Source organism: Phyllobates terribilis, unplaced genomic scaffold (genome assembly GCF_046119375.1).
Source record: "Phyllobates terribilis strain yellow unplaced genomic scaffold, ASM4611937v1 Scaffold_5__5_contigs__length_657084704, whole genome shotgun sequence".
Taxonomy (NCBI): domain Eukaryota; kingdom Metazoa; phylum Chordata; class Amphibia; order Anura; family Dendrobatidae; genus Phyllobates; species Phyllobates terribilis.
Genome location: NW_027362765.1, coordinates 383,985,443 through 384,129,621, shown reverse-complemented (window position 1 = coordinate 384,129,621; position 144,179 = coordinate 383,985,443). Strand labels below are relative to the sequence as shown.

The window sequence follows — 144,179 nt, the reverse complement described above, 5'->3', positions numbered from 1 at the left end:
TGACGTCAGCGCAGGTCCTTCAGTCCACCGCGAGCTGCCGGCAAGCGAAGACAAGGAGACCGGGGGCCATCAGAAGGTAAGTATAATATTAATTTTTTATTTTATTCTTTTTTTTACAGGTTCTATGGTACCCGGGTCCAGAGGAGAGTCTCCTCTTCTCCAGACCCGGGTACCATCCGCACATTGAAACGCATGGATTCCGCATCTACAGATGCAGTGATGCAGATATTAAGTGATTCAATGAAAGTCAATGGCGTCGAAAACGCAGTGGTTCCACAAAATAATTGGTAGTGCTGCGTTTTTTTCCGCAATGATAATCCGCAGCAGAAATTTCCGCAGCATGTGCACAGCACATGCGGATTATCATTGGGGAACATGGCAGGCCTTCTACCATGCGTTTTTTAAGCGTTTCTGCAGCGATTTTGCTGCTGCGGAAACGCTTAAAAAACGCATCGTGGGCACACAGCCTTAATGTCTTGATTGGATTCTGGATCCTATTAGCTTCTTTACAGTAGTCTGTATAATTTTGAATTACTATTCCTCCTCCCTTATCTGCTGACATGACAACTTAAAGTAATTTCTCTAGTTAGATTCTTAGTAGGAGGATTTATTAAAATACAAAGAAGATTTGAATTCCTTCAAAACCAGATCACTAAAGGTATTTATACATTGGCCCTTACTTTCAATGGGATAAAATGATGTTTTAGAGTCAAGTTCTACATGTAAAAAAAAGGGCCAGGGGTATTCACTTGAAGAGGCACAGTGCTTTTATATTTATTTATTAAAAAATGCCTTTTGGTTGAGGTTGTGCTAGGGTTGGGTTGTGCTAGGGTAAGGGTTGTGCTAGGGTTGGGGTTTTGCTAGGGTTGGGGTTGTGCTAGGGTTAGGGTTGTGCTAGGGTTGGGGTTGTGCTAGGGTTGGGGTTGTGCTAGGGTTGGGGTTGTGCTAGGGTTGGGGTTACGGTTAGGGTTGTGTTGGGGTTGGGATTTTTTCGAAAGTAAAGAAAAAAAAATGATAACAATATGGCGACTAGTGTTGAGTAGTGTTGAGCCACCCCTGTAGTGTTTGGGTTCAGTTTGGTTTGTCAAACACCGGGATGTTCGCCGAATGTTTCGTCGAACGGTTCGTCGAACACCGTTAAAACCAATGGCAGGCAAGCAAAAACACATAGAAAACACCTTCAAAGGTGTCCAAAAGCTGACAAACTGCTCAGAAGATACAACTAACACATGGAAAAGTGACAAGTACATATAGTCATGCGAAAAGAAAAGAGGTGGAGGAGTAAAAGGAGGAGGAGACACAGATATAGGCATGTCATGCCCTTCTAAAATCAAGAAAGGCTGGAGTAAAAATCTAAAATCAGCCTACCAACACCCAGACATCGTGACAAGAAAATTAAAAAAATAAATATCTTTAGGTAGAATGGCGGTTCCATTCAGAACACTTTCCTTACAAGACGTAGTGGTATCCCCATTGGGAGTCGTGCCAAAAACGGAACCCAATACATTCGGACTAATCCACCATTTGTCATATCCAAGGGGAAGGTCAGTAAACGACATCATCGACGCGGAACCAAGTACAGTAGTATATACTGTACTTCCTTTGACAAGGCAATCAGGCGGGTCAAGAAGTTGGGAAGGGGCACCCTAATGGCCAAAACAGACATTGAGGGGGCTTTCCAGTTACTTACTACCTGTGCCTCCGAATAGTGTCCGCCTATTGGGCCGCTTCTGGGAAGGAGCATACTATATAGATCGCTGTTTGCCCATGGGGTGCTCCATATCCTGCTCACTATTTGAGGCGTTTAGTTGCTTCCTCGAATGGGTCGTCATGGACGCTTCTAAGGGGGCACATATTATCCATTACCTCGACGACTTCTTATGCCTGGGCCCAAAAGATTCGCCACAGTGTGAATACACGCGGTAGTCCACCTGTGAGAAGGAGAGAGCTGGAGGGAGAGTGGACACCAGAGAGCCGAGGGGTTAGATGGAGAACGGAAGAAGGAAAGAGGGCAAGGGAGGTAAGGAAGTATGGTGGAAGGCCGACCTGAGCTCCCCCACGTTCCTGCTGGGCGGGGAACAGCCCTGGGAAGAAAAGCCAATTGCGCATCCCTTTCAGGTTACGGGCGCGAGCGGGCAGAGGGACTACGCTGGAGTGCGAAGCCGAAACGGCCAGGCCGTTCCTGCCCGTGCGACCTCCGTGTCGCCGGGTTTGTGCCAGAGCCACGGTGGACCCTGACGGCCAGCTCCCCTCTCCCTATACTGGTGCCTGTCCGCTGGTGGGTCGAGACCCCCCGTGGTGGAGGCAGGTCTAAGCTCTGTAATTTAAATTGGCTCTGTAATTTGAATGAGTACACTTTAAATCCTTTTACAAGGATCTATTGGAGGGCAAGTCTGGTGCCAGCAGCCGCGGTAATTCCATCTCCAGTAGCGTCCACTAAAGCTGCTGCAGTTAAAAATCTTTTATAAGGATCGAGCTTGGCGGTCCCCCGCAAGGTGTGCTACCGCCAGTCCCAGCCCCTTTGCCTTGGGGCGCCTCCCCGATGCTCTTGACTGAGTGTCCAGGGGGCCCGAAGCGTTTCCTTTGAAAAAATTAAGTGCCCAAAGCACAGGTGGTGTAGCTTGCTTAAGAGCTGGGCTACTCCGCTGACTAGCAGACACTGCTACTAGGCCCAAAGGATTGCCTGGGCTAGATGCAGTTAAAAATTTGTAATTAGATTTACAGGCGGTGTAGCTTGCTTAACAGCTTGGCTACTCCGCTGACTAGCAGACACTGCTACTAGGCCCAAAGTATTGCCTGGGCTAGATGCAGTTAAAAATTTGTAATTAGATCTACAGGTGGTGTAGCTTGCAAAACAGCTGGGCTACTCCGCTGACTAGCAGACACTGCTACTAGGCACAAAGTATTGCCTGGGCTACATGCAGTTAAAAATTGTTATTAGATACAAAGGAGGTGTAGCTTGCTTCAGATGGGCTACTCCGCTGACTACGAGACACTGCTACTATCCCAAAATGATTGGCTGGGTTAGATGCAGTAAAAAATTGTTATCAGATACAAAGGCGGTGTAGCTTGCTTCAGATGGGCTACTCCGCTGACTACGACACACTGCTACTGGCGCAAAATGATTGGCTGGGTTAGATGCAGTAAAAAATTATTAGATACAAAGGCGGTGTAGCTTGCTTCAGATGGGCTACTCCGCTGACTACGAGACACTGCTACTAGCCCAAAATGATTGGCTGGGTTAGATGCAGTAAAAAATTGTTATTAGATACAAAGGCGGTATAGCTTGCTTCAGATGGGCTACTCCACTGACTACGAGACACTGCTACTAGCCCAAAATGATTGGCTGGGTTAGATGCAGTAACAAATTGTTATTACATACACAGGCGGTGTAGCTTGCTTCACAGCTGGGCTAGTACGCTGACTAGCAGACACTGAAGCTTTGGAGCAGACCTCTGATTCCCAGGCTATAGTATGAGTAAACACCTCTACAGACTCAACCATCTGTGTTACCCCAAGCCATAGTGTATGTGACTCGCCCCCTGGGCCGTGGGGTACTCGAGACCGGGCATTCTAATCGATGCTGGGGGTAGTAGTGGCAACCCGATCCCGTGGCTCAGGGTGGTCAGACCAAATGGTGGCAGTCTGTTTATCAGTGGTTTTGAATGTCCGACTAAGCCACCCGTGGATTGCGGTCAGGGATAACCGCCGCTGCAGTGCAGACCTCTGAGGCTGGTGTTGGTGTGCAGCACAGGGATAGGATAACTCCCCACGGGAGGAGTGTGGCCTCAGGGCAGTGTAGGTGGATGATGGAGGGGATGATTCCGACCACAATAGCCAGGAAACGGAGGCCTCTTGAACAGTTCAGGGTCTTTATTAGAACAAGTAAAATGACCCATAAACAGTCCCAGCTAGGAGGGGGACCTGGATGTCTGAGAACAAGTGGGAAGCCCTCCTGGTCAGGGTGAGGGTGTAGGCCTACCGTGCTCTCTGCGCTCTTTCTGGCTATTTCCCTCCTCGTGGTGTAATAGCCCACGTTCCTGAGCTCGCCGTGTCTTCTCGCCCGTATGGTTGGCGACTTGGGTCCCTTTCTACTCTTGGCCTGGTACGGCTTTACTGGTCCCTTCTGCTGTGGCGGAACCTCCGGGCTTCTTAGGCCAAAGGACATACAGTCCCCTGCGGACTGGTTATTTGCTGTAGGGTTTGGAATCCTAACAGCCTCAGACACCAAAGTCCGGAAGATTAGTTTCTTTCTCTGCCAGGACAGGCTCGCTTTGCCTTCCGTCCCTGGCTCGTGGCTCTCCTACTGCCACACGGCCTCTTAGGCTACAACACAACTTTCTGTCCCTGCTCTGGGACACCTCTGTCTTCTGAGACAGGTCGTCCAGTTCTCTCTAACCCTGCCCCCAGGTCCAGCATTTATAGGGGCAGCCTGCTCCCCCTACTGGCCTGGGACAGGAGGTGCTGCATGCTAATGGTCCCTAACCAGGGAACCTCCCCCTTGCTCTCAGACACAGCTTTATTATATATTTGTGGCATCCAGGCCAGGGTGACACATTCCCCCCTAGTAAAACTTAGTACTCCGGGACTAAACAAGAAACACAAATACAGGCTATAAATGCATGACCGAAACACAACAGGGAAAGAAATAACAAACAACACCACATATTGAGTTCTTTAGGTCACAGTGTGCTCTGTGACCGGGTGTCCATATCACCAGCAAAAGAAGAGGGTCACAGTATGATCCGTGACCAGGTGTCCATTTCACCAACGCAACGGGAGTCTTAACCAGGTGAGGGTCTGTCCAACCCCAAGTCCTTGACAGTCTTAGTTCATTCCTTGGTTAAGCTCAAAACATACAGTACAGACCAAAAGTTTGGACACACCTTGTCATTTAAAGATTTTTCTGTATTTTCATGACTTTGAAAATTGTACATTCACACTGAAGGCATCAAAACTATGAATTAACACATGTGGAATTATATACTTAACAAAAAAGTGTGAAACAACTGAAAATATGTCTTATATTCTAGGTTGTTCAAAGTAGCCACCTTTTGCTTTGATGACTGCTTTGCACACTCTTGGCATTCTCTTGATGAGCTTCAAGAGGTAGTCACCGGAAATGGTTTTCAATTCACAGGTGTGCCCTGTCAGCTTTAATAAGTGGGATTTCTTGCTTTATAAATGGGGATGTGACCATCTGTTGTGTTGTGCAGAAGTCTGGTGGATACACAGCTGATAGTCCTACTGAATAGACTGTTAGAATTTGTATTATGGCAAGAAAAAAGCAGCTAAGTAAATAAAAACGAGTTGTCCATCATTACTTTAAGAATGGAAGGTCAATCAGTCCGAAAAATTGGGCAAACTTTGAATGTGTCCCCAAGTGCAGTTGCAAAAACCATCAAGCGCTACAAAGAAACTGGCTCACATGAGGACTGCCCCAGGAAAGGAAGACCAAGAGTCACCTCTGCTTCTGAGGATAAGTTTATCTGAGTCACCAGCCTCAGAAATTGCAGGTTAACAGCAGCTCAGATTAGAGACCAGGTCAATGCCACACAGAGTTCTAGCAGCAGACACACCTCTACAACAACTGTTAAGAGGAGACTTTGTGCAGCAGGCCTTCATGGTAAAATAGCTGCTAGGAAACCACTGCTAAGGACAGACAACAAGCAGAAGAGACTTGTTTGGGCTAAAGAACACAAGGAATGGACATTAGACCAGTGGAAATCTGCGCTTTGGTCTATGAGTCCAAATTTGAGATCTTTGGTTCCAACCACCGTGTCTTTGTGCGACGCAGAAAAGGTGAACGGATGGACTCTACATGCCTGGTTCCCACCGTGAAGCATGGAGGAGGAGCTGTGATGGTGTGGGGGTGCTTTGCTTGTGACACTGTTCGGGATTTATTCAAAATTGAAGGCATACTGAACCAGCATGGCTGCCACATCATCTTGCAGCGGCATGCTATTCCATCCGGTTTGCGTTTAGTTGGACCATCATTTATTTTTCAACAGGACAATAACCCCAAACACACCTCCAGGCTGCGTAAGGGCTGTTTGACCAAGAGGGAGAGTGATGGGGTGCTACGCCAGATGACCTGGCTTCCACAGTAACCACACCTGAACCCAATCGAGATGGTTTGGGGTGAGCTGGACCGCATAGTGAAGTCAAAAGGTCCAACAAGTGCTAAGCATCTCTGGGAACTCCTTCAAGATTGTTGGAATACCATTTCCGGTGTCTACCTCTTGAAGCTCATCAAGAGAATGCCAAGAGTGTGCAAAGCAGTCATCAATGCAAAAGGTGGCTACTTTGAAGAACCTAGAATATAAGACATATTTTCAGTTGTTTCACACTTTTTTTGTTAAGTATATAATTCCACATGTGTTAATTCATAGTTTTGATGCCTTCAGTGTGAATGTACAATTTTCATAGTCATGAAAATACAGAAAAATCTTTAAATGAGGTGTGTCCAAACTTTTGGTCTGTACTGTATTTACAAGGAAGTCCCGGTTATTAAAAGTTCATAACCTTTTAGTCCGTACGGCAACTGTAAGAAACTGAAACACACAATTACTAATCATGCAGTTAACTTTGCAAACATTTCAACATTTGGCAACAGGGTTATTTACAGTTTTAGTGCACCCTATATTTTCCAGCGAGCGGGTATCTGCCCCTTTGTGCTCCTGGTTGACCTGCGTAACCCACTGTCTGGTGGTGGTCTAACCTGGCTTTCTTCACTACGATTTAGGGTACAGTCACTGGCTAGACTTACAGGCAGGGCAGGCAGCTGTCTGCGGGTCCTTTGGCTTACCGCAGGCATGGCAGGCACACTGTCAGCAGAGGGTTGACTCTCCTGGGCTGCTGGTACAGGCTCTTCTGCCTCTGGGACTGCTTGTTCTTCTTCACCTTCCTGCTCTGGTGTAGGTTGTTGCTGAGTTGGTTGCAGGAAATGCAGGACGGGTACCACTATGGCATCATTTATTCGAGTCCAGGACTGAGGAAACTCCCCAAGAACTGTGCTGATCATTTCTTCCTTGTCCTCTGCGGGTTCAAGGTCACTTTGATCTTCCTCTGCACTCTGTAGTTGCTCGGGGCACCTTTTCAGGTGGCCTCTGGAGACGGTACTAGTGGTTTCTCCTCCATCCTTGGTGATCACGCACACCTTCGGGTTGTCGTGATCAGACTGCAGTACCTTGTAGGGTTCCCTTTCCCACTGGTCGTCCAGCTTATGTAGCCTTCTCTTTCGCTTCAGGACTTGCTCACCAGGTTCTAGGGGACCAGCAGGGGCGTGTTGGTTGAAGAGTCTCTCTTGCCTTTCTCTCACCTGGGCCAGGCTCTTCTCCACACTCTCCTGCACCTTCTTGTACAGCAGTCGCCTCTCCGTATCCCAGTCCGCATATGGGGAGGTGTCCTCCGGTGTCAGGACCCCCATCTCCAGGTCCATGGGCAGCTTACCTGGTCTGGCTCGCATCAGGTAAGCCGGGGTGCAGTTTGTAGCATTCACCAGGATATGGTTGTATAAGTCTATCAGGTCCGGCAGTTTCTCCGGCCACAGGCTGCGTTCCTCCAGGGGCAACGTCTTCATGAGATAAATGACTATATTGTTCATTTTCTCACACATCCCGTTGGTTTGTGGGTGGTAAGGCGTTGTCTGAATCTTCTTACAGCCATAGAGGTTGCAGAACTCTTGGAAGATTTCGGCCTCAAACGCTGGACCCTGGTCTGTCAGGACCTGCTCCGGATACCCGTGTGGGCGGCAGAAGTATTGCTGGAAGGCTCTGGCCGCCGTTTGATCTGTCAAGTCTTTTACAGGGACCACCACTAGAAATCGGGAATAGTCGTCCATGATTATCAGGGCATAAACGTATCACGACCGGCTTGGAGCCAATTTGACGTGGTCCAGAGCTACCAGCTCAAGAGGCTGCGTGGTGACGATGGGCCTCAAGGGTGTCTTCTGGCTGGTGCGGTCGTTCCTTTTTAGGTTACAAGGGCCACAGTCTCGACACCACTTCTCTACAGCCCCTCTCATGCCGACCCAGAAGAACCGTCCTCTTAGCAGGAACTCCAATTTCCAGCCGAAGTGCCCCGCTCTGTCATGGTAAGCCCCCAGGACCATAGCTGCATCTCGCCTTGGGACCACGACTTGCCAGGTCAGCTCGTGCGTCCGGTGGTTGACGAGTCTCCTGCACAGCTTACCTTCATAGAGGAACAGCCTGCTCTTCTCTTTCCATAGCTGCTTGGCTTCCTCCAGAGCATCCGGATCTAAGTGGGCGTCTTCCTGGGTCAGCAGGTCTTTCACCATGAGGATTGAGGGGCGCTATCTTGGGTCTCGGCCCAGCTGTGGTGAGGTAGGGGATTGATCATGACAGTTGTTAAATCTTCCTCCTTCACGCGGTGAGAGTATTGAGTGGCTCCATACCGGTGAAACGCAGGGAGTTCTACCTCCTCCAGCTCTTCTGGGTCTTCGCCTCCATCATGTAAGTGAGGCATTCTTGATAGGGCGTCAGCGTTGGCATTGGTTCTGCCTGCCCGGTACTTGATCACGAAGTCATAATTCGAGAGTCGCGCCATCCACCGCTGTTCTAGGGCACCAAGTCTTGCATTATCCAGATGTGTTAACGGGTTGTTGTCCGTGTACACAGTGAACTTTGCAGAGGCCAGGTAATGTTTAAACCGTTATGTGACGGCCCACACCACCGCCAAGAACTCTAGCTTGAATGAGCTGTAATTCTCCGGGTTTCTTTCAGTGGGCCTCAGTTTCCGGCTGGCGTATGCTATCACCCGTTCCCTGCCCTGTTGATTTTGGGACAGTACGGCTCCCAGCCCCACATTACTGGCATCGGTGTGGAGGATAAAAGGCTGGCTATAATCAGGGTAGGCCAGAATTTCATCCCCCGTGAGTGCCATCTTCAGTTGGCGGAAGGATTCTTCTTCTACTTCCTCCCACTTAAAGGGTGGCCTGTGACTTCTGGACTTGGACTGACCTATCAGGAGGTCCTGCATTGGAACTGCCACCTTAGTGAACCTGGGGATGAACCTTCGGTAGTAGCCTACCAACCCGAGGAATTGCCTCACTTCTTTGATGTTAGAGGGGCTTGGCCAGTTCTTTATCGCCGTCATTTTGTCAGGGTCGGGGGCTACTCCTTCTGCACTCACCATGTGCCCCAGGTACTGTACCTTCGGTTTTAACAGATGGCACTTGGAGGGTTTCACTTTCAGGCCGTAGCCTGCCAGGGCTTCGAACACCTCGGCCAGGTGTTTTAGATGGTCCTCGTAGGTCTTCGAGTATACAATCACATCATCTAAGTAGAGTAGGACCGTCTCAAAGTTGCGGTGCCCAAGGCAGCATTCCATTAGCCTCTTGAAGGTTCCGGGGGCGTTGCAGAGCCCGAAGGGCATGCAGTTAAATTCACTTAATCCCATTGGGGTGGTGAAGGCGGTCTTCTCCTTGTCAGCCTCTGCCACAGGAACCTGCCAGTACCCGCTAGTAAGGTCCAAAGTAGAAAAGAAGTTAGCTGATTTTAGTGTGGCTAAAGACTCTTCTATTCTAGGCAGCAGATATGCGTCTTTGTAGGTGATACGGTTTACTTTCCTATAATCCACGCACATTCTCATGGTACCGTCTTTCTTTTTAACCAGAACCAAGGGGGCTGCCCAGGGGCTACAGCTGTCTCTAATGACCCCAGCTTCTTTCATTTCTCTCAGCATGCCCTTTGCGTTCTGATAATGTGCAGGGGGTACAGGTCTGTGTCTTTCTTTTATTGGTGGGTGTCTCCCCATGGGGATGTGGTGTTCTATCCCTTTTACTCTGCCGAAGTCTAGCGGGTGCTTACTAAAGACTCTCTCGTACTCCTGAACCACCCGGTAGACTCCTTGTTTTTGGTGCAGGGGAGTGGAGTCAGCACCCACATGGAGTTTCTGGCACCAGTCCTCCTTTTGTTTCCGGGAGCCATTTTCCTCCGCCTGAGATGGAGGCAAGGGTTCCACTGCCCTGATTGTTTGGTGTTCAACAGCAAACAGCTTGGCAAGTGTAGCGTACCTGGGTAAGTGTACCTCCCTTCCCCAATGTTGAGAATGCAGACGGGCACCCTCCCATGACGGACGTCAACCACCCCCCGGGCTGTCAAAATGCTGGGCCTGCTGTCTGAGTACACGGGTTCTACCATGGCCTGGTAGTCTCTACCTCTCAACCCGATTGCAGTCCGACACCAGATCATCATTTCACTTTTTGGAGGCATGGAAATGGGGAATGGATCACTCAGTCTTACACTACCGATCTCACCACCAGACAGTTCTACCTGCTGCCGTCTCATCAGGGCTTTTATCTCTTTGTTGAGGACTCTCTGTTGGCTGGAACTAGCATTCACCGCCACCTGCTGTAGGATTACAATTACCTCTGAAAGACAATTTTCAATCACGTTAGTACCCACAGTTATTTTAGGGTGACTTTCACGACGGTCAATGTCCACAATAATCACTCCCTGTGCCGGCAGTTCAACTTTACCAATCTTAATGGTCATCTCCTTGAACCCCATCTGCGGCACGGGCAAGCCATTACTGGCGATGATGCTCAAGTCAGTGTCTGGATACTGTGTTATATCAGCATCAGTCCAATACTGCTTAAAAAGTACATAAGGGATAGTAGTTACTTGCCACCCGGTATCCAGCAAGGCGCTCATGGGGATACCGTCCAGCACCACGGTTAAAACCATCCCCTCCATCATCCACCTACACTGCCCTGAGGTCACACTCCTCCCGTGGGGAGTTATCCTATCCCTGTGCTGCACACCAACACCAGCCTCAGAGGTCTGCACTGCAGCGGCGGTTATCACTGACCGCAATCCACGGGTGGCGTAGTCGGACATTCAAAACCACTGATAAACAGACTGCCACCATTTGGTCTGACCACCCTGAGCCACGGGATCGGGTTGCCACTACTACCCCCAGCATCGTATAGAAGGCCCGGTCTCGAGTACCCCACGGCCCAGGGGGCGAGTCAGCTTTGGCGTAGTCGGCAGGATTGTGACCAACCCGCCACAAACGGGTATTGCGCGCCTGAAAAAGACTTTTATACATATCTGAGTGAAGTTTCCCGCCATTCGGGGCCCTTTCCCGCCATCCGGAGTCGTTTCCCGCCATCGGGCGCCATCTTCGGGACGCCGCGCGGGAAGAAGAGGGGCGTGGATGTCAAAACCGCGCGAGACCTGCAGCCCCGCCCTACGCACCGACGCTACGCAAGGTCCTGGAAGGAGAGAGAGCGACGCTGACGTCACCAGGACGCGACGCAAGGTCCTCGCCCAGAGCAGCGCTAGCGGAACCGCGGCCTACGGAAGAGGATCAACGGAAGGTAGGCCACGGTTCACTAGGGGGGAAGAAGATATCGGACGTGGAGGCGCCCACAACCACCAGCGCAGCTGCAGCAGCGGTGATGCCGTTCTCCCTGCCTTACATCCCCGGAGTGGATGCAACCAGCCCAGACACATTTCCAGGTACTGTTATTTAAACGGGTCCAACCTGGGGCAGAGGGCCAAGACTGCCGGAGCAGTGAGCAAAGGGTCAGAGCGGAGCAAGACTGCCGGAGCAGTGAGCAAAGGGTCAGAGCGGAGCGAGACTGCCGGAGCAGTGAGCAAAGGGTCAGAGCGGAGCAAGACTGCCGGAGCAGTAAGCAAAGGGTCAGAGCGGAGCAAGACTGCCGGAGCAGTGAGCAAAGAGTCAGAGCAGGCCAGAACCGCTGGAGCGGTGAGCAAAGGCAGAGCAGGCTAGAACCGCGGGAGCGGTGAGCAAGGCAGAGCAGGCTAGAACCACCGGAGCGGTGAGCAAGGCAGAGCAGGGGGGACAGGGCTCTGTACACACGGAACAGGCAGGAAGGGAAAGACAGAACCAGATACCCACAGGGTACTTACAGTGAAGTAGCGAGTGGACCACTAACTCACAAACGGAAGTACAGTGACAACGAGCAGGAGTTAGGTACGAGTTCAGACTCTGCAGAAAAAGGAAAGGTACGGACACAGAGAAACACAGGAAACAGGCTAGAAGAGTATACAGACAAGAACAGACACAGAAGCAAGATACAGGAGCGGGTCTAGGTATGCAGCCCCTAGAAGGCGGGAGGAACAGGCCAGGAGCGTGTTCAGACAGGACAGACAAGATACAGGAGCGGGTCTAGGTATGCGGCCCCTAGAAGGCAGAACGAACAGGCAAGGAGCGTGTTCAGACAGGCCTGGAAATACAGCCTCCAGGAAGGGCAGGCAAGCAAACACAGAAGGGGACCTGGCACATTCAGAGTGAAAGAGCACACTGAATGAAACACAATGCTCCTGTATGAGTTAATGGGAGCAGCTGGTTTAAATACCAGGTGACAGACAGCAATAGGCTGAGGACGCACAAGGGGTGTGCCTACAGCAGGTACAAAAAGCAGGAAGTGATCGGGCGCCGCCCTTAAGCAGCAGAAACAGAAGCAAACAGACAGCATGGAGGGAAGCCAGAGAGACATTCTGGATTGGAGATCAAGTGCGCGCTCTTGCACAGTGGGAGATGGACCACTATGCAAGGACGCCACCAGGTATGTTACACAGTCCCCTGCGGACTGGTTATTTGCTGCTGTAGGGTTTGGAATCCTAACAGCCTCAGACGCCAAAGTCCGGAAGATTAGTTTCTTTCTCTGCCAGGACAGGCTCGCTTTGCCTTCCGTCCCTGGCTCGTGGCTCTCCTACTGCCACACGGCCTCTTAGGCTACAACACAACTTTCTGTCCCTGCTCTGGGACACCTCTGTCTTCTGAGACAGGTCGTCCAGTTCTCTCTAACCCTGCCCCCAGTTCCAGCTTTTATAGGGGCAGCCTGCTCCCCCTACTGGCCTGGGACAGGAGGTGCTGCATGCTAATGGTCCCTAACCAGGGAACCTCCCCCTTGCTCTCAGACACAGCTTTATTATATATTTGTGGCATCCAGGCTGTTAGAACCTTGCTCTTAGGTTTTTTCCTTTGCTGGTCACATGACCTTGTTGGCCTATTTAATCCTGCTCCGCCCTTCTGGCTTTGCTGGACTTCATTGTATAACTACTTTCTAGCTAGCCTGTGCTCTGTATCTAACTCTGTTAGTTTGCTTGGTCTACGGACCTCAGTGTTCTATATATTTTGTTTGTTTGTCTGTCTGCTACTATTTCTGTTAGGAGGTGTCCCATTTTCCTCCCAGTCCTTAGTACTTGTAGGGATTCCTTCCCCACATCTATAGGTCTCCGTACAGACTAGCTTAGGACTTTAGCAGGTCTGATCGCAGGATCAGGTCCCCTGTTACATCGTAGGGATAAAGCTGAGTTCTATCGTAGGGACAGATCTCCTCTCTTTCCTTAGCTCTGGTAGCAGAACATAACAGTAAGTCCAGCCAAGCCAGAAGGGCGGAGCAGGATTAAATAGACCAACAAGGTCATGTGACCAGCAAAGGAAAAAAACTAAGAGCAAGGTTCTAACAGTCCAATCTGCTGTTAGGTTGGAGGTTCCTACCTCCTGGAGAATTAATCCGGTATTTCATGTCTCTCTGTTAAAAAAAGCTGTTGTGTCGGATGGTGACGCCTCTGCCTCTGTTCCTCCGGTGGTGGAGGACGGGGAATATGAAATTTCTCGCATCCTTAACTCTAGACGGTATAGAGGTAGCTTGCAGTATCTTGTGGCCTGGAAAGGTTTCGGACCCGAGGATAACTCTTGGGTGAGGTCAGATGATGTTTCCGCGTCCAGACTTATCAGAGCGTTTCACAGGAGATTTCCTGATAAGCCTGGTCCTAGGGGATCCGGAGGATCCTCTTAGAAGGGGGGGTACTGTTAGAACCTTGCTCTTAGGTTTTTTCCTTTGCTGGTCACATGACCTTGTTGGCCTATTTAATCCTGCTCCGCCCTTCTGGCTTTGCTGGACTTCATTGTATAACTACTTTCTAGCTAGCCTGTGCTCTGTATCTAACTCTGTTAGTTTGCTTGGTCTACGGACCTCAGTGTTCTATATATTTTGTTTGTTTGTCTGTCTGCTACTATTTCTGTTAGGAGGTGTCCCATTTTCCTCCCAGTCCTTAGTACTTGTAGGGATTCCTTCCCCACATCTATAGGTCTCCGTACAGACTAGCTTAGGACTTTAGCAGGTCTGATCGCAGGATCAGGTCCCCTGTTACATCGTAGGGATAAAGCTGAGTTCTATCGTAGGGACAGATCTCCTCTCTTTCCTTAGCTCTGGTAGCAGAACATAACACAGGCCAGGGTGACACATATGTAGTTTCTTACGGTTAAAAGGGGGTGGGGCGACCTGACCCACCTGGAATTGACAATGGCAACGTCATGTAAAACACAGCAAGGGGACTCCAAAAAGAGTCTTCATTTTTTCCAAAAATTGTGGCACAGACACCACTTAAGTGGCATCAATTGACCCAGAGTTGCTTAAAATGGTTGGTGAGGTGATTTTCCAAAATCCTCAAGCTTTTAGTCTCCCCAGGATGACACAGGGGTAGAAAAGTCCTTGCGGATCCATGATTTGTTCATCTTTATGAACGTGAGTCTGTCTACATTGTCAGTGGACAGCCGCGTGCGCTTATCTGTCAGCACACCACCAGCAGCGCTGAACACACGTTCAGAGAGAACGCTGGCTGCGGGGCATGACAAGATCTCCAAGGCGTGAGTGGCGAGCTCAGGCCATTTTTCCAGATTGGAAGCCCAAAATGAGCAAGGGTCCAGTGACACAGTCATGGCTTCGATGTTCACTTGGAGATACTCCTGTACTATCCTCTCTAGGCGTTGACTATGTGTCAGACTTCTTGTCTCCTGTGGCCTTGCAAAGGATGGTCAAAAAATTGGTGAAACGATTCTACAAAATTGCTGTTACCAGCAGATACGGTGTTACTGTTATGGTTTGAGTGATGAAGACTCGACAGTCCCACGGTTGGCAAGTTAGAACTGTGAGATTCACTACGTGCACCACTGGTGTTTTGTGGAAGAGCAGATGTAAGATTCAGTAACAGCCTCTGCTCATACTCCTGCATGCGTGAATCGAATCCCTTTCTATGGCAGGAATTATTTCAGAAAATTTACTTTTGTACCGGGGATCTAAGAGTGTGGCAACCCAGTAGTTGGGATTACTTCGAATTCTGACAATCCGAGGGTCATGTTGCAGGTAGTTCAGCAAGAAGGCACTCATGTGTCTTGCACATCCAGGAGGACCAAGTCCTTGTTGTGTTGGTGGCGAGGTAAGAATCATGCTTCCTTCCTCTGCCCTCTTCCCCCAACCTCGCAGAAATGTGATCAAGGTCTCCCTCATCTGATGAGTCTTCCATGCCCATGGCCAGTTCATCCTCCACTTTTTCCTCGGCTTCTGCACCTTCCTCAACAGTTTGGCTGCTACCATGCGCCCTTGTTAATCCCTCTCCCCCACCCTCCCATGCCTGCTGACTTGGTGCTGCCGACCGTCTGGACCTTGGAGATGTTATCCCTTCCGCATACGACTCCTCCTCTACTTCCTCCCCCTCCTCTTGTCCCACCACCTGACTCCGAATACTGTTTAAAGTGTGCTCCAGCATGTAAATGACCGGAATAGTCATGCTGATAATGGCATCGTCAGCACTAAACATCTTCGTCGCCATTTCAAATCTGTGCAGAAGGGTGCATAGGTCCCTGATCTGAGACCACTCTTGCAGCGTGATTTGCCCCACCTCTGGATCTTGTTGGCCCAGGCTATACGTCATAACGTATTGCACCAGGGCTTGTCGGTGCTCCCACAGTCGCTGCAACATGTGCAGAGTTGAATTCCATCGTCTCGGCACATCGCATTTCAGCCGGTGAACTGGCAGGCCCAACGAATTCTGTAGAGATGTAAGTCGTTGAGTTGCGGGATGCGAACGGCAGAAGTGAGCACACAGCGACCCTGCCCTCTGCAGAAGGCCATCTAGTCCAGGATAGTGGGCTAAAAATTGCTAGACAACCAGGTTCAACACGTGAGCCATACAAGGCACGTGTGTGACATTGCCCCGGCAAAGGGCCGCACCCAGGTTTGCAGCATTGTCGCACATGGCCTTCCCTGGCTGCAGGTTCAGTGGAGACAACCATTTATGAAACTCAGTCTCCAGAGCTGACCACAACTCCTCAGCTGTGTGACTCACATTTCCCAGACATTTCAAAGTAAACACCGCCTAATGCCATTGAGCCCTGCTGCCAGCATAGTAAGGAGGTGTGCAGGATTCCTTCTGCGCAGTTAGAACACGGGTGGCATTACCAGACAGGCTTTGGGTACAGGTGGAGGACTGAGAGGAGGTTGAGGAGGCAGAAGCAGTGGAGGAGCTTCTAGATAAAGAGGAATGACGCACAACTCGTGGGGACGGCAAGACTTGGACAGCAGCCCCTTGTCCTGCTGTCACCATAGTTACCCAGTGCCCAGTCAGCGACATGTAATGCCCCTGTCCATGCCTACTCGTCCAAGTGTCTGTGGTGAAATGCTCCCTGTCGCACACAGTTTCTCAAGGAAGCGGTGATGTTGTTGGCGACATGCTGGTGTAGCGGAGGCACAGCTTTCTTTGAGAAGTAGTGGTGACTGGGCATCTGGTACGGACATAAGGTCTCGAAAATCCTCTGTGTCCACCAGGTGGAAAGGCAGCATTTCTGTAGCCAACAGCTTGCAGATGGTGAAATTCAACCTCTTAGGTTTGTCATGGCTAGGAGGAAATGGTCTTTTACTTGTCCATATCTGAGGGACCGAGGGCTGGCTGTTGTGCTTAGACAGGGTTGAGTAGGGTGTCTCCGGCAAACTGCCGGTCTGTGAGGAAGATGCAGGCGGGCATGTTATGTTGCCTTGATCCAAAGGTGGTGCTCTCGATGTCGGAGAGCGCTCAACACCAGCAGGTGTTTCCACTTCCAAATGAACGGACGACCAGCCAATCACACTGGCTGTTGCGGGTAAAGAGGTGGCAGGTCTGCGTTCAAAAACATGTGTGACTGCTGTCCCCCCAGTCACAGAGGATGAAGAGGCTGCGGATGCACAAGATGGGGCAGATGGTGGTTAGCCCAACCCGCTAGGCCGCATTGTAGCACAGTGAGCTTCCCACTGCAACTTATGCTTCATATCCATGTGACGGTTCATGCATGAAGTACTCAAACTATGGATTTTTTGGCCTCTACTTTTGGTCACAAATGTTACAGATAACATGAGTTGGGTCATCCTTAGCAATCTCAAAAAATGCCCAGGCTATGCAAGGCTTAGAGCCCATGCGACCTAAAGAGCCACCACAACTTGTGGTCAGAGGCAGAGTTGTGGTTGAGGATGTAGTTGTTGACGTGCTTCCAGTACTCCGTCTCTGCCCAGGAAGGCGCACCCTAACCTCGTCGTCACTAGCATCCTCCTCCACCTCCTCTGCTGACCTCATCGACTGGCTGACTGTGGGTTGAGAGTAAGTGGGATCTCCAACCTCGTCATCATCACCCTGTGTGTTATCACACCCGTCGTCCTCAGAGCCAACCTCTTCCTGCCCTGACCGAAAAGTCAAGTTGTCGCTCCAATCAGGTATCTGAGTCTCATCATCGTCTTCCTCATTGTCTCCACCAACAGGAGTTACAGTTTGGGAACGAGGGTCTACATTATGCTCAGAACCTTCTTCATCTGGGCCTGGATCCGACTCATAAACATTCTGGGCATCAGTGCAGATCATTTCCTCGTCTGGATTCACAGAAGCTCTGGAGCAGACCTCTGATTCCCAGGCTATAGTTTGAGTAAACAGCTCTGCAGACTCAACCATCTGTGTTACCCCATACTCAGATGGGCAGCTGGAGACTTAGGAGCTGTGAGGAAGCAAGTGCGATTGGGGTGACACCTCTGAGGACTGGAGTATTTGTGATGTTGTTGAAGTTGACGTGGAGGAGAGCCCACTTTAAATCCGTTGAAGCACCTGCTGTTTTTGTGCCTCATCTGGAATTTGTAGCGAAGGGAGTGTCCGTAAGCAAGGGATCATATCACATTATCCACGAAAAGAAGTAGACATCTTAGTTTGGCTGGAAGATGGTCTTTCTTCTGCAGATGTTACTGTTGCTTTACCACCTACCCCACGGACACAACGTTTTTTTCCCTTTCCAGCACGCCTATTCCTTTTTCCACCAGCAGCAGGCCTTTTGCCACTCAGTTTGGTGGTTAACTAAAACGATGGATGGAAACCGAGCAGAGGTGAGTGGCCAAACTGTGGTACTAGCCTAAAAGTATTGGCTGGGTTAGATGCAGTAAAACAATTTTATTAGATACACAGGCGGTGTAGCTTGCTTCACAGCTGGGCTACTCCAATGACTATGAGACACTGCTACTAGGCCCAAAAGTATTTCCTGGGTTAGATGCAGTAAAAAATTAGAATTAGATACACAGGTGGTGTAGCTTGCTTCAGATGGGCTACTCCACTGACTACCAGACACTGCTACTAGGCCCAAAAAGATTTCCTGGGTTAGATGCAATAAAAAATTTGAATTAGATACACAGGTGGTGTAGCTTCCTTCACAGGTGGGCTACTCTGCTGACTACCAGACACTGCTACTAAGCCCAAAAGGATTTACAGGGTTAGATGCAGTAAAAAAATGTTATTAGATACACAGGTGGTATGGCTTGCTTCAGATGGGCTACTCCACTTACTACCAGACACTGCTACAGGCCCAAAAGGATTGGCTGGCTTAGATGCAGTAAAAAATTGGTATTAGATACACAGGTTGTGTAGCTTGCAACACAGATAGGCTACTCCAATGACTAACATACACTGCTACATGCCCAAAAGGATTGGCTGAGCTACATTTAGCCAAATGCTGTGAAAAACAATTGCACCTGCCTGGCAAAAAGTGCTAGGAACTGCTGTAACCTAGACCTCAAAAGGGCTGCAATTACAACTAGTCCCTACTCCCTAAACCTATCTCTCTATGTAACTGCAAATTCGCTCGCAATTCACACAGTTATACTGTATAGCGCCCACAGCAGCAGCGGTGCCATCTAACACTCAGCTGCAGCAGTGAGAAAATGGTGGCGATGGGGAAAATGGCTGGGTCTTATAGGGCATGGACATGTGATATACACAGTGTAACATCCCTGGCGGCGTGCTTGCATGGCTTACCACCTTCCACCATGCAAGACCGCAATCTTACCTATCAGGCCGGGCTACACACTTTGCTTCAGTGCCTGCTGTTTGTATGTCTCTTGTCTGCTGGCTTAGGGCGGCGTCGCTGTTACTTCCGGATTCTTAAAGCTACAGTGTGCACAGTCCTAATGTGTCCCCAGCCTATTGCTGTGAGTCACTGGATACTTAAACCCCCTCCACCCAGTATGAGGTGCCTGAGCAACACCTTCCTTCAGTTTGTCCCTTGCAACTGAGGTGCCAGGTCCTGTCCTGTATTTTGTCTGTTTCCGCCACCCTGGGGGCTTTATACCCAGGCCCGTTATCTGTATCTGTGACTTCTAGTCTGTTCCCGTCACCCTGGGGGCTGAGTTCCCAGGCTCATTCCTGTACCTTGTTCCTGGTTCAGTTCCTGTCTGAACAGTGTTCTAGCCCGTTACTTGTTTGTCTCTGTGTCCGTGCCTCCCTTTTCCTGCCGTGTCTGAACCTGCACCTAATTCCTACTCGTTGTCTCTGTACTTCTGTTTGTGAGTTTAGTGTCCACTCGCTACTTCATTGTAAGTACCTTCTGTTTATCTGGTTCTGCTTGTCCCATTTCCCTGCCTCCGTATCTACCTCCTGTGTTCTAACTATCTTCCTGTATTTTCCAGTCTGTTCCATGTGAACAGAGCCCTGTCCTGTCTGCCTGCACCTTCTTCTCTGTTCTGCTCTGCTTGCTCACTGCACCTACGGTTTCGCTCTGCTTGCTCACTGCACCTGTGGTTTCGCTCTGCTTGCTCACCGCACTGGCGGTTTAGCTCTGCTCTTCTTGCTCACCGCACTGGCGGTTTCGCTTTGCTCTGCTTGCTCACCGCACCTGCGGTTTCGCTCTGCTCTGCTTGCTCACAGCACCGGTGGTTTCGCTCTGCTTGCTCACCGCACCTGCTGTTTTGCTCTGCTCTGCTTGCTCACCGCACCTGCGGTTTTGCTCTGCTCTGTTTGCTCACCGCACCTGCGGTTTTGCTCTGCTCTGCTTGCTCACCGCACCTGCGCTTTCGCTCTGCTTTCTCACCGCACCTGCGGTTTCGCTCTGCTCCTCTTGTCCAACGCACCTGTGGTTTCACTCTGCTCTGCTTGTCCTCTGCACCTGCGGTTCTGCTCCGCTTGTCCACCGCACCTGCGGCTGTGTTCCTGTATCCCAGTCTGTACTGGTCCCTATCCAGCCTGCGCTCCTACCTGCTAGTATCTGCCTGTCTGCACGCCAGCCAAGCCTGCCTGTACCCCCCTGTCTGCACACCAGCCGTGCCTGCCAGTACCCACCTGTCTGCATACCAGCCTTGCCTGCCAATACCCACCTGTCTGTATGCCAGCCTAACCTGCCTGTTCCTGCATTCCCCGGTGTGGGTCAACAACTGTGACCGGGGTCTGACCTGGAGTAGCACCTGGTCCTTCTGCTCGGTTCCTCCCTGGTTCACGGAGTCGATTGAGCCGCCGTGCGACTTTGGTCGGACCGGGTTGATACTTAGTTACGCCCCTCCAGGCACTCCTCGGTTCATGGTCTAGTGGTATCACTAATCACGCTCACGCCAGTCTGCTCGGGCGTGTGCGTAACACACAGTCAATGACACATGCCCTTGCTTGTGTGAAAAAAAGCACTTCGCTCCGTGTGTGCGCTGCTGATAGGCTGACAGACTCCACCGCCCCACTGTAAATGCGGGAAAGAGAAAAAAATGGTGATCTTCATTATTTCTGCAGAGATCCATCCCCTGCCCCTCCCCCCACCTGCTGTACACTGAAAATGTGTATTAACATTGATTATCAGCATTACTGTGAAAAAATCCAGTTATGCTTTTGGTGCACGAACAGTTATCGAACATAACCTCGAACAGCTGAATTTTTTGCAAATCGTTCGAGTTCGTCGAACGGCTCGAACACCGCCCAAAACAGCTCGAATTTGAGATTGGCGAACAGCTCGACTCGAACAACGCTCATCTCTAGTGTTGAGCACAAGTGCTCGCTACTTGAATTAGCATCGGGTGCTCAAGTATGCACTGAGTATCGCATAAAGGAGCCTCAAAGTCACTTCAAATGTGATGTGGTTCCTAAAAAATGTTTTTTGTAAAATTTGTTGGAAAAATGAGAAATCGCTGGTCAACTTTTAACCCTTATAACTTCTTAACAAAAAAAAAAATTTGGTTCCAAAATCGTGCTGATGTAAAGTAGACATGTGGGCAATGTTATTTATTAACTATTTTGTGTGACATATCTCTCTGATTTAAGGGCATAAAAATTCAAAGTTTAAAAATTGCTAAATTTTCGCCAAATTTCTGATTTTTTCACATATAAATGCAAGTTATATTGAAGACATTTTACCACTATCATGAAGTACAATATGTCACGAAAAAACATTCTCAGAATCAGGGGGATCCGTTGAAGCGTTCCAGAGTAATTACCTCATAAAGTGACAGTGGTCAGAACTGTAAAAATTGGCCCGGTCATTAACGTGCAAACAGCCTTTGGGGGTGAAGGGGTTAAGTGAGGTGCAGTGAGAATATGTGACCACTGTCACAACGAAATCTAGCACCTTTAGGATCTGTTGTGCAATATCTACATAGAATCCACATTTTATATTTGTCTGTGTCATTATGTGAGGTGGCTTTTTTTGCCTATAGGTATTAGTAATAGTTTTAGAATTTGATATTGATATTAAGTTTTAACTTACCAAACGCACTAATTGCTTGTATGTGTATGAATATTGTGAGCCCAGAATCTTGGGGGATTTATAAACCTTCCATATTTGTTCCTTTTTTTGCTTTATTGTCATGTATAAAAATAAGACACAGTATACCAACATTGCCACACATCTGACAGCATGGTAATATGGTAATATGGTATTAGCACAGTGAACCAGTATTTTAGGGAAACCACAAGAGGATTTATGGAAACCAAAAAAGGGTGAATTTATTCCACTGGAATTTAATATTTCAAAAATGTTTCAAAAATCCATATTTTCCAGAATACGGATGTTTGGAATTTGCTGCACTTGAATTTAGCAAAATGCCGGCCATTGATGGCAAAACCTCGCCGCTCACCTATCCCACCGTCCCTACAGCCCTTCCCGTCGTGCACATTCTCCTCGGTCTTCCTCACTTGGCGTCTGGGTTGACAAGGCCTCTGCGCACCGTGCAGTGACATCAGTCAGTGACGTGCTCAACCCAAAATCAGTGCTTGAAGTGAATGAGGCCGAAGACGATGTGCGCAGAGAGGGGTGGAGAAAAGAAGAGGCGCCGGGGATCGGGCGGCGGGCTGTGGAGGAGGTGGAACAGGTGAGCGGGGGAGTATTATTTATTTTTTCCATCCTACATTTATTATGCTCTGAGGTCTGAAGCCTGATAAGGGATAATAAATTTGTAGAGAATAACTTCACTGCAAATCGAATCTCCCTGCAGAGTCCGAGAGATTTGATAGATTTGAATCTTGCTTGATGCGCTCATCTGTAATGGTGATACAGAGCTGCCAGTAATGGTGAACATCGTCCTGGACAGTTCAGCACTGGCAGTGGGGTTCACGAAGAAACAGGCTGGAAGAAGTTGGAGAATTCACTATCCTGTTACATGCAGGCAGCAGTGATGTTATGAGGCACAGACACCAGGGGGCGCTACCAAGAGACCCGGAAAAAAAGTTTCTATTTCTATGTAATTGCTTGTGGAGCTGAATCAAAGCGGTAATCCCCCCAGTTTACTAATCATGCTCAGAATAACCGGATCTCCAGGATACGGTGCATACTAAGTCTAAACCTGTCGGACAGGACTATTGAGGCCCTGTGTTACCTACAGACTGCACAATACAAACTTCAGTTCAAGAGAAGGGAATCTTTTATCACTCGTTTTTGGCATTTTCCTCTCCTTTGTCTTGTTTTATTCAACCTCTGAAAAAAGATAATAAAGATAAAATCCGTTTTTCTTTATTTAGTTCACTAAAAACAGTCCTAAGTATACGAACAAAAGCAACCACCGAACACCTTCCAATAGGATCGACGCGTAATTGCGACAGTGATTTATTGTGATGGCAGTTTTCTTTTTTATTGGGTCATAATTTTTTTTCATTTGATAGTTATTTTTTTTTGTAAAAACAAGGTGTCAGCATTAGGGGGGGGGTGGAATTTTCCCCTCTTTAGCTAATATTGTTGTAGGAATATGGGAAGAAGAATTTATATTCACAGCACATAACCCCTTCTCTAATAGGATTGCCTTTTACACCCTTTATATAGACACACTACTTATTTGGGAGGGGGAAGAAAAAGAGATTCCACATTTTATTTCCTACATTAATAACAATGAATATAATCTGAAGTTCACCTTTTTTTCTGCTCCATCATCTATTAATTTTTTGGATATAACTCTGGTTGGAGATATTAAAACGCATAAAATTAATAGTAAAACGTACAGAAAACCCACAGAACTGAACTCAATCCTACAGGCTCAGTCTTGTCATTCAACTCAATCAAGAATGTTATAGTTAATTAGAATGAAGAGAAACTGCTCCACTAGGGAAGATTACGAGGTAGAAGTATCTACTGTCAGGCTGTGTGCCCACGATGTGTTTTTGGTGCGTATTTGCAGCACGTAAACGCTCCAGAAACGCATTGCATACCTTATCCCATGACTTCCTATGACATTCTGCAAGTTCTGTGCACATAGTCCGTATTTTTTTTGTGCAGATTTTACTCGCAGAAAAAATACAGACATGACCAATTCTTGTGCGTTTCTGCATGCGTATTTGCCTATACCGTGCATTGGAAAAACGCATGGCAAATACGCATGCAAATACACGTCAAATACGCATGTAAAAAACGCATGCGTTTTTATGCCAAGGAAATGCAGAAATGGTCAGGAAAATTTCTGCTTCCTTTCTGCATCGTGGGCACTAAGCCTCAAAGATAGACTGCGACAAAGAGGATATCCTGAATGGACATATGCGGAGAACTGAATCTATTGTGAATAATATCAAAAGAGGGGATTTATTGCTTCCAAGTAAAAGGAAAAAATCATAAAAAGACAGTAATAAATAACAGTAATTCTCAATCTGATAAAAGATGTATTGCTTTTTCCACTCAATATAGCCCAGAATATCACAGGATTATATCAGTAATTAAAAAACATCTTCCGATGCTTAATCAAGATGCCAAATATCCTACAAAACTCCCAAGTGAGATTTGTAGCACAAAACGCTTGCGCCCTGGGTAATATTGTTTCCCCCGGTTTGTTCTGTGACAAAACCAAACAAGTGAATAGTGACCCTGGTTCAGGCTTATATCTTAAGTCATGTGATAAGGCTCATTAAAGGGCCACTATTGACTTTTAGGATTGCTATTTCCTGTAGGTGGCAGTAGAGTTCTGGTTCTCTTCCTCTCTGAAGATAAAACCATACAAAGCACTTCTACCTGGCTATCATGTAGAGGTTCTTTTAAATGTGGACATAATGTCTGCAAACCTTGCAAACATATTATTGTTTCTTCCACTTTCAGCTCTTCTGCGAATGGCCAACAATTCTCAGTGAACAGCTTTATTTACTGTAATACGACCTCAGTCGTTTAATAGAATGCAATGAATGTAAAATTCGGTATGTAGGGTGTACTACAGGTCCACTCAAAAAACGCATCCGTAGACACCTTTCAGACAGTGCAAGCTCCACCGCGTTAAATATGTCAGCAGTCTCAAGACACTTTGCCCAAAAATATCAGGGAGAAACACATAATCTGCGCTTCATGGGAATAGAAAAGGTTTCCAGACCTTTAGGTGGAGGTGACATGAAAAGAAAAATCCTAAAACAGGGAAAGTTTTTGGATCTTCAGATTACAGAGTAGGGTCCCACATGGTCTTAATATAAGACAAGACCCGATATTACAGTACAACTAGCATGATTTTTTTCCCAACATATTATGTATGATTTTATTAACGTGCACTTTTTTCCTGTTCTTACATATGATCAGTTTCTTCTTTTTTATTTCTATTTTTCTTCTTTATTGAATTGTTTTATGTGTAATTTTTTCTTTATATGTAAAGTTTTTATGGGATCTTTCTATTGGGGTCTTCTAAATAGTGTTCTGTGGGTTTTTTCCACCCTGATTTTGCTAGATTATAATGACATAGCAGGAGTTCTTAATTTACAACATAATACACCTTTACAGGCAGGAGGGCCCACAGCGCTATAAATCAGACCCAGTCTCATAGTATGTTACATCATGACTAACTCGAAACGCGTCGATCCTATTGGAAGGTGTTCGGTGGTTGCTTTTGTTTTTAGTGAACTAAATAAAGAAAAAATGGATTTTATCTTTATCATCGCTGGAAATACCTCTTTTTTCTGCTGTGCCTCACTCGACCGGTACCAGGGCGGTTCCTTGCGATGGTTTCCTGTGAAGGAAGGATGCATCGTCTATGGGTGAGCTGACTCTCCCTATCCCTTTTTTGTATTTTTATTCAACCTCAGGACAGAAGTTGTAGCTCTGCCCTCCGCTCAGCTAATCTTCTTCTTCCTCCTCCTGCTCTCGATTCTCTGATATCTTAGACATTATTCACATGCCAGGATTACATTAGTGTTTTTAAGTTGAAAACTGAAATCGCTCCACAAACCACAGAAGAGCTGAGACTCTTCATTCCACACTTCGTATGAATTGTAAAAGTTTTCTCATGTGTAATGAATAAATGGTAAAATAAATGTTGCAGTGAAAAGGTATAATTACATGGGTGACAGAAGATGGCATCTATAGAATCACATATTGTGACATTTTCCTCCTTCCCTGGAATAAATTGTATACGTGTCCTTAAGACGTAGATGACATTGAATATGGCAGCGATCTGGAAGTCACTTTTTTCACACCGGAGCCTATGCCACTGACGCCTGCGCTCTTACCTTCGGGGATTTACGTCATTCTGAGCAGTCGTCTTCTCGGCTCACTTATATTTAAACCTGGTGATGCTCCCCTTGCTCTGACACCCCTTCCCCCCGCGTCCGAAGAAGCTGGGCGAAAGGCGCACTTCCAGTCCACTTTGTCCATAAGAGTGGTTTCTTGGTAGGTAAATACTAAATATATCAGATGTATCACTAGCCATCCATGGAATATATAGAGCATATGTCTATTAGACCCAAGAGCAGGCCTATCGCTTTTTCACTGCAGGACTTGTAGACTGTCATAACTGTCATACGAGCGTTACAATAGTGAGGCAAGTCAAATAGTAGTAAGACTATAGACTAAACTTTTATCCATTGTACCACACAAGTTGGCCTATAGAGAATATATATAAAAAAATGTAAAATAATATTACGATGTTATGATCCCACCTGCCAGTATAGCACTATAGATGCATGTCCACCTTTTTATATATAACATAACTGCGTCCCTCAACTTTTTCAGCACCTTTATCTGATTTTATAAACTGTTTTTTTTCTTTTATATTATTTACTAAAATATATTGTTTTAAAATATAGAAGTTTTCACTTCTTTATTACTGGGCTATATGCATGTTTACATCCTACATTGTTGCTGTCTACCGGCTCATCTACCCCACTGCACCAGCGTCAACTGACTGTGCTGTTTAAGAACTGTTCATAGAGATCAGACCGTGACACATAATAAGGCCTGGGTGACTTGTGTGGTCGGTGATTTACACCTAGTTGTGCTGCTAGTTTGGAGATCGCCGTAATGTTGGTTTCATTTTTGCCTCGTGTGATCCTTTCTAGTTTTGTTCTAACCTTTTCGCTTTGCTATTACTGTTCTCTACCTGCCCAGCCCTGTCTGGTCGGTCTCTTTAGCATTAGAGCACAGCGCTGCCTGATCAGAAAAATACCACGCGATCAGCGGTGGCGTGACCAGTCACATGACTAAATGACGTCATGGAAGGTCCTTTTACACCATCGCGAGCCGCCGGGGAGCCAGGACGCACCGGAGAGAAGACCGCGGGCCATCAGAACGTGAGTATAATGTTTATTTTTAATTTTTTTAACAGGTTCTTTGGTACCCAGGTCTGGATGAGAGTCTCCTCTTCTCCAGACCCGGGTACCATCCGCGCATTGAATCGCTTAATATCCGCATGTGTACATGTAGTCATGCGGATATTAAGCGATTCAATGCAAGTCAATGGCGGCAATTACGCCGCGTTTCCGCAAAAATAATGGACATACTGCGGATTTTTCCGCAACGATAATCCGCAGCGGAAATTTCAGCAGCATGTGCACAGCACATGCGGATTATCATTGGGGACCATGGGGCGCGTATTACCAAGCGTTTTTTAAGCGTTTTCGCTGCGCTTGAAAAAGGCATAGTGGGCACGCAGCCTTTTTTGGCTCGTTTTTGTATTCAATCACTTTCATACAAAAAAATCTCTTCTCTGAATGTTCAGATAAAATGTCATGTGTGCAAAATGAGGAATAACACTATTGATAGCCATTATATTACTTGCATCCTGCATTTTTCTACAGTTTTCATCTCTGCAGACAATCTATAATTTCTGATTTTCATCTGTCTCTCAGCTATAGGGTGGATACTAGCTGATAAGATGTCTCCTGCACACATCAGATAAAAAAAAATGCAAAGTGCAGTAGGGTCTTATGCAAGTAAATTGGTGAGGATAACAAAAAAGTATAAGCTCACCTGACTTGGTTGTGTAAGACGCAACCACTGATGAGGGGTATAATGTCAGCTGCTGCAATATCCACCAGTGTTTTCAGAGAGATACCGGGGTAGAGTGGATTTTTGATATATGCTGCTGATTTTAACACAATACAAATGATCTCAGGAAAAAGTGGTTTAATGACAACACGTTTCAGAGTCCATCTGACTCCTTCCTCAGGACGACCACAAATGAAAATGACAACTGACAGGTATGCGGTTAAATACATAAAAATTGAAAATAAAAGCGCCAAAAAAGGGGAGCAGGATACATTTACTTGTGACTTACGCTGGTTTCAACATCCATTGAAACATACAGTTTAATAAATAATGTTGGATTAAAACAGGTCTGTTGTCTTGTTTTTATTTTAAAGACCTGGCATTGTTATTAAGATAAGAAAAGAAGAAAAAAAAAAGAATCGCAAAGGAAGTGATCATGTATGACTTTAATAACAGAGCAATGGTGGGTTTGAACTCGTTTGATAGGTAGAATATACTCAGTTTGGGTAGGTGCCTCTTAAATCCGGAGCTACATGAGTAGATCGGACAGGGTTGCTGAAGATAGATCTAGTAACCTCAGCACGAAGGGATAAAGATTGAAATAAAGCCCATGAAATATAGATCAATGTGTGATATTATGTGAAAGCTGTTTGTATATAAGGAAAAGAAAAAAGCTAAAAAGATAAAATACAGTGGTGGCCAAAAGTATTGGCACCCCTGCAATTCTGTCAGATAATACTCAGTTTCTTCCTGAAAATGATTGCAATCACAAATTCTTTGGTATTATTCTCTTCATTTAATTTGCTTGCAAGGAAAAAAAACACAAAAGAGAATGAAGCAAAAATCAAATCATTGATCATTTCACACAAAACTCCAAAAATGGGCCAGACAAAAGTATTGGCACCCTCAGCCTAATACTTGGTTGCACAACCTTTAGCCAAAATAACTGGAAACAACCGCTTCCGGTAACCATCAATGAGTTTCTTACAATGCTCTGCTGGAATTGTAGACCATTCTTCTTTGGCAAACTGCTCCAGGTCCCTGATATTTGAAGGGTGCCTTCTCCAAACTGCCATTTTGAGATCTCTCCACAGGTGTTCTATGGGATTCAGGTCTGGACTCATTGCTGGCCACCTTAGAAGTCTCCAGTGCTTTCTCTCAAACCATTTTATAGTGCTTTTGGAAGTGTGTTTGGGTCATTGTCCTGCTGGAAGACCCATGACCTCTGAGGGAGACCCAGCTTTCTCACACTGGGCCCTACATTATGCTGAAAAATTTGTTGGTAGTCTTCAGACTTCATAATGCCATGCACATGGTCAAGCAGTCCAGTGCCAGAGGCAGCAAAGCAACCCCAAAACATTAGGGAACCTCCGCCATGTTTGACTGTAGGGACCGTGTTCTTTTCTTTGAATGCCTCTTTTTTTCCTGTACACTCTATGTTGATGCTTTTTCCCAAAAAGCTCTACTTTTGTCTCATCTGACCAGAGAACATTCTTCCAAAACGTTTTAGGCTTTCTCAGGTAAGTTTTGGCTAACTCCAGCCTGGCTTTTTTATGTCTCGGGGTAAGAAGTGGGGTCTTCCTGGGTATCCTACCATACAGTACCTTTTCATTCAGACGCCGACGGATAGTACGGGTTGACACTGTTGTACCCTCGGACTGCAGGGCAGCTTGAACTTGTTTGGATGTTAGTTGAGGTTCTTTATCCACCATCCGCACAATCTTGCGTTGAAATCTCTCGTCAATTTTTCTTTTCCGTCCACATCTAGGGAGGTTAGCCACAGTGCCATGGGCTTTAAACTTCTTGATGACACTGCACACGGAAGACACAGGAACATTCAGGTCTTTGGAGATGGACTTGTAGCCTTGAGATTGCTCATGCTTCCTCACAATTTGGTTTCTCAAGTCCTCAGACAGTTCTTTGGTCTTCTTTCTTTTCTCCATGCTCAATGTGGTACACACAAGGACACAGGACAGAGGTTGAGTCAACTTTAATCCATGTTAACTGGCTGCAAGTGTGATTTAGTTATTGCCAACACCTGTTAGGTGCCACAGGTAAGTTACAGGTGCTATTAATTACACGAATTAGAGAAGCATCACATGATTTTACAAACAGTGCCAATATTTTTGTCCACCCCCTTTTTTAGGTTTGGTGTAGAATTATATCCAATTTGGCTTTAGGACAATTCTTTTTGTGTTTTTTCATTGAAGACAAATTAAATGAAGATAATAATACCAAAGAATTTGTGATTGCAATCATTTTCAGGAACAAACTGAGTATTATCTGACAGAACTGCAGGGGTGCCAATACTTTTGGCCACCACTGTATGTACTATTTGTATAAAGTTTGTGTTTGAAAAAAGTTTTATTATATCACAGTCAGAGGTGTAGCTAGGATTTTAGTTCAGGGGGGGTGAAACTTCTGAGTGGACCGCTAACCAGGCAAACCTGATTACAGCTATGGTGTGGCATCCCGATAGTGGATGTAGGAGAACCTCAGCAGAATACCGCGCTGTTACTGAAAATAATCTCTATACAAAGGCCAGCACTGATATTATCGCCATATAGTGGTAGATACCAGTCCTGCAGAACACTATAGAGATTACAGCACAGTTATATATAGTACCTTACAGCTGATGTTCTTTCTGATTAAATTGTTCACTTTTCCCGTCTTTTCCATCTGGCCCAGACCGACATGACGACTTCTCCATCCAGGACTCAGAGTCTCAGGTCTGCAGAGATCACAACAAAGACACATTTGACTCCTTACATTTCAGGCACCGACCCCATCTATTCCCAACCTGCACAAACGCCCAACCCTGCTGATACCCCAATACTGAGCCGCTGCTGCAGTGTCCCTATTACTGCACCTGCTGTGTGCCCTCTAGATAGTAAAACAAACCTCTAGAATATAGTAATGCCGTGTGTAAGTGTCCTAGAAAACAGTGCCCACATTGTGCCCCCTAGAAAGTAATAATGCCCTCTGTGTGCCCCTCTGACAGTCATAATAACCTGAGTTCCCCTATAACTATAAGTACCCACTTAACATTTAATAATGTCCTGAGTCTCCCCCCATGTACAGCTCCACTCTACAGAGTATAATGCCCCCTCACTGTATAGTACCTCCACACGCAGTATACCGACCCCTTAGTAGCCTCCAAACTGATGGCTTCAACACTGTATGATGGCCCCCACACTGTGCAAAGACCCCACATTATCTCCCACACTGTATGACCCTAACTGTAATTCCCACATTGTATAAATAGCCTAAATATAGTATAATGCACCAGATAGTCCTCAGTGTAGTATAATGCACTCCCCAATAGACCTCCATATAGTATAATCCCCCCCCCCCATAGGCAGAGTCTGTAGCATAATCTCCCCAATAGGTAGAGTCTGTAGCATAGAACAGCGGGTGCCAAGTGATGACGTCAGCAGGGCCGGCGTCACCACCCGGTGCACCCAGGCAAGTGCAAGGGCCCTGAGCAGGTGGGGGGCCCACTCGCCGTCGGGCACCCCACCACGCTATGGGACCCGTGAGCGGAGGAGAGCGGTGCCAGCACCTGCCACCTCCGCCGCTTGCTCAGGGCCCCGGCAGCCGGTGAAACAATATTTACCTCTCCCCGTGCCTCCGCAGCAGCTCCGTATCTTCCGTGTCCCCTGACTGTGACGTCTCAGGTCAGAGGGCAAAGTGACGTCTTTCCACCTCTCTCTCTCTCTTGAGCTGTCACAGAGCAGAGCGGGAAGAGAGTCTGGAGCAGCAGCAGCAGGTGAGGAGTGAGGTGAGGTTTTTTTTTCTTTTTTTTAATATATGGGGGCATGGGGCATTATATGGGGGGGTGACATCCTGCATGGGGCATTAAAAGGGGGGGAAGTGACATCCTGCATGGGGCATTATAAGAGAGGGGGGTGTGACATCCTGCATGGGGCATTATAAGGGGGGAGTGACATCCTGCATAGGGCATTATAAGGGGGGGAAGTGGCATCCTGCATGGGGCATTATATGGGGGGGTGACATCCTGCATGGGGCATTAAAAGGGGGGGAAGTGACATCCTGCATGGGGCATTATAAGAGAGGGGGGTGTGACATCCTGCATGGGGCATTATAAGGGGGGAGTGACATCCTGCATAGGGCATTATAAGGGGGGAAGTGACATCCTGCATGGGGCATTATATGGGGGGGTGACATCCTGCATGGGGCTTTAAAAGGGGGGGAAGTGACATCCTGCATGGGGCATTATAAGAGAGGGGGGTGTGACATCCTGCATGGGGCATTATAAGGGGGGAGTGACATCCTGCATAGGGCATTATAAGGGGGGGAAGTGACATCCTGCATGGGGCATTGTAAGGGAGGGGGGGGTGACTCCTGCATGGGGCATTATAAGGGGGGGTGACATCCTGCATGGGACATTATAAGGGGGGGAAGTGACATCCTGCATGGGGCATTATTAGGGGGCGAAGTGACATCCTGCATGGGGCACTATAATGGGGGAAGTGACATCCTGCATGGGACATTATAAGGGGGGGAAGTGACATCCTGCATGGGGCATTTTAAGAGGGGGAAGTGACATCCTGCATGAGGCATTAAAAGGGGGGGGAAGTGACATCCTGCATGGAGCATTATAAGGGGGGGTGACATCCTGCATGGGGCATTATAAGGGGGGGTGACATCCTGCATGGGGCATTATAAGGGTGGAAGTGACATACTGCATGGGGCATTATAAGGGGGGGAGTGACATCCTGCATGGGGCATTATAAGGAAGGGGGGGAGGTGACATCCTGCATGGGGCATTGTAAGGGAGGAGGGGTATGTGACATACTGCATATGGCATTAAAAGGGGGGGGAAGTGACATCCTGCATAGGGCATTAAAAGGGGGGGAGTGAAATCCGGCATGAGGCATTATAAGGGGGGTGACATACTGCATGGGACATTATAAGGGGGGGAACAGGCTGCATGAAGTGTTATATGGGGGCCAGTATTCAATATGGAGCATTTTGTGGGGGCCAGTATTCTGTATGGAGCGTTATATGGGGACCAGTATCCTGTATGGAGCCGTTATAAGGGGGTCAGTATTCTGTATGGAGTGTTATATGGGGGCCAGTATCCTGTATGGAGCATTTTATGGTTGGCCAGTATTCTGTATGGAGCGATTCGCCGGTTTCTGAGCTATTGTGGAATTTACAATAGATATCGGTCATGTAATGTAAGAAGTGAAATCTTTGGCCTTGTACTATATATATATTTCTCTGCGGTATCTGTGCATCATGAATCGTGGTATGTGTTAAAGGGGCCACTGAGACTCTTTCGCCCAGGGCCCAGAAAAACCTGGAGCCGGCCCTGGACGTCAGTGATGTCAGACGCAGAGGGGACTGATGGGAGAGGGAGTGTCGCGCTCCCTCTCTCATCACTGAACTTGGGGTGATGGGCGGGGGGCCCGATGCTGGCACCGGGGTGCCCCCCTCTTGTTCAAGGGCCACATAGCGGCCGCCAGGCAGTAGAGGGACATAGAGTCTCCCTGCTCTGCCATAGAGTGTAACTGTATCGGAGTGCTATGCACGCTGCCGACACAGTTACACTGGTGTAGCTCCGGGTGGGCCCCCTCAGTGCGCGGGGCCCAGGGCCATCGCCCCCTCTGCCCCCCAGTAGCTACGCTACTGATCATAGTGCATAGTGCTATGAAATGGGATTGAAATGAATTAAATGAAGTATAGAGATTTTCATTTGAAAATATTATTGTGTTTAAAAAAACAGGAGAAGATCCCAAAAAAATAAAGGAAAAAATAAAAATGAGAGGGTTTCGATCATACTAGTGTGTATGTGAAGCTCAAAGCATTAAAGCTGCATAATAGCAAGCTCAGTACTTTACTTCCCCTAGCAGTATATCACGTCATCATAGGAACAGTGAGAAAGCAATTCCTCAGCCATGCTGGAGTATGCAAAGGGAGGTTATGTGAGTTCATACACTGAAGAGAACGGCCCTAAACTAGAGAGAAGCCGTGAATGAAAAGCAGTGTAGCTGGGGACTGAATGTGACTAAAAAGGTTAAAGAAAAAGGGGGGATGTTAATATATCTAAAAGTGGGATGACCTTATAACTTTTTTAGTTTGTAGTGTAGAAGAATGTGTGCGTTATCATTATTCAGCACTAGGAATGAGTGGACCTGTGGAAGTTCGAGATCGGTCAAACTTTAGTCCAAAGGTTGGTTCGGGTACCTGAACCCCATAAAAGTCAATGTGGAACTGAAGTTTGGTGCTATAAAATGGCCACAGTAAGGGCTATGGGGCTGAAAAACGGAGCAAAACAGAAGTAATAGGCAGCATGGTGGCTCAGTGGTTAGAACTGTTGCTTTGCAGCGCTGGGGTCCTGGGTTCAAATCCCACCAAGGACAACATCTGCAAGGAGTTTGTATGTTTTCCCTGTGTTTGTGGGTTTCCTCCACATTCTCCAGTTTCCTCCCACACTCCAAAGACAAAGTGATAGGGAATGTAGATTGTGAGCTCCAATGGGGACAGTGCCCATAATGTCTGTAAAGCGCTGTGGAATTAATGGCACTATATAAGTGAGTAAAATAAATGAATAAGAGCAGGACAATTGCCTTTAAAAAAAAAATGTGGATAAGGAAATTACTTAAAATAACATAATAAAAAAGTAAAAAATATTAATCTTGAACCTGGAGGCAGAGGTCCAAGTGGAGCAGTGCCTTGCTTGTATGGTTTACTGTATTTGCTAAAAAAAGTAAATGAAGAAAAAAACAATGTGGGATCCCCCTTTTTTTTAATAACCAGCCAAGGGAAAGCAGACAGCTGAAGGCTGATGGTGGGACAATAAAAAAAAAAGCACGGGGGACCCCAGTGGTAGTAAAAGGGGATTGTTGGGAATCTGTTAAATTAAAGATTTTTTATTTTTTGTTAAATTCTTCGCTATTATTTCTCGATTAGGTCACTGTGTTGGGCAGTGACATGTGGAAAATGATCAGAATGAATGTCCTGATTGGATTCTGAATCCTATTAGCTTCTTTACAGTAGTCTGTATAATTTTGAATTACTATTCCTCCTCCCTTATCTGCTGACATGACAACTTAAGGTAATTTCTCTAGTTAGATTCTTAGTAGGAGGATTTATTAAAATAGAAAGAAGATTTGAATTCCTTCAAAACCAGATCACTAAAAGGTATTTATACATTGGCCCTTACTTTCAATGGGATAAAATGATGTTTTAGAGTCAAGTTCTACATGTAAAAAAAAAAGGGTCAGGGGTATTCACTTGAAGGGGCACAGTGCTTTTAGTGTCAACTTCCTAATAAAAGACTGGAAGTCTAGGAATAAATCGAAATCTTTGGTTTTGTAGGTGGGGCAAAAGAATTTCTGTACTATCCAAAAGGATTATCCATGTTGGTAATCAGATAAATTAAAAATAAAAGGTGTACATGCTCAGCATCCACTCCATTCATTGTCTATGGGACTGCCGGAAATAGCCGAGCGCTCTACTCAGCGCTGAACTCACTCAATTAGTCCAGTGCAAATTAATTTATTTTATTCATACACTGACAACCCTGTGGTAACTGTCTCATTCACAGCAGGTCTTACTGACACACCTACCAGCGCCGCTATATTTATATACATCTAATTATAAATCATATATGGGGTGTATGGAGCGGGTTCAGGAGCTGAGCTGCTCCTTGCCTGTAACAGTCAATGACTCCTTAGATGCTGCTGTCAGTTGTGGTCCTGGCATCTAAGTGGTGGCCTGAAGAGGACCGGTCCTAGTATGGCAATCCATCGTACCCTCTGCGATTATGGGGTGTCAATAGATTGTCATAGTGGCCTTTCATCTTTACAGGAGAACTGACAGAAGAATACACCAAAATAAAGAATTGTTGCAGTATATTGCACCAGTGATCGCAGGTTACCTAATAATAATAATAATAATAATAGATAACATACTAAATAATAAATGCTGATTAAGATATTTATTCTGTATGGTGAATGCTGTTTTGGGGGTCACCTCGTCTCTCAAATATAAATTAAACAAGTGTTAAAAGTAGCTCACCACAATTTTTTGAATCTTTCTTCTTGGCGTTCCTGTTGGGTGTCACAGGGCAGAATAAAAAAAATATATAAAAATTGGTCCGATTTTCATTCAGAAAACGGGGACGATTTTTTTTCTCACTTGTGATCTGTGGGCACTCTGTTTTTCTTACTCTGCAGTTATTAAATGATCATTTACAATTTTCTATGTTACAGAATTACAATATATCCGTAAAAATTGGATCCAATTTTTTTTCTTGCACCCATAGTCATGAATGGATGAGTCTCATCCGATTTACCGAGGCAAATCGTTCATGCTGTGATTTTTTTTTCCGCTGATCTAACCCTTATTATGTTATTACACATTTTGATCCTATGATTTTTAAGTGTTCTTGATCATGGCATAAAAGCATGATGAAAGACCAGCACTATCTCCATCATCATGTGGAGCTTCAGAATAAAGTCACCTGGTCGGTTTCATTACCAGACGGTGAATCAGGTAAAAACTAAACCAAAGAAAAAGTGACATTTTATATTGTAAATTAAAAAGTGGCATTAAAAATCTGTAAGTCGCCCTGAGATTTTTTTTTAAATAGGTCTTGATTAAAATAAAGATCTCACAATAAGGGTAGGTGCAGACGACCGTTTTCTCTCCAATTGAAAAAATTGGTCAGATTATTCTGATCAGAGTGCAATCAGTTTTTTGCGGAGGTAGCGAAAATATGAAAAAAAAAAATTCTACACCTTCTCCATTATGTCAGCCTATGAAAATCGGACTGCACTCAAATGTCATCCGAGTGCAGTCTGCTGATTTCCACAGACCCATAGATTCACATTGCCGATTTTGGTCTGACACTAAGAGAAGACATGTCACCATTTTTTTTTTCCTTGTACTGTTCAGTCTGAGGAAAAATTTAGACTTGTGCTCAGTCCGTGAAAACCACAGATACCACCAGTACAAAATATTTGGTCATGTGCACGAGCTGTAACAGACAGCAAACACTGTGTAGTCTGATTCTGCAATCATCCGCCCTTTCATCTGTAAATCGGAGTATGACTACAAGATCAGACTACACAGAGTTTCCTGGTACTCTGTTACCATTGAGGTGCATAGTTCTGCAGAGGAGCTGTGTACACAACAGTGATCTAAATTCTGTCCTAATTCTAAGGTTACAAACATTAAAGGACATGCTGACATCAGGTGAGGTGAGTGATTGGCTGCAGCTGTCAGCTGACTGATGGACAACATGCTATCACTTCATCAGTAGAGAGCACTGCTCTTTGACCAGTATTATCACATCGCGCAGAATCCCTATAATATTTGAGTTCTCCAGTAAATAGCAGTTTTATTTGTAAGAACCATAATAATCATATAATATTTTTTATTTTTATAGCGCCAACATATTCCGCAGCACTTTACAAGTGGATATTCACAAACTTTGCCAATTTGTGGCACAGCAGCAGCTCAGAGCGGTTTTGTCATTGTCGGCTTCATGCATCTTTATCCAAGTTATTTAGGCTGCGTGCCCACTATGCGTTTTTCAAGCGTTTTTGCCACAGAATTTCCGCAGCGAAAACGCTTAAAAAACGCTGTGCACATGCTGCGGAAATTTCCGCTGCGGATTATCATTGCGGAAAAATCCGCAGCATGTCCATTAATTTTGTGGACACGCAGTGTAATCGCCACCATTGACTTGCATTGGATCGCATAACATCCGTATGACTACATGTGCTCATGCGGATATTAAGCGATTCAATGTGCGGATGGTACCCGGGTCTGGAGAAGAGAAGACTTTCCTCCAGACCCGGGTACCATAGAAACTGTGAAAAAAAAAGAATTTAAAATAAAAAAAACATTATACTCACCTTCTGATGGCCCCCGGTCTCCTGTACGGTGCGTCCTGGTTCCCCGGCGGCTCGCGATGGTGTAAAAGGACCCTCCATGACGTCATTTAGTCATGTGACAGGTCACGCAACCGCTCACGTCAGCGGTCAGGTGATGGTCGTGTGACCTGTCACATGACTAAATGATGTCATGGAGGGTCCTTTTACATCACCGCGAGCCGTACAAGACACACACGGAGAAGACAGACGCACCGGAGAAGGAGACCGGGGGCCATCGGAAGGTGAGTATAATGTTTTTTTTTTTGTTTTTTTTACCATTTTTATTCTTTTTTTTTAACTATTAACTTGGTCACAATATATAAATCCATGCCGGTTGCCGGTTGCATGGATTTAGATTGTGTGACCAAGTTGTTAAGCACTTTCCAAGTGATGCTAAAATCGCTTGGAAAAGCGCTTGATAACCCGCATGCAGAAACGCTTCTACCTGGCAGAAAAAATGCATGCACAATCCGCATGCACAATCCGCATGTACAATCCGCATGCGCAATCCGCATGTACAATCCGCATGCGCAATACGCATGTACAATCCGCATGCACAATCCGCATGCGCAATCCGCATGCGCAATCCGCATGTACAATCCGCATGCACAATCCGCATGCACAATCCGCATGTACAATCCGCATGTACAATCCGCATGCGTTTTTCCTGCCAGGGAGATGCAGTAAAAATCAGGAGCATTTTTGCATGGTGGGCACATAGCCTTAGAGCAAGAGGCAGGAATGTGAGGGATGTGGACTCTGTCATTGTTACTTTTTTGCTCCAGAGGCAAAAGAGAGAACATTGCAGGTGTAACAGCCAGAGACAGGCAGAAGTTCAGAGTCTTATAATGTTCGCTCCCCTGCAGGCATGACTGACAGATCATTTCCTGACGATGACTAATCCTATTCGAGGCGCTGGCAGGGCGTCTCCTAGGTGGCCAGAACATAATCTTTGTCGTCAACACCAGCTATTAACAGAAAAAGAGAACTGCATCAGGACTGCAGCAGAGTCTAAACATTTCACTGTAAGAAGTTTTACAAAAACTATGGGGGTCTGCGAAGAAGACAGAGTATTAGAACATGAGACCATGATGAAGAAAGAGGAATCTGGTGAGGATGGTAGGATATTTTATATTTATTAATTATTATTGTTATTATCAGTTCTGATACTATAATTACACAGTCCCCAGACCTCAACCCAATCGAACACTTGTGGGTAGAGTTGAAGAAATAGGTGTATACATACCCAAGTGTATCGTTCAGTTTGCACAAACTTTGGGAACGTGTAGAAGAGACCCGAGTACTCAGATTTCAGTCGAGACATACTTGAATCTGATGGAGAGCATGCCCGGAAGGATCCAGCAGTGTTGAAACCAAAAGGTGCATTTACAAAATAACAAAAATCTAAAATTAAAATTTTTAGGAGCAAAACATCGCTGTAAAAAAAAAACAGCCGAGTGTCATGCGATTATCATGAAAATAAAATGTGATTTTTCTCACCTAGCATCCATATGACATCCAAATGCGATCCGATTGCAATGCGATTTTAACAAGAGGTTTTACATGGAGAATTACTCTGTCATTTACACATATTTTTCTGAGGAAAAAAAAATAAAAAATAAAAATAAATATATATATATATATTTAATCTCTCAGAAGAATGCAGCATCACTCCATATGGCCAAGATACGTCTTAACAATGAAAATATTAGATCTAAACTGTTTTGCTCAGCAACAAGTACTTGCAAACAATGAAGGTTTTTAGTGCATAAATTGGCCAATTCATGTGTGCCCATCAACAACGGCAAGGTAACCTCCCCCTGATGGGTAACTACTCTGCCTTACATGCCACTTTTGGGCTACAAGCCTACAACTAAATGGACAGACATGTCTTCTTCTGGGCTAAAAACACCTACATTTAAAGGGCAAGCAGAGCTGTTTATACAACACCTGCTGGTTAATGGGAGGAGTGCAGAATCAGGCAAGAGGCAGTTACACCCCCTTATAGTATCTATCTCTATCGTAGATCTATCTATCTATCTCTATCGTAGATCTATCTATCTCTATCGTAGATCTATCTATCTCTATCGTAGATCTATCTATCTCTATCGTAGATCTATCCATCTATCTCTATCGTAGATCTATCTATCTCTATCGTAGATCTATCTATCTCTATCGTAGATCTATCTCTATCGTAGATCTATCTATCTATATCGTAGATCTATCTATCTCTATCGTAGATCTATCTATCGTAGATCTATCCATCTATCTCTATCGTAGATCTATCTATCTCTATCGTAGATCTATCTATCTATCTCTATCGTAGATCTATCTATCTCTATCGTAGATCTATCTCTATCGTAGATCTATCTATCTATCTCTATCGTAGATCTATCTATCTCTATCGTAGATCTAGCTATCTATCTATCGTAGATCTATCTATCTCTATCGTAGATATATCTATCTCTATCGTAGATCTATCTATCTATCATAGATCTATCCATCTATCTCTATCGTAGATCTATCTATCTCTATCGTAGATCTATCTATCTATCTCTATCGTAGATCTATCTATCTATCTCTATCGTAGATCTATCTATCTCTATCGTACATCTATCTATCTATCCATCTATCTCTATCGTAGATCTATCTATCTCTATCGTAGATCTATCTATCTCTATCGTAGATCTATCTATCTATCTCTATCGTAGATCTATCTATCTCTTTCGTAGATCTATCTATCTATCTCTATCGTAGATCTATCTATCTATCTCTATCGTAGATCTATCTATCTCTATCGCAGATCTATCTATCTCTATCGTAGATCTATCTATCTATCTATCTATCGTAGATCTATCCATCTATCTCTATCGTAGATCTATCTATCTCTATCGTAGATCTATCTATCTCTTATCGTAGCTCTATCTATCTCTATCGTAGATCTATCTATCTCTATCGTAGATCTATCTATCTATCTCTATCGTAGATCTATCTATCTCTATCGTAGATCTATCTATCTATCTCTATCGTAGATAGATCTATCTCTATCGTAGATCTATCTATCTCTATCGTAGATCTATCTAACTATCTCTATCGTAGATCTATCCATCTATCTCTATCGTAGATCTATCTATCTCTATCGTAGATCTATCTATCTCTATCGTAGATCTATCTATCTATCTCTATTGTAGATCTATCTCTATCGTAGATCTATCTATCTCTATCGTAGATCTATCTATCTATCTCTATCGTAGATCTATCTATCGCTATCGTAGATAGATCTATCTCTATCGTAGATCTATCTATATCGTAGATCTATCTATCTCTATCGTAGATCTATCTATCTCTATCATAGATCTATCTATCTATCTCTATCGTAGATCTATCTATCTCTATCGTAGATCTATCTATCTCTATCGTAGATCTATCTATCTATCTCTATCGTAGATCTATCTATCTCTATCGTAGATCTATCTATCTCTATCGTAGATCTAGCTATCTATCTATCGTAGATCTATCTATCTCTATCGTAGATATATCTATCTCTATCGTAGATCTATCTATCATAGATCTATCCATCTATCTCTATCGTAGATCTATCTATCTCTATCGTAGATCTATCTATCTCTATCGTAGATCTATCTATCTATCTCTATCGTAGATCTATCTATCTATCTCTATCGTAGATCTATCTATCTCTATCGTAGATCTATCTATCTATCCATCTATCTCTATCGTAGATCTATCTATCTCTATCGTAGCTCTATCTATCTCTATCGTAGATCTATCTATCTATCTCTATCGTAGATCTATCTATCTCTTTCGTAGATCTATCTATCGTAGATCTATCTATCTATCTCTATCGTAGATCTATCTATCTATCTCTATCGTAGATCTATCTATCTCTATCGCAGATCTATCTCTATCGTAGATCTATCTATCTATCTATCGTAGATCTATCCATCTATCTCTATCGTAGATCTATCTATCTCTATCGTAGATCTATCTATCTCTTATCGTAGCTCTATCTATCTCTATCGTAGATCTATCTATCTCTATCGTAGATCTATCTATCTATCTCTATCGTAGATCTATCTATCTCTATCGTAGATCTATCTATCTATCTCTATCGTAGATAGATCTATCTCTATCGTAGATCTATCTATCTCTATCGTAGATCTATCTAACTATCTCTATCGTAGATCTATCCATCTATCTCTATCGTAGATCTATCTATCTCTATCGTAGATCTATCTATCTCTATCGTAGATCTATCTATCTATCTCTATCGTAGATCTATCTATCTCTATCGTAGATCTATCTATCTATCTCTATCGTAGATCTATCTATCGCTATCGTAGATAGATCTATCTCTATCGTAGATCTATCTATATCGTAGATCTATCTATCTCTATCGTAGATCTATCTATCTCTATCATAGATCTGTCTATCTATCTCTATCGTAGATCTATCTATCTCTATCGTAGATCTATCTATCTCTATCGTAGATCTATCTATCTATCTCTATCGTAGATCTATCTATCTCTATCGTAGATCTATCTATCTATCTCTATCGTAGATCTATCTATCTCTATCGTAGATCTATCTATCTCTATCGTAGATCTATCTATCTATCTCTATCGTAGATCTATCTATCTCTATCGTAGATCTATCTATCTCTATCGTAGATCTATCTATCTCTATCATAGATCTATCTATCTCTATCGTAGATCTATCTATCTCTATCGTAGATCTATCTATCTCTATCGTAGATCTATCTATCTCTATCATAGATCTATCTATCTCTATCGTAGATCTATCCATCTATCTCTATCGTAGATCTATCTATCTCTATCGAAGATCTATCTATCTCAATCGTAGATCTATCTATCTATCTCTATCGTAGATCTATCTATCTCTATCGTAGATCTATCTATCTCTATCGTAGATAGATCTATCTCTATCGTAGATCTATCTATCTATCTCTATCGTAGATCTATCCATCTATCTCTATCGTAGATCTATCTATCTCTATCGTAGATCTATCTATCTCTATCGTAGATCTATCTATCTATCTCTATCGTAGATCTATCCATCTATCTCTATCGTAGATCTATCTATCTCTATCGTAGATCTATCTCTATCGTAGATCTATCTCTATCGTAGATCTATCTATCTCTATCGTAGATCTATCTATCTCTATCGTAGATCTATCTATCTATCTATCGTAGATCTATCCATCTATCTCTATCGTAGATCTATCTATCTCTATCGTAGATCTATCTATCTATCCATCTATCTCTATCGTAGATCTATCTATCTCTATCGTAGATCTATCGTAGATCTATCTATCTATCTCTATCGTAGATCTATCTATCTATCTCTATCGTAGATCTATCTATCTCTATCGTAGATCTATCTATCTATCCATCTATCTCTATCGTAGATCTATCTATCTCTATCGTAGATCTATCTATCTCTATCGTAGATCTATCTATCTATCTCTATCGTAGATCTATCTATCTCTTTCGTAGATCTATCTATCGTAGATCTATCTATCTATCTCTATCGTAGATCTATCTATCTATCTCTATCGTAGATCTATCTATCTCTATCGCAGATCTATCTATCTCTATCGTAGATCTATCTATCTATCTATCTATCTATCGTAGATCTATCCATCTATCTCTATCGTAGATCTATCTATCTCTATCGTAGATCTATCTATCTCTTATCGTAGCTCTATCTATCTCTATCGTAGATCTATCTATCTCTATCGTAGATCTATCTATCTATCTCTATCGTAGATCTATCTATCTCTATCGTAGATCTATCTATCTCTATCGTAGATAGATCTATCTCTATCGTAGATCTATCTATCTCTATCATAGATCTATCTAACTATCTCTATCGTAGATCTATCCATCTATCTCTATCGTAGATCTATCTATCTCTATCGTAGATCTATCTATCTATCTCTATCGTAGATCTATCTCTATCGTAGATCTATCTATCTCTATCGTAGATCTATCTATCTCTATCGTAGATCTATCTATCGCTATCGTAGATAGATCTATCTCTATCGTAGATCTATCTATATCGTAGATCTATCTATCTCTATCGTAGATCTATCTATCTCTATCATAGATCTATCTATCTATCTCTATCGTAGATCTATCTATCTCTATCGTAGATCTATCTATCTCTATCGTAGATCTATCTATCTATCTCTATCGTAGATCTATCTATCTCTATCGTAGATCTATCTATCTCTATCGTAGATCTATCTATCTATCTCTATCGTAGATCTATCTATCTCTATCGTAGATCTATCTATCTCTATCATAGATCTATCTATCTCTATCGTAGATCTATCTATCTCTATCGTAGATCTATCTATCTCTATCGTAGATCTATCTATCTCTATCATAGATCTATCTATCTCTATCGTAGATCTATCCATCTATCTCTATCGTAGATCTATCTATCTCTATCGAAGATCTATCTATCTCTATCGTAGATCTATCTATCTATCTCTATCGTAGATCTATCTATCTATCTCTATCGTAGATCTATCTATCTCTATCGTAGATCTATCTATCTATCTCTATCGTAGATCTATCCATCTATCTCTATCGTAGATCTATCTATCTCTATCGTAGATCTATCTATCTCTATCGTAGATCTATCTATCTATCTCTATCGTAGATCTATCCATCTATCTCTATCGTAGATCTATCTATCTCTATCGTAGATCTATCTCTATCGTAGATCTATCTCTATCGTAGATCTATCTATCTCTATCGTAGATCTATCTATCTATCTCTATCGTAGATCTATCTATCTATCTATCGTAGATCTATCCATCTATCTCTATCGTAGATCTATCTATCTCTATCGTAGATCTATCTATCTATCCATCTATCTCTATCGTAGATCTATCTATCTCTATCGTAGATCTATCTATCTCTATCGTAGATCTATCTATCTATCTCTATCGTAGATCTATCTATCTATCTATCGTAGATCTATCCATCTATCTCTATCGTAGATCTATCTATCTCTATCGTAGATCTATCTATCTATCCATCTATCTCTATCGTAGATCTATCTATCTCTATCGTAGATCTATCTATCTCTATCGTAGATCTATCTATCTATCTCTATCGTAGATCTATCTATCTCTTTCGTAGATCTATCTATCTATCTCTATCGTAGATCTATCTATCTATCTCTATCGTAGATCTATCTATCTATCTCTATCGTAGATCTATCTATCTCTATTGTAGATCTATCTATCTCTATCGTAGATCTATCTATCTATCTCTGTCGTAGATCTATCTATCTCTATCGTAGATCTATCTATTTATCTATCTATCGTAGATCTATCCATCTATCTCTATCGTAGATCTATCTATCTCTATCGTAGATCTATCTATCTCTATCGTAGATCTATCTATCTATCTCTATCGTAGATCTATCCATATATCTCTATCGTAGATCTATCTATCTCTATCGTAGATCTATCTATCTCTATCGTAGATCTATCTATCTCTATCGTAGATCTATCTATCTATCTCTATCGTAGATCTATCTATCTCTATTGTAGATCTATCTATCTCTATCGTAGATCTATCTATCTATCTCTATTGTAGATCTATCCATCTATCTCTATCGTAGATCTATCCATCTATCTCTATCGTAGATCGATCTATCTCTATCGTAGATCTATCTATCTCTATCGTAGATAGATCTATCTCTATCGTAGATCTATCTATATCGTAGATCTATCTATCTCTATCGTAGATCTATCTATCTCTATCATAGATCTATCTATCTATCTCTATCGTAGATCTATCTATCTCTATCGTAGATCTATCTATCTATCTCTATCGTAGATCTATCTATCTCTATCGTAGATCTATCTATCTATCTCTATCGTAGATCTATCTATCTCTATCGTAGATCTATCTATCTCTTTCGTAGATCTATCTATCTCTATCGTAGATCTATCTATCTATCTCTATCGTAGATCTATCTATCTATCTCTATTGTAGATCTATCCATCTATCTCTATCGTAGATCTATCCATCTATCTCTATCGTAGATCGATCTATCTCTATCGTAGATCTATCTATCTCTATCGTAGATAGATCTATCTCTATCGTAGATCTATCTATATCGTAGATCTATCTATCTCTATCGTAGATCTATTTATCTCTATCATAGATCTATCTATCTATCTCTATCGTAGATCTATCTATCTCTATCGTAGATCTATCTATCTCTATCGTAGATCTATCTATCTATCTCTATCGTAGATCTATCTATCTCTATCGTAGATCTATCTATCTATCTCTATCGTAGATCTATCTATCTCTATCGTAGATCTATCTATCTCTATCATAGATCTATCTATCTCTATCGTAGATCTATCCATCTATCTCTATCGTAGATCTATCTATCTCTATCGAAGATCTATCTATCTCTATCGTAGATCTATCTATCTATCTCTATCGTAGATCTATCTATCTATCTCTATCGTAGATCTATCTATCTCTATCGTAGATCTATTTATCTCTATCGTAGATCTATCTATCTATCTCTATCGTAGATAGATCTATCTCTATCGTAGATCTATCTATCTATCTCTATCGTAGATCTATCCATCTATCTCTATCGTAGATCTATCTATCTCTATCGTAGATCTATCTATCTATCTATCTCTATCGTAGATCTATCCATCTATCTCTATCGTAGATCTATCTATCTCTATCGTAGATCTATCTCTATCGTAGATCTATCTCTATCGTAGATCTATCTCTATCGTAGATCTATCTATCTCTATCGTAGATCTATCTATCTATCTCTATCGTAGATCTATCTATCTATCTATCTATCTATCGTAGATCTATCCATCTATCTCTATCGTAGATCTATCTATCTCTATCGTAGATCTATCTATCTCTATCGTAGATCTATCTATCTATCCATCTATCTCTATCGTAGATCTATCTATCTCTATCGTAGATCTATCTATCTCTATCGTAGATCTATCTATCTATCTCTATCGTAGATCTATCTATCTCTATCGTAGATCTATCTATCTATCTCTATCGTAGATAGATCTATCTCTATCGTAGATCTATCTATCTCTATCGTAGATCTATCTAACTATCTCTATCGTAGATCTATCCATCTATCTCTATCGTAGATCTATCTATCTCTATCGTAGATCTATCTATCTCTATCGTAGATCTATCTATCTATCTCTATCGTAGATCTATCTATCTCTATCGCAGATCTATCTATCTCTATCGTAGATCTATCTATCTATCTCTATCGTAGATCTATCTATCTATCTCTATCGTAGATCTATCTATCTATCTCTCTCGTAGATCTATCTATCTCTATCGTAGATCTATCTCTATCGTAGATCTATCTATCTATCTCTATCGTAGATCTATCTATCTATCTCTATCGTAGATCTATCTATCTCTATCGTAGATCTATCTATCTCTATCGTAGATCTATCTATCTATTTCGTAGATCTATCTATCTATTTCGTAGATCTATCTATCTCTATCGTAGATCTATCTATCTATCTCTATCGTAGATCTATCTATCTATCTCTATCGTAGATCTATCTATCTATCTCTATCGTAAATCTATCCATCTATCTCTATCGTAGATCTATCTATCTCTATCGTAGATCTATCTATCTATCTCTATCGTAGATCTATCTATCTCTATCGTAGATCTATCTATCTCTATCGTAGATCTATCTATCTATCTCTATCGTAGATCTATCCATCTATCTCTATCGTAGATCTATCCATCTATCTCTATCGTAGATCTATCTATCTCTATCGTAGATCTATCTATCTCTATCGTAGATCTATCTATCTATCTCTATCGTACATCTATCTATCTCTATCGTAGATCTATCTATCTCTATCGTAGATCTATCTCTATCGTAGATCTATCTATCTATCTCTATCGTAGATCTATCTATCTATCTCTATCGTAGATCTATCTATCTCTATCGTAGATCTATCTATCTCTATCGTAGATCTATCTATCTATTTCGTAGATCTATCTATCTATTTCGTAGATCTATCTATCTCTATCGTAGATCTATCTATCTCTATCGTAGATCTATCTATCTATCTCTATCGTAGATCTATCTATCTATCTCTATCGTAAATCTATCCATCTATCTCTATCGTAGATCTATCTATCTCTATCGTAGATCTATCTATCTATCTCTATCGTAGATCTATCTATCTCTATCGTAGATCTATCTATCTCTATCGTATATCTATCTATCTATCTATCTCTATCGTAGATCTATCCATCTATCTCTATCGTAGATCTATCCATCTATCTCTATCGTAGATCTATCTATCTCTATCGTAGATCTATCTATCTCTATCGTAGATCTATCTATCTATCTCTATCGTAGATCTATCCATCTATCTCTATCGTAGATCTATCCATCTATCTCTATCGTAGATCTATCTATCTCTATCGTAGATCTATCTATCTCTATCGTAGATAGATCTATCTCTATCGTAGATCTATCTATCTCTATCGTAGATCTATCTCTATCGTAGATCTATCTATCTATCTCTATCGTAGATCTATCTATCTCTATCGTAGATCTATCTATCTCTATCTATCTATCTCTATCATAGATCTATCTATCTCTATCGTAGATCTATCTATCTATCTCTGTCGTAGATCTATCTATCTCTATCGTAGATCTATCTATCTCTATCGTAGATCTATCTATCTATCTCTATCGCAGATCTATCTATCTCTATCGTAGATCTATCTATCTATCTCTATCGTAGATCTATCTATCTATCTCTATCGTAGATCTATCTATCTATCTCTATCGTAGATCTATCTATCTCTATCGTAGATCTATCTCTATCGTAGATCTATCTATCTATCTCTATCGTAGATCTATCTATCTATCTCTATCGTAGATCTATCTATCTCTATCGTAGATCTATCTATCTCTATCGTAGATCTATCTATCTATTTCGTAGATCTATCTATCTATTTCGTAGATCTATCTATCTCTATCGTAGATCTATCTATCTATCTCTATCGTAGATCTATCTATCTATCTCTATCGTAGATCTATCTATCTCTATTGTAGATCTATATATCTCTATCGTAGATCTATCTATCTCTATCGTAGATCTATCTATTTATCTATCTATCGTAGATCTATCCATCTATCTCTATCGTAGATCTATCTATCTCTATCGTAGATCTATCTATCTCTATCGCAGATCTATCTATCTCTATCGTAGATCTATCCATCTATCTCTATCGTAGATCTATCTATCTCTATCGTAGATCTATCTATCTCTATCGTAGATCTATCTATCTCTATCGTAGATCTATCTATCTCTATCGTAGATCTATCCATCTATCTCTATCGTAGATCTATCTATCTCTATCGTAGATCTATCTATCTCTATCGTAGATAGATCTATCTCTATCGTAGATCTATCTATCTCTATCGTAGATCTATCTATCTCTATCGTAGATCTATCTCTATCGTAGATCTATCTATCTATCTCTATCGTAGATCTATCTATCTATCTCTATCGTAGATCTATCTATCTATCTCTATCGTAGATCTATCTATCTATCTCTATCGTAGATCTATCTATCTCTATCGTAGATCTATCTCTATCGTAGATCTATCTATCTATCTCTATCGTAGATCTATCTATCTATCTCTATCGTAGATCTATCTATCTCTATCGTAGATCTATCTATCTCTATCGTAGATCTATCTATCTATTTCGTAGATCTATCTATCTATTTCGTAGATCTATCTATCTCTATCGTAGATCTATCTATCTATCTCTATCGTAGATCTATCTATCTATCTCTATCGTAGATCTATCTATCTCTATTGTAGATCTATATATCTCTATCGTAGATCTATCTATCTCTATCGTAGATCTATCTATTTATCTATCTATCGTAGATCTATCCATCTATCTCTATCGTAGATCTATCTATCTCTATCGTAGATCTATCTATCTCTATCGCAGATCTATCTATCTCTATCGTAGATCTATCCATCTATCTCTATCGTAGATCTATCTATCTCTATCGTAGATCTATCTATCTATCTCTATCGTAGATCTATCTATCTCTATCGTAGATCTATCTATCTCTATCGTAGATCTATCTATCTATCTCTATCGTAGATCTATCCATCTATCTCTATCGTAGACCTATCCATCTATCTCTATCGTAGATCTATCTATCTCTATCGTAGATCTATCTATCTCTATCGTAGATAGATCTATCTCTATCGTAGATCTATCTATCTCTATCGTAGATCTATCTATCTCTATTGTAGATCTATCTCTATCGTAGATCTATCTATCTATCTCTATCGTAGATCTATCTATCTCTATCTATCTATCTCTATCATAGATCTATCTATCTCTATCGTAGATCTATCTATCTATCTCTGTCGTAGATCTATCTATCTCTATCGTAGATCTATCTATCTCTATCGTAGATCTATCTATCTCTATCGTAGATCTATCTATCTATCTCTATCGTAGATCTATCTATCTCTATCGTAGATCTATCTATCTCTATCGCAGATCTATCTATCTATCTCTATCGTAGATCTATCTATCTATCTCTATCATAGATCTATCTATCTATCTCTATCGTAGATCTATCTATCTATCTCTATCGTAGATCTATCTATCTCTATCGTAGATCTATCTCTATCGTAGATCTATCTATCTATCTATCTCTATCGTAGATCTATCTATCTCTATCGTAGATCTATCTATCTCTATCGTAGATCTATCTCTATCGTAGATCTATCTATCTATCTCTATCGTAGATCTATCTATCTATCTCTATCGTAGATAGATCTATCTATCTCTATCGTAGATAGATCTATCTATCTCTATCGTAGATATAAATATGTGAGTGAGATATATAATCAGTGCTTTGAGTGTGTAGCTTACTGTACATGTAAATTTTGTCAGGGTCGGTTTTAGACAAAGTGGGGCCGTGGCCAAAAGTTTGAAATGAAGCCCTAAGGCTATGTGCCCACGATGCGGATTTAATGTGTTTCCGCGGCACCATTTCCGCCACGAAAACGCATTAAAAATGCTTGTTAAGTTGTCTGCCATGTTTCCCAATGATAATCTGCATGTGCTGTGCACATGCGGCGGAAATTTCCGCTGCGAATTATCATTGCAGAAAAATCCGCAGCACTACCATTAATTTTGCGGAGTCATGGCGAAATCGCCGCCATTGACTTGCATTGGACCACGTAATATCCGCATGAGTACACGTACACATGCGGATATTATGTGAATCAATGCGCGGATGGTACCCGGGTCTGGAGAAGAGGAGACTCTCCTTTAGACCCGGGTATCATAGAAACTGTAGTTAAAAAGAATTGAAATAAAAAAAAAACATATACTTACCTTCTGATGGCCCCCTGTCTGCTCCCGGCGGCACTGCTGGCTCTTCGGCTGCTCGCGGTGGTAAAAGTACCTTCCATGATGTCATTTAGTCATGTGACAGGTCACGCGACCACTGACGTCGGCGGTCGCGTGACCTGTCACATGACTAAATGATGTCATGGAAGGTCCTTTTTAGAGCACCATGAGCCTCCGAAGACACCGGACGCACCGTACAGACCGGGGGCCATTGGAAGGCGAGTATATATAATATATATATTTTTTCAACATATTTATTTATTTTTTTATTTTTATTTTGTTTTACTACTGATGCTGCATTTGAAGCATCGTAACTTGGTCACACTATATAAATTTATGCCGGTTGCATGGATTTATATAGTGTGACCAAGTTGTCAAGCACTTTTCCAAGTGCTTGGACAACCCGCATGCGAAATCACATGTTAAAAACGCTTCACAAACGCTTCTACCTGGCAGGAAAAAACATGTACAATCCGCATGTACAATAAGCATGCATTTTTTCTGCCAGGGAGATGCAGAAACGCTCAGGAAAAAATCCGGAGCATTTCGGCATCATGGGCACATAGCCTAAATGCTCACATAGTGCACCGTGCTCAGAAACGTTTCGGTTGTATTTAAATGCGCCGAGTTCAGGCCGTTAAACGAGCGTGATCGATATTGAAGACGTTCAGTGCTTGTCTTCCGGATTCTTTACACCGGCTGATGAAGAATGATGGAGACAGAACGATCACTAATAGATCACTTTGTCCCCATACAGGATCATGTTATCAGCAGCAGATCTGCAGCTTACACCCCGCGATGTGCTGCTGAGAACAAGGATGTTTGTTCTGCCATAAACAATCCAATCACCCGATGAATGAGAAGCATTGTGCTCCTTTGTTGGATGATTGCCTATATGTTTACACCTATTAACTCTTGTCTGCACTGCCGGGATTTATAAATGTGGAAGACACACAGACACACCTCGCCCAGGGGGATATGGGGGGAACTCGGTACCCGGGCCGTTACCTTCTATGGGATGTCACGGCAGTCGGCTCCCGGGCCCGTACTCTGGGGTCACTCTTTAAAAGGGGTTTGTTACTTGATGGGATGAATAACCGTTTTGTCTCGTGACGCCACCTGTGGTTCCCGATAATGAGTACCGGCGCTGCTGCAGACCTCTGGAGTAGATGTTAGGGCAGCTGGGTTGGTGCGTCTCTTCATAGGCAGAGCACAGCTCCAGGGCAGTGTAGGTGCAGATGGTGATGCTGGGCGTTGTAGTGCAGGAGCGATAGCGTGGTAGAAATAACTGACAGAAACAGTGGGGTGCAGTCATCCGAGTTTTATTCACAGTTATTTAGGTTCCTCGGGTTGCACTGTACAGGTGACAACCTCCCGCGTCGCACTGCGCTTACCAGGCAGGGGTTCAGCACTCCCTCAAGCATATCAGAAGCATTTATCGGGACCCCTCTCTGTATGTTCCTTTCTTAGCCGACTTCCCACGCTGGGTCTTCTCCCTCCTGCCCTGCGCCCCGCCACACAAAGTCCCGATCCGGTACCTTGAGGTCCCTCTGGGCAACTTGAAATTCCCGGACCTGGCTTGGTGCCCTTCACGGCGGCTTAGGTGCGGTTGTGGCAACTGCACCATGAAAGTGCAGAAGCCTCCGGTTTTCTAGCTGAGACCTGAAGTAACTCGGCTAGTCCAGGGACCGGTTCCCTTCTTGCGGCCTTATCCCTCTGACACTTGGCAGATTCAGGGCGTACGGGTGCCGTCCTGCACTCACCGTACCCCCTGGGATCCCTTCAGTTCCTGGAGCCTTCCTCCCTTGCTCCCACTCCTCTCTCAGCCTGGGGCATGACAGGCCGAGCCTGCCTCCCGAGCAGAGCTCCTGCAGAGCCCCGAACCTCTCACTTCTCCTCCTCTGACTTACTGACGGAACTGACCTCCTACTCTAAGATGGCTCCCCTTTATATACACCTCCTATTCAAGTGCTCCCCTGTTCTGCGTCCTCCACCCACTACTGGTTCCCCCCACTCCAGCCAGGGGCGGGGCAGCAAAAGAAGTGCATAACGCCCTTCCAGCCGGCCTGGAGTAGTGTAGTGTTGAGTGCAGGTATTAGGGTCCCTGGCAGTACTCCCTCCTTACCTGAGGGAAGGAGATGCCACACCTCTGGGTGAGGTGCAGTACCTCTGTGGCGACTGAACCCTCAGGGGCGACACACACACACACACACACACACATACACACACTGTGTGACACATGCTGCCACTGTGTCTATACCTGGCTATCTACATATACTATTAACATATATACAAATTAGAATAATGCAATAAAATATATAAACGTACACGGCACACAATTCTACACATGTACATGGTACACATACTTGCTGCACAACAAATGCCCAGCTGATACACACATTACACACAGCACATGTATGCAGGATAACAAACATTCATATCAACACATAGAAATATATCACCGACAGCACACACTACTCATACCTCAGATACGCATGACTCGCCCCCTGGGACGCGGGGCACTCAAGACCGGGCTTCTGTACGATGCTGGGGGTAGTAGTGGCAACCCGATCCCGTGGCTCAGGGTGGTCAGACCAAATTGTGGCGGTCTATTTATCAGTGTTTTGAATGTCCGACTACGCCACCCGTGGATTGCGGTCAGGGATAACCGCCGCTGCAGGGCAGACCGCTGAGGCTGGTGTTGGTGTGCAGCACAGAGGTAGAATAACTCCCCACGGGAGGAGTGTAGCCCCAGGGCAGTGTAGGTGCATATTGGGGGTGATAGTTCCGTCCGCGACGGTCAGAATGCAGAGTCCGCTTAAACAGTTCAGGGCCTTTATTATAACAGATGGTAATGAGCCAACAACAGTACTGGCTAGAAGGGGGCCTGGATGTCTGAGAACACTCGGGAAGCCCCTCTGGTCAGGGTGAGGGTGTAGGCCTACCGTGCTTTCTAAGCTCTTTCTATTTCCCTCTTTAGTGGTAAAATAGCCCACGTCCCTGAGCGTGCCGTGTACTCTCACCCATATGGCTTGCAACTTGGGCTCCTTTTACCTCTGGCCTCTCTTGGCTTTGCTGGTCCCTTCTGTTGTGGCGGAGCCTCCGGGCTTTCTAGGCCAAAGGACATGAAATCCCTCGCGGATTGGTTCTCTGCTGCTGGACTTAGAGTCTTTACAGCCTCGGACCCCAATGTCCGGTAGATTAATCTCCCTTTCTGCCAGGACAGGCTCTCGGCGCCGTATGTCCCTGGCTAGCAGTTTCTCCACTGCCTCATGACCTCCTCAACTACAGCTGAACTGTCCCTCCTTCTCTGAGACTAGTCTCACTCCTGAGCTAGGTCGTCCAGTTCTCCCTAACCCTGCCCCCAGTTCCAGCTTTTATAGGGGCAGCCAGCTCCCCCTACTGGCCTGGGACAGATGGTGCTGTATGCTAATTGTCCCTAACCAGGGAACCTCCCTCCTGCTCTCAGACACAGCCTTTAATATTTGTGGCATCCAGGCCTGGGGTGACACACACACACACTCACACCGCACATGCCTCAGATACACACACACTGCTATTATCAGTGAAGCTCCTGCTGTAGACACTGGGGGCCCCCCCAAGACAGCGGAGGGCCCTAGGCAGAAGCCTAGTCTGCCCTGCCCGCCGGCCCTGCATTTAGTAGTAAATAATTACATTTCTGAAAAAAAAAGGGGAAGAGGGTAATACCCATGTAGCTTCCCAGAGTCACTGGTAGTATATGTGAGGGGAGGTATGTGTCACTCAGGATGCTCTCCTGTGTGAACTAAGACCTACTGAATTTCTGCCAGCATGTTATATTCTAGTGGGGTTAACTCTTTTAAAGGGTATGGTTTTATGGGAATGACGTAGAGGTGGAAGGGACATCATTTCCTATACCTCCCCTCAGGCTTTGGCTGAGACAGTTTTAAATGTTCAGTCCTGTTTTTTTTTTTCTGTGTGTTGTGTTTGGAGAGGAAAGGTCTCCAGACTGGTCAGCCATAGCTCAGGAAGTAGCTGAAGGCTGGACATAACCTGTGTGGGGGAACTGCACACACATATATGGACTGTGCTATAGTTTATCTTTTGATTTGTTGTTTTGCCAGTAAGGCTGTATTTATTTTTGCTGGAGCTGCAGGGCGTTATGCCATATAATAAAGCCTGCAGAGAAAACCTGGTTCCTGAGTCTACTTCTGGAGGCGGCCGAGTGAGGCGTCATACCACAGTTGGTGTGAGAGTGCGTGCAAGATTCCAGGAACATGTGTACCTGCCACAGAGACCGGTGGATGTCCTAGGTGAAGTCCGGTAGCATGGAGGAGCTTATTAACCTGACCTTTTCAGTAATAGTGCGTAGCTGTGCCCTGGGCCTTATGGACCAGCTAAGTAGTATTACATGCTCTGCGATCGCATGAAACCGTGAAACATGCAGGGCAGGGACTCGAGCATGTCACTAGAGCACCCACTATACTTGGTGCATACCTGAGTACCCGATGCAAACTCAAGTAGCGAGCACTTGCGCTCAACACTAATGACAACTTATTCAATATGATGACCTAATGTTATCAAATTCTGTCGTACCTCTGGGTTCAAAATGTACACTATACCCCTTGATAAAATCCTTGAGGGGTCGTTTCCAAAATGGAGTCACTTCTGGGGGGTTGCCACTGTTTAGGCGCGTCAGGTGCTCTCCAAACGCGACAGGGCATCCACTGTCTATTCCAGACAATTTTGCGTTCAAAAAGTCACACAGTGCTCCTTCCCTTCTGAACTCTGCCGTGTGCCCAAACAGTGTATTTTCCCCACATATAGGGTATCGGCATACTCGAGAAATTGCACAAAAGTTTTTGGGGTCCATTTTCTCCTCATACCTTTGTGAAAATAAAACATTTGGGGCTAAAAGATCATTTTTGTGTAAAAAGTTTGATTTTTTTATTTTCACGGCACCATGTTATAAACTTCTGTGAAGCACCTGGGGGTTCAGGGTGCTCACCACACATCTAGATAAGTTCCCTGAGGGGTCTAGTTTCCAAAATGGTGTCACTTGTGGGGGGTTTCCATTGTTTAGGTACATCAGGGGCTCTCCAAACGCAACATGGCGTCCGCTAATTATTCAAGCAAATTTTACATTCAAAAAGTCAAATGGCGCTCCTTCCCTTCTGAACCCTGCCATGCACCCAAACAGTGGTTTTCTCCCACATATGGGGTATCGGCTTACTCAGGAGAAATTGCACAACAAATATTATGGCGCAATTTCTCCTGTTACTCTTATGAAAATGCAAAATTGGGGGCTGAAAAAACATTTTTTGGGGAAAATTGTGAAAATGTTATTTTCTACGGCTCAATGTTATAAACTTCTGTGAAGCACCTGGGGGTTCAGGGTGCTCACCACACATCTAGATAAGTTCCCTGAGGGGTCTAGTTTCCAAAATGGTGTCACTTGTGGGGGGTTTCCACTGTTTAGGCACATCAGGGGCTCTCCAAACGCAACATGGCGTCCGCTAATTACATATTTTACATTGAAAAAGTCAAATGGCGCTCCTTCCGTTCCGAACCCTGCCGTGCACCCAAAAAGTGGTTTTCTCCAACATATGGGGTATTTGTGTACTCAGAAGGAATTGCACAACAAATTATGGGGTTCATTTTTTAATGATAACCTTGCAAAAATAAAAAAATTGGGGTCTAAAGTAACATTTTTGTGAAAAAAATATAAATGTTCATTTTTTTTCTTCCACATTCCAAAAATTCCTGTGAAGCACCTGAAGGGTTAATAAACTTCTTGAATGTGGTTTTGAGCACCTTGAGGGGTGCAGTTTTTAGAATGGTGTCACTTTTGGGAATTTTCTGTAATAAAGGCCCCTCAAAGTCACTTCAAATGTGATATGGTCCCTAAAAAAAATTTTGTTGTAAAAATGAAAAAACGCTGGTCAACTTTTAACCCTTATAGCTCCCTAGCGAAAAAAAATGTTGGTTCGAAAATTGTGCTGATGTAAAGTAGACATGTGGGAAATGTTATTTATTAATTGTTTTGTGAGACATATCTCTCTGATTTAAGGGCATGAAAATTCAAAGTTTGAAAATTGCAAAATTTTCACCAAATTTCCATTTTTTTTCATAAATAAATACAAGTGATATCGAAGAAATTTTACCACTATCATGAAGAACAATATGTCATGAAAAAACAGTCTCAGAATCAATGGGATCTATTGAAGTGTTCCAGAGTAATTACCTCATAAAGTGACAGTGGTCAGAATTGTAAAAATTGGCCTGGTCATTAATGTGCAAACCACCTTGGGGGGTAAAGAGGTTAAGCACCTGGTGCAGAGCCAACAACCGATGCACCAACAGCACTTGCAAAGTCAACAGCAGCACCAGCAGACGACCAAACTGTTGCTTCAACAGATACAGTTGCAGCAAAAGGTGCAGCAGCAGTACCAACAGGAGCAGCAACAGCAGATACAGCTTCAGACAGACGCCATCCAGGGCAGGACAACCACCCCACCCCCAGGGCCAATTGATGACTCCCACGTCAGGAAGGAGTTATGACAGGCCATGCAGAAGATGACCCCCGGGGATGATGTAGAAGCATTTCGGACTATCTTTGAGAGGGTGGCTGACCGGGAGAGACTTCCACCAGAACAGTGGGCAGAGGTTCTGGCGCCATATTTGAGGGGTGAACCCTAAAAGGCATATTACGACTTGAAACTGCAGATGCCAAGGAATACGCCAAGCTAAAGACAGATCTTAGCACGCCTGGGAGTCAATATGGCGGTGAGAGCCCAACGAGTCCACCATTGGGCGTATGCCAGCGACAAACCCCCTCGCTCTCAGGTGTTTGTCCTACTGCATCTCATTCAGAAGTGGTTGCAGCCAGAGTCCTCCACTTCGGCCCAGATGGTTGAGCGGGTGGTGATGGATAGATTTGTGCACTCCCTTACCAAACCAGTACAGACTTGGGTTGCCCAGGGCAATCCCCAGAACGCAGATAACTTTATCGGCCTGGTAGAGAGGTACCAGGTGGTTATTATTATTATTATTATTATTATGAGAAATCCCTCGAAATCCCTCAAGAAACCAGAAATAGTCACTTCTCCATACTGGGATACCCAAAAGGGGGTGGGTTCACCTTGGAAGGGGTCTAGAGCCACCACTGGGGGGCGTCCCACTCCCACTGCAGGTGCCACAGGGACGGTTGCTAAAGATCTAGTCTGTTGGCGGTGTCATAACCCTGGACATGTAGCCGCCAGGTGTCAATTGTCCCCCGAACCCATGGACTGCAGCCTAGGCAGATGGGTCTCCTATTATGCGTATCCAGCCTATAGTGTGGACTGTTGACCCAGTGAGAGGCCACAAACATGTGCTGTGTCCGTTAATGGGGTGATGGTGCTTGGACTGTTGGATTCAGGGAGTCTAGTGACCCTAATCAGTGCCAACTTTCCCCACCAGCTGATCTCTGCCAAGACTGTGGGTGTCCACTGCATACATGGGGACGCCAAAGACTACCCTGTGGCCACAGTGACAGTGGGAACAGATTGTGGTGCCTAATCCCACGAGGTTGGGGTGGTTAAGGACCTCATACATCCCGTCATATTGGGGCGCGATTTCCCATTGTTCTGGGACTTGTGGGGGAAAGGTACCCGACTGAGTCGTGTGGACAAATTCCAGGTCCCTAAGGAAATTCTCCCGTCGACATCTGAAGGGGATGATTTCCCATTGTGTGTCCTTGCCGGCGCCGAGGACGAGACTGTGACCAAGGAGGCCGACCTCCCTGAGTTAGAGGTGGCAGGAGAGAACTTTGGGTCTGCTCAAGTTCGGGACTTGACGTTGAAGGGCGCATGCGACAATGTCACTGTCTGTAATGGGGTTGCTCAAGAGCTGGGGGCGGACACCAGGTACCCACATTTCGCAGTGCAGGGGGAGTTATTGTATCAGGTGACCAAACCAAGGGGTGATGAGATAGTGGAGCAGCTGTTAGTTCCAGGGCCCGACCGACAGAGGGTATTAAATATGACCCATTAACATGTTCTAGGGGGACACCTGAGGGATGAGAAAACTCAGGAGAGGATATTGAGGACTCAGGTTTTATTGGCCATGGTGTTACCGGGAGATCCTGAACTACTGTAGGTCCCGCCCCACCTGCCAGATAACCGCGCCCTCCTCCCACTTCTGTAGTCCTTTAATCCCCCTACCTGTGATAGAAATCCCCTTTAAGAGGATTGCCGTGGACCTAGTGGGGCCCTTGGTCAAATTAGCCCGGGGCCACCAATACATCCTGGTGGTCATGGACTATGCTACCAGGTACCCAGAAGCGGTACCACTGAAGAACTCATCGAGTTGGAGCATACTTGCATGGTCCAAGTGCCGTCCGTTTTTTGTTTTTTTAAATTGCACCCATTGACTTGCATTTTCGAGTCTTGTCCAGTATGAGGACAATTGCAGCAGTCCAATCTGAGCAGAGGGAAAAAAGAAAATAGCACATGAGCAGAGACTCCTAAATTAACATTGGTCAGAGTGCAATCCGTTTTTTTATCAGATTGCACTTGTCCATTTTTCACGCAGATGAGTATGAGACCTTACTCATATTCAGCAACTCTGAATTTTCTCTTATTCGGAGGATCTGATATATAGATGATATCTCCGAGCTCTTTGTCTCCTCTTCTATCCTCTGCCGTCCTCAGACAGGAGGGAAACATCACAGATCCTCTATAATATCGTGGATCTGATCTACATGAACAGCAGAAACATCCAAACAAATACTGATACATTACACACAGCAGGAGCTGACATTTTGTGTCCTCCCTTTTCTGACTTGGTTCCCCCTCTACACATACTGCGGTTTTTTTTTTATGCTTTTTTATGCAAATTTTCTTCTGCATTTTACAGTACCAGCAAAGTCTATGAGATTCCAGAAATCTCATGCACACATCAGGGCTTTTGTTTGATTAGTATTTTGTGCTTTGCACATTTTTTTTGCAGAATACAGCATGCCACTTCTTTCAGCATTTTTTCACCCATTGGAAGTAATAGGTGGTGAAACGCCTAGTATGAACATAGCTATCAGGTTTTGTTGCATTTTTAGTGAAAAAAGCAAGTAGATCAGTATGTGAAACTTATTTTTGTGATTTTACCATCTTGTCTTGGTCACCGGAGATGGCAGTTTGGATAGTACAGCTTAATTAAATTAGTGATGTGTACAATTAATACATTGCCTGAGCTAGGTGTGAGATTGAACAATACCTATGGCCCGTGGAGGTGTGAAATTGAACAATCCCTTGAGAAAGCGGCTGTGGATGCCACAAAACACTCGTCGGGGTACGCCACTGCGCCTCTTGTGCTGCCAGCCTGCCCTCAGCCCTCAAAATTGGTAAGACCATCACCCTGAAACACACAAGGACACAGTAAAACAAACGTATAAAAATACTCTGTTGTAAAAAAGTATCAGTAAACAGCAAGTGCTAGTAAAAAGGTGATAAAAAACAGGGTATTTAGTTGACACGTTTTTTTGCAAAAAATGTATACTAAGCCGATCTACCAACGTCAAGGTAACCCAGATCAGAGCAGTCCTTATCTGATGTATTTAAAAAACTGATCATGTGTATGGTACCTATATGAGAAGATCTAACAGGTAATGTCCATGTGCACACGCTGCAGAGGACGCCCTTTCGGCACCCTTCCAAGTCTGTGGAGCCATAGGTTTACTACAGATACATTAACATGATACTAGTGAATAACTGATTACCTGGCACCCAGCTGCTATGGGTGTGTGGAACCTTACCTTACCTACATTGCACTTTATGTACTGCTCTTGCAATTTTGCATAACTTTAGAATGTATTAGGCACTTTTTGTCTTGGGCTGGGGATGGACTTGTTTGTTGTAGCCATTCTGCACTTTATTGTCTTGATCTGCTGATTTTTCTATATGAACTTATCACTAATAAAATATGTATATTTTTTAAGCCATTATGACTCCCTTTTTCTCCCTATAAACAATGATTGTTGTGAGTCAGTATAGATTGGTGTTTAGGGGCAGTGTGGTCTCCCATTTACACCTTAATGTTGACATTTGGGCTTTTTCGCTATTCACAATGTATACATTGCCTGAGCTAGGTGTGAGTTTGAACAATACCTATGGCCCATGGAGGTGTGAAATTGAACAATCTCTGAGCAACTCAATGGCAGACCATAGTGTGAAAATAAATAGTGTCCTACAAAATCAATGCACTACCAGTGTCTTAGTTAAACAATTCCTGAACAATTCACCTCCCCCACCGTTACATTTGAAACTCTGGTTAATATAGTTTCACATATGTCTTGCATTGGTGACCTGTGTTCATGCTTCTGTGGTGGAAGCAAAGTTGCACTTTTGGCATCCAAAAACCACGCAAAATCCTGAAAAAACCCTCCTGACAAGAGATCAGGTTTTGCTGTAGAAAAAACCCCGCAATGTGTGAATATAGCCGACTCAAGTATCACTGAGCATCACTGGCAAAGATCCACCACTGCTGAATTTCACTCCACCCAGTTGTTTGCCAGTTATATATTAACCCCATCAGTTCTGCAAGATCTCTACCACCTGTACTAATTGCTGCAGACACTGGACTCTTTATCTCCTGTTCACTTTTATCAATCATTTCTAGGTTTTGTGTTTTTACCTTTTGAATAGTGTTGAGCATTCCGATCCTGAAATATCGGGTATCGGCCGATATTCGCGGTATCGGAATTCCGATACTTAATTCCGATACTTTTACAATATCGAATACCAGAATCGGAAGTTCCCATAATGCCTGCGCTCTGCAGTGTCTCTGAACGATGACAAGCTGGATGGCAGCGCTCAGCTGAGATCCAGCCTGTCATCAGAATGCCATCCCAGCGTGGGAGAATTCTCCTGATTGTTTAAAAGCCGGCGGGCGGTAAAAAGCCGCCGGCTTTTAAACAATCACACAGCCCCATACTGCTTCCCCGCAGCCTCCCACCCCGATCCTCCGCTCCCCTCGCCACCTCCCATCCCGATCGTAAGTTAGGACCGGCGGGGAGCGCAGCACCAAGGAGCGGGGAGCGAAGGACCCAGGCGGGGAAGCCGGCAGTGAAAAGACTTCACCGCCGGCTTTCCCGTTCTGTGCTGTGCTTTCCCGCCGGTTATTTCAAATGAACAGCTGAGGTATCAGGTGATGCCGATCAGCTGTTCATTTGAAGTCGCCGCGGTGCCCTCAGAGGGTTCATGTGAGTTCATGCTTGACTGCATTGCATGAACTCACATGAACTTTCCCACGGTCGCACAGGTCAGCCTCACCTCCCAGACCCGTCATGATTGGTGTGTGTGGGTGTCTGTGCAATGTGTGCGGGTGTCTGTGCGATGTGTGCGGGTGTGCGCGGTGTCTGTGCGATGTCTGCGTGTGTGTGTGCGCGGTGTCTGTGCGATGTCTGCGGGTGTGTGCGTGCAGGCAGACATAGGTTGATGTGACACTACTACTCCCATCGGCCTATGTCTGTCCCCCGTCCACTCGTGCCAGCAGGATCAGCTTGATGGGAGCAGTAGTTCCCATCAGCCTGATCCTGCTATTTAAATTGCCCTACTGTGTCCCCAATAAATTTTAAATACATGTCATTGGTGGCCAGTGGTTACCTACAATAAATTAGTTCATACATTACCTGTCCCCGCCGATCGCCACCTAAAATAAAGTAAAAAATAAAAAACTACACCTATACTCACCTAGACACCTAATTCCCCGAAGCCATCGATCTCCTGTAATAAAATATAAAATAATAAACCACAACCTTATCCTTACCCCTCCGTAGTAGTCCACGAGTGTCCCACGAAGATCTCCAGTTCAGAGCAGCCATATAGAATGTGACCGCTCTGAACCGCTGCCGCCGCTAGAATGACGGGGCCGTAAAGCAGCCCCGTCATTGCATAAGCGGGTTCGCCGGAGTTCAGGCAGCGCTGCTCCGGTCAACTCCTTTATGGCCCTGCTGTATCGTGAGAAATTCCCACGGTACAGCAGTGCCATAAAGGAGGTCTCCGGAGCTGCGCTGACTGAATGCACTCCGGTGACCTCAGTCAGTGGCTCCCGCTGCCGGGAGCGGACGTGTTCCCGGCAGCGTGAGCTTACAGCAGCCATGCACAGCTGTCACCATCTCCAGCTGACACCATCTGTGTCTGGGAGCTCGGGCAGCCATTTTCCTGTAGCTCATAGCTTCAGAAAGATGGCTGCAGGCACCAGAAAGCAGCGCACGCCGCTCACAGCCTGACGCTGGCCCCAGGTCCCAGCCAGGGCGCAGGCCCCGGCCCCAGGTCCCTGCCAGGGCGCAGGCCCCGGCCCCAGGTCCCAGCCAGGGCGCAGGCCCCGGCCCCAGGTCCCAGCCAGGGCGCAGGCCCAGGCCCCAGGTCCCAGCCAGGGCGCAGGCCCCGGCCCCAGGTCCCAGCCAGGGCGCAGGCCCCGGCCCCAGGTCCCAGCAAGGGCGCAGGCCCCGGCCCCAGCCAGGGCGCAGGCCCCGTCCCCAGGTCCCAGCCAGGGCGCAGGCCCCGCAGTATCTCACCTCTTCTGCTGTAGCTGCCGGGTTCCTGAGGGAGGGAATGGAGGATGCATTCCTCCACTTCCGCCGGCTTCCTGAGGGACCCTGCCTCCTGTGACCCTCGCTCCACCTCCCCTCCCCACCCCCCCAGAAAGATACCTATTCAGACTATAAGATGGACCCTCATCTTATAAAAAATATTATTTTTCTATTTTCCACCCCAAAATTTGGGGTGTGTCTTATGGTCCGGTGCGTCTTATAGTAAAAATACGTACCTTACATTTGTCACAGTATTGGAGTTCATGTATTCATTAGTGGCAGTGTGCTGACCCATCGCGCATGTAGATGATTGCAGTCACTTCTTTACTTACAATCATGGACTGGATCCAAATACAGGAAGAGCTGCCTCGTTATCACTGGTTTATAACACAAACCTGTATTTCTAGTGCTGGGAATCTCCATATTGTATATAGATGAGGCTCTTCTTAATGCTGCCAGGGCTCTATCTATAGGGAGTGCAGAGACATTAGTGTATGATGATCTTGTGATAGTCGCTTGGCTGTTCATGTGAGAACAAAGAAAATTAAAAAAAAGTTATGACTGATGTTGGTCAATGGGAAAAAAAAAACAAAACACAAAAATGATTCTGTTTTTAAGGCACAAATTAGCCCTAGTGCTAAACTGTGTAGAAATTTGATCTGCTTCTCCTGAGAGCTAGCATTACACAAGAAGCAGTTACTGCCCCCTGCTGGCCTGTAGTATTTACTGTGGTGCAGAAGTTCTTTATGAATCATATGCAGTATATAGTTATTTTTTTGCTATTTTATAAGAGGAATCAGCCTCTGTTTGTCTATCATATTTGGTTTGTGATATTGCATTTTTCAGTTTTCACAAAACTAGATGATATATCCATCACTTATCTTGGTTTCTGTCCTATACACATATGGTATTGACGCGCCCAGGGGATGGGGACGACTCGGTACCCGGGTCTTTACCTGGTTTTGGGGGTGTCGCGGTGGTCGGCTCCCGGGCCCGTACCCTGGGGTCACTCTTAAAAAAGGGGATTGGAACTTGGATAGAAAATAAAAATAAAGTAAATAGTTCGTGACGCCACCTGTGGTACCTGGTAATGATTACCAGCGCTGCTGAAGACCTCCGGGGGGTGATGGGATGGCAGCTGAGGTGTTTCTGCTCCCCACAGGTGGAGCGGGCCCCCGAGGCAGGGATGGTGTGAAGGGATGCAGGAGAGAGGGGACCCAGCCGGGTTAGAGGAAGAACAGACACACACACCGGGGCTAGTTTCAGTACCTTTACTGCAGATGGTAGGCAGGTGTGGTCCGGGGCACTTGTAGGTGGTGTGCACTTCTGGTCTTGCTCCCCAGTGAGCGGGTGTAAGGCCTCCTTTCTGTATCTTCCTGTCTCTCTCCCTGGAGCTTCTGACCTGCCTGGAACAGGGTCTAGCATCCTTGATGTTTCTCTCACCCGTATGCTTGGCGGCGAGGGCTTTCCTCTGGTTACCACTCTCCCTGGACGCTGGGGCCTTCGTGGTACCTAGTCCTCTGAATATGCGGTATTCACAGGTGGACTGAGGGATATGAAATCCTCCTCAGTATGCCGGATTCCCTACTGGGTATGGAGGTCCCAATAGGCTCGGGCCCGGTGCCCGGCTTGCATCAGGGGACGAACCCTCTGTGGTTCCTCTGTCCCTGATGGCTCTTCTCCGCTCTTTGTCTTCTGGCCCACTCTAGGCTCTCACTGGCCAGACTAGCCCGCAGCTTGGGCCCAGCCTGGGTTTCAGCCACAAAGACTTCAGCTTGTCTGGTGCTGCAGCATCTTGTCAGACTCACTGCTTCCCACTGACTGACTTCCTGAACTCCACCCCCCAGTATATATATATACCTGACAGGGCTCCATCTAGTGGACTTGGGTGGAGGTGTCTGCATGTATTGAGGCCACTGGGGAGAATCCGTCTGTGCAACACCCAGGAGTTCTGTGACAGCGTGTAGCCGCAGGGCGTCACAGTATCACCTGTAGTAACTACTCGTATACTGACATTTATATGTTAGCTATTTAGATCACAGTGAATGACATAAAATATTACAAAAGGTAAACAGTCATTTACAAGTACTCCAAATTAGTTATATTTTTAAGTTAAAAACAAAACCAAAAGAAACAAAGCGGAGCGCAAAATACTAATAAGAGATTAATGTCAGGAAGTGGCTAACTGCTAGTGAGAACAGATACATCATCTAATAATTCAGTATCCGATACCTCAGAAATTTCAGCAACAAAGAAGTATTAATTCCCTTCATAACTCCCAGTGTAGTAATCTCCCATGTCATAGGAATCATCCTCCGCTGCGATGATGTCGTGATACAGGAACTGGTCATGGATTTTCCTATAAGACTTGTTGCTACATTCCCTCCTTGTCTGCAGTGAAATCATGTGCTGTAAATAATTGAGATGATTTTTCAGTTGTAGAAATTTCTGACACAAATCTGCCGTCATCTGTGTTAGAAGAATATTATTAGATAAATTTGTTGTGCGCACTTATCCCCAGAGATAGAATTACATGCTGCACAATAACCAGGGACTGTGAAAAAGGAGCAATCAGCTCACCGGTCCAGGAGCACTGCAAAATACTCCAGTAATTGCAACAGTCCAAACCATAGCCAGCAATCACATCTTCTTAAAAGAATTGCTTTATTTATAAAATACACAAAAAAAAAGTTGAACATAACAGCAAAAAAATGTAAAAAGACAGAAAAGAAATATCCGCTGCGCTCCCAGGCAATATTTTTCAGATCTACTTGGTCCTTTGTCAAGCCTGACTAAACACAGAACAGCAACAGAGGATATGCACCGCTGACTTAATTAAAACCATGTTCAGGTGAATTCAAGAATAGCATGAAACTAAGTAAATACTGATACAGAAAAAAATGTGTTGAATATTCATAAATAAAAAAAACATACATACAGTACAGACCAAAAGTTTTGCATTCTCTTGATGAGCTTCAAGAGTGTGCAAATCAGTCATCAAAGCAAAAGGTGGCTACTTTGAAGAACCTAGAATATAAGACATATTTTCAGTTGTTTCACACTTTTTTGTTAAGTATATAATTCCACATGTGGTAATTCATAGTTTTGATGCCTTCAGTGCGAATGTACAATTTTCATAGTCATGAAAATACAGAAAAATCTTTAAATGAGAAGGTGTGTCCAAACTTTTGGTCTGTACTGTATATCATTAGACACCAAAAAATGTAGATAACATATTGGTTAATAGTGAAGAATCAAATCTGATCTTTTATTTAAAGAAGTTGTCCACTCCGTTTTACAATTGCCCCAATGTATTAACTCTGTGATTATAAGGCGTTTTATAATTATCTTTGGTAGTCTTTATTTCCTGTGAGCGGGGCTATCCTTGGCCGTTCCCAGGCATCACGTGACCCCCAGCTGCAGCGTCCTCTGATGTCACGCCTCACTTGACGTGACATCAGTGACGGCGGTCCCCATGGTGGCTGCTGGGTTGTGGGCCGGGTTACCCGTCACTGTGAGCGGCCAAGGATATCGCCACTCATAGGCATTAAAGACTACCAAAGGTAATGACAAAAAAGTCTTATAATCACAGAGTTAATACATTGGGGGAATCGTAAAAAGTAGTGGACAACTCCTTTTAACCCCTTAACAACATTAGACGTACTAATACGCGTCTGTGCCCTGGGACTTAAGAGCCAGACCCGTATTAGTACGTCACCGCGATTGCGCGCGCACACAGGCTGTACGGGCGCGATCGCCGCTGGGTGTCAGCTGATTGTCACAGCTGACACCCGGTACTATGTGCAGGGAGCGGTCCTGCACCGCTCCCAGCACATTAACCCCCGTAATGCTGCGATCGAAGTCGATCACAGCATTGCGGTGGCAAGGGGAGGTGATCGCAGATACTCACCTCCTCTTCCGGCCTCCAGCGCTGTCTGCCGTGGCTTCCAGGATGTTGCCATGATGACCCGATGTCGTCATGACAACATCCGGGTCACCAGACAACAGGAAGATTGTTTGGACATGCACAGTGCATCTCCAAACTATGTTCTCCCTGTCCAGCGCTGACAGCCTGCATGGCACAGGGATGGTGCTGCATTCCTGTGCCATGCAGGCGATCAGAATAAAAAAAGTGAAAGTCCCAGAGTGGGACAGAGTAAAAAAATGTAAAAACACCAAAAAATAAATAAAAAAAATAATCCACCAAAAATAAAAATATAATGTACCCATCAATAAATATTATTATAAAAAAAAACAATAAAACTACACATATTAGGTATCGCCGCGTCCGGAACAACCTGACCTATAAAACTGTCCCACTAGTTAACCACTTCAGTGAACACGGTAAAAAAAAAAAAAAAAAAAACGAAGCAAAAAACAATGCTTTATCATCATACCGCCAAACAAAAAATGGAATAACACGTGATCAAAAAGACGAATCTAAATAAAAATGGTACCGCTGAAAAAGTCATCTCATCCCGCAAAAAACAAGCCGCCATATAGCTCCATCAGTTGAAAAATAAAAAAGTTATAGCTCTCAGAATAAAGCTATGCTAAAAAATATTTTTTTCTGTAAAATAGCTTTTATTATGTAAAAGTGCAAAACATAGAAAAACGATATAAATGTGGTACCGCTGTAAATGTACTGACCCGAAGAATAAAGCTGCCTTATCAATTTTACCACACGCAGAAGAGAATAAAAAAAAAAAAAAAAAACCAATTCCTGAATTGTTGGTTTTTGTTTATTCTACCTCCCAAAAATCGGAATAGAAAGCGATCAAAAAATGTCACGTGCCTGAAAATGGCACCAATAACAACGTCAACTCATCCCGCACAAAACGAGCCGTCACATGACTGTCTGCCAAAATCTGGAAAAATTATAGCTCTCAAAATTTGTGATGCAAAAACTAGATATTACAAAAAATGCGTCTTTTAGTGTGTGACAGCTGTCAGTCATAAAAACCATATGATTCTGGTATCACTGGAATCTCACCGACACAAAGAATAAAGTCGTCTAATCACTTATACCGCACGAGGAACGGCGTAAAAAATAAACTCTCGGGTTACGGTTGGGCTAGGGTTAGGGCTAGGGTTAGGGCTGGGTTTGGGGTTAGGGTTGGGGTTAGGGTTGTGATGGGGTTGGGATTTTTTTCAAAAGTAAGAAAAAAAGATGACGATATGGCGACTAGTGTTGAGCGCAAGTGCTTGCTACTTGAGTTTGCATCCGGTGCTCTGGTATGCATTGAGTATCGTGGGTATTTGAGTGACATGCTCGAGTCTCCGCCCCATATGCTTCGCGGCCAAAAAACTTTGCGGGGATTGACTGCCATGCACGAGCGATCCCCGCATGTTTTTTTTGGGGTGTCTAATAACCGTGAAACATGCGGGGCAGGGACTCGAGCATGTCACTCGAGCACACGCAGTACATGGTGCATACCTGAGTACCCGATGCAAACTCAAGTAGCGAGCACTTGCGCTCAAGACTAATGACAACTTATTCAATATGATGACCTAATGTTATCAAATTCTGTGTCGTACCTCTGGGTTCAAAATGTTCACTATACACCTTGATAAAATCCTTGAGGGGTATAGTTTCCAAAATGAGGTCACTTGTGGGGGAGCTCCACTGTTTAGGCACATCAGGGGCTCTCCAAACGCGACATGGTGTCCGCTAACAAATTGAATGGAAAATCGGCTCAAATTGTTAGCGGACTCCATGCTGCGTTTGGAGAGCCCCTGCGTGCCTATACATTGGAGCTCCCCCACAAGTGACCCCATTTTGGAAACTAGACCCCTCAAGGCACCTATCTAGATGCATAGTGAGCACTTGGAACCCCCAGGTGCTTCACAAATTGATTCGTAAAAATGAAAAAGTGAAAAAAAAAACAACACTTTTTCATTTTTCGAATCAATTTGTGAAGCACCTGGGGGTTCCAAGTGCTCACTATGCATCTAGATAGGTGCCTTGGGGGGTCTAGTTTCCAAAATGGGGTCACTTGTGGGGAAGCTCCAATGTTTGGGCACACAGGGGCTCTCCAAACGCAACATGGTGTCCACTAACAATTTGAGCCGTTCAATTTGTTAGCGGACACCATGTTGCATTTGGAGAGTCCCTGTGTGCCCAAACATTGGTGCTCCCCCACAAGTGACCCCATTTTGGAAACTAGACCCCCAATGCACCTATCTAGATGCATAGTGAGCACTTGGAACCCCCAGGTGCTTCACAAATTGATTCGTAAAAATGAAAAAGTGAAAAAAAAAAAACACTTTTTCATTTTTCGAATCAATTTGTGAAGCACCTGGGGGTTCCAAGTGCTCACTATGCATCTAGATAGGTGCCTTGGGGGTTCTAGTTTCCAAAATGGGGTCACTTGTGGGGGATCTCCAATGTTTAGCCACATCAGGGGCTCTCGAAACGCAACATGGCGTCCGCTAATTATTCAAGCAAATTTTACAATCAAAGTCAAATGGCGCTCCTTCCCTTCCGAGCCCTGCCGTGCGCCCAAACAGTGTTTTTTCCCCACATATGGGGTATCTGTGTGCCCAGGGGAAATTGCACAACAAATTTTGGGGTCCATTTTTTCTTGTTACCCCTGTAAAAATAAAAAAAATTGGGTCTAAAGTAACATTTTTGTGAAAAAAGTTAAATGTTCATTTTTTTCTTCCACATTCCAAAAATTCCTGTGAAGCACCTGAAGGGTTAATAAAGTTCTTGAATGTGGTTTTGAGCACCTTGAGGGGTGCAGTTTTTAGAATAGTGTCACTTTTGGGTATTTTCTGTCATAAAGACCTCTCAAAGTGACTTCAAATGTGATGTGGTCCCTAAAAAAATGGTTTTGTAAATTTTGTTGGAAAAATGAGAAATCACTGGTCAAATTTTAACCCTTATAACTCCCTAACAAAAAAAAATTTTGGTTCCAAAATTGTGCTGTTGTAAAGTAGACATGTGGGAAATGTTATTTATTAACTATTTTGTGTGACATATCTCTCTGATTTAATGGCATAAAAATTCAAAGTTTAAAAATTCCAAAATTTTCAAAATTTTCGCCAAATTTCCGTTTTTTTCACAAATAAATGCAAGTGATATCGAAGAAATTTTACCACAATCATGTCACAAAAAAACATTCTCAGAATCAGGGGATCCGTTGAAGTGTTCCAGAGTAATTACCTCATAAAATGACAGTGGTCAGAATTGTAAAAATTGGCCTGGTCATTAACGTGCAAACCACCCTCGGGGATTAAGGGGTTAAACCCATGTGGTGAGAAGTATTGAGCATAAGGATTCAATACGTCTCCCTGTTCGACAGTGCTCTCCTATAGTCTCCTCCTCGAGTGGATCTGTTAACCCTTTCAAGGGCACAAAAAGAAAAATGGGTAAGATCAACTGAGTAAATATGATTGAAATGTTTGGAAACATTTGATTTCGGCGGGTTGCAAATGATCCTCCCACGTGACGGCACTTCCGGGGTCAGTGGAGCTCCAATCAGCTCCTTCACCTGGCGTGCGGTGGCATGTGCACACTCCTGACGTCACGGCAGCGCGATGAGGAGCCCTCATCACGCTGCCGACATCAGTGCAGGAGAACATGAGGGGGGTGAAGAACAGTATGGAGAGCATGAGGGACAGTGAAGAACAGTATGAGCACATCAGTCGCAAGCAGGAAGAACTGCCTCGGCCAAGTGGCAACAGGCTGTGCTGAAGCTAATACAGTGGGTACAGAAAGTATTCAGACCCCTTTACATTTTTCACTCTTTGTTTCATTGCAGCCATTTGGTAAATTCTGAAAAGTTCATTTTTTTCTCTTTAAAATACGCTCTGCACCCCATCTTGGCTGAAGAAAACAGAAATGTAGAAATTTTTGAAAATGTATTAAAAAAGAAAAACTGAAATATCACATGGTCATAAGTATTCAGACCCTTTGCTCAGTATTGAGTAGAAGCACCCGTTTGAGCTAGTACAGCCATGAGTTGTCTTGGGAATGATGCAACAAGTTTTTCGCACCTGGATTTGGGAATCCTCTGCCATTCTTCCATGCAGATCCTCTCCAGTTCCATCAGGTTGGATGGTGAACTTTAGTGGACAGCCATTTTCAGGTCTCTCCAGAGATGCTCAATTGGCTGGGCCAGTCAAGAATGGTCACAGAGTTGTTCTGAAGCCACCCCTTTGTTATTTTAGCTGTGTGCTTAGCGTCATTGTCTTGTTGGAAGGTGAACCTTCGGCCAAGTCTGAGGTCCAGAGCACTTTGGAAGAGGTTTTCATCCAGGATATCTCTGTACTTGGCCGCATTCATGTTTCCTTCAATTGCAACCAGTCGTCCTGTCTCTGCAGCTAAAAAATAACTTGTATTGGGCAGGTGATGAGTAGTGCCTGGTTTTCTACACACATACCGCTTAGAATTATCACCAGAAAGTTCTGTCTTTGACTCATCAGACCAGAGAATCTTATTTTCCCCTTCTCCCATGACAGCACCACCTGAGAGAGGGTATCCGCCCACCAAGGACAGGAACCTACTGAATAAAAAGGCGGTTCCTCTCTTCCGCATCAGTTTTTGGTTCTTGTCCTTGATGGGAGCCTTGCTAGGTGGTACTTCGCATACCTGGTCATGGGGTCTGGACCGTGGATCCCGGGATCGGTGCGGCCTGGAGGCCGTGAAGAAGCAGCAGATGGCCCTCTGTTCTCAGCCCCATCTGGCTGCTGCCCGGGTCTGCGGGCGGGGGGGGCTGCCTTCCTGGGTCCTCTCCACGTGCGCCGGGTCCTGCGGCCGGGTCTGCGCTCACATGGTGAACGTGACTGAGCGCGCCGGTCGGCAGGTCTTCCGGGTCAGTGCACGTGGGGGTCGCGTCGCACCCTATGACGTAGCGCGCCGTAAGTCCAGGCTGCGCATGCGCGGGGTTGTGACGCGCCCTATTACGGAGCGCGCCGGAAGCCGGGTCAAAGCATGCGCGGGTTACGATGCCGGTCATCCCCGCTGCAAGCGCGCCGGGTGCCGCTGGGCTGCGCAGGGGAGGTAAAGCCTGCGGTGTAGCGCGCTAGCTGGCCTAGTAATTCAAAAAAGAAAAAAAAAAGGGAGAGAAGAAAGAGCACACTGCCGGAAGGGGAGGAGCCGAAGGAGGTGGAGTCCTTATGCTTATAAGGATGGGAAGCTGTCAGAATCGCAGTGTCTGCATTCCCATCACAATGAGTGAGGAGCCGCAGTCACCGGGGCAGCAGCTGTCACCGCCATAGGAGGAACAGCACCAGCCACAGCCGCCAAGGCAGCGTAGACAGTTCAAGCAACCGGAACGTCGAGAGTCTTCCCATCATCAAAGCCACAGCAGTGGGAGTCGTACGAGTGTCGGCAGAACCGGTCAGAAGAAACCTCATCCATCCACCTCCGCCAGAGGGGAGCCTTCGTGTGAACGGCAACCACCGCCTCCGGTACCCTAGTCTGAACAGCAGTGTGGTGAGTGATCTTCGTGAAAGTTCACCTTAAATAATATGCGCTTCTCTGTTTTTCTCTCTCTTTCTCTCCGTTCAATTCTTTCTGGTTGTTAGGAACCAAAAAAGTGCAGTTCCAAGAATAGGAACAAGGCGTGTGCAGTGTGTAAAATTAGCCTTCCCACCTCCTACTCTAAAAAACTGTGCTTGGAGTGTATCCAGAGACCATAGCAGAGGAGTCCCCCAGTTTTTCTATGGAGTTAAGGAATTTGATCCAAACAGAGGTCAGGGATTCCTTAAAAGGTTTAACCTCGCGTAAAAAAAGGAAGCAGAAACAGGTTTCCTCGGACTCAGAGGAATCAGTGGACTCCCGTTTTACAAGAGAAATCCCCTCTGATCTCTCCTCATCATCGTCATCGGAGTCTTCGGATGATGATGGTGGGGGTAGACCTTGTTTTTCGGTGGATAATACTGAGAGACTGGTTAGGGCCATTAGAGTGACTATGGGTATTACTGATACCAAGACCCTCAGAACAGTTCAGGATGTCATGTTCGGGGGCTTGGACCAGAAGAGGAGACGCAGTTTCCCGGTTAATGAAAGAATCAAAGCTGTTATAGATAGAGAATGGAAAAAAACAGAAAGGAAGGGCCAGCTGCCTTCCTCATCTAAGCGGAGATACCCTTTTGAAGAAGAGGATGTAAACCCCTAAGATTGATGTGGCCATCGCAAAGTCCTCAAAAAAATCTACACTGCCCTTTGAGGATTTGGGGACCTTAAAAGACCCCCTTGATAAAAAGGCGGAGTCTTTTCTTAAACAGGCCTGGGAGTCGTCAGCAGGGGCTCTTAAACCGGCAGTGGCAGCCACTTGCACCGCCAGGTCTATGATCATCTGGCTTCAACAGTTGGAAGACCAGATTAAGGGGAATGTCTCGAGGGAGAAAATTCTATCGGACCTTCCTCTTGTGCAGGGGGCGGCTGCATTCCTGGGAGATGCATCGGCAGATTCAGTTAGGCTGGCTGCCAGGTCTGCAAATCTCGCTAATGCAGCCCGTAGGGCATTATGGCTCAAGAGCTGGCCAGGGGATGTGCAGTCGAAGTCTAAGCTGTGCTCAATCCCTTGTGAAGGGGACTTTCTTTTCGGCAAGGGCCTAGATGATATTCTGGATAAGGCCGCAGATAAGAAACATGGGTTTCCCACTGTGTCTATTCCCCCGATTTAAAAACTCCTTTCGGAAGAGGAAATATAGTCGCAGCAAAGCTCCCAGAGACCAAGGTAACTGCAGAGACAGGAAGCCTTATAACAGAGGCTTCATGTTCAGGGGTCCATCCTCCGAGAATAAGAAAGCCCCTAAGTGACAGTCCTCCCCAGGTGGGAGGAAGGTTGTCCCACTTCCTACCCGCCTGGGAAAAAATTTCGTCCAGTACTTGGATTTTAGGGATAAGCAGGAGGGGTCTAAAGTTGGAGTTCAAGAACATGCCCAGGAACACCGTCAGAATTTCAGCCCCCAGAGGCCTAACGGAGCAGATAGCCCTGCAGAAGGAAGTTCTCTCTCTAGTTATGAAGGGGGTTCTAGTAGAAACACCTATACCTGAGCAGGGAAGGGGTTTTATTCAACTCTTCCTAATAAAAAAGCCGGATTGCTCCTTCAGAACCATTGCCAACTTAAGGAAGCTGAACGACCATTTGATCTACAGGCCATTCAAGATGGAATCCATAAAGTCGGCCATAAGGATGTTGTTTCCGGACTGTTATATGTGCATCCTTGATCTGAAGGACGCTTATTACCACGTCCCAATCTTTGCAGCACACCAACAGTTTCTGAGGGTAGCTGTACGGTTCGGCAAGCACATAAGGCATTTTCAGTTTGCAGCTCTTCTCTTTGACATCTCCATGGCTCCAAGGGTTTTCACAAAAATTATCCTGGAGATCACAGTGCATTTAAGGGAAAAGGATATCCTGGTCATCCCTTATCTGGACGATTTCTTAGTGGTGGGCAGATCAAGACAACTCTGCGCACTGGCACTGGAGGAAGTCATGGCCAGTCTAAGGAGCCTGGGTTGGATGCTAAATTTAGAGAAATCAAGACTGGAACCAAGGAAGATTCAATCTTTCCTGGGTCTCATTTTGAACTCAGAAAATCAAACCTGTCTTCTGCCAGAGGACAAGAAACTGAAGATCAGGTCCCTAATATCACGAGTTATCAGCAATCCAACCATGACCTTGAGGAGTGCAATGTCTCTATTAGGTACAATGACATCTTGTATGCCAGCGGTTCAGTGGGCCCAGTTCCATTCAAGATGTCTTCAGCAGGAGATCCTGACAGCAGACAGGCAGCTCAGAGGTTGCCTGAGTGGAAGGATATCCCTTCCAGATACAGTAATCAGCTCACTGGAATGCTGAAGAACTCTGGTAAATCTATCTTTGGGGATTCCTTGGTCCTCCCAAGTGTCGGATACAATTACGACAGACGCAAGCTCAGAAGGCTGGGGTGCTCACCTAAGAGGTCATTCAGTACAAGTCCTCTGGTCGGACAGCGAGACAGGTCTCTCCTCCAACACGAGGGAGCTGTGGGCAGCCAGAAATGCATTAGTAAAGTTCTGTTCCTTTTTCCAGGGTCACCACATCCGGATAATGTCGGACAACCGAACGACAGTCGCCTTCATCAATCATCAGGGGGGTACCAGATCTCTTCCTCTGATGTTGGTAGCGGATCAGATCTTTCATTTTGCCGAGAGTCATCTGTTCACGCTCTCGGCACTGCATATAAAAGGGGAAGAGAACATAAAAGCCGATTTCCTAAGTCGTCATACCTTGAAACAGGGAGAATGGGAGTTGAATCCAGCAGTATTTCAGCAGATTTTTGGCCGATGGGGACAACCTCAGATAGATCTGTTTGCAAACAGGCATAATCGGAAGACCAAGGTCTTTTGCTCCCTGAATCCAAAAAAGAGACCGTTCGCGGTAGACGCACTGCAGATTCCTTGGGATTTTACCCTGGCCTATGCCTTTCCCCATCTAATGCTGATCCCTTCCATCCTAAGAAAGATACGAGAAGAACAGGCGAGGGTTATATTGATCGCCCCGTTCTGGCCCAAGAGACCATGGTTCACTTGGATGAAGAGAATGTCCCAAGTGGATCCATGGGTTCTTCCGGACACCCCAGATCTCCTCAGGCAGGGCCCAGTCTTCCATCCCCAAAGATCGGGCTTGCATTTGACGGCCTGGATTTTGAAAGGTCACTACTAATGCAGGAGGGGTTCTCTCCAGGTCTAGTTACCACTCTACTGGCGAGCAGAAAGCCGGTGACGACTAGGATCTATGGTAGAACCCGGGCTAAATTTCTGTCTACCTCGGGCCAGTCTGCCAAAGGGAGGGTTCCTGTTGGGGCCATATTGGAATTCCTCCAGAAGGGGTTGAGCATGGGATTAGCCACCAGTACCCTTAAGGTACAAGTATCAGCTCTGGGGGCACTGTATAATTACGACTTGGCGGCGAATAGGTGTATCACCAGATTCATTAGAGCTTGTGGTAGATCCAGACCTATTCCTACTCCAAGGATGACTCCTTGGAACCTTGAGTTGGTTCTAGAAGCACTAACCAAACCTCCCTTTGAGCCCTTGGATAAAGTCTCGGAAAAAATCCTAACTTTGAAAACAGCCATACTGGTAGCTCTAACATCGGCTCGTAGAATTAGTGATTTACACGCACTGTCAGTTAACCATCCGTTCACGCAGGTGTGTGCGGATAGAGTAGTCTTAAGACTAGATCCGGCCTATCTTCCGACGGTAGCCTCCAAATTCCATAGGACGCAGGTAATCACTCTCCCTTCCTTCTATCCTAACGCTAGAGATTCTGAAGAACATAAACTTCACACCTTAGATGTTAAGAGGGTATTGGTCCAGTATTTGGAGGTAACGAAGGCCTGGAGGAAAAGTGACGCCTTATTCATCTCCTTTCAGGGGCCTAGGAAAGGGCTTAAGGTTACAAGGGGGACCATAGCTAGGTGGGTCAGGAATACCATTTGCTTAGCATACTCTTCTAGCAATCTGCCAGTTCCAGAAAACCTGAAGGCCCACTCCACCAGGGCCGTAGCTGCTTCCTGGGCTGAGAAGGTGGATGTGCCCATCGACATCATATGTAAGGCGGCAACTTGGACATCCCCCGCTACCTTTTACAAGCATTACCGGCTTGACCTTTCCTCTTCTACTGATCTATCCTTTGGAAGGAAGGTGTTCCAAGCGGTGATCCCTCCCTCTGTTGTCTGATCTCTATAAATCTCTCAGGTGGTGCTGTCATGGGAGAAGGGGAAAAGATCCTAGTTACTTACCGGTAACGGGATTTTACAGAGCCTATGACAGCACCCTATTAATTCCCTCCCCTTTATCACTTTGGTGTGCACTTTTTAGGGTGTTTTCTTACAAATGTTAGGTGGCAGTTATGTGTTAACCTATTTTTCGGAGGCCCTCTCATGCTCTGAAACAAAACTGATGCGGAAGAGAGGTACCGCCTTTTTATTCAGTAGGTTCCTGTCCTTGGTGGGCGGATACCCTCTCTCAGGTGGTGCTGTCATGCACTCTGTAAAATCCCGTTACCGGTAAGTAACTAGGATCTTTCTCATAGTCTGAGAGTCCTTCATGTGTTTTGAGCAAACTTTATGCGGGCTTTTATATGTCTTGCACTGAGGAGAGGCTTCTGTCGGGCCACTCTGCCATAAAGGCCCGACTGGTGGAGGGCTGCAGTGATAGTTGACTGTGTGAAACTTTCTCCCATCTCCCTACTGCATCTCTGGAGCTCAGCGACAGTGATCTTGGGGTTCTTCTTGAGTAATGCAGAAATTCTTTTGTAACCTTGATCAGATCTGTGCCTTGCCACAATTCTGTCTATGTGCTTCTTGGGCAGTTCCTTTGAGGTCATGATTCTCATTTGGTCTGACATGCACTGTGAGCTGTGAGGTCTTATATAGACAGGTGTGTGCCTTTCCAAATCAAGTCCTATCAGTTCAATTAAACATAGCTGGACTCCAATGAAGGCGTAGAACCATCTCAAGGAGGATCACAAGGAAATGGACAGCATGTGACTTAATTATGAGTGTCTGAATACTTAAGACCTTGTGATATTTCAGTTTTACTTTTACAATAAATTTGCAAAAATTTCTACATTTCTGTTTTTTTCAGTCAAGATGGGGTGCAGAGCAGGGCCGGCTCCAGGTTTTTGTGGGCCCTGGGCGAAAGAATCTCAGTGGGCCCCTTTAACACATACCACGATTCGTGATGCACGGATATGGCAGAGAAATATAGATATAATACAGTGCCAAAGATTTCACTTCTTACATTACATGAGCGATATCTATTGTAAATTCCACAATAGCTCAGAAACCGGCGACTCGCTCCATACAGAATACTGGCCCCCCCATATAACACTCCATAAAGGATACTGGCCCCCCATATAACACTCCATAAAGGATACTGGCCCCCCATATAACACTCCATGCAGAATACTGGCCCCCATATAACACTCCATGCAGAATACTGGCCCCCATATAACGGTCCATGCAGGCTGTCCCCCCCCCCGTATAATGCCCCATGTAGGATGTCACCCCCCCTTATAATGCCCCATGCAGGAAGTCACCCCCCCGCCTTACAATGCCCCATACAGGATGTCACACACCCCCCTCCCTTATAATGCCCCATGCAGGATGTCACCGCCCCATGCAGGATGTCACACACCCCCACCTCACCCCCCATATAATGCCCCATGCAGGATGTCACACACCCCCATCATATAATGCCCCATGCCTCCATACAATAAAAAAAAAAAAAAATCAAATACTCACCTCACTTCTCACCTGCTGCCGCTGCTCCGGACTCCAGCGTCTTCCCGATCTGCGCTGTGACGGCTCAGGAGAGAGCGCGGTGTACAGACGTCACCGCGCTCTCTGACCTGAAACGTCAGTCAGAGGACGCAGAAGTGACCGGAGCTGCTGTGGAGGCACGGAAAGAGGTAAGTATTGCGCCGGGGCCCTGAGCAAGCAGGGGGGAGGGAGCTGACACCGCTCTCCTCCGCTCACGGATCCCATAGTGTGGCGGGGTGCCCGACGGTGAGTGGGCCCCCCCACCTGCTCAGGGCCCCGGCATTTGCCCGGGTGCGGGTGTGCAGGGGTTTCTTTAATGAGAAAAAAAATGAGCTTTTTAGAATTTACCAAATGGCTGCAATGAAACAAAAAGTGAAAAATTTAAAGGGGTCTAAATACTTTCCGGACCCACTGTGTGCTTAGTTGACAAACCAGACAACACTGAAGAGTTGTGGACAGCTCTGAAAGAGCAGGCAGATCTGTGTCTGACACCGCTGAGCTGAACCTATAGCCAGGCATGGTCGTGTGTGACAATGGCCGGAACCTGGTGGTGGCACTGAGGCGAGGCGAGCTCACACACGTACCATGCCTGGCCTAGTGGTTTCTCAAAACCTACCCTGATCTGTCGGATCTGCATGTCAAAGTACGCCGCCTTTGTGCCCATTTTAGAAAGTCAGCTACAGCTTACGCCGCTCTTGCCATGCTTCAGCAACATTTGCAGCTTCCGGCTCACCGTCTGGTGTGTGATGTCCCCACGCCTTGGAACTCAACAATGCAGATATTGGGGTGGATTTTTGAGCAGAAGAGGGCAGTTGTTGACTACCTGCATCAACAAGGCCGTCGGTATTCGTGTCAGACTCCACACATAAAACCTCAGGAGTGGGCATGGATGTCAGGCATCTGTACCATCCTCCAAAACTTTGAGGACTCCACCAAGATGGTGAGCGTTGATGATGCCATAATTAACGTCACCATCCCGCTACTCTGTCTTCTGAAACTCTCTCTGCTCTCAATTGAAGAGGATGCATTGCACGCTGAGATGGAGCAAGGAACCATACACACAGCCCAACCTCATCTCATTCCAATGTGGATTGGGTGACAATGAGGAAGAGGAGGAGGAGGAGGAAGAACAGGAGCTAGTTTCCTTCGCTATAGACGGTACTACCTGCACAACTGCCATACTCTCTGTTCAGCGTGGATGGCCTGAGGACAGAGAGGAGGAGGATGTGGAGGAGAGCATGGTCAGTTGTCCTCTTGGTGAGGGCATGGAAGTCTTGCCTATTTGCAGTCTGGCACACATGGCTGAGTTTATGTTATGCTGCCTTTCCCATGACCCTCGCGTTGTCCAAATTTTGAGTGATGATCATTACTGGTTGGCTTTATGTCTCTTATTCCTTTGAAGGACAGGCCTAATAAAATGAGGCAGTATGAGAAAGCCCTTGTTGCGGAATTAGTGAAAAAATTCCCATCCGGAAAAGCTGGCGGCAGAGGTCACAATTCGTTGGATAACCAAGGAGTACAGGCGAGAGCCACAAATGCAATCCAGCAGAGGCAGGGGAACACTGTCAAAGTTCTGGGACAGTTTTCTTAGTCCCTTCCATCGCACAAGCCCTGAGGCACGGGGTACTCTCACAAGGAGTGCAAAGTTTTGGAAGATGGTGAGGGAGTAACTTACCGACCGTACCAACATCCTCCGTGATTCCTCTGTGCCTTATAATTATTGGGTATCCAAGCTGGACACGTGGCATGAACTGGCTCTCTACGCCTTGGAGGTCCTGCCCTGCCCTGCCACTAGCGTTTTGTCAGAGAGGTATTTTAGTGTCGCCGGTGGAATTATAACCGATCGGCACATTCGCCTGTCAACTGAAAATGCTGACTCTTATAAAAATGAACAATGGCTTGATTGGGCCAGACTTATCAACACCACCGAATGATAGCAGCGTAACATAAACTCAAATACAGTGTCTTTTTTTTGGGGAGGTCTAACTCTATTCCCACGCACCTCTGTCTTCACACCCAGACATGGGTATACGCTTCCTGATTTTGTTTAATTGCTCTTGTCCTCCTCTTTCTCCGCATCCTCATCCTCCACCACCATATCACCACCATATGTACCATATCAACATATATTACAGCAATGCAATAAGACAGTAATACAGTGTAGAAAAAAAGTATTTAGTCAGCCATCAATTGTGCAAGTTCTCCCACTTAAAAAGAAGAGAGAGGCCTGTAATTGACATCATAGATAGACCTCAACTATGAGAGACAAAATGAGAAAACAAATCCTGAAATTCACATTGTCTGATTTGGAAAGAAATTGTTTTCAAATTTTGGTGGAAAATAAGTATTTGGTCAATTACAAAAGTTCATCTCAATACTTTGTTATATATCCTTTGTTTGCAATGACAGAGGTCAAACGTTTTCTGTAAGTCTTCACAAGGTTGGCACACGCTGCTGCTGGTATGTTGGTCCATTCCTCCATGCAGATCTCCTCTAGAGCAGTGATGTTTTTGGGCTGTCGCTGGGCAACACGGACTTTCAACTCCCTCCAGAGGTATTCTATAGGGTTTAGATCTGGAGACTGGCTAGGCCACTCCAGGACCTTGAAATGCTTCTTACGAAGCCACTCCTTCATTGCCGTGGCAGTGTGCTTGGGATCATTGTCATGCTGAAAGACCCAGCCACGTTTCATCTTCAATGCCCTTGCTGATGGAAGGAGGTTTCCACTCAAAATCTCACGATACATGGCCCCATTTATTCTTTCATGTACACAGATCAGTCGTCCTGGTCACTTGGCAGAGAAACAGCCCCAAAGCATGATGTTGCCACCCCCATGCTTCACAGTAGGTATGGTGTTCATTGGATGCAACTCAGCATTCTTTGTCATCCAAACACGACGAGTTGTGTTTCTACCAAACAGTTCTACTTTGGTTTCATCTGACCATATGACATTCTCCCAATACTCTTCTGGATTATCCAAATGCTCTCTAGCAAACTTCAGATGGGCCTGGACATGTAATGGCTTAAGCAGGGGGACACGTCTGGCACTGCAGGATCTGAGTCCCCGACGGCGTAGGCGTGTTACTGATAGTAGCCTGTGCAACGTTGGTCCCAGCTCTCTGCCCGTCATTCACTAGGTCCCGCCGTGTGGTTCTGGGATATTTGATCACCGTCCTTGAGATCATTTTGACCCCACGGGGTGAGATCTTGTGTGGAGCCCCAGATCGAGGGAGATTATCAGTGGACTTGTATGTGTTCCATTTACTAATTATTGCTCCCACAGTTGATTTCTTCACATCAAGCTGCTTGCCTATTGCAGATTCAGTCTTCCTAGCCTGGTGCAGAGCTACAATTGTGTTTCTGGTGTCCTTCGAAAGCTCTTTGGTCTTCACCATAGTGGAGTTTGGAGTGTGACTGTTTGAGGTTGCGGACAGGTGTCTTTTATACTGATTACAAGTTCAAACAGGTGCCAGTACTACAGGTAATGAGTGGAGGACAGAGGAGCCTCTTAAAGAAGAAGTTACAGGTCTGTGAGGGCTAGAAATCTTGCTTGTTTGTAACTGACCAAATACTTATTTTCCACCAAAATTTTAAAAAAAATTTCTTTCCAAATCAGACAATATGATTTTCAGGATTTGTTTTCTCATTTTGTCTCTTATAGTTGATGTCTACCTAAGATGTCAATTACAGGTCTCTCTCATCTTTTTAAGTGGGAGAACTTGCACAATTGGTGCCTGACTAAATACTTTTTTTCCCCACTGTACGTAGCAACTGTAAAAATTCTAATATAGTCTGTAAATTTCCCAATCATGGGATATAACACTCCCTGTCTGAAATCTTTAGATTTCAATGATTCTTTTGACGTGATGTCTTTGATGAGGTCACAGTAGACCTGAAAGACAAAAAAGAAACACACAGGTATGCAACAATAACTATAACAGTTGTAGTCCAATTTTCAGTTGGAGGCCTAAAGTCCTCAACAGCCAGATAATCCGAGTCCAAATAAAACCCATCTTTGGACTGAGGAAGCTGCAACGTGTAAACACTTCCACCAACCCAACAATCCACTGGAGAAGTTCATCGTCCTAACACAGCTGGAGGCATATGGCGGTGAGCTCCCCGCCGTAAGCTGTGTCCAGTATCGGTGTCTTTCATGTGATGTCCACCTTTGGTAAAAGCAGTACAAGTTCAGTGACTGGATAGAAGAAAACATGAGTTGAACCACCTTTCGCGAACCTTGACTTCTACCTTAAGTCTTTCCATCGTTGCTTGATATAACCTTGGTGATGACCCATTGGCCAGTCATTGCAATGAGCTTCTTTATCTTCTTTATCTTTAAGGAGGATGAGGTCTCCCTCTTGGAGGTTAGGTTTTGCAGTCTGCCATTTGTGACAGCTTTGAAGCAAGTGTAGGTATTCAGTCTTCCAGTGGTGCCAAAAGACATTAGACAAGTGTTGCACCTGTTTCCCCTGACGCCTGTAAATGTCTCTATCCACAAACTTCCCTGGAGGGATTGCAGCAGCTCCAACCTTCTGAGTAAGAAGTATGGCAGGAGTAAGAATCATTGGAGCATCGGGGTCCAATGATACTGGTACCAATGGTCTTTCATTTATCACAGCAGACACTTCAGTAAGGAAGGTAACTGTTAGAACTCTCCTGTTAGGTTTTTTTGAGTTTGCTGGTCACATGACCATTTTTGCCTATTTTATCTGGCTCCGCCCTCCTTGCCTTGCTGGACTTCATTGTATTTACTACTCTTGAGCTAGCTTGGTACTCTGTTGCCGTTCTCTGTTAGTTTTGCTAGGTCTTCTGACCTCTATGCTTTTTGTTGTGTGTTTGTCTTTTACTGCTACTATTTCTGCTAGGAGGTGTCCAACTTATCCCAGTCCCTAGTTCTTGTAGGGATTCCTCCCTCACATCTATAGGTCTTCGTACAGACTAGCCGAGGACTTTAGCGGGTCTGATCGCAGGATCAGGTTCCCCGTTACATCGTAGGGATCTAGTTTAGTTCTATTGTAGGGACAGATCTCCTGTCTTTCCTTAGTCTCTGTAGCAGATCATAACAGTAAGCCCAGCCCTAAAAGAAAAAAAAAAAAAAAAAAAAAAAATTCTCTAAGGAAAGACCTCCAGTTTTCCATCATGGTCTCGGTTCAAGATTTGGCTCAACGCTTGCAGGGACTCTCTCTGGAGGTGGTCAAGCTCCAACAACACGTGAGTAGCTGTCCTGGAGCACATTTTGTTGAACCAAAGGTACGTCTGCCTGATTTATTTTTTGGCGAACAACAAGATTTTTTTTCTTTTAAAAATGCTTGTTTATTGTATTTTCGTTTGAGACCCGGATCCTCTGGTGATGAATCACAGCGCATAGGGTTCATAATGTCACTTTTGAGCAAAGATCCTCAGGGATGGGCCTTCTCTCTCCAACCTAGTGATCCGTGCTTTAGATCAGTGGATAGTTTTTTTTCTGCTTTGGGTTTGTTGTACGATGATCCTGATCGTGTCTCATCTGCTCAGTCTGAATTAAGACGTTTGAGGCAGGGATCGGGTAATGTGGAAAAATATTGTTCTCACTTCCGTCGGTGGTCTGCCCAGGTGGGGTGGAACGATTCAGCTTTGAAAAGCTTGTTTCTTGCAGGGCTAGGTGAAAGGGTTAAGGATTTACTGATTGCTTATCCCACACCTGGAAACTTGCAGGAGGCAATTAGCTATACGGGTGGACAGGAGACTGCGTGCAAGGATTAATGAGAGCAAATCCTCTGCTATGTCGGCTCCGAGTCTTGAGAGGGTCTGTGCTGACAATGGAGAGCCGATGGAGATTGGGGCGATGGCACCCCACTCTCAGGAAAAAGACCGCAGGCTTTCTGAAGGCTTGTGCTTCTATTGCGAAAATTCTGGTCATTTTATTAAGAGCTGTGTGCTTCGTATGAAGAAAGAAAAAAAAATGGGCAGTCATGCACGTATTGCCTGTTTAAATTCTAAGGGAGTATTCCTATCTGCCACTACTGCTGCTCAGGATGAATTAATTGAATTTCGGGTATTTTTGGATTGTGGTTCTACTCTGAATGTGATTGATGGGAGATTCTTGGAAAAACTTAGATTAGAACCTAAAACTTTGTCATCCCCTATTTCTGTGGTTTCTGTTGATGGCTCTCCCTTGAAGAGTGTTACTCACAAGGTCTGTGAATTTCCCCTCACTATTAATGGTATTCATCAAGAGAATTTGGATTTGGTGGTATTGGATAATTTGCCTTCTCCAGTAATATTGGGGTTACCCTGGTTAAAATTGCACAATCCTGTATTGGATTGGTCTACCAATGAAATTAAGTCCTGGAGCCCTAAGTGTTATGACAAGTGTTGTAACGGGCGCATTGCTGCTGTGGAAAAAGGGGAATTACCTGTACCTATTCAGGATTTTTGGAGAGTTTTATCTGAGGAGGAGTCGCAAATTTTGCCTCCCCATAGAGACTATGATTGTACCATTGAATTTGTCCCTGGAGCGACTCTTCCTAAAAGTCGTTTATTTAATCTGACTATTCCTGAGAGAAAGGCTTTGGAGGAATACATACAGACAAGCTTGGCCGCCGGTCACATTAGGCCTTCCAAGTCTCCTGTGGCTGTTGGATTTTTTTTTGTAAAAAAGAAAGATGGCGGTTTACGTCCTTGTCTGGACTTTCGTGAGATTAATAAAATTACTGTACGCAATCCTTACCCACTGCCATTGATTCCTGATTTATTTAACCAGTTAGTGGGGGCCAAGTGGTTCTCTAAAATTGATCTCCGGGGGGCATACAATTTGTTGCGCATGAAGGAGGGTGATGAATGGAAGACTGCTTTTAACACTCCTGTGGGTCATTTTGAGAATCTGGTGATGCCTTTTGGTCTTACCAATGCTCCAGCATTTTTTCAGAATCTTATTAATGACATCCTTAGACCTTTAACCACTTCGCACCAGAGCCTGTTTTTGCCTTCGTGACCGGGCCAATTTTTTCAATTCTGACCACTGTCACTTTATGAAGCAATTACTCTGGAACGCTTCAACGGATCCCCCTGATTCTGAGATTGTTTTTTCGTGATATATTATACTTCATGATAGTGGTAAAATTTCTTTGATATCACATGCGTTTATTTGTGAAAAAATCGGAAATTTGGCGAAAATTTTGAAAATTTTGCAATTTACATTACATCAGCACAATTTTGGAACCAAAATTTTTTTTTGTTAGGGAGCTATAAGGGTTAAAAGTTAACCAGCGATTTCTCATTTTTCCAACAAAATTTACAAAAACATTTTTTTAGGGACCACATCATATTTGAAGTCACTTTGAGGGGTCTTTATGACAGAAAATACCCAAAAGTGACACCGTTCTAAAAACTGCACCCCTCAAGGTGCTCAAAACCACATTCAAGAACTTTATTAACCCTTCAGGTGCTTCACAGAAATTTTTGGAATGTGGAAGAAAAAAATTAACATTTAACTTTTTTCACAAAAATGTTACTTTAGACCCAATTTTTTTTATTTTCACAGGGGTAACAGGAAAAAATGGACCCCAAAATTTTTTGTGCAATTTCTCTTGAGCGTGCTGATACCCCATATGTGAGGGAAAACCACTGTTTGGGCGCACGGCAGGGCTCGGAAAGGAAGGAGCGCCATTAGACTTTTTGAATGTAAAATTTGTCTGAATAATTAGCAGACACCATGTTGCGTTTGGAGAGCTCCTGATGTGACTAAACAGTGGAAACCCCCCACAAGTGACACCATTTTGGAAACTAGACCCCTTAGGGAACATATCTAGATGTGTGGTGAGCACCTTGAACCCCAAGGTGCTTCACAGAAGTTTATAATATTGAGCTGTAAAAATAAAATTTTCACATTTTTCCCACAAAAACGTTTTTCATCCCTTAATTTTCCATTATCATAATGGTAATAGGATAAATTGCACCATTAAATTTGTTGTGCAATTTCTCCTGAACACGCCGATACCCCATATGTGGGGGAAAACCACTGTTTGGGCGCACGGCAGGGTTTGGAAGGGAAGGAGCGCCATTTGACTTTCTGAATGTAAAATTTGTCTGAATAATTAGCAGACGCCATGTTGCGTTTGGAGAGCCCCTGATGTTCCTAAACAGTGGAAACCCCCCACAAGTGACACCATTTTGGAAACTAGACCCCTTAGGGAACTTATCTAGATGTGTGGTGAGCACCTTGAACCCCAACGTGCTTCACAGAAGTTTATAATAATCAGCTGTAAAAATAAAATTTTCACATTTTTCCCGCAAAAACGTTTTTCATCCCTTAATTTTGCATTATCATAAGGGTAATAGGATAAATTGCACCATGAAATTTGTTGTGCAATTTCTCCTGAACACGCCGATACCCCATATGTGGAGGCAAACCACTGTTTGGGTGCACGGCAGGGCTCGGAAGGAAAAGAGCGCCATTTGACTTTTTGAATGCAAAATTTGTTTGAATAATTAGCGGATGCCATGTTGCATTTGGGGAGCCCCTGATGTGCCTAAACAGTGGAAACCCCCCACAAGTGACACCATTTTGGAAACTAGACCCCTTAGGGAACTTATCTAGATGTGTGGTGAGCACCTTGAACCCCAAGGTGCTTCACAGAAGTTTATAATAATCAGCTGTAAAAATAAAATTTTCACATTTTTCCCGCAAAAACGTTTTTCATCCCTTAATTTTGCATTATCATAAGGGTAATAGGATAAATTGCACCATGAAATTTGTTGTGCAATTTCTCCTCAACACGCCGATACCCCATATGTGGGGGAAAACCACTGCTTTGGTGTACGGCAGGGTTCGGAAGAGAAAGGAGCGCTATGTTGCCTGGGATAGGCAGCAGACACCATGTCACATTTGAAGAGTCGCTGACATGCAGAAACAGCAGAAACCCCCACAAGTGACCCCATTTTGTAAACTACACCTCTCAAGGAATTCATCTAGGGAAGTAGTGAGTATTTTTTAATTTTTAAATTTATACCATTGGGCAGTGAAAAAAGCATAATTATATTTTTACCACAAAAAAATGTTTTACCCTCAGATTTTACATTTTCACACAGGGCAATGGGTAAAAATGGTGCCGAAATGTGTCACACAATTTCTTCTAAAAGTGCCAATACCCCATATGTGGCTGTATCGTACCGCTCAGCCATACGACGAGATCTGGGGGGGACGGAGTGCTATTTGACAATTGGAGAACAAATTATTGTAGAATAGGCATTTGGATTTGGGAGCACAAAATTTTTTGAATTTCTTTTGGGGGGCAAGGGCCATTTCGCTTTTCCAGAGCCTTTCTGCTACCAGTAACTTGGAAGTCCCTTATATTTTTAACAGATGACGGACCTGAGTGGGGACTAGCTTTTTTTGAGGACTGAGTTGAAGCTTTTATTGGGAACATTTTACGTAACATTTATCCGGCGCTCTAGGCTGAGCACTTACATCGGGGTTTCCATCTAAATTTCCAAGTGATGTAATTCAGATGAAACCCCTGCGGGATCCATTCACTGTAATGAGGCAGCAGAGTTACTCTGGACTCCGTCTGGCCTCTGTTTAGCGGTGTCCTTTTTTTCAGAAGTGCACAAAACTGTGGCCAACCGCACTTTTATGCACGCCTAAAACAAATGACACCGTGGGATCACAGGCCAGACGGCATCCACAGTGGCCTATATCTGCCTCATTACAGGGAATCTTCCGTCATGGGTTCCGGCTGAATCACATATTTCAGAGATTTACATGGAAACTCTGGCGTAAGTGCTCAGCGCAGAGCGCAGGATAAATGTGTGCCGAGCCATACTGCGATCTTTGGGAGACATAATAAACAAATCAGTAGCAGGTGAAGAATTGGTTTTATTTATTTTTTTACGCCGTTCCTAGTGTGATATAACTGATTAGATTACTTTATTCTTCGGGTCGGTGCGATTACAGAGATACCAGATTTATATCGGGTTTTTATGACTGACAGCTGTCACACACTAAGAGACGCTTTTTTTTTTTGCAAAATCTAGTTTTTGCATCGCCATATTTTGAGAGCTATAATTTTTCCATATTTCGGCCGACAGAGTCATGTGATGGCTTGTTTTTTGCGGGACGAGTTGACATTTTTATTGGTACCATTTGTGGGTACGTGACATTTTTTGATCGCTTTCTATTCCGTTTTTTTGGGAGGTAAAATTAACAAAAACCAACAATTCAGGAATTGTTTTTTGAGTTTTTTTTTTATGCCGTTCTGCGTGTGGTAAAAGTGATCAGGCAGCGTTATTCTTCGGGTCAGTACGTTTACAGCGATACTACACTTACTGTATATTTTTTTATGTTTTGGCGCTTTTACACAATAAAACAATTTTAAAGAAAAAATATTTTTTTTGCATTGCTTTATTCTGAGAGGTATAACTTTTTTATTTTTTGGCTGATGGAGCTGTATAGTGGCTTGATTTTTGCAGAACAAGATGACGTTTTCAGCGGTACCATTTCTATTTCCATTTTGCTTTTTGATCACATTCTTTTCCACTTTTTGTTTGGCGATATGAGGAAAAAGCATAGTTTTTTGCTCCGTTTTTTATTTATTTTTATTACGGTGTACACATAAGGAGTTAATTAGTGTGACAGTTTTATAGCTCGGGTTGTTTCGAACGCGGCAATACCAAATATGTGTACTTTTTTTATTTTTGCATAACTATATGGATTTATCGGTTTAATATTTTATTTATTTATTTTTATTTATTTTGTATTTTTTTTTTAACAGTTTCAAAACATTTTTTTTTACTTTTTTTACATTTTTACTTAGTCCCTGTATGGGACATTAATTTTTATTTTTCTGATCCCTGATCTCATGTAATGTAATAGACATATATTACATTACATGAGATCTTCACTGACTCTTTCAGTCAGTTTCCTGTCTGGCATCAGCTACATACAGGCTGAAGTCAGACAGGAAGGACACCATATATGGCAGAGCTGGAGGCGGTCATGTGACCTCCAGCTGCCATAGCAACGCCAGGTCCTGAAAGCAATCAAGGGGTCGTCAGAGAGGTAAGTGGACGACCCCCTCTCCTCCTGCTGTCTCCTATATGCCGCGATCACTATAGATCACAGCATATAGAAGACAGCAAAGGGTTAACATCACTGGGACCTGATCTAATCAGGTCCCGATGATGTTCCCTGTCAGAGCTAACGCTCTGCACCGCTCTCACAGCGCTTGCAGGACCCAGGGGGTCCTGAGCACTGCGAGACCACCCACCGTTTTTAAACGTCCGCGCTGCACAGAGCCCAGGCAGCGCGGACGTTTATCTACAGTGGGCGGTCGGGAAGCGGTTAATCGGCAAAAATGTGGTTGTGTATTTGGATGACATTCTGATTTATTCGCCTGATCTGGAGTCTCATTGGCGGAGCGTACGTGAGGTATTACAGTTATTAATGGACAATTCGCTTTTTGCTAAGCTGGAGAAATGTGAGTTCGCTGTACAGAGAATTAGTTTTTTGGGCTACATTATCTCCAGTGAAGGTTTTGAGATGGACCCGGTTAAAGTTCAAGCTGTGCAGGAATGGCCTAGGCCTATTGGTTTGAAATCGATACAGAGGTTTTTGGGTTTCGCCAATTATTACAGAAAATTCATAAAAATTTTTTCTATTATTGTCAAACCGCTGACCGATCTCACCAGGAAAGGTGCTAATGCGGTTCAGTGGACTTCTGAGGCCATTGAAGCTTTTGTGTTTCTAAAGGAGAGGCTCACCTCTGCTCCCATCCTTATGCAGCCTGATGTGACTAAGCCGTTTTTGGTTGAGGTTGATGCTTCTTCGGTGGGGGTCGGTGCGGTGTTGTCTCAGGAAAACAAGGATGGTGTACATCCCTGTGCCTTTTTTTCAAAGAAATTTTCTGAGACTGAACTTAATTACGATATTGGTAATCGGGAATTGCTGGCGATTAAACTCGCATTTGAACACTGGCGTCAGCTCTTGGAAGGTGCTGAATTTCCCATTCAGGTTTTCACTGATCATAAAAATCTGATCTATCTTGATGCTGCCAAGCGCTTGAATGCCCGTCAGGCTAGGTGGGCACTTTTTTTCTCGCGGTTTAATTTTTCCGTTACTTACATCCCGGGTACCAAGAATGTTAAAGCGGATGCTTTGTCTCGCAGCTTTTCTCCCATGGTCGGTGTTGAGGAGGAAGAGGAGACCATTTTACAAGAAGGTGTTGTGATTGCTGCTTTGGACTCCGTTTTGGAGGATGAGATTCTTAAAGCTCAGGAGAATGCCCCATCTAACACTCCCCATGGGAGGTTGTTTGTGCCTAGGACCTTTAGAAGAGATTTGTTTGAGTGTCATGAGTCTCGGTTGGCAGGTCATCCAGGAATTTCTGAGACCAAGAGACTTGTGGGTCGCAGTTTTTGGTGGCCTGGATGGCAGAAGGAAGTCATTAAGTGGGTGCGCCAATGTACTGTGTGTGCAAGATCCAAGTCTTCGCATGCTCCTGCTGCGGGGTTGCTTTGCCCTCTGGAGGTTCCTAGTGCACCTTGGACACATCTGGCTATGGACTTTATTACTGACCTTCCCCCCTCTGAAGGTTTCACGGTCATCTGGGTGGTCGTGGACCGTTTTAGCAAGATGTGTCACTTGGTTCCCTTCATCAAACTGCCCTGCGCTAAGACACTCACTAAGGCCTTTGTCAAGGAAATTGTCAGACTACATGGTGTTCCTACTGACATTGTTTCTGATAGGGGACCTCAGTTCGTGGCTCGTTTTTGGCGTGCCTTTTGTGACAGGTTGGGAGTTCATTTGTCGTTTTTATCCGGATATCATCCTGAGTCTAATGGCCAGACAGAAAGGAAGAACCAGGATGTTGAGCAGTTCTTGCGTTGTTTTGTGGCAGACAATCAAGAGGGGTGGTCTGAGTTTCTGCCACTTGCTGAATTTGCTCTTAACAACCATACATCCTCTTCTGCTGGGTGTTCGCCTTTTTTTTGTTGTTCTGGGAGACATCCGTCTTTTGGGTCATTCTCCAAATTGGTTTCGGCTGTGCCTGAGGAGGAGAGTTTTTCCGGTGATTTGGAGAGAGTTTGGACGGATGTGCGTGGTAATCTTCAGGAGACTAACAAAAAATCTAAGCGGTACTTTGATAGGAAACGGCAAGATGTTTTGTTTGCTGTTGGTGACATGGTTTGGTTGTCCTCTAAGAATCTGCGATTGAGGATTCCTTCTAAAAAATTGGGTCCCAAGTTCGTAGGGCCCTTTAAGGTGCTTCAGATAGTTAACCAATCTGCTGTTAGGTTGGAGGTTCCTACGTCCTGGAAGATTAACCCGGTGTTTCATGTTTCTCTATTGAAAAAAGCTGATGTGTCGGATGGTGACGCCTCTGCCACTGTTCCTCCGGTGGTGGAGGACGGGGAATATGAAATTTCCCGCATCCTAAATTCTAGACGGTATAGAGGGAGTTTGCAGTATCTCGTCGCTTGGAAGGGTTTCGGACCTGAGGATAACTCATGGGTGAGGGCGGATGATGTTTCTGCTTCCAGACTTGTCAGAGCGTTTCACAGGAGGTTTCCTGGTAAGCCTGGGCCTAGGGGATCCGGAGGATCCTCTTAGAAGAGGGGGTACTGTTAGAACTCTCCTGTTAGGTTTTTTTGAGTTTGCTGGTCACATGACCATTTTTGCCTATTTTATCCGGCTCCGCCCTCCTTGCCTTGCTGGACTTCATTGTATTTACTACTCTTGAGCTAGCTTGGTTCTCTGTTGCCGTTCTCTGTTAGTTTTGCTAGGTCTTCTGACCTCTATGCTTTTTGTTGTGTGTTTGTCTTTTACTGCTACTATTTCTGCTAGGAGGTGTCCAACTTATCCCAGTCCCTAGTTCTTGTAGGGATTCCTCCCTCACATCTATAGGTCTTCGTACAGACTAGCCGAGGACTTTAGCGGGTCTGATCGCAGGATCAGGTTCCCCGTTACATCGTAGGGATCTAGTTTAGTTCTATTGTAGGGACAGATCTCCTGTCTTTCCTTAGTCTCTGTAGCAGATCATAACAGTAACCAGGAATTCATGGGTGAGAGGTAGTTTATGATCCAGCAACATCGAACCAAGGATTCTTCGAGCAATGCCAATCATATGTTCCCAGGATCCTCCCATAGGTGATGAATGTGGAGGGTTGAACAAGTGCACCCATTGCCAGTCAAGAAGTTGTCTAACTGTAGTGCCTTGCATGCTCCCTCAAAGTTAGTGCCACAATCAGATCTGAGCTGTTTGGCAGGTCCCCTGATAGAAAATAATCTTCTGAGAGCATTGATGAAGCAAGAGGAATCCATGGATTCAGTTACCTCAATGTGAACTGCTCGGATGCTTAGACAGGTGAACAGCATGGCCCACCGCTTACTGTTTGTGGCTCTACCATGGGTCCTTCTTGTAACAACTGACCATGGGCCAAAACATCTACGCCGACGTATGTGAATGGCTGGTCTGTGTTTAGCCTATCTGCTGGGAGATTTGCCATCTGTTGACGTTGGTGTTTTCCTCTTAATTTCTGACACTTAACGCATCTATGGAGCACTGAAGAGACACATCTCTTCATTCCCACGATCCAGAGGCAGTGGACCTTATGGCGCCTTCGGTAAACTGTCTCCCTTGGTGCTGCACTCGTTCATGATAGTGACGGACCAATAGTGTAGCAATGTAGTGCCGACCCAGAATAATGATAGGATTCTGCTCCTTATCACATAGATCCGACTTCTCTATACGACCACCTACCTTTAACAGTCCGTGATGATCGACAACTGAGTTCAATTCAAGCAGTGAACTGTTCTTGGACAGGCTGGTACCCTTTGTGATACTGTCGATCTTGTGACAATATTCTTCTTGTTGCATGCATCGGATGATGAATTGCTCGGCATGTCTGATGTCAGCAACAGTAAGTTGTCCTTTACACATATGCCAGCCACAACACTCAGATGATTTGTCACTGGCAAAGGAATGAACGATGTGAATAAGATGAGCTATGGCCTGCACAATAGCTGACCATCTTGAGAAGCGTTCAAAGCGGTGAGATCTTAGTTTCGATTTTGGCATCACAGAAGTGTAGCGAGTAGAAATGATTCGTCTGATCTCTTTGTCAGACTCCAGTTTCACTAGCTCATAAGTGTTGTTGATGTCCATTGAATTAGAATCCTCATATAAGAGACTTGGAGGCGACAGCCACATGTTGTCATTGAGCTTAGACGCGGCTATGAGTCTTGTCCCTTGGTCAGCTGGGTTCAGATCAGTAGAGACGTAGTGCCACTGCTCCGGAATCGAAAAGCTTCTGATGCGCTCTATTCTATTGTTGAGGTAGACATAAAATTGTTTTGTTTGGTTGTAAATGTAACCAAGTACCACTCTACTGTCTGTGTAGAATATGTAAATGAATCAATCGCAATGTCCATTTCATCCTTTACAGCTTCAGCTAATTCCACTGCCAGTACGGCAGCACAAAGTTCGAGTCTTGGTACAGGGTGAGTAGGTTTCGGGGTTATTTTTGCCTTACCGAGGATGAATCCACAATGTACCTTGTTGTTGGCTTCTGAGGTCTTCAGGTAGGCTACTGCAGCTATGGCCTCTGAAGATGCGTCGGAGAAAATGTGGACTTCTCTCCTGGTGGCAGCTGAAAGGGTGCTTAGGGAATAACAAAGTGGGACTTGGAGATGCTCTAAGACCTTCAGAGACTTTTTCCATGTCTCCCACCTTTGTTGTTTCTGGGATGGTAGCGAAGTGTCCCAATCCGTGCTCTCGGCGGTCAACTGTCTCAACAGTAGCTTGCCTTGAATGGTGATGGGTGCAATAAACCCGAGAGTATCATAGATGCTATTCACAACAGATAGGACTCTTCGTTTAGTGAAAGGTTTTTCACAAACTGACACCTGGAATGTTAACATGTCCTGTTTAATGTTCCAAAGCAGGCCGAGGCTGCGTTGTGCTGGGAGAACGTCAGAACGAGATTCCTTACACTAGCTGCGTGATCCTCTGATGGAAATGCTTTCATTACCTCCTTGCTGTTGGAGATGATCTTGTGGAGTCTAAGGTTTGCTGTCGACAGCATTTCCTGTTTTCTAGTGAGAAGATCAATTGTCTCTTCACTTGTGGGCAGAGACTTAAGCCCATCATCCACGTAGAAGTTTCTCTCCACAAATAAACGAGCATCAGACCCATACTCTCTCTCACCTTCCTGTGTTGTCCATCTCAGTCCATAGATTGCCATGGCAGGCGAGGGGCTGTTCCCAAAGACATGTACTTTCATCCGGTAGTCTATGACCTTGTGGACATCACTGCCTTTGTGCCATAGGAACCTGAGGTAGTTTCTATTGTCTTCTCTCACGATAAAGCAATGAAACATTTGTTAAATGTCGGCCATTAATGCAACAGGTTCTTGTGTGAAGCAAATCAGTACTCCTATAAGGCTGTTGTTTAGGTTAGTCCCAGTGAGGAGCAGGCTATTGAGAGACATGCCTTCATACTGAGCACTGGAGTCAAACACCACTCTGATTTGGTCAGGTTTGCGAGGGTGGTAGACACCAAAGAATGGAAGATACCAGCATTCTTCTCCTTCCTTCAGTGGAGGTGCGGGTTCTGCATGACCTCTGTAAAAGATATTCAGCATGAAGTTGACAAAATGTTTCTCCATCTCCGGTCTTTTCTTTAGGGTGCGTTTTAAAGATGAAAACCTTGCCGTTGCTTGCTGCAGATTGTTAGGCAACCTTGTTCTTGGAGAACGAAAGGGTAAAGCTGCTACTCAGCTGCTGGAATTGTCTTGGGCGAATTTCTTTTCCATAATTCTTATGAATTCTTTGTCCTCTCTTGCGGGTGCTAACTAGTTGTCTTCTCTTGTAGAATTGAACACTGTTGACCCAAGGTTGTCATCACAGGACAGGAACATGTTCGTGTTGTCAGGGGTTTCTTGCTGCCACTTACTGTCACTTAGCTTCTCTTTCACTCAGTAATGATGTGGGCATGGCTGAAAGTAAGTGTTGCGACCATTTGGCCGGACATGAGTCTTAAATGAGGAAATCCTTGTAGGTCTCTTCATCTTTTCTATACAGACATTGCCTATAAAAACCCAGCCTAGAACAAAGCGTTGAGCAAATAGAGCATCATGTGGCCCGTTGATTTGCTGACGTACCTTGTGTAGCCGCAGAATGCCTCTGCTGAGCAGAATCGGGATGTTTGCGCTATTGTCAAGAGCTGGTATCTTGTTTGCCAAAGTCTTTAGATGAGGGTGATGGAGAGCAGCCTCTGGAGTTGGGATCTCCTCTCTGGTGCATGGTATCTGGTTGCATTTGACTAGAGTGGGTAGGGTGGGTTTTCAAGAGAAGACACCATGAGTCCGTTGACTCTGCTCCCAGAGACCTCTAACACCACTATAGGTGCCCAGGGTGTAGGGGTGAGCGTTTCCCTTTTAAGTCAAACAGATCAAAGAGTTCTGACCTTGCAAGGGATCAGTTGCTATGATAGTCCAGAATAACATACATATTTTCTCTGGTTGACCCTTGGGATACACGTTCACCAAGCATATCTTCGCACACGACTTGTCCCAGAGACCTTCTCCGCAGACTTCTGTGCATGAAGATGATATTGTGATAGGACTCACTATTTGATCAGCATCCTCCCCGCCTTGCCTTGTAGTGGAAGAAGGTGTCAGCTGTGCAGCATTAGATTGGGATAGATGGAGCGTGTAACATCCCTGGCAGCGTACTTGCATAGTGCATCACCTCCCACTATGCAAGACCGCAATCTTATCTGTCTGTCCAGTCTGCTATTCCTGCTCCAGTGCATGCTGTGTGCATGTCCCTTGACTGTCTGCTTAGGGCGGCGGCTCGGTTACTTCCTGATTCTTATAGCTGCTGTGGGCGCACCCCTAATGCGTCTCCAGCCTATTGCTGTGAGTCACTGGATATTTAAACCCCCTCCACCCAGTAGGAGGTGCCTGAGCAACTCTTACCTTCAGAGGGCTCCTTGCCTCTGATGTGCCAGGTCCCGTTCTGTTCTTGCCTGTCCGCCAACCTGGGGGCTGTATTCCCAGGCCTGTCTGAACCATCTCTTAGCCTGTTTGTCCGCCTCTCTGGGGGCCGTATACCCAGACACGCTCCTGTATCTTGTTGCAGTGTCAGTTCCTGTCTGAACACTCTCCTAGCCTGTTTGTCCGCCTCTCTGGGGGCTGTATACCCAGACTCGTTTTCCTGTATCTTGTTTCAGTGTCAGTTCCTGTCTGAACACTCTCCTGGCCTGTTTGTCTCTGTGTCCGTACCTTCCCTTTTCCTGCAGTCTCTGAACCTGCACCTAACTCCTACTGGATGTCTCTGTACTTCTGTTGTGAGTTTAGAGTCCACTCGCTACTTCATTGCAAGTACCTTGTGTGTATCTGGTTCTGCTTTTCCCTTCCAGTCTGTTCAGTGTGAACAGAGCCCTGTCCTCTCTGCCTTGCTCATCGCTCCGGCGGTTCCTGCCTGCTCTGCCTTGCTCACCGCTCCGGCGGTTCCTGCCCGCTCTGCCTTGCTCGCCGCTCCAGCGGTTCCTGCCCGCTCTGCCTTGCTCGCCGCTCCGGCGGTTCCTGCCCGCTCTGCCTTGCTCGCCGCTCCGGCGGTTCCTGCCCGCTCTGCCTTGCTCGCCGCTCCGGCGGTTCCTGCCCGCTCTGCCTTGCTCGCCGCTCCGGCGGTTCCTGCCCGCTCTGCCTTGCTCACCGCTCCGGCGGTTCCTGCCCGCTCTGCCTTGCTCCCCGCTCCGGCGGTTCCTGCCCGCTCTGCCTTGCTCGCCGCTCCGGCGGTTCCTGCCCGCTCTGCCTTGCTCGCTGCTCCGGCGGTTCCTGCCCGCTCTGCCTTGCTCACCGCTCCGGCGGTTCCTGCCCGCTCTGCCTTGCTCACCGCTCCGGCGGTTCCTGCCCGCTCTGCCTTGCTCACCGCTCCGGCGGTTCCTGCCCGCTCTGCCTTGCTCACCGCTCCGGCGGTTCCTGCCCGCTCTGCCTTGCTCACCGCTCCGGCGGTTCCTGCCCGCTCTGCCTTGCTCACCGCTCCGGCGGTTCCTGCCTGCTCTGCCTTGCTCACCGCTCCGGCGGTTCCTCCCTGCTCTGCTTGCTCACCACTCCGGCGGTACCTCTCTGCTTTGCTTGTCTACCGCATCTGTGGTTCTGTTCCTGAATCCCAGTCTGAACTGGACCCTATCCAGCCTGTGCTCCAACCTGCTAGTATCTCCCCATCTGCACGCCAGCCGTACTTGTCAGTACCCTCCTGTCTGCATATCAGCTGTGCCTGCCAGTATCCTCCTGTCTGCACTCCAGCCGTGCCAGCCAGTGCCCACCTGTCTGCATGCCAGCCGTGCCTGCCAATACCCACCTGTCTGTGTGCCAGCCTAACCCGCCTGTTCCTGTATTCCCCGGTGTGGGTCAACAGCCGTGTCCGGGGTCTGGCCTGGAGTAGCACCTGGTCCCTCTGCTCGGTTCCTCCCTGGTGCACGGTGTCGTTAGCCGTCGTGCGACCTTGGTCGGATTGGGTTGATACTTAGTTACGCCCCTCCAGGCACTCTCCAGTTTTTGGCACAGGGGAATCACTAAATCACGCACACGCCAGTCAGCCCGGGCGTGTGTATAACAGAGCGCTTGTACATGGTTCTCACTATGGCACACCAAACACTTAATAGGGATTTTACAGTCCTTAGCAAAGTGTTCAGTAGAAGTACAACACCTGAAACATACCCCAAAATTCTTTAGAAGCTCCTTGCTTTCTTTCTGAAGCCGATGCACTTCTTTAGGGGATGTGGTTTTTTTATGAATAGGACACATACGATTAGGGTTTTCAACCTTTTCACCTTTGTTGCACTTGTCTGGTGATGATATAGGTGTGGGAAGAAAATCAGTCTTCTTGACGGACACTGGAGCTCTGCGGTTCCTGTTATTAAGACGTGGACTCTCATGCTTAGGAGATAAAACAGGGCCACTGGGTTCTCCATGGGAAAAACTTGGGTCAGACTTACCCTCACAGAAATAGGAAAATGGAGAAAAGGAGACTTGGTTTTCCCTTTTTTACTTTGATCCAAGTGTGGCCCACCTATCTTGGATATTGGATGTTAGCTTAGAAACTATTGGGATTACCCCACGAGCAGTGTGCAGGTAGCTGAGGCCAGGCAGGTGCGTGTCTGCCTTGGCCAGCTGAAGCTCTAACAGGAGATCACTGAGCTCTTAGAATTTTACACTGTCCTTACTGGATATTTTTGGAAAATCCTCTAGTCGCTTGAACAGGGCCTTTTCTATGGCTTCAGGACTACCATAGTTTCGTTCTAGTCTCTCCCATGCAGCAGTGAGATCAGCCATTGGATTACTGATGTGGATAGATCTAAGTCTCTTGACCCATTCTGTGGATTGTGGCCCAAGCCACCTGATCAACAGATCTAGTTCTTCAGCAGCGGACACTAATTGCAGTTCTAAAGGCACATTTCCAACCCCTGTAGTTTTCAGGTTGATCATCAAACTTTGTAAGACCTGTCTTTGTTAGATCACGGCGAATCAGGTAGACATGTCATTATTCTCTGATTTTGGAAAGAAGGTTACTGGCTAAGTAGCATTGTTCATACAGTCTGTGGTGATTTAACCTAGGAGTGCAGGAAAGTATGGTGCAGCATAGGCATTCAGCCCAGTAACTGACTTAATGTGCATAGATTCTGCCACACATGGAGCTGGAACTGTGTGGCTGACCAGAATGTGATGATTTGCCTGCATATTGGCCTGCTAGTGTGCTTCCGTGTATAGGGTTTGGTGAGGTGCAGGGACCTGGTACATTCTGGTGCACGGAGAAGGATCAGGATGAAGGGTTGGCAGCGTGTTGTACTGACCTTGAATGCAGGATGCTGATAAATGCTCTGTGTCCTGTTGCCTTAGGGGAATGTCTGTGGCATCAGGAATGATTGCTGGAATCGGGGATGCACTATTTTGGCTTTGTACATAGTCTCTTGTAAGCTTAAGAGGGTCTTCAGTATCAAAATCACTTAAACTGATGCTGTCTCTTTAGCTCTCACTGATAGCTTGTTCCAGGACGTTTAACCTTGCCATGGCTGTGGCATGTTCCCATTCCCTCTATTTCTGCCTTTTTATGTGCTGCGATGGCTTCCATTTCTGCCACCTTGCATGCTGCACTGGCTTCCATTTCTGCCATATTGCGTGCTGCTACGGCTGTTCCCACTTCCATTTCTGCCTTTAGGCATGCTGTGTTGGCTTTCATTTCTGCCTTTTGGCATGTTGCTCTGGCTTCCATTTCTGCAGTCTGACATGCTGCACTCTCTTCCATTTCTGCTTTTTGGCGTGCTGCACTGGCTTCCATTTCTGCCTTTTGGCGTGCTGCATTGGCTTCCATTTCTGCCTTTTGCCGTGCTGCGCTGGCTTCCATTTCTGCCTTTTGATGTGCTGCACTGGCTTCCATTTGTGCCTTTTGGCATGCTGAGTTGGCTTCCATTTCTGCAGTCCGGCGTGCTGTGCTGGCTTCAATTTCTGCTTTTCTGTGCACTGCTTCGGCTGCCTCTACTTCCATCTCAGTTTTCTTTTGAGCAAAGGCAGCTTGTACCTTAGCAGCCTCGGCTTCAGCACATGCTCTTATAAGCTGTCCGCTGAGGGTTCAAGATTTTGAAGAGCGTGACTTAGATGATCGCTTTGACTGCCTGGCTGAGTCAGAAATGTGAGATGACATCTTGGCCATTAGTGCAATTCTTGCCTCTGTCTTTGCTTTAATACCACGCACCATGCAATCTCTCTCAAAATTAACTTGTTGGAAATCTTGCAGCTCTTTACAGGAAACAGATGTATTAAGTTTTTGTAAAATTGTGACATATTCCTCAGTTGTTCTGACATAGTTGATAATCTGAACACAATTGTGTAAGGGCTCCCTCTGGTGGTAGTTTGAGAGAAGCAGGCTGAGAGAGGCTTTCAATGTGACTCAGCAGTTTTTGCCATAAGTCTGCTATAACACAGGAAAGTTCATGTTTAATGGTTTCAAGGTTCTCTCTAACCTTTCATGTAGGTTTTGGGGGATGTTTAGCCTTCTCACTAGACCGTGGATCAAGTTCTACACATTCTTCATCTAACAATGGGTCTGGCAGAGACCATGTAGTCATTCCCTTAGCCATCTTAATTCACAGGGAGAAGGAACGCTGGATGATCTCTTATATGCTGAGCGCAGGTGCACTACTGTATGTTCTGTAGCTTTATAGCAGCTGTGGCTGGTTTTACAGATGAATCTGGGAAGTTCGTTTTACTATTCTGTCCCCAAGGCTGTGCTGTAAATATAGGGCACTGTGAGACACTGTTTCCAGATTGCCTCTTCATCTTACCGACAAGCCTTAACTCGGCTGCAAGCAGGCACGTTGTGAAGATTTAGAAGAACTTTATTCTTTCTTGTATGAATCTTGTAGAATGCATACAACAGCAGCAGGTAAAAAGAACTTTTCCTAAGACAGGCTGTGAGCATATGAGCTTCTAATGGGGGTAAGATGGAGAACGAGGAGGAGCAGGAAGAAGGGAGGGGTTAGTTGCATCACAGCGACGTGAGAGGGAGACAGGGAGAGAGAAGGGACAAACTTAATGAAAGTAAACATTACAGCAATGCAATAAGACAGTAATAAATAGCAACTGTGAAAAGTCCAATATAGTCTGTAAATTTCCCAATCATGGGACATAAGGTGTCAGACACATCTGTATTGTGAAATGAGGGGCAGTGAGTGAGGTAGAAACATAAGGTGATGGTGTTGGAGCGCACAGTGTCTGAGGTTAAACTATCATCTGTATGTGAGGTAGACGACACTACCCCAGTACATTCGGTGATTGTGTTGGAGCACACAATGTCTGAGGTAAAACTATCCTCTTTATGTGAGGTAGATGACACTACATCAATATGTAAGGAAGTGGACAAGACAAAAGAATATAGTTGAAGTTTATTCATAGCTGAGTAATTGCAAGCGAACGGCACCATCTGCTGGTCAAAGGTGAAAGTAAAGAATGAATTACAGCAGTTTGAACCTGTTAGTGTGAACCAATGTTCCCAGAGGAAGAGATTAAAGGCGGCACACTAGGTCAGGTGACACCTGGGTCACAGTTACTAATTATAAAAGGTCTGGCCAGGCTGAGAAGAGGCAGTTGGTGCCAGAACCTGTATCAGGACAGGTCGTGTGGCTGCTAGGTGGGCTTACAGCCACCATCGCAACAGAAGGGTCTGAGAGTGGTCAGATGCCGGAGAAGGTCTGAGCTGTGAGGAAGATTTGTGCCAGTAGAAGCCTGCAACAAGTACCAGATCCAAATCATGTTCTGGAGATGATCTGGCTGTAGCAGTGGCCCGTTACTGTTGGCTGTTATTTCCAGTGCAGAAGGTACGGTACAGGTTATGGGCTGGGGCCATGCTTCAGGGAACGAAGATGGCCAGTCACATTTCTGTGTCATAACATACTGTATTGACCCTGTTGTTGTAACACCATATAGTGCTTACTTGTGTGTATATATATTGTGATAAAGTCACTGGTAAAGTGATAGAGGGAAGATATGTTTCACGGAGGTTATTAGCTTCCGTGAATTGAAACCATGAAGTTTGTTCCAGCATGTTGTCACGCCATGTGTCGGAAAGATTTAGTGCAAAACTGAGGGAAGAGGGAAAGGGGGAAGTGGAGACCTCCTAGACTGGTCTAGTGTTACCCTGTCTCAACTACCGTCCCTATATTGCCTCTTCAACAATCGCCGCATGCGTGCCTCGCCATGTCTTTCCCTGGCGTATGGCTAAGGCTAGGGATGGGAGGAGATGAGCACTAGTCTATCTCCACTAAACTCTATAGACAACAAGGGTAGACAAACAGGGGCAGAATGCTTAGCTTTAGATGACTCCAGACAAATGCGAACTCGGCCTCAAGCTCCAGAGAGGACTAAGTGCTGCTCTTGCTAAGCCTTCACAAGTAGAAATGAATATAGCCGGCACCTCCCTCTCAGACACACCAAGTATATATACACCCAAGCCAGGGAGCTAATTACCAGAGGGAGGTAGCCGCTAGGTCCTAGAGACAGCCTCTCATCTAAGAAGATGTCTGTAATGCCAAACGTAAAGATCTCCTGCAACCAACTGCAGGGCGACTGTCTGTCACCTCTGATACACCCGTGACACTACCCCCCCTTCCTCTATGAGTGGCCTCCGGACACTCAGGACCGGGTTTCTCAGGAAAAGAGGTGTGGAATGAGCGAACCAATCTTGGAGCATTCACCTCTGACGCTGAAACACACATCCTCTCCTCTGGACCATAGCCTTTCCAGTGCACCAAGTATTGTAGAGAACAACGTTGGAGACGAGAATCTACAATCCTCGAAATCTGGAACCATCAACCATTACTGGGGGCAGTGGTAGAGGTGAGGGCTCAAGAGGTTCCACATACTTTTTGAGTAAGGACCTGTGGAACACATTGTGGACCTTAAGGGCCTGAGAAATTTCAAGATGAAACGCTCCTGGACTAATGACGGCGGTTATTTTATAGGGACCAATAAACCTAGGTCCCAGCTTCCAAGAAGGAACTTTCAATCTTATATTCCTGGTAGACTACCACACAAAGTCCTTTACATTCAGGTCCAGACCTGGCAAGCGTTTTCTGTCAGCCATACGTTTATACCTGTCTCCCATGATCTTTAAATTACTCAGAACATTCTGCTATACTGAGGAGAGCGACAAAGCAAACCGTTTCCTCCTCAGGAGCTCCTCCCCCACTAAAGGTAACAAATTGTGGGTGATAACCGTATGCACCGAAGAACGGTGACCTGCCAGTGGATTCTTACCGATGATTATTAATGGCAAATTCTGCCAGCGGTAAGTAGGATGCCCAATCCTCCTGATTTTTGGAGACGAAACACCTGAGGTAGGTCTCCAAGTTCTGATTGACACACTTGGTCTGACAATTCGGAAAAATCAGACCACTTCTTAGTCATGTCAGTAAGCGGTTTCACAATAACAGAATAATTTTGGATGAATTTGAGATAAAAATTAGTAAAGCCCAGAAAACTTTGTAGAGTCTTCAGGTTCTCAGGACGTTCCCAGTCAAGGACTGCATGGATCTTCTCCGGATCCATTCGAAACCCCGAAGATGACAACAAGTACCCCAAAAACTTCACCTCCTGAACAGCGAAAACACATTTTTCTAGTTTGGCATAAAGTTTGTTATCCCTTAATATCTGCAGCACCTACTTAACATGCTCCCCATGAGTCTCAAAATCAGGTGAGTAAGCCAAAATATCGTCCAGATAGACCACCACAAACCTCCCCACCAAATGATGGAAAATATAATTTATGAAATGCTGGAATACTGCAGGTGCATTGGTCAAACTAAAAGGCATAACCAGACTCTCGAAATGTCCTTCCAGGGTATTGAACTCTGTTTTCCATTCGTCCCTTTCTCTAATTCTAACCAGGTTGTAGGCTCCCCTTAAATCCAACTTGGAGGATACCTTAGCTCCCACAGCCTGGCTGAACAAATCAGGAATTAGAGGAAGAGGGTATGGATCACGGATGGTAATTTGATTTAATTCCCGGAAATCTAAACAGGGACGTAGACTGCCATCTTTTTTCTTCACAAAGAAGAACCCTGCCGCCACTGCCAAAGATGAGGGTCTGATATGTCCCTTGTCCAGACTTTCCGCAATGAAATCCTGATATCCTTCATGGATTGTCTCTCAGGGTAAGAAAGATTATACAGTCTGGACTTCGGTAGTTTAGCTCCGGGGGTCAGGGTAATAGGACAGAACATAAGCACGATGAGGAGGCAAATCCTGACACCCCCTCTCAGAAAAAACGTCCTCAAAACCAGACAGAAAAGCAGGTAAAATTTTCTTAGAGACAGTAGCAAAGGAAATTTCTAAACAGTTCTCATGGCAGTAATCTCCACATTCAATAATCTCCTCGGCTTGCCAATCCACCAGAGGATTATGTTTAACAAGCCAAGGTATACCCAAGACAATCGATGTGGGAAGATTGTCCAGAACATAGCTAGGAATTATTTCACAATGAATTGACCCCACCCTCAGTTTTACATTATGTACAATCTGAGTGAATGGTTTCTGTGCAAGTGGCGCCGATGCCAATGGCAAAGATGGAAATAGGTTCAACTAAAGCTCAGCATCAAGACCATGAGTTTTAACAAACTCGGCATCAACCATGCTGACTCCGGCACCACTGTCAACAAACCCAGAAATTTTCTCGGTTTTGGTCTCTTGCACCACCTCTGTTGTCAGGACAAAGCAGGAACTGCAGTTTGGCCACAAATGCACCCCTTGTTTATCCAACTCCAGACTACCAAGAGTTAATTGAGTCTCCTTTTGTTTAGAAATTGAAGGACAGGTCCCAACAAAATGTCCCTTTTTCCCACACAAAAAAAATACGCCTTTTTTCTTGCGAATCTCTGGGTAGATGTATGATGTAGAGACACCCCCTAACAGCATTGGTTCCTCCACCTCCCCCACTACTGGTTCATCCCTAGACCGCTCCCCTGGCAGAGTTACACAACCCCGACAAGAAGGCCCCGGAGAAGGTGGTCTCGCCCATCTATCCCGAAGGCGTTTATCAAGACATATGGCCAAAGACATAGCAGCCTCTAAGGACTGAGGGGTTTCATATACTGCCAAGGCACCTTTCAACCTTTTCAGTAAGCCCATCACAAAACTGACTTCTAAGCGCTGAGTCATTCCATTTGGAATCTGTCGACAATCTACGGAATTCTGAACTGTACGTCTCCACTGACCGATTACCCTGCAGAAGACGACGTAGCTTAGACTCAGCCAAGGCGACTCGCTCAGGGTCATCATAGATGAGGGCCAGAGCTCCGAAAAACCCCTCCACAGACTGGAGACAAACTGAATCCTGCGGTAACGAAAACGCCCATGACTGAGGATCTCCCTGCAATAGAGAGATCCCAATACCAACCCGTTGCTCCTCATTACCGGAGGAGTAAGGACAAAGTTTGAAATACAATTTGCATACCTCCTTAAATACAAAAAACTTGTCCCTACCTCCTGAAAACCTGTCCGGGAGGGCAACCTTGGGTTCAGGCTGGACAGGCCTACCTGCTGAGACCCCCACATTGGTGACCTGTAACCGCTGCTGATGCTGCTGCTGTACCTCACCGCAGAGGTCATTCACCTCCAGAGACAGCCTGTGCAACATTTCTACAACTGAACCCACACCAAGGGAGAAAGGAAAAAAAATAGGTGCACACCCAAAAACACACAGAAAAAAAATGTCAGTTTTTTTTTTTTCCTTTTCAAAACATGCTCGGCCGGCTATAATGTCACGCCATGTGTGGGAAAGACTTAGTGCAACACAGAGGGAAGAGGGAAAGGGAGCCCAGACACTAGGGAAAGGGGAAAATGGAGACCTCCTAGACTGGTCTTGTGTTACCCTGTCTCAACTACTGTCCCTATATTGCCTCTTAAGCAATCGCCGCATGCGTGCCTCACCCTGTCTTTCCCTGGCATATGGCTAAGGCTAGGGATGGAAGGAGATCAACACTAGTCGATCTCCACTAAGCTCTATAGACAACAAGGGTAGGCAAACAGGGGGAGAATGCTTAGCTTTAGATGACTCCTCAGGGTGTGGTCTGGGGTTTAAATACTTGGCCTGCTGATGCATTCAATGTTCAGTCTTTGGAGAAGCTAACTCCAGAGAGGAGCTTGTGTTTGTCCTGAACCATGTGGAGTTGCTGAACTCTCAGCAGGTGGATCTCTGCTACCACAAAGACTGTGCTTTTGTGTTACCATTTTGCTTTGTTTTCCTGTTTTGCCCAAAGAACCGTGTTTTCTTTTATGGACTCTGTGTCGGATTATGCTGCATTTTAATAAACCAACCAGAAGTTTTTAAAGAGACAGCATACCTGTGTCTACCTCCATGTGCAGCTGAGTGAGCGATCTACCACAATATATATGTGTGTGTGTGTGTGTATATATAGTACAGACCAAAAGTTTGGACACACCTTCTCATTTAAAGATTTTTCTGTATTTTCATGACTATGAAAATTGTACATTCACACTGAAGGCATCAAAACTATGAATTAACACATGTGGAATTATATACTTAACAAAAAAGTGTGAAACAACTGAAAATATGTCTTATATTCTAGGTTCTTCAAAGTAGCCACCTTTTGCTTTGATGACTGCTTTGCACACTCTTGGCATTCTCTTGATGAGCTTCAAGAGGTAGTCACCAGAAATGGTCTTCCAACAATCTTGAAGGAGTTCCCAGAGATGCTTAGCACTTGTTGGCCCTTTTGCCTTCACTCTGCGGTCCAGCTCACCCCAAACCATCTCGATTGAGTTCAGGTCTGGTGACTGTGGAGGCCAGGTCATCTGGCGTAACACCCCATCACTCTCCTTCTTGGTCAAATAGCCCTTACACGGCCTGGAGGTGTGTTTGGGGTCATTGTCCTGTTGAAAAATAAATGATGGTCCAACTAAACGCAAACCGGGTAGAATAGCATGCCGCTTCAAGATGCTGTGGTAGCCATGCTGGTTCATTATGCTTTCAATTTTGAATAAATCCCCAACAGAGTAACCAGCAAAGCACCCCCACACCATCACACCTCCTCCTCCATGCTTCACAGTGGGAACCAGGCATGTAGAGTCCATCCGTTCACCTTTTCTGCGTCACACAAAGACACGGTGGTTGGAACCAAAGATCTCAAATTTGGACTCATCAGACCAAAGCACAGATTTCCACTGGTCTAATGTCCATTCCTTGTGTTCTTTAGCCCAAACAAGTCTCTTCTTCTTGTTGCCTGTCCTTAGCAGTGGTTTCCTAGCAGCTATTTTACCATGAAGGCCTGCTGCACAAAGTCTCCTCTTAACAGTTGTTGAAGAGATGTGTCTGCTGCTAGAACTCTGTGTGGCATTGACCTGGTCTGTAATCTGAGCTGCTGTTAACCTGTGATTTCTGAGGCTGGTGACTCGGATAAACTTATCCTCAGAAGCAGAGGTGACTCTTGGTCTTCTTTTCCTGGGGCGGTCCCCATGTGAGCCAATTTCTTTGTAGCGCTTGATGGTTTTTGCAACTGCACTTGGGGACACTTTCAAAGTTTTCCCAATTTTTCGCACTGACTAACCTTTATTTCTTAAAGTAATGATGGCCACTCGTTTTTCTTTACTTAGCTGCTTTTTTCTTGCCATAATACAAATTCTAACAGTCTATTAAGTAGGACTATCAGCTGTGTATCCACCTGACTTCTGCACAACACAACTGAAGGTCCCAACCCCATTTATAAGGCAAGAAATCCCACTTATTAAACCTGACAGGGCACACCTGTGAAGTGAAGACCATTTCCGGTGACTACCTCTTGAAGTTCATCAAGAGAATGCCAAGAGTGTGCAAAGCAGTCATCAAAGCAAAAGGTGGCTACTTTGAAGAACCTAGAATATAAGACATATTTTCAGTTGTTTCACACTTTTTTGTTAAGTATATAATTCCACATGTGTTAATTCATAGTTTTGATGCCTTCAGTGTGAATGTACAATTTACAAAGTCATGAAAATACAGAAAAATCTTTAAATGAGAAGGTGTGTCCAAACTTTTGGTCTGTACTGTAATATATATATATATATATAATATTTTTTTTCCTTTTTGTGTTACTTAATATAAATAGTGTTGGTTAAGTACAACAGTCTCCTCATTGTCTGCGCTGTTGCATCCAAGTAACCTCCTTACAGGTATGAGGTATAAGGTGTATTTTCCCAGTTCTATGAGATCACAGCCCCAGTATTATACTCCTTTAGGCTTTAGAAATATTTCTGTCATTTCTTCTGGTGAGAGAAAGAGACACCAGACAATGAGCTACATACAGTGAAAACCAAACACACAGACAGACACCTGTTTCTAAAAGGGCAACCACTAAGGCTTAATTCATCACCATAAATATAGATAACAACCTCCCTTCCTACAGTCATGTGTCCCCTTCAATTAGTACTTTGGAGGCTCCAATACTTCGCTGCAGTTTTAGAGAATGGGCACTAGAAGTAATATGGTTGCAGTACCAAAAATGACCACTAGATGCTAGCGCAAGAGAACAGAAGACAAAAATATTATGTAGAGAATTCTAAAGGAAACTGTCAGTAAGAAAACATTGCACAATATCTTCCGGCTTAACATTTCCCTCTTTTGCTGCCCCCAGATGAAACTTTTTGAAATCTTTTACCTATAGTTGTATGAGAAGCATTTCTTATCCTGTACTGCCATGAACAACCGCCTTTATCACCTAATGTGTCCTAAGTTGGAAGATAGACCGTCATAGGCCACGGCCCCACTATCAGTATTTGGTCAGTATTTTTTCTCAGGAGTGGAAGCCAAAACCAGGAGTGGGTGATAAATGTAGAATTGATGACTTGTTTCTATTATACCTTTTCTCTGATTGTTCCTCTCCTGGTTTTGGCTCCCACTCCTGAGAAAAAATACTGACCAAATACTGACCAAATACTGATAGTGGGGCCGTGGCCATAGAAGGAGAAAGGGCAGAGAAATTATCTCCACACACAGCACATAACCCCTGACATGTCGCCTCCTCAGTGACATCTGGAGATGCAGTTGTATCGGGTTGTTACATTGTGTCATTGTCTTCTCTTCTCTTATTGGATCCACAAGTAACAATCAATCTCCTCATTGTCTTTTCTGCAGAGCGTTGTGTGATTGCTGTTCTGATATTGGTGATAATCGGACTGACAGCGGCTCTCATCGTTGTCAAGACTTCTAGTAAGTATCAATATTTAATATCCAGTAGCTAAAATAAAGTAACTATTTCGGGTCTTCACTTCAGCAGTTACAGGGGCTTTTTTACATGATGGTGAAACCTAATTGGGGGGATTCATTTAGCGAAATCTTAAGAAAATCTGTCTCGAATTTTGCCAAAAAATTGGCGTCCATGCTGTGCACAAGATCTATTTTGTATTTTAGACATTTTTGCGCCCAACTAATCAGTTTCCAAAAGTGAGTGGACAAAACAGTTTTCCTAAATAGAATTTTAAATGATAAAAGATTTATTATTGATGAGTGCCGTTATTCTGCTTCTAATCTTGGGGTAAAGTGAGCCGACTAAGTGGTGAAGTGAAAAAGGAAAGTGTATCACATATCCAGCAGGTGTCTAACTACTGATTGAAGAGACTCAAGATTTCACCTCCCCCCAAACTATTTATATGCCTGTGTAGCTCTTTGAAAATCAAGTCCAGTAAAGGCTTTACATATCCGGTCCCTTCCTCCATTACTGAGAAATCAGAGTTGGAATTGATATGTAAATGAGACTGAAGAACTATTAGTAGATCTGAGCCTCTGTCACTCCAGCTCTATTCCCTGCCCAGTGCTGCCTCCTCCTTCTTGACTGACGTCTCCTTTGTCTGAAGTAACACAGAATAGTCAGTGAATCAGGTGGTGACGCTGACAATATTATTACACCTTTTCCATTTTTATATACATTTGTCAAGCAAAATGCACCAGAAAAGTTCTATAATAACTGAAACGTATGAAGGACGTGCGCTATTCTTCATGCGAGTCAGATAAATAAATATAAGCACCCAATGGAAGCAACAGAAACACTGCAGAAAGGTCGCACCAATTAATTAAGTTCTGTTCTACTCTTTTACAGAAAACTGACATGAGGGTTTACTAATGTATATTGTTATTTTTGGTATAGTAAACCCTGTATCTCCTGACCAAAGCTCATCAGTCTTATAGGTTTATATGAAGCTGTGCGGTTAAGGTCAGGAAACCCGCAGTCAGTCCGGACATTGTGGTCTGTACTTGGGCTGTGAATGTCGGACATGTGAAGCAGGACTCAGCAAGTTTTCTGCTCACAATTAGTTTATTGCTATAAAATGCCCTCATCCTTTTCGAATTGAAGTTCCGCAGCAGCTGAGGTGTGTAACATGAGATTCTGCAGCAGCTGAGGTGTGTAACATGAGATTCTGCAGCAGCTGAGGTGTGTAACATGAGATTCTGCAGCAGCTGAGGTGTGTAACATGAGGTTCTGCAGCAGCTGAGGTGTGTAACATGAGGTTCTGCAGCAGCAAAGGTGTGTAACATGAGGTTCTGCAGCAGCAAAGGTGTGTAACATGAGGTTCTGCAGCAGCTGAGGTGTGTAACATGAGGTTCTGCAGCAGCTGAGGTGTGTAACATGAGTTCTGCAGAAGCTGAGGTGTGTAACATGAGATTCTGCAGCAGCTGAGGTGTGTAACATGAGGTTCTGCAGCAGCAAAGGTGTGTAACATGAGGTTCTGCAGCAGCTGAGGTGTGTAACATGAGGTTCTGCAGCAGCTGAGGTGTGTAACATGGAGTTCTGCAGCAGCTGAGGTGTGTAACATGAGGTTCTGCAGCAGCTGAGGTGTGTAACATGAGATTCTGCAGCAGCTGAGGTGTGTAACATGAGGTTCTGCAGCAGCAAAGGTGTGTAACATGAGGTTCTGCAGCAGCTGAGGTGTGTAACATGAGATTCTGCAGCAGCTGAGGTGTGTAACATGGAGTTCTGCAGCAGCTGAGGTGTGTAACATGAGGTTCTGCATCAGCTGAGGTGTGTAACATGAGGTTCTGCAGCAGCTGAGGTGTGTAACATGGAGTTCTGCAGCAGCTGAGGTGTGTAACATGAGGTTCTGCAGCAGCTGAGGTGTGTAACATGGGGTTCTGCAGCAGCTGAGGTGTGTAACATGATGTTCTGCAGCAGCTGAGGTGTGTAACATGGAGTTCTGCAGCAGCTGAGGTGTGTAACATGAGGTTCTGCATCAGCTGAGGTGTGTAACATGAGGTTCTGCAGCAGCTGAGGTGTGTAACATGAGGTTCCGCAGCAGCAAAGCTGTGTAACATGAGCTTCTGCAGCAGCTGAGGTGTGTAACATGAGGTTCTGCAGCAGCTGAGGTGTGTAACATGAGGTTCTGCATCAGCTGAGGTGTGTAACATGAGGCTCTGCAGCAGCTGAGGTGTGTAACATGAGGTTCTGCAGCAGCTGAGGTGTGTAACATGAGGTTCTGCATCAGCTGAGGTGTGTAACATGAGGTTTTGCAGCAGCTGAGGTGTGTAACATGGAGTTCTGCAGCAGCTGAGGTGTGTAACATGAGGTTCTGCATCAGCTGAGGTGTGTAACATGAGGCTCTGCAGCAGCTGAGGTGTGTAACATGAGGTTCTGCAGCAGCTGAGGTGTATAACATGAGGTTCTGCAGCAGCAAAGGTGTGTAACATGAGGTTCTGCAGCAGCTGAGGTGTGTAACATGAGGTTCTGCAGCAGCTGAGGTGTGTAACATGAGGTTCTGCAGCAGCAAAGGTGTGTAACATGAGGTTCTGCAGCAGCTGAGGTGTGTAACATGAGGTTCTGCAGCAGCTGAGGTGTGTAACATGGAGTTCTGCAGCAGCTGAGGTGTGTAACATGAGGTTCTGCAGCAGCTGAGGTGTGTAACATGAGATTCTGCAGCAGCTGAGGTGTGTAACATGAGGTTCTGCAGCAGCAAAGGTGTGTAACATGAGGTTCTGCAGCAGCTGAGGTGTGTAACATGAGGTTCTGCAGCAGCTGAGGTGTGTAACATGGAGTTCTGCAGCAGCTGAGGTGTGTAACATGAGGTTCTGCAGCAGCTGAGGTGTGTAACATGAGATTCTGCAGCAGCTGAGGTGTGTAACATGAGGTTCTGCAGCAGCAAAGGTGTGTAACATGAGGTTCTGCAGCAGCTGAGGTGTGTAACATGAGATTCTGCAGCAGCTGAGGTGTGTAACATGAGGTTCTGCAGCAGCTGAGGTGTGTAACATGGAGTTCTGCAGCAGCTGAGGTGTGTAACATGAGGTTCTGCATCAGCTGAGGTGTGTAACATGAGGTTCTGCAGCAGCTGAGGTGTGTAACATGGAGTTCTGCAGCAGCTGAGGTGTGTAACATGAGGTTCTGCAGCAGCTGAGGTGTGTAACATGGGGTTCTGCAGCAGCTGAGGTGTGTAACATGATGTTCTGCAGCAGCTGAGGTGTGTAACATGGAGTTCTGCAGCAGCTGAGGTGTGTAACATGAGGTTCTGCATCAGCTGAGGTGTGTAACATGAGGTTCTGCAGCAGCTGAGGTGTGTAACATGAGGTTCTGCAGCAGCTGAGGTGTGTAACATGAGCTTCTGCAGCAGCTGAGGTGTGTAACATGATGTTCTGCAGCAGCTGAGGTGTGTAACATGAGGTTCTGCATCAGCTGAGGTGTGTAACATGAGGCTCTGCAGCAGCTGAGGTGTGTAACATGAGGTTCTGCAGCAGCTGAGGTGTGTAACATGAGGTTCTGCATCAGCTGAGGTGTGTAACATGAGGTTTTGCAGCAGCTGAGGTGTGTAACATGAGGTTCTGCATCAGCTGAGGTGTGTAACATGAGGCTCTGCAGCAGCTGCGGTGTGTAACATGAGGCTCTGCAGCAGCTGAGGTGTGTAACATGAGGTTCTGCATCAGCTGAGGTGTGTAACATGAGGCTCTGCAGCAGCTGCGGTGTGTAACATGATGTTCTGCAGCAGCTGAGGTGTGTAACATGAGGTTCTGCATCAGCTGAGGTGTGTAACATGAGGCTCTGCAGCAGCTGCGGTGTGTAACATGAGGTTCTGCAGCAGCTGCGGTGTGTAACATGAGGTTCTGCAGCAGCTGAGGTGTGCAGAGTGTTCTGGAAAAGCAGAAACCAGAACTATATAAAAGCAGAGTAAAACTGGTCAGAGGGTGGTAGAATTTCTTCATCTATTCAATATATATAAATTGATATATCAAAATAGTAAAATGGCATGGATATAACTAAAGATCCAATACATTTCTGTTTAGGTTCCACATCATGTGACCTGAATAATAAGGTTGGTGTGCCCAATACCACTATGAATGCACCAGGTGAGTAGATATATCGGTGTCTCCCGTGTTCTCTCCTTACAGCGGCCGGGTCTCTGTGCTATACTGCAGCTTCCGCGGTCCTCAGAGGTTACACTGTGATCAGAAACACAGGGAATAATCCAGATCTATTAGAACAATTCCTGGAATCAGCATATGTTATCGGTCCACACTGTAAACTTCCCCATATAATGTAATTACGGGATCAATATATGACATATAGTACAGAAGAAAAGTTTGGACACACCTTCTCATTTAAAGATTTTTCTGTATTTTCATAATTTTGAAAATTGTACATTCACACTGAAGGCATCAAAACTATGAATTAACACATGTGGAATTATATACTTAACAAAAAAGTGTGAAACAACTGATAATATGTCTTATATTCTAGGTTCTTCAGAGTAGCCACCTTCTGCTTTGATGACGGCTTTGCACACTCTTGCCATTCTCTTGATGAGCTTCAAGAGGTAGTCACCGGAAATGGTCTTCCAACAATCTTGAAGGAGTTCCCAGAGATGCTTAGCACTTGTTGGCCCTTTTGCCTTCACTCTGCGGTCCAGCTCAACCCAAACCATCTCGATTGGGTTCAGGTCTGGTGACTGTGGGGGCCAGGTCATCTGGCGTAGCACCCCATCACTCTCCTTCTTGGTCAAATAGCCCTTACAGAGCCTGGAGGTGTGTTTGGGGTCATTGTCCTGTTGAAAAATAAATGATGGTCTAACTAAACGCAAACCAGATGTAATAGCATGCGGCTGCAAGATGCTGTGGTAGCCATGCTGGTTCAGTATGCCTTCAATTTTGAATAAATCCCCAACAGTGTCACCAGCAAAGCACCCCCACACCATCACACCTCCTCCTCCATGCTTCACGGTGGGAACCAGGCATGTAGAGTCCATCCGTTCACCTTTTCTGCGTCGCACAAAGACACGGTGGTTGGAACCAAAGATCTCAAATTTGGACTCATCAGACCAAAGTACAGATTTCCACTGGTCTAATGTCCATTCCTTGTGTTCTTTAGCCCAAACAAGTCTCTTCTGCTTGTTGCCTGTCCTTAGCAGTGGTTTCCTAGCAGCTATTTCACCATGAAGGCCTGCTGCACAAAGTCTCCTCTTAACAGTTGTTGAAGAGATGTGTCTGCTGCTAGAACTCTGTGTGGCATTGACCTGGGCTGAGCTGCTGTTAACCTGCGATTTCTGAGGCTGGTGACTCGGATAAACTTATCCTCAGAAGCAGAGGTGACTCTTGGTCTTCCTTTCCTGGGGCGGTCCTCATAGGAGCCAGTTTCTTTGTAGTGCTTGATGGTTTTTGCAACTGCACTTGGGGACACTTTCAAAGTTTTCCCAATTTTTTGCACTGACTGACCTTCATTTCTTAAAGTAATGATGGCCACTAGTTTTTCTTTACTTAGAATTTGTATTATGGCAAGAAAAAAGCAGTAAGACTATCAGCTGTGTATCCACCAGACTTCTACACAACACAACTGATGGTCCCAACCCCATTTATAAGGCAAGAAATCTCACTTATTAAACCTGACAGGGCACACCTGTGAAGTGAAAACCATTTCCGGTGACTACCTCTTGAAGCTCATCAAGAGAATGCCAAGAATGTGCAAAGCAGTCATCAAAGCAAAAGGTGGCTACTTTGAAGAACCTAGAATATAAGACATATTTTCAGTTGTTTCACACTTTTTTGTTAAGTATATAATTCCACATGTGGTAATTCATAGTTTTGATGCCTTCAGTGTGAATGTACAATTTTCAAAGTCATGAAAATACAGAAAAATCTTTAAATGAGAAGGTGTGTCCAAACTTTTGGTCTGTACTGTATACATGCTTCAGACACTAAACACGGCAGAAAACAGGAAATTCAGAGATCTCCAGTGCAAAAAACAGAATTATTATTGTATAATGGATGATATGACGATCGAAACCTTGTTTTCCCAATATAAATAAGTGAATTGTAGATGATGATGATGATGTGTTCATTGTACAGAAATAACTGAAATCAAGAACCAGAAATCTGCTCCATGTGATGATGATTGGATCTGGTACCGGGGAAAGTGTTATTACTTCTCTACGGAACGTAACACCTGGAACAACAGCGAGAAATTCTGTAACTCACATAAATCATCACTGGCGATTATAGAAAATAAAGAGGAAAAGGTGAGAAACTGATAATGTACAAAAGAGACATGGAATATCTACACAGGATTCTGTATAATAATTGTATGATAATAATATATCTATATTATTTTAGGATTTTCTGTTCCGGTATAAGGGTACAGACAATCACTGGATCGGTATCAGACGTACAGATGATAATATGGCCTGGACCTGGACAAATGGATCATTATATGATGAAAGCTTGTAAGTCCTCATATAAGTGCTAATTATAACGTACAATATATAGTTGGACTGTTACTTGTCTATCAGTTCTCAGAACATTAAAGTGCAACTCTACTTTTAGCAGACTCTTGACATGCCATGGAAAAATCTTTGATTAATTGGGGTCTGTGAGCTGAAAGTCCTCCAAGTGTAAAGCCTCCTTCACATGTCCGTATATCCAGTACGTGTGGTATCTATCAATTTTTTTTCACGGATACCACTTGTACCCACAATAACCTATGGGGCTGTTCACAAGCCCTTGTTTTTTCTGGCAGCACGGATAACAAGGGCCAATACAAGTCTGTGGGTGAGTGAAAACCATGTACAACACATGGATGGCATCAGTGTCCAGTCCATGTGTCATCCGTCTGTGTGCTGTCTGTGTTTAACATTGCAAAGTATAGGGGAAGCATTGTAATTTCTCTGATGGCACACTGATCCAAAACTCTGATGACACTGTTACCATTTTTTCACGTGGACATGTGAATGAAGCCTAAATCAGAGAGGCAGAAGCCCACAGCTGAGCGCTCATTTCTTTCTAGATTGAAAACTGCCTGAATAGAAAGTCCCGGAGCGCCTCATAAATCAGAGGAGAGCGTCACACAACCGATCACCTCTGCCCCTTCTTTTTAGCAGACCACACGGATCAAAACTTCTGACGTCCCTCAGGCCTGTTAAAGATTGCAGGTTGACAATTATGTTAAATATTAGTGATTGAATTTACAGAAATTTGGAGTTCGCACAAATTTGGCCAAAAAACTTGATTTGATTCCTATCAAATTTATTTGCTGCAAATTGAATGCTCCCAATTATGCTCTGGAGTTTCTTGAGACTCTGGCTGGCATCAAGCCCTGATATCAGTAATGGAGAGGTGTCTATCAGACACCCCTATTACTAACCCGGTAATAAAAATTTTTTTTAAAAAAACACACAAACATACTTTATTTGAATAAATACTCCCCGACACTTTCCCTGGTTCACCAATTTATAAAAAGAAAAAAAAATCCATGCAGGTCTGATGTAGTAATGGAAATCCGACATATTCCAGGGAATCCAACGTAGTCCGCAAATGAAAGCCTGAAAACATAAAAAGAGAGAAATAAAAACAAGACACTGTCTCTCGTTCACATATATATATATATATATATATATATATATAATATATATATATATAAAAAGCCCAATGCAGGTCCGATGTAGTCCATCGCTGCTAACGACGTACCCCAATTCCGTTGTATAAAGCCTTTGAAGCCTTATTCTGAGGCTCCATAGGCTTTAGCAGCAGCCACTCCCGGCTCACTCTGCACTCCACGAGACCCGGTGGTGAGTAAAAATCGGATGGAATACCCATGGACAGTGCGCCATCCGTTTTTTTTTCTTGCACCCACTGACTTGCATTGGCAAGTCATGTCCGATATAGGCGGCCACTTGCAGCATCCTGCAATTTTTTTTTTCCGTAGCCCAATTACAGATGAGGAAAAACTCGCAGGTCAGCACTGACTCCTAGAATAACATTGGTGCGAGTGCAATGCGGTACAAGCCATGTACCTGTGTGATCTTCACGGGTCTAAAACAGATTCTTTCTTAGATTAAATGACGACAAGCAGAGATCTTGAAGTCATGTGGAATTGATACTAGTGATTTTCTGAAAATGCCTGTGTGTTAATAGCAATAGTAAAATTGTTAAGAGTGAGCAGTAACTTATCAATCAAAAATACAAAGTTGATGATGTGGTAAAACCACAGTGAAGTCATATTTATCTCTTCTTTTTTTCCAGATTCAAGATCAAAAGAACGTCACAAAAAAACATTGAATGTGTTTATCTCAATTCTGAAAATGTGGAAAGTGACAGAGATTTTCATTACAAATGGATATGTAACAAGACATAAAGGGCTTGTCCAGACAGACGATACTGATGACCTATTTATTTAGTTGTTTTGTGACTTTAACGACCGGAGCATTTTCTATTTTTGCGTTTTTGTTTTTTGCTCCCCTTCTTCCCCGAGACATAACTTTTTTTATTTTTTGGTCAATATGGCCAATATGGCGAGGGCTTATTTTTTGCGGGACAAGTTGTACTTTTGAACGACATCACTGGTCTTACCACATCGTGTGCTGGAAAATGGGAAAAAAAAAACAAGTGTGGTGAAATTGCAAAAAAAGTGCAATACCACAGATGTTTTTTGTTTGTTTTTTTTTACCACGTTCACTGAATGCTAAAACTGACCTGCCATTATTATTCTCCATGGAAAACAAAAGCAGTTGGAGCGCCAATGGTGAAGAGCCTGAGGTTTGGGGGTGGGAAAAGGGGGAGAATGTTGCGACCACTCACCTGGTCCTGTTGTGCCAAGGAGCCCAGCACAACAAGGGAAAACGCTTCCAGGTGGGAGTCTATAAGATGAAAGCAGCTAAGCAGGGACTGCTGTAAGGAGTTTCTTCCTGCTTCAGCGGTCACATGACCGGGACCGTGTGACCGAAGTGGGCATTCCACAATGACATCACGGTAGGTCCTGTGGTAGGCTAGTTGTAAACAGAGCAGCTTCCACCTCTCTCCACAAGGGAGATTAGCAGTCAAGAAGGAAAGAATTGTGCAGTGTTAGGGTATGTGCACACGATGCAGAAATGCTCAGGATTTTTTCCTGAGCATTTCTGCATCTCCCTGGCAGGAAAAAACGCATGCGGATTGTACATGTGGATTGTACATGCGGATTGTACATGCGGTTTCCTGCCAGGGACATGCGGATGTGAAGCGTTCTTCACTTTCATTTCCGCATGCGGGTTGACAAGCGCTTCCCAAGCGATTTTAGCATCACTTGGAAAGTGCTTGTCAACTTCACACTATATAAATCCATGCAGCCGGCATGGATTTATATAGTGTGTGAATGTCAAAAAATAAAAAATAAATATATACTTTACCCTCTGATGGCCCCCGGTGTCCGGCTTCGCTCGGTCCCGGCTGCCGGCAGTGAAGACTTTAGGACCTGCCGACGTCAGCGTCACGTGACCCGTCACATGACACTGACGTCAGCGAAGGTCCTTCTTCATTCAACCCCGAAGTGCCGGGAACCAAGCAGGAGCGCTGCGCGGGCCGTCAGAAGATGAGTATATATATATATATTTTTTATTTTATTCTTTTTTTTTTAATGGTACCTGGGTCTGGATGAGAGTCCTCTCCTCCACACCCGGGTACCATCCGCACATTAGACCGCATGAAAAGCGCATCAACATATACAGTGATGCGGATTCCATGCGGTCTAATGCAAGTCAATGGCGGCAAAAAAGCAGCGTTTCCGCAAAATTAATTGACATGCTGCGGATTTTTGAGCGCAGCGTTTACGCTGCGGAAAAATCCGCATCATGGGCACAGCACATGCGGATTTCAATTGGGGAACATTGCTGCCCTTCTACCATGCGTTTTAAATGCGTTTCCGCGGCGTTTATGCAACTGCAAAAACGCCACGGAAATGCATTAAAAACGCATCGTGTGAACTCAGCCTTAGGGAAGCACTAGAACAACTAGACAGGGAGGGGATTAAGGCTATAACACACAAACCTTTTATTCTTTAATACGCTCTCTAACGCCACCACGCGTTTCGATTGCAGAAGCTATCTTCCTCAGGTAGATTAGAGAGAAAATGAAAGAGCAACCATTCTATAGGGTAGGTGCACCAATCGAAGGACACTAACAATTATGAAAACACAGGAAATACAAAACAGGTAAAATATTAAAAAAAATATATATATTGTATAAATATGAATATAAAAACTACATTAGATCAAAAAATTAAAAAAAGAGGATAAAAAATGCCACAATATACCCAATAGTGTCATGATGTACTATAAGCAGGGATTATAAATAAAATATAAAATTAATAAAAACTGGTAATGCGTGAATAAGAACCAAGAGAGAACTAGGGCTAATGAATCACATTCTCAATCATTAAATTAAGGCCCTCAGGGGACAGAGTGCCCAATCTAAGAATCCAATAACTCTCACGATTAATTAAATGACCCAAGCAGTCCGTCGTGGCTTCAGCAATCTGATCAATAATTTTAAGCCTTAAGTCAATAGGATCCTTATTACGCGCCACAGAAAAATGTTTAGAAACACCTACAATACGTGGGCCATACAATACATACACTTCGGTCACACGGTCCCGGTCATGTGACCGCTGAAGCAGGAAGAAACTCCTTACAGCAGACCTTGCTAAGCTGCGGTCATCATACAGACTCCCACCTGGAAGCGTTTTCCCTTGTTGTGCTGGGCTCCTTGGCACAACAGGACCAGGTGAGTGGTCACAACATTCTCCCCCTTTTCCCACCCCCAAACCTCAGGCTCTTCACCATTGGCGCTCCAACTGCTTTTGTTTTCCATGGAGAATAATAATGGCAGGTCAGTTTTAGCATTCCGTGAACGTGGTAAAAAAAACAAATAAAAACCATCTGTGGTATTGCACTTTTTTTGCAATTTCACCGCACTTGGATTTTTTTTCCCCATTTTCCAGTACATGATGTGGTAAGACCAGTGATGTCGTTCAAAAGTACAACTTGTCTCGCAAAAAATAAGCCCTCACACGGCCATATTGGCCATATTGACTGAAAAATAAAAAAGTTATGGCTTTTGCTATCGAAACGCGTTGTGGCGTTAGAGAGCATATTAAACAACTAGATGGTGGCCCGATTCTAACGCATCGGGTATTCTAGAATATGTATGCGGCCGACCGGGCGCAATCAGCAGAACATTGTTTAAATTTGGCGCCAGAATCGCTGATTGGTCGCGGCCAGCAACTGCGACTAATTAGCAAAACGGCGGCAATATCGGTGATTGGTGACGGGTGGCGGCCACGACCAATCAGCGAACTGTGTTAGTGAGGACCGGAGAGCTTGTTTAAATTTGGCGATAAAATCGACCAATCAGCAGAGCGTTGTTTAAATTTGGCGGCAATCTCACTGGTTGGTCTCTGCCGGCCGGCGGCCGTGACCAATCAGCAGAGCGGTGTTTAAATTTAGCGCCAATCTCGCTGATTGGTCGCTGTCGGCCACCGCGACCAATCAGCAGAGCGGCGTTTAAATTTGCAGCCTATATCGCTGATTGGTCGCGGCCGGCCGCGACCAATCAGCAGAGCGGCGTTTAAATTTGCCGCCCATCTCGCTGATTGGTCGCGGTGGCCGGCCGCGATTAATCAGCAGAGCGGCGTTTAAATTTGCCGCCCATCTCGCTGATTGGTCGCTGCCAGCCACCGCGACCAATCAGCAGAGCGGCGTTTAAATTTGCCGGCCATCTTGCTGATTAATCGCGGCCGGCCACCGCGACCAATCAGCAGAGCGGCATTTAAATTTGCCGCCCATGTCGCTGATTGGTCGCGGTAGCCGGCCACCGCGACCAATCAGCAGAGCGGCGTTTAAATTTGCCTCCCATCTCGCTGATTGGTTGCGGTGGCCGGCCGCTACCAATCAGCAGAGCGGCGTTTAAATTTGCCGCCCATCTCGCTGATTGGTTGCGGCCGGTCACCGCGACCAATCAGCGTAGTATTAGTGTGGGCCCGGGAGCGGTGCTGCTTGTGCGGCTCCATATTAGCGAGGACCGGGGAGCGGCGCTGCCTGCTGCGAGAAGCCGGGAGATGAGCGGCTGCTCGCAGCAGAAGCATCCCGACCGGTGGCGCCGCTCCCCGGTCCTCCATTCACACTTGCTGTCGGGAGATCAGCGGGCCAAGCCGCTGATCTTCCGACGTTAGCCGCATGGAGGTCAGCGGCGCCGGTCGGGGTAGTTGTGCTGCTAGCGCCGCTCATCTCCCCGCTGCATCGCCGCTGACCTCCGTCCGCCAGATGAGCCTCTAACGGCCGCCATCTTTTTTCAGAAATCCCGCGGCACTGATTGGACGCTGCCGGACCAATGAGCGACGCGGGATTTCCAGGACAGACAGACAGAAAGACAGACAGATAGACAGACAGACAGACAGACAGACGGGATAAGACAATTATATAGTAGATAAAAGGTTTGTGTGTCATAACCTTAATCCCCTGTTTAGTTGTTCTAGCGCTTCCCTAACACCGCACAATTCTATCTTTCTTGATTATTATTCTCCATGTCATTACGAGTTCGTAGATACCATTGGGCTCCATGTCAGAATTATCAGTTTTTTAAAAATAAATTGTGCTATATATTTAAATTAAATATATATATATTTTTTATATATGTTTGTCTGATTCATGATTATTATGAAGTTACACTTAGATGATTTTCTATGTTTATTCTGTGTGCTCTTATTTATATTGGAATTACTTTTTGGATTATAGGCTCTAGTCTTTTGGTGTTTGAAGCCTTTTTTTAGCTGCAACAAATTCTTCTTTTAATTTTTGCCCTTTTCAAGGTCTATTTTATATCCACTGTTTTTTTTTTTGTTTTTTTTTGGTGTAGTTATTATTTTCCAAATGTTTGCAGTAGATTCAATAATTGTGATTTTTTTAAAAAAAGTTGCAACATTTTTGAATAAGTCTACCCCAGGCCCTCTGCCCAAAGTGATTTTTTTTTTTTTTTTGCACGCCAGAAGTTTTGGAGCAAATTTTGCGATATTTTAAGAGATCATGTGCCCTTTTGCTTTAGATAGAAGCAAAATATGTAAAAGAATAAAATAGAGCATTTGTAATTTTGTACAAAAATGTATGAACCTGCATGCGTCGTATTGAAGAATTTGGCGCAAAAAATGGCAACGAATACAACAAGCCAAAAAAAAAAGTGTGGCTTAAATAAGAAAACGCAAATGATAAATTGGTACCAGTGTGTGGAGCTATAGTTTGCAGCAGCATTTAATGTGTATTTCTGTAGAACAGCTCCTACTCAGGTTGGCAGGAGATTGAAATATGACAACTTCACTAATTAGCTTTTACAAGCTCAGGGGACCACTGGATGTAAATACATTGAACAAAGCTGCACTGAGAAGTTTCATGTAATGTGTAGTGTTCTCTGCCAAGTACTGCAGAACAGCTTCTATTCTAAAGAATGTGCAGTACTTGGTGGAGCCACTACATAAGAAATGGTGCAGTACACTACAACTCCGTTTAATGTGTTTACAGCTGACCTCTACTGGAGTTATATGTACAGAAACTAATGCAGATGGGAATAAACAGACATTCACAGCAGCAGACATTAATGCTTCTTTTGCTGCACTGCTCTGGACTACAACTCCCAGCAGCCTTTGATAGTCTTTACATCCTGGAAGAGGAGTAGGAGAGGGAAAAGACTAAAAGGCTGAGAAAGTTGGAGAAGGGAGAAGCAAACTGAGCATGAGGATATGGTAGTGCTCCTCCATTACAGATGGCTGAAAGCCTGACAATAGAGAGCAGAGAATAGTGGAAGAGAGTGAGTGCTGACAGCTCTGCAGCTCAGTGTGTGAGGAGACAAGATTATCATAGAGCTGAACTACATCTACAGACTAGTCAGATTACCATTAATTACATATGTCTCAAAGGAAACAACAGAGTATTGCTAGACACTTTACCAATAGATTCACAACCGGTATCCATATCCGTAACAATAAGTAGATATGCTACAGGATATAAAGAGATTCCAGCTGAGTAGTTAAAATATATATTATTAAATTAATACATAAAGTGCAATAGTAATCAAGGGGATACTGCATTTAAGCTTATTGGCTGTTTGTGCCAAAATAACACAGCATCAGTCAAAGTGCTAGTGCAATAATAATCACAGAGAGAATGCATTCCTGCCTATAAGATATTTATGCATGGATCCCACATGGATAACCGACCCAAGGTAGCAAAAATTAGATTCTAAACAATAGAAAGTATATTACCTACAGTATGTCCAGATGCCACCGAAGCGAATAACGGATACTGTGTCTCCCCACCCTAATGCCGTTTTTCTGGGGGCATGTCTAAACATAGGGAACCAGGAACTAAATATATCACACATCTGTCAATTGGGTCATACCACGTCATGAAGGGATTAGCCGCGTGTTGGTGTAGGCGGCGCATGGCACATCCGTCATGTCCCTTAGTACTAAAGGGACTTCCTGTCATGTGAAGACTGGAATGCATGCTGGAATGTATATCTTTCACGTGATTACGCACTCCAGTCAGAAAGGACCTGGCAGCAGCGCATGCAGCTACGGGAACCGAAAATAAATAAATTGAAAGGGAATCCTGTATTTAATTATTGAAAAAATGATCAGTGGGAAGTTAATTTAGACAGTTTCATCCTTATTATTCAAATACTAACATCTAAAGAAGGTATTGTTTTATAGTATCAGTGATCTAGATTAGTGATGGGCGAGCACTAAAATGCTCAGGTGCTCGTTGCACGGGTCGAGCACATTGGCATACTCGGGTGCTTGACCCAAGCAACGAGCTCCCTGTACAGAATATGGGGTGTATATAGTGGGTTCAGGAGCTGAGCTACCCCTTGTCTGTAAGGCTATGTGCCCACGATGCAGAAATGCTCAGGATTTTTTTCCTGAGCGTTTCTGCATCTCCCTGGCAGAAAAAAAACGCATGCGGATTGTACATGCGGATTGTACAGGCGGATTGTACATGCGTTTTTCTGCCAGGGACATGCGGAAATGGAGCGGTTACCCACTGATATTTCCGCATGTGGATTGACAAGCGCTTTCCAAGCGATTAGCATCACTTGGAAAGTGCTTGTGACAACTAGGTCACACTATATAAATCCATGCAAACAGCATGGATTTATATAGCGTGACCCGAGAGAGTGGTAAAAATAAAAAAATAAATGCATACTTACCCTCCGATGGCCCCCGGTGTCCCGCTCACTCCGTTCTCCCTTGCCGGCAACAGTGAATTGAAAGACCTGCCGACGTCAGCGTCACGTGACCCGTCACATGACTCTGACGTCAGCGCAGGTCCTTCAATTCACTGCAAAGTGCCGGGAAGCAAGTAGGAGCAGTGCGCGGGCCGACAGAAGGTAAGTATACATTTATTTTTTATTTTATTCTTTTTTTACAGATTTTTTAATGGTACCTGAGTGCGGAGGAGACTCTCCTCTCATCTACACCCGGGTACCATCCGCACATTAGAACGCATGGATTACGCATCTACATATACAGTGATGCGTAATCCATGCGGTCTAATGCAAGTCAAAGGCGGCGAAGACGCAGCACTTCCGCAAAATAATTTTTAGTGCTGCGTTTTTTTCCGCAATGATAATCCACAGCGGAAATTTCCGCAGCATGTGCAGAGCACATGCGGATTATCATTGGGTAACATTGCTGCCCTTCTACCATGCGTTTTTAATGCATTTCCGCAGCTGCAAAAACCCTGCGGAAACGCATTAAAAACGCATCATGGGCACACAGCCTAAAAGTTATAATTAGTGATGATCGGGTCGAGCAAATTGGAAGGCTCGAGTGCTCGGTCCGAGTAACGAGCCCAATGTAAGTCTATGGGAAACTCGAGTATTTATCAGGCGGCTCTCCCCGGCGGTTGCAGAGGGCCTAAAAATTGCCCAAATCAATGGGAAGAGTGCTCAAATAACATGGGAACAGCATGGGGAAGACCCCTGGAAGCATTTCTGACTCCCAAGTCACTGCTATCAACAATGTTGTCAGAGTATTGCACCACTTTTACAGACTCACAATAAAACATACAAAAACGAAACCAAAATGGATTTTCCTGGGAAAAATGTTAAGGAACATCCTTTCCAGGGTAATGACTTGTATATAAGGCAAAATAAATAACCAAAAACAAAAATGCTTCTCCACACCTTGGGCTATGTTCACACTTACCGTTTTTAATGCATTTTTGCACTTTTGCATTGCTTTCAACGGTGAAAAATGCATTCACCAGGAAATGTCATTTTAACATTTTACAACCTTATCTGGCCATATGGTGTGTGACACATCATCAGACACATCTGTTTCATTTGTGAAGGAGGGACTCTGAAAGTCACAAACACTATTTTTACAGCCTTACTATTCTTAAAGGGCCAGCAATCGGCTATGCTTTGTTGTTCCTATTATTAAATAGGGGGTCTCCTATACTGTTATTGCGTATGCAGTGACTGCAAGGGCTGCCAAAAATTTGGATGCACGGCAATACCCCTTTGAAGAGACATAGAGGAGGGTCTCAGTAAAAAAATGTTCCCATTATAAAGGAGTGGGTCTCCTATAGTGGTAATGCCCAAGCAGGGACACCCACACCCAGAATAAAATATTTTAATTGAAATAAAGACAGACACCATTAATGTTCTAAATTAAACCATACTTACCATCAAGCCCATTACAGTTGAAGCCATTGTCACGTGCAATGGAAGTAAAATAATAAAGCAACCTCATCCTCCTTACATTTCCGACGTGTCCAGCTCTGCTACATCTTGTATACTTGCGCTCCTCAGTGATTCGCAGTGCCGTCAATGAGCTGAGCCGAGTTCATGTTACATGAACTCAGCTCAACTCATTGACGTCAGCGCAAGCGTGGGAAAATACTCACTGCGCATGCGCTGACCTCATTTATCGGCACTGAGCGTCAGTGTATTGCCGGCAAATGAACAGAATGGTTACATTTTACAATGTGGCCGTTCTGTCCATGGGATCGTCGTTAGTGATGGGCGAGCACTAAAATATTCGGGTGCTCGATGCTCGGGTCGAGCAAATTGGAATGCTATGTTATTAACGAGTGGGTCTCCTATACTGTTATTGCGTATGCAGTGATGCAAGGGCTGCCAAAAAATTTGGAGGCACTTCAATGCCCCTTGCAAGAGACGTAGAGGTCAGAGAGCCTCCTAAAAACAATGTTCCCATTATTAGAAAGTGGGTCTACCATAGTGTTTGCCTATGCAGTGAAGCAATGGCTGCCAAAAATTTTGAAGATCTCAAATGCCCCTTGCAAGAGACGTAGAGGTCAGAGAGCCTCCTAAAAACAATGTTCCCATTATTAGGAAGTGGGTCTCCCATAGTGTTTGCCTATGCAATGAATGCAAAAGCTGCCAAAAATTTGGAGGCACTCCAATGCCCCTTGAAAGAGACGTAGAGGGCCTCATGAAAAAAATTTCCCATTATTAAGAAGTGGGTCTCCCATAGCGTTTGCCTATGAGTGAATGCAAAAGCTGCCAAAAATTTGGAGGCACTTCAATGCCCCTTGGAAGAGACGTAGAGGGCCTCATGAAAAAATGTTCCCATTATTAGGAAGTGAGTCTCCCATAGTGTTTGCATATGCAGTGAATGCAAAAGCTGCCAAAAATTTGGAGGAACTCCAATGCCCCTTGCAAGACACATAGAGGTCAGAGAGCCTTCAAAAAACAATGTTTTATTGAGAAAAAAAATTAACTTTTTAGAATTTACCAAATGGCTGCAATGAAACAAAGAGTGAAAAATCCAAAGGGGTCTGAATACTTTCCGCACCCACTGTAGAGGAGGTGATATGATAGATATGGTGGTGAATGATATAGTGATGGAGGATGAGGAGAAGGAGGAGGACTAGAGTAAATATGCAAAATCAGGAAGCGTATACCCATGTGTGGGTATGAAGAGGTGCATGGGAATAGACCTCCCAAAAAAAGACACTGGATTTGAGTTTGTTACGTTGCTATCATTCGGTGGTGTTGAGGAGTCTGGCCAAATCCAGCAATTGTTCATTTTTACAAAAGTCAGCCTGTCATCATTTTCAGTTGACAGGCGGATGCGTTTATCAGTTATAATTCCATCAGCGGCACTAAAAACCCGCTTGGATAAAACGCTAGCGGCAGGGCAGGCCAGGACCTCCAAGGTGTAAAGAGCCAGTTCATGCCACCTGTCCAGCTTGGATATCCAATAATTATAAGGCACAGAGGAATCACGGAGGACGTTAGTACGGTCGGCAAGGTACTCCCTCAGCATCTTCCCAAACTTTGCACTACTTGTGAGAGTACTCTGCACCTCAGGGCCTGTGCGATGGGAGGGACTGAGAAAACTGTCCCAGAACTTTTGACATTGGTCTCCTGCCTCTGCTGGATTGGAGTTAGTGTCTCTCTTGCCTGTACTCCTTGGTTGTCCAATGAACTGTGACCTCTGCCGCCAGTGTTTTCAGATGAGAATTTTTTTAATAATTCAGCAACAAGTGCCTTCTGGTACTGCCTCATTTTAGTAGACCCGTCCGACTTGGGAATAAGAGATAAAAAGCTCTCCTTGTAGCGTGGGTCTAGAAGTGTCACCAACCAGTAATGACTGTCACCCAAAATTTTGAGAACACGAGGGTCACGGGAAAGGCAGCGTAACATAAACTCAGCCATGCGTGCCAGACTGCTAAAAGGCAAGACTTCCGTGTCCTCACCAAGAGGACGACTGACCATGCTCTCCTCCTCCTCCCTGTCCTCAGGCCATCCACGCTGAACAGACAGTATGAAAGTTGTGCAAGTAGTACCATCTGTAGAGCATGAAACTAATGCTGCTGAAGCACGGCAAGAGTGGCGGAAGCTGTAGCTGACTTTCTAAAATGGGCACACAGGCGGCGTACTTTGACATGCAGATCCGACAGATCTGAGTAGGTTTTGAGAAACCACTGAACCACGAGGTTAAGCACATGGTCCAGGCAAGGTACGTGTGTGAGCTCGCCTCGCCTCAGAGTCGCCATCAGGTTCCGGCCATTGTCACACACGACCATGCCTGGCTGTAGGTTCAGAGGTGTCAGCCACAGATCTGCCTGCTTTTTCAGAGCTGTCCACAACTCTTCAGCATTGTGCGGTTTGTCACCTAAGCATATTAGCTTCAGCACAGCCTGTTGCCGCTTGGCTGAGGCAGTGCTGCAGTGCTTCCAGCTTGTGACTGATGTGCTCATTTCGGAGATGGAGGCTGAAGAGGAGGAGGGTGAGGTGCAGGAGATGTAGACTGTGGGGGCAACCCTGATTGACCTAGGGCCCGCAATCCTTGACATCGGGAGGACATGTTCCGTCCCAAGGTCCGACTGGGTCCCGGATTCCACTATGTTAAACCAGTGTACCGTCAGCGAGATGTACCATCCCTGCCCACAAGCACTGTCTGTGGTTAGGTGGACTTTCCCAGTAAATGCATTGTTAAGGGCACGGCTAATGGTGTGGGATACGTGCTTGCTTAATGCGGGGACGGCACACAGGGAAAAATAGTGGCGGCTGGGGACCGAGTACCGAGGAATGGCCGCTGCCATCAGGTTGTGGAAAGCTTCCATCTCCAAGAGCCTAAAAGGCAACATTTCGAGCGCAAGCAGTCTGTGGGGTGTTGGCTGCGTATTTTCGCTTGCGTTCCAAGGACTGGGGTAGGGACAAATGAACGCTGCGCTGGGACAAGGACGTCGGCGTGCTTGCTGTTGGTGCTAGTTGAGAGTGTGCAATAACAGGTGCAGGGCAGGAGGCATCTTCGCATGTGCCATGGACAGGGGATTGGCTTGCACACACAACAGCGGAAGAAGCAGTGGTGCCACCCGCAGATGCTGTTCCTGGACGCTGGGGTTCGGCCCACTTAGTCGGGTGCTTTGCTGCCATGTGCCTGATCATTCTGGTAGTGGTCAGGCTGGTAGTTTTGCTACCCCTGCTGATGCTGGCCTGGCAGGTGGTGCAAATGGCGTTTTTGGTGTTAACGGCAGAGTCTTGAAAAAATAACCAGATTCGGGAACATCTAACAGTTGTACTGGCAACTTCCATCGTGTTGGTGTTACGGGGAATGGTTGCCCGCCTTCTGTCTGCAACCACCACACTGCTTGTTCTTGCCTGTTGTGGTGCTACGCCTCCCTCCCCCTGTGTGCTGCTGTCCTCACTCTGTATGTCCCCCTGCCAGGTTGGGTCAGTTACTATATCATCCACCACCTCGTCTTCCACTTCCGCACCCTGGTCCTGCTCCTGACTTTCTGGCAATTGTGTCTCATCATCGTCCAACTCTTATGACAGTTTCCCACCGTCGCCTTCGTGTGAACGTGGCTGCTCAAATATTTGGCCATCGCTACATGCGATCTCCTCTTGCCCCGCTTCAAGTAGACCGGGCGAGAGGCCCGAATCTATAAATGGAAAAGTGAACAGCTCTTCGGAGTGTCCAAGTGTGGGATTAGTTGTCTCTGGGCCCTCGGCATGGTGGGAGGAAGGAGTATCAGGGTGAGGAATATGCAGTCCAGACTCACGGCTACTGAGACTAAACCGTGTGGAAGACAGGTTGGTGGTGGCTAAGTGACTGCAAGCATTAACTGCTATCCAACCAATAACCTTTTCACACTGCTCTGTGTTCAATAGTGGTGTTCTGCAGTCCCCTATTAATTGGGACAGGAAGGTCGAGCGAGAAGATGTGGGAGTTTGTTGTGGCACAATTTCAGCTAGCCTACGGCCTCGGCCTCTGCATGAACCATCACCATCACGTCCAGTTTCCCGTCCCTTGCCACACGCCTAGCCCATTTTAAATGGAGGACAATATTTTCCACGTTCACTGCAAATGACTGAATTTGGAGCAAAATTATATGTGATAAGTGTGATGGAAAACCACAGTTTTAAATAGCTGGCCTGTAGGTAACTATTTTTAACAGCGAACTGGTGTCAATATGTTCGCTAACACACGGCAACAAAATTTAAATGGAGGCCAGAAATGGCAGAATTTTGAATGCACTTATATGTGATCCATGTGACGGACAAACCACAGTTTTAACCCCTTTAAAGCCCATGACGTACTAATACGCGTCAGTGCCCTGGGCTTTAAGAGCCTGACCCGTATTAGTACGTCATCGCGATCGCACGCGCACACAGGCTGTGCGGGCGCGATCGCCACCGGGGGTCAGCTCATTGTCACAGCTGACACCCGGTACTATGTGCAGGGAGCGGTCCCGCACCACTCCTAGCACATTAACCCCCACAATGCTGCGATTGAAGTCGATTGCAGCATTGCGGTGACAAGGAGAGGTGATCGGTATACTCACCTCCTCTTCCGGCCTCCAGTGCTGTCTGCCGCGGCTTCCTGGGTGTTGCCATGACGACCCGATGTCGTCATGACAACATCCGGGTCACCAGACAGCAGTAAGATTGTTTGGACATGCGCAGTGCATCTCCAAACTATCTTCTCCCTGTCCAGCGCTGACTGCCTGCATGGCACAGGGATGGTGCTGCATTCCTGTGCCATGCAGGTGATCAGAATAAAAAAAGTGAAAGTCCCATAGTGGGACAAAGTAAAAAAGTAAAAAATCTCCCAGAAAGTGGAAAAAAAAAAAAAAAAATTAAAAAAATATTTAAAAAAAAATAAAAAAATAATCCACTAAAAATAAAAATATAATGTACCCATCAATAAATATTATGATGAAAAAAAAAACAAACAAACAATAAAAGTACACATATTTGGTATCGCCGCGTCCGTAACGACCTGGCCTATAAAACTGTTCCACTAGTTAACCCCTTCAGTGAACACGGTAAAAAAAAACAATGCTTTATCATCATACCGCCAAACAAAAAATGGAATAACACGCGATCAAAAAGACGAATATAAATAAAAATGGTATCGCTGAAAATGTCATCTCATCCCGCAAAAAACAAGCCACCATACAGCTCCATCATCCGAAAAATCAAAAAGTTACAGCTCTCAGAATAAAGCGATGCAAAAAAATAATTTTTTCTATAAAATAGCTTTTATTGTGTATAAGCGCCAAAACATAGAAAAACTATATAAATGTGGTAAACGCTGTAAACGTACTGACCCGAAGAATAAAGCTACCTTATCAATTTTACCACACCCGGAGCAGAATAAAAAAATGTAAAAAAACACAATTCCTGAATTGTTGTTTTTTGTTTATTCTGCCTCCCAAAAGCTGGAATAGAAAGCGATCAAAAAATGTCACGTGCCTGAAAATGGCACCAATAACAATGTCAACTCATCCCGCAAAAAACAAGCAGTCACATGACTCTGTAGGCCAAAACATGGCGATGCAAAAACTAGATTCTACAAAATATGTGTCTTTTAGTGTGTGACAGCTGTCAATCATAAAAACCCGATATGATTCTGGTATCGCTGTAATCGCACCAACCCGAAGAATAAAGTAATCTCATCATTAATACCGCACGAGGAACGGCGTAAAAAATAAACGCTAGGGCTGGGGTTGGGGTTGTGCTAATGTTAGGGTTGGGATTATTTTTTTTTTCAAAAGTAAAGAAAAAAAAAAAGATGACGATATGGCAACTAGTGTTGAATGCAAGTGCTCGCTACTTGAGTTTGCATCGGGTGCTCGGGTATGCACTGAGTATCGCGGGTGCTCGAGTCTCCGCCCCATATGCTTCACGGCCAAAAAAACCTCGCGGGGATTGCCTGCCATGCACGAGCGATCCCCGCATGTTTTTTTTGGGGTGTATAATAACCGTGAAACATGCGGGCGGGGACTCGAGCATTCGAGCATTTCACTTGAGCACCCATGATACATGGTGCATACCTGAGTACCCGATGCAAACTCAAGTAGCGAGCACTTGCGCTCAAGAGTAATGACAACTTATTCAATATGATGACCTAATGTTATCAAATTCTGTGTCGTACCTCTGGGTTCAACATGTTCACTACACCCCTTAATAAAATCCTTGAGGGGTATAGTTTCCAAAATGGGGTCACTTCTGGGGGAGCTCCACTGTTTAGGCACATCAGGGGCTCTCCAAACGCGACATGGTGTCCGCTAACAAATTGAATGCAAAATCGGCTCAAATTGTTAGTGGACACCATGTTGCGTTTGGAGAGCACCTATGTGCCTAAACATTGGAGCTCCCCCACAAGTGACCCCATTTTGGAAACTAGACCACCCAAGGCACCTATCTAGATGCATAGTGAGCACTTTGAACCCCCAGATGCTTCACAAATTGATTCGTAAAAATGAAAAAGTGTTTTTTTTTCCACTTTTTCATTTTTACGAATCAATTTGTGAAGCACCTGGGGGTTCCAAGTGCTCACTATGCATCTAGATAGGTGCCTTGGGGGGTCCAGTTTCCAAAATGGGGTCAATTGTGGGGGAGCTCCACAGTTTAGGCACACACGGGCTCTCCAAACGCAACATGGTGTCCGCTAACAATTTGAGCCGATTTTCCATTCAATTTGTTAGCGGACACCATGTTGCGTTTGGAGAGCCCCTGATGTGCCTAAACTGTGGAGCTCCCCCACAAGTGACCCCATTTTGGAAACTAGACCCCCCAAGGCACCTATCTAGATGCATAGTGAGCACTTGGAACCCTCAGGTGCTTCACAAATTGATTCGTAAAAATTAAAAAGTGGGAAAAAAAACACTTTTTCATTTTTACAAATCAATTTGTGAAGCATCTGGGGGTTCCAAGTGCTCACTATGCATCTAGATAGGTGCCTTGGGGGGTCCAGTTTCCAAAATGGGGTCACTTGTGGGGGAGTTCCAATGTTTAGGCACATCAGGGGCTCTCCAAACGCAACATGGCGTCCGCTAATTATTCAAGCAAATTTTACAATCAAAAAGTCAAATGGTGCTCCTTCCCTTCCGAGCCCTGCCGTGCGCCCAAACTATGTTTTTTCCCCACATTTGGGGTATCTGCGTGCCCAGGGGAAATTGCACAACAAATTTTGGGGTCCATTTTTTCCTGTTACCCCTGCAAAAATAAAAAAAATTGGGTCTAAAGTAACATTTTTGTGAAAAAAGTTAAATGTTCATTTTTTTCTTCCACATTCCAAAAATTCCTGTGAAGCACCTGAAGGGTTAATAAAGTTATTGAATGTGGTTTTGAGCACCTTGAGGGGTGCAGTTTTTAGAATGGTGTCACTTTTGGGTATTTTCTGTCATAAAGACCTCTCAAAGTGACTTCAAATGTGATGTGGTCCCTAAAAAAAAATGGTTTTGTAAATTTTGTTGGAAAAATGAGAAATCGCTGGTCAACTTTTAACCCTTATAGCTCCCTAACAAAAAAAAAATTTTGGTTCCAAAATTGTGCTGATGTAAAGTAGACATGTGGGAAATGTTATTTATTAACTCTTTTGTGTGACATATGTCTCTGGTTTAAGGGCATAAAAATTCAAATTTTGAAAATTGCAAAATTTTTGAAAATTTTCGCCAAATTTCCGTTTTTTTTCACAAATAAACACAAGTGATATCGAAGAAATTTTACAACGATCATGAAGTACAGTATGTCACGAAAAAACAATCTCAGAATCAGGGGGATCCGTTGAAGCGGTCCAGAGTAATTACCTCATAAAGTGACAGTGGTCAGAATTGTAAAAATTGGCCTGGTCATTAACGTGCAAACCACCCTCGGGGTAAAGGGGTTAAATAGATGGATTTTTAATGCTTTAACATGGAAAGGATCTGGCTGTATTCTGCAGTGCCAACAAGCAAACGGAGCAGAAAAACTTTTTTCTCTGGATTGCTTTTTCTTGCTATATGCACTGCAGTCTGCCACATACACTGCCTGCATGCCTAGAACTGATATCTATGCAGCTGGATTAGTCCTCAGAAGGACTGTTAGTTGAGATGGATATGTGTAGAATATGTTGTGGTATACCTACACTAACTAATAAACAATCAAATCTCTCCCTAGCTCAGCAGCATCTCTCCCTACACTGTCTGATTCCGGAGTAGACTGTGACGAGCATGGCGGCGCCAGGTCTGATATAGACCTGATGACGCTGTGCGGCCAGCCAATCACTGTAATGCCACAACCAACATAGCTGCGACATTACAGTGTGTGGCAGACAATCCCTGCATGTTCATTGGCGCTCTAAAGAGCGCCAAACATGCAGGGAGGGGACCCGAGCTACCGCTGAGCAACCCTGGAAATACTTGGCGAGCTCCAAGCATCTCGAGCAGTGAGATACACGGGCGAGCACCGAGCAGTAGCAAGCATGCTCGCTCATCACTAATCGTCGTCGGACCCTCGATATTTGGACTACAGCGGACAGGTGAGGATAAGGTTGGTTTATTATTTTACCTTTATTACAGGTGATCATGGGCTTCGGGAATTAGCTGTAAGGTGAGTATATATTGATTTTTTTATTTTTTGCAGGGGCGGAGAACATTGGGGACAAGGTGTAGGTGGGTATAGTGTGTTTTATTTTTATTTGAATATTTTATTAATTTTAACATTTTTTTTTTACTTTCAGCACAGCACAGGCACCGGTGGATGAGTAACTACTGCTCCCATCCAGCGGCGCCTGCGCTCGCTATTTCCTATGGCAATAAGCGCAGGCTGATGGTGTTAGTAGTACCATCAGCCGGCACCAATGACCCGTGATAAGCTTTTTACCGCGGGTCACTGTCACAACTGTGAGATCATGCTGACACCTGTCACACAGCGCTCTGACCACGGTAATGCTATTACCACCGATCAAAGCCCGTGTTTCCTGTGCTGTCACGCAAGTGACACCGCGGGAAACACCAGAACCCGAACATTAACATGGACTTACTGAGGAAGTCCATGTTCGGGATCCATGCCCGAACAGTAGGTGTTCGGTACGGACCCCGAACTTTAGTGTTCGGGTTTGCCCATCACTAGTCTCCATCTATTGAGTTTGGCTGTAGTGGAAGAGGTTTCTGTCTCCATTAAACTACTTGTACTCTGGTGAAATTGATGCCACTTTGGTGGTGTTAGGCCTTAATTTAGGGAAATGTGAACACTCCTAATTGAGTCTCCATCTACTGGGTTGGCTGTAATGGAAGAGGTGTCGTTCCTAATTCTACAATTTCTACTGTATTGAAATTGATGCCACTTTGCTGGTGTCTGCTACAAATTTTTGGAAATGTGGAGAATCCTGGTTGGGTCTCCATCTGCTGGTTGGCTGTAGTGGAAGAGTTGTCGGTCAGCATTATACTAGTTCTACTCTAGTGAAATTAATTCTTTGGTGCAGATATTTTTGTCACAGGGGTACACCAGATATAATCAAAATTGTTTTTCTTAGTGCCGTGGTATATAAAGCAGGCTATATTTAATCTTTTAATTTTTGGGTGCTGATATTGTTCTCCATACAGGGGTGCTTTAGTAATGAGAGAGCACTAAATGTGCTTAACTTAGTGGTTCAGCTGTTTCTCAAAACCTACACACATCTGCCAGAGCTGCTTGGGAAAGTACAACGCGTGTGTGCCCATTTCCAAAAGTCAGCTGGCAGTGCTTCAGCAGCGTTTGCATCTTCCAGCTCACCGACTGTTGTGCGATGTTACCACATGTTGGAAATCAACGTTGAAGATGTTGGGAAGGATTTGTGAGCTGCAGAGGGCAATTGTTGAGTACCAGCTTCGACACGCCCATCGGCATTCCGGACATCTGTGCAGTCCTCCAAAACTTTGAGGACTCCACCAAGATGGTGAGCGGCGATGACGCCATAATTAGCATCACCATCCCACTTCTCTGTCTACTGAAATGCTCGATACTCATAGTTAAAGAGGAGGCATTGCAGGCAGAACAAGGAACTATGCAGCCCAGCCTCATCTCATCTCAATGCGGATTGGGTGATAATGAGGAGGAGGAGAATGAGGAGGAGAACATGGACAGTCCCCCCTCTTGGGGAGGACAGGGAACTCTTGGCTGTCTTGGAAGTCTTGATACCCCTCTTTCAGTCTGTGGGAAAAATGCATGACTTTCGCTTAATGACCTTCAGTGGCCTAAACCATGGCTTTGCTTATGCACGTTATTTCTCAAAACGCATTGCAGACCAGGCCATTGTCCAACTCTGTAGTGATTAAATTTAAGGCAAAAGAAAGATCTTTGTCTGTGACTACGCACCACCGAGAAGTGTGAGCTGATGTTGGACGGGCTGCCATTGCTTATGCACGCTGCATTAGAGGACTTCCTGGTGGAAATGACAGCCGGAGTATTATTATTATTTATTATTATAGCGCTATTTATCCTATGGAGCTTTACATGTGAAAAAGGGGTATACATACAAGAACAATTACAATAATCTTGAACAAAACAAGACGGCGACTGGTATAGGAGTTGCGAGGACCCTGCCTGCGAGGGCTCACAGTCTACAAGGAATGGGTGAGGAAACAGTAGGTGGGGCAGAGTTGGTCGTGCAGCAGTAGGGTGCAGCGACGGTTACTGCAGGTTGTACGCTTGTCGGAAGAGGTGGGTCTTCAGTCTACAAGGAAGACTGGGCTCACAGTCTACAAGGAATGGGTGAGGAAACTGTAGGTGGGGGCAGAGCTGGTCGTGCAGCAGTATAGTGGAGCGACGGTTACTGCAGGTTGTACTCTTGCTGGAAGAGGTGGGTCTTCAGGTTCCTTTTGAAGGTTTCCATGGTAGGCGAGAGCCTTATATGTTGGGGTGGAGAGTGCCGAGTAGGGGGTATGCATGGGAGAAATCTTGTATACGATTGTTGGAAGAGGAGATAAGAGGGAAGTAGAGAATGCGATCTTGTGTGGATCGGAGGTTGCGTGTAGGTATGTGCCGGGAGACTAGGTCACAGATATATGGAGGAGATGGATGGTTGTGGATGGCTTTGTATGCCATAGTCAGGGTTTTGAACTGGAGTCTCTGGGCAATGGGGAGCCAGTGAAGGAATTGATAGAGAGGAGAGGCCGGGGAATAGCAGGGGGACAGGTTGTTTAGTCGGGCAGCAGATTTTAGGATAGAGGGGTGCAAGTGTGTTAGAAGGGAGGCCATAGAGCAGGAGGTTGCAGTAGTCAAGGAGGGAGATGATGATGGCGTGCACTAGTGTTTTTGCAGATTTGAGGTAGAGAAATTTGCGGATCCGGCAGATATTTTTGAGTTGTAGTCGACAGGAAGTGGAAAGGGCTTGGATATGTGGTTTGAAGGAGAGATCAGAGTTCAGGGTTAGCCCAAGGCAGCGAGCTTCCAGGACTGGGGAGAGTGAACAGCCATTAACGTTGATAGATATTTCGGGTGGGAGGGATGAATTAGATGGTGGAAAGATGATGATGAATTCTATTTTGTCCATGTTAAGTTTTAGAAATCTAGCAGAGAAGAAGGATGAAATAGCAGACAGACATTGCGGGATTTTGGGAGGAGATGTTGGGTCCAGAGAGGTAGATCTGTGTGTCATCAGCATAGAGGTGATACTGAAAGCCGTGAGACTCAAGCCAAAGGTGTAATTGGAGAAGAGGAAGGGTCCTAGGACTGCCTTGGGGACACCAACAGATAGGGGGCAAGATGAGGAGATGGTGTGTGAGTGGGAGACACTGAATGTCCAGTCTGTTAGGTATGAGGAGATCCAAAATAGGGCCAAGTCTGTGATGCCGAGAGATGAGAGAGTCTGTAGTAAGAGGGTCCACTGTGTCGAAGGCAGATGACAGATCTAGGAGGAGGAGGACAGAGTAGTGTTGCTTGGATTTGGCAGTTAGTAGATTGTTGGTGACTTTAGTCAGGGCAGTTTCAGTAGAATGGTGCAGTCGAAAGCCAGATTGAAGGCGGTAAAAAAGAGAGCAGGAGGAGAGGTGGGAGGACAGTTCAAAGTGAACTTGTTGTTCCAGTAGTTTTGAGGCATAGGGAAGGAGTGATATGGGGTGATAGCTAGTCAGAGAGGATGGGTCAAGGGAGGGCTTTTTGAGGATGGGTGTGATCGAGACATGTTTGAAGCATGAGGGGAAGACACCAGTTGTTATTGACAGGTTGAAGAAAAGGTGGGTTAGGGTTGGGATGAAGATAGTGGTGACGTTGAAGATGAGGTGGGATGGGATTGGGTCAAGTTCACAGGTGGTGAGGTGTGATTTGGAGAGTAAAGAGGAAAGTTGATCTTCCGTAATGGTGGAGAAGCCGGTTTTGGAGGATGAGGAGGATTGAGTAGGTGTGAAGAGGGTCTGGGGGGGACTTTAGGCAAAAACTTTGTCTTATGGTGTCAATCTTCTGCTTGAAGAATGAGGCAAAGTCTTCGGCTGAGATGAGAGGAGAGGGAGGAGGCGCTGGGGGGCTGGGGGGCGGAGGAGAGAATTGATGGTGTTGAATAGTTGTTTGGGGTTGTGAAACAGGGAGGATATGAGAGATGACAAGTATTTTGCTGTAGTGAGTATGGATTTGAAGGTAGTGAGGGACTGTTTGAATGCGATGAAGTGCTCATTGGAGTGGGATCTTTTCCATCTACACTCAGCAACCCTGGAGGCCCATCGCAGTTCTTTGGTTAGGCTGGTGTGCCAGCGTTGCCTGTTGATTGTGCGAGCTTTTGTATGTGTGACGGGGGCGACCGAATTGAGAGCTGCAGTTGTTGTGGTGTTATATAATGCGTCAGCAACATCTGCATCACGTAAGGAACTGATGTCTGTAAGAGGGAGGAGGGATTCAGAGAGTGAGTGTAGGTAAAGGTGTTTGAGGTTTCTGCAAGGGTATGCTAGTTTGTGGAGTGGGGATTTTTGCCCTGGAGGGTGGAGAAAGTAAGTAGGTTGTGGTCAGAAAGAGGGAAGGGTGAGTTAGAGAGGTTAGACAGGGAACAGAGGCGGGTGAAGATGAGGTCCAGAGTGTGGCCATCTTTGTGAGTGGCTGCAGAAGACCATTGAGCAAGGCCGAAGGAGGAAGATAGAAGCTTACAGGAAGCTGAGAAAGAAATATCAATGGGGATGTTGAAGTCGCCCATGATGAAAGTGAGGATGTCAGCGGAAAGGAAATAAAGTAGCCAGGCGGTGAAATGGTCTAGGAAGGTGGTGGTTGATCCCTGGGGGCGGTAAATGACAGCCAGTTGGAGGGGGAGTAGATGCGCACACAGTGCACTTCAAAAGAGGGGAGAGTAATGGAGGGTGGCAATAGGATTTGGGTGAAGGAGCAGTTATCTGGAAGGAAAAAGCTAGGTTTTGGTGATGCCAAGGAAGGAAAGTTTGTTAGTTATGAAGAGATCATGGATGTAGGAAAGTTTGTTGCAGATGAAGCGAGCGCTACATAGAGCTCCTGTTAGTGGGACTGGGGGAGATGGGGCTGGGTGGATGTGTATGAGGTTAGAAGGGTTGTGAGAGTTTGGGATAGATAGTGGATAGGAGGTGGAAGTGACTGTGGGGATGTGGTGAGGAGGACTAGGATTTGGGGAGATATCGTCAGCAGTGAGGAGGAGCAGAGAAAGTGTTAGTAGTAGATACAGTTTCCCGCTATGCCAGTCTTTTCACCTAGCTAAAGAATATGGCTGTGGTGAAATACAACTCTCACCTAGAAGCAGTGTCAGACTGAAGAACATTGGGCCCACCAGAGGATTTAATTCTGAGGGACCACCTTTCTTCCCCCTAAAGAGCCCCATAGCAGCTGCAAGGGGTAAAAAACGGAATCTTCCTTTATGAAATACAAGTTAAAAATATGTTCCAGGGGCATGGTCTGGCCATGTAGGAGTGAGGAAGTGTTTCACAGGAGCTCCTAGGCCTGCAATGTTAATTACCTTTCCTGCTGGAGCTGTCAGCCGGTGACGCGAAGGAAAAAGACAGGATCCTTGATACCCTCCTCGCCTGGCACCCTGAGAACACTCAGAAGTATGCAGCATTTCCTCTCCACAAAAGCTCCATCCAGGGTCGGTCTGGCCTGGCGGGAAATCGGGAAATTTCCCGGTGGGCCCCGATATGAGAGTGAGAAAATTGGTGGCGGGGGCCCTTTAAAAGCGCGGCTGAAGCAAATGTAGCGTCGTGCTCCCGGCACATTCATTGGTGACAGCGGGCCTACAGTGACGTGCATGCAGCATACTTACCACGTGAGTCTCTGACACTAAGAGGATGGATTCTTTCTGGGCGGTGACACGCACCGCGCTCTGCTTTACCGCTGGCTGGCAGACTGTGGTGTGGTGTCAGGTGACACTGACGCTGACGCCGCTCTCTTTTGGCCTCTGATACGCCGCGGCCGCGCTCTGCAGTGCTTTCTCTCTGCTCCGGGGCCGTCCTATGATACACCGGCGCCACCGAAGCTGATGTCTCGCTCTGCTCTCCCTGCTCCCGGGCTTCTGATACGGTCCCATCCCGGCTTGCTCCCCTGTAGTAATACCGCCTCCCGACCGGGTGGTGGCACCGCCCCCTTCTCTCCTGCTCTGACTCTGGGCTTTTTTATACCGGCTCCGGGGCTGGATATGTGGACGGTGACCTGCAGCACTCTACAGTTCAACTCTCCAACCTGGCCTGGAATTGGAAACAAGGCTGCAGGCCTACAGCTCTCACTGCTTCAATTTCATGTCAAGAGCACTGTGCCAAATATTCAATAAAGTTTTTATGGGTGAGTCATATGCCTGTGTGTGTGTATATGCCTGTGTGTGTGTGTGTATATGCCTGCGTGTGTGTGTACATGCCTGCGTGTGTGTGTGTATATGCCTGCTGGTGCATGTATATGCCTGCTGGTGCGTGTATATGCCTGCGGGTGCGTGTATATGCCTGCGGGTGCGTGTATATGCCTGCAGGTGCGAGTATATGCCTGCTGGTGCGTGTATATGCCTGCTGGTGCTTGTATATGCCTGCTGGTGCGTGTATATGCCTGCGGGTGCGTGTATATGCCTGCGGGTGCGTGTATATGCCTGCAGGTGCGAGTATATGCCTGCTGGTGCGTGTATATGCCTGCTGGTGCTTGTATATGCCTGCTGGTGCGTGTATATGCCTGCTGGTGCATGTATAAGCCTGCGTGTGCGTGTATATGCCTGCGTGTGTGTGTATATGCCTGCGTGTGTGTGTATATGCCTGCATGAGTGTGTATATGCCTGCGGGTGGGTGTATATGCCTGCGTGTGTGTGTATATGCCTGCATGAGTGTGTATATGCCTGCGGGTGGGTGTATATGCCTGCGTGTGTGTGTATATGCCTGCTGGTGCGTGTATATGCCTGCGGGTGCGTGTATATGCCTGCATGTGTGTGCGTGTATATGCCTGCATGTGTGTGCGTGTATATGCCTGCGGGTGCGTGTATATGCCTGCTGGTGCGTGTATATGCCTGCTGGTGCGTGTATATGCCTGCGGGTGCATGCGTGTATATGCCTGCGGGTGCGTGTGTGTATATGCCTGCGGGTGCGTGTGTATATGCCTGCGGGTGCGTGTATATGCCTGCGGGTGCGTGTGTGTATATGCCTGCGGGTGCGTGTGTGTATATGCCTGCGGGTGCGTGTGTGTGTGTATAAGCCTGCCTGTGTGTATATGCATGTGTGTGTGTAAATGCCTGCATGTGTGTACAGTGTGTGTGTAAATGCCTGTGTGTGTACAGTGTGTGTGTGTGTATATGCCTGTGTACAGTGTGTGTATATGCCTGTGTGTGTACAGTGTGTGTGGATATGCCTGCCTGCATGTGTGTGTGTATATGCCTGCATGTGTGTGTGTATATGCCTGCATGCATGTGTGTGTATGTATTTGAGTGCCTGCATGTCTACGTGTGTATATGTGCCTTCACACGTGTGTGTGTGTGCTTCCCTGCATGTCTGCATTTTTGTGTGTGATTGTCTGAGTGTGCCTGTGCATGACTGCGTGTGCATTTCTGTGTGTGCTTGCCTGCCTGTGTACGTGTCCCCATTTCTGTGAGTATGTGTATCTGCGTGTGTATATTAGAGCTCTTTCACATATCCTGATATTTACGGGACTGGAGATATCCGTGTCCACCTGTGTGTCATCCGTGTGACACGTACCGGCGCTTGGGAATCAGTGTACAGTTAGTGCTGTTCCCAAGAGCTGGGTTCTGAGCGCTGCCCTCATCATCATAGCTCAGTGATTGACAGGGCACCCCTTGTTGAGCGCAGCTCCGGGGCCCGCTCGCTGCAGGAGTCATTCTCCTCGGCGTGAGCGCTCGCACGGATTACAGCGGGTGACACTTAGGAGAGGTGAGTATAAGGATTTTTTTATTTTATTCCTATTTTTACAGTTGGACGCAGCGGGAGTAGACTACTACTCTCATCATTGACTCTGCTGCTGCTGATCGCAGCGCCGGCAGGGATCTGTGATGAGAGCAACGTTCAGCACCCGGTGCTTGGGAAGAGCGCTGTCATCAGTGTGCGGGACGTTTTGCGGGAGGTGCAGCAGGTAAAAACATTCATTTGAATGGGTCTACGTGTACCAGTGTCTCTGGTACGTGTGGAAACTGTCACCGCATGTACTGACGTGTGAAAGAGCCCTTAGTATGTGTCTGTGTGCGCTTGTTTTCGTGTGTGTAAGCGCGCTTCTGCATGTCTGTGTACTCTTCTGAAGATTTATTATATTTGGTGAGAGATGGGAGAGAAATTTTAGGAGACAGAATGGGGAGATGTGTGAAGAAACAGTATGGTGAACCAGAGGAGGGGTGGGAATGAGTGCAGGTACAGAATGGGGAAGGGGGATGTGTGAGGAAACAGTATGAAGAGTGGGGGAATAGTGTGAGGAGACAGTATGGAGGGAGAAAAGTGTGAGGTGACACAGCACAGAGACTAGGTAGTGTGGGGGAAGGTATAGAGATGCGGCAGTATGGGGGAAACAGTGTGAGGGCACAGAAAGGAGGTAACAGTATGCTGAGGAGGGGGAGTGTGATGAAGGGGCACAGTATAGAGACTGGGCAGTATAGGGGGGACACCGTGTGAGAGGACAATGTGAACAGGGGGCCCAGTATGGTAAGGAGAGGACAGTGTGGAGAGCAGGTACCATAAGAGGGGTAGAGTGTATGTCATGTTTTTTGTGCAGGGAGCATTGTGAGAGTTAGGTTTATTCAGGGGCTCAGTGTAGATATTTTTATTCAGGAGCATTATAATGACTCTGCTATCTTTAAGGGCATCGTGTCAAGATGTGCTGCAGAAGACCGGAGAAGATGGAAGTCTGCAGAGACGAGTTGTGGATGAGAAAAGTCATCAAGGGGTCTGGACAAGATGGAGACGAAAAGAAAGAGAACGACTCTAATCAGAGAAGACGTCTCAGGTAAGATACCTGGATGTAAATGTTTATTTGTCATCCTGCCTGCATCTCATCAGTACTGTGGTTCTTGTATGGTCCTCAGTCTGATGATGACTGGTAACAACAACTCCCAGTATCTCTATTGTTAATTACATACTGGCAGTTGTAGGTTTATGTGATACAAATATATATGGGTCTGACCTGACATTACAAATGATGGTGGTTCAGATGATGGTGGTTCAGATGATGTATTCATGTACTGATGTGTTTGTGCGTTTCTGCGT

General features: G+C 45.1%; 1 protein-coding gene and 1 long non-coding RNA gene across 2 annotated transcripts; one reads left to right on the top strand and one right to left on the bottom strand.

Moving 5' to 3' along the window:
• The first annotated feature begins 38,551 nt into the window (after positions 1-38,551).
• Positions 38,552-118,325, top strand: LOC141271584 (C-type lectin domain family 2 member B-like). Its single transcript, XM_073681628.1, has 6 exons — positions 38,552-38,768; positions 109,651-109,725; positions 113,776-113,838; positions 115,831-116,000; positions 116,095-116,204; positions 118,000-118,325. The coding sequence occupies exons 1-6, from the start codon at positions 38,552-38,554 to the stop codon at positions 118,109-118,111; spliced, it is 747 nt and encodes a 248-aa protein (XP_073537729.1). The 3' UTR covers positions 118,112-118,325.
• Positions 39,162-64,065, bottom strand: LOC141271207 (uncharacterized). Its single transcript, XR_012321860.1, has 3 exons — positions 63,953-64,065; positions 60,401-60,541; positions 39,162-39,255 (listed from the first exon to the last, which is right to left on the bottom strand). It is a non-coding gene; the product is annotated as an uncharacterized lncRNA (long non-coding RNA).
• Positions 118,326-144,179: the final 25,854 nt, after the last annotated feature.

Coding starts and splice junctions, on each gene's coding strand:
- LOC141271584 (XM_073681628.1), top strand. CDS start 38,552: ATGACTAATCCTATTCGAGGCGCTGGCAGGGCGTCTCCTAGGTGGCCA. Junction 116,001..116,094: donor TAGAAAATAAAGAGGAAAAG/GTGAGAAACTGA, acceptor ATATTATTTTAG/GATTTTCTGTTCCGGTATAA. Junction 116,205..117,999: donor TCATTATATGATGAAAGCTT/GTAAGTCCTCAT, acceptor CTTTTTTTCCAG/ATTCAAGATCAAAAGAACGT.